The sequence below is a fragment of the Dermacentor variabilis genome, chromosome 2 (genome assembly GCF_050947875.1).
Source record: "Dermacentor variabilis isolate Ectoservices chromosome 2, ASM5094787v1, whole genome shotgun sequence".
Taxonomy (NCBI): Eukaryota; Metazoa; Arthropoda; class Arachnida; order Ixodida; family Ixodidae; genus Dermacentor; species Dermacentor variabilis.
The window spans coordinates 241,320,526-241,464,704 of NC_134569.1; the positions used below are offsets into that span (position 1 = coordinate 241,320,526).

The following is a 144,179-nucleotide window of genomic DNA, read 5'->3' on the forward strand; positions in this document are numbered from 1 at the left end:
CATTGGAATAAGCCATATCTGCTGCTCAACGTTGGTCACAGCCAAATAGCGTTGCTGTGGAAAAATTATGCAGATCCCACGCACTGTGGGAATCGATGTAAGCCAAGCTTTCCGTGCTGGGAGCTTTGATTGACGATAATTAGCGGTGATGTTGATGGCTAAAGCTTAATTTCTTCAATATTTAGGCTAACACGAGAGTGGTGAGTTGATGTTAAACGTTACCTTGCGTGCACCACTGCTGTTTGCCAGTGTAATACACAGAACACACAGGGAGAGGTGTTTGCTTGAGGCGTTGTTGTGCGCCATATTTCATAACCTCTGATAGGGTTGAGCGTTGTCATTTCCTCACATGGCACATCGCATTGTGGCAGGAGTATTAAACTTGAATGGGATTATGGGGCTCTACGCGTCAAAACCACACTCGGATTATGAGGCACGCCGTAGTGGCCGACTCCGGATTAATTTTGACGCCGTGATGTTTTTTTAATGTGTCACAAAATCTAAGTGTACGTGCGTTTTCTACTTCGCCTCCGTCGAAAGGTGGCTGCCGCGATTGGGATCAAATCCGCGACCTCTAGTAATGCCATAGCCGCAAAACTAATGCGGCGGGCACAGAAGTGTATATTTGACGGTCGACCGCTTCCGTAGTGTCTCTGGACCCTGCCGTTTAGTTAACGCGGCTCTGCTTCGGCACGCTCTGGGTAAGTTGCCCGCTTGGTATATTTGCGTGGCGTTTATTTTTCAGAAATAGCAGCAACGTACTGCACCATACAGTACCGTACCGTACCGTAAAATAGTGGGGTTTCCTTGCCTTCTGACGTCACCTCCCCCATTTATTATATAGGAACTGTCTTCTCCTCCTCCCTCTCCTTCTCCTCTCTACAGCTCTATCTGCGTCCCCTCTGTCTTCGCACGTTAGTAGAAAGGGAAGCGCTGCAGTTTCTGCAATGCTTCTGAGGAGAGTCACGGATAATTACAGCTGTCAAGCGGGTAACATGGCGACGGCCACTGAGCTCCAGAGGTCATTGTGCACATTCGACACGGTAGGGTGAAAACGAGTTACTCCCGTCGCCTTTCTTCTCTTAAGCGCGCCTCTGAACACCCCCCCCCCCCTGACGCAGTGTGCGCGACAGCAGCAGCAGCAGCAGGAATGGGAAAGTCGAAGGAAGAGGCAAAGAAAGCTTAAAACACGCAGGGGTACGGGCGCCTGAGGAGCACTGAATATATTGCAATTCGCTGTGATTGGTTCGGATGATATACATAAGGTATGATATACGTCCGGTAAACTGGAACAGCCTGCGGGCGCACTCTCTCAGGGACTGACGCGCCAGTCACAGTGCCCAAGTGTGAAGCCAGACGCGGCCACCCAGTACTGTGACCAAGAAGCGATGCACACATGCGGAGTGCAAGATCAAAAAAGAACATCTGGTAGACAGTAAGCGTGAGAAGCAGAGCAGGCGGGGCCAGTGCGAAATGAGTCATCGCCTGAAGAAGACATGCGTAATCTTCCTTGAATATAGCCATTGTTTTTTTACCGTTAGTTTTGTCCCCGTGTGATTTATCCGCTGTTATTCGAACCTTAAGGTTTAAAGTTGCAGCATCATTGTTCAATTCGAAACTGCTACAAGGTCATTTGTCTACAAAGGCAAAATTGTAGCAGCCGTCATCGCTTTCCATATTTCCCACGCGCTTCGCCTGTTCCTTCTTGCAAGCAGAATCAAAATGCTGCTTTCGTCTGTTCTCATTCGTGGTCTTAGCCGCTTCATCGCTTCGACAACGCTCGGCCGGCAGCACGCACTCGCGCCGTCATGCGACAAGAGCCGCGCACCCACATACCTACGCCAGGCATAACGTGCACTGTCGCGGGCGTCTCGCTGCAGCCGACCTTCTTCATCCATCGCACGCTTTAGAGCAGCCCAATAACAGTGCGCAATCGCCCTGTCACGTGCTATTTTTTCGTATTTCGCGGGCTCTCTTTGGAACGCGGTAGAAAGGACCACGTGAGATACATCGTGTCGGAAACAATTTCTTGAGAAGTTTCTCAAGGTGCTCTACAACTTCGCGTATCGTACTTGGGGTCTGCAGCCAATACTTAAAAAGTTGATAATACGTAATCATCATAATACACAATACATACGCATAACTAATCCGTTAGTTAAGGGGAAAATAAGAAACAGCCTGACTAGCTCTAGGCCAGTGCCAACATTACGCATTCGAATACTTTGTGAGGGAACAAACGCGAGTTATTGACATCTTCGTTGAAATCAAGAAAAAGAAATGGGCATGGGCAGGACATGTAATGAGGAGGGAAGATAACCGATGGTCATTAAGGGTTACGGACTGGATCCTAAGGGAAGGGAAGCGTAGCAGGGGGCGGCAGAAAGTTAGGTGGGCGGATGAGATTAAGAAGTTTGCAGGCACGGCATGGCCACAATTAGTACATGACCGGGTTTGTTGGAGAAGTATGGGAGAGGCCTTTGCCCTGCAGTGGGCGTAACCAGGCTGCTGCTGCTGCTGCTGATGATGATGACTTTGTTTAGCGCAAAAAGACAGCAGACACAAGAAAGACGACAGGACAAGGCGCTACTCTCAACTGACATCATTTTGTTGCGTCACTCCTTTATAGACCGCTCAAACCAGAGGAACATGCGCAGTGAGCACCATGCGGTGGAGCCACCAACATCCGATCCCAAGAGCGCACTCATGCGACAGAATCCAAAAAACCAAATTCAGCGCTGTACAAGGTTAAGGAAGGCACACTAATGCACTGTGACCCCAATGACTGAATGAAAAATGCTTCCGATAACTCTCGGACGGTGGTGTCACGGCTCTTCTTCAAAATCGTGGTATCACGAAACATGGGTTTGCACTTGCATGTTTTACAATGCTGAGCCAAATGCGAACCTGTGCCTGTTGGTATGGATCGCTCATGTTCTCTAAGGCGCTCGTTAACACAGCGGCGCGGCCTGACTGCCCTACATACACTTTGCCAGATGACAAGGGAATCTTATAAACCACACCGACGCTGCAATCTACAAGCTTCACGTGGTTCTTTTCACAATCAGGTTTTTTACTTGTTTTAGAAATACGGCTGCACAACATTGACAGTTTCTGAGGAGCGGAAAACACTACCGGAATTTGGTATCTAGTGGCGACATTCTTCAGATTGTGAGCCACTCTGTGGCAATACGGCACAACTTCAGGCCTCTTCTTTTGTGTGATGCAGTTACTTTTGTGCCGCTTCCCTTTCAGTTTTTGAAGCAATACCTCCGAGACTGACGTCACCACCACACTTGGGTAACCAGCAGCCTGCAGCCTATTTAACATTTAACTGTGCAACGAAACTCATGTTCGCAGAGTGATGACAAGATTTCTTTAAGGAAGATTCTAAACACATCAAAGCAATGGCGCGTTTCACAGTCTTTGAGTGCGCAGACGCGTAAGGTAAAAGTTCCTTACGTGCACGTGGCGAGTACATCCAACAGGCGTCGCCTGTTTGTAAGGACAGCTGCAAATCCAAAAACTGGAGTTTACCGTCCCTAGATAGCTCATGTGTGAAAGTTAAACCTTTGCCATTGTCATTGAACAGAGTTAAAATATCAGCTACCGTCACGGAGCATTCGTTGTTAGTCTGTTTTATCACAAGAAAATCGTCAACATATCTAAAAATTTGAACCGAGTCATTGTTTAAGGCACTCTTAAGAGCGCGGTCGACAAACGATAAAAAAATATTACAAAGAGCAGGCGCCACACATGAACCAATACACACACCATTTTTCTGGATAAAAAGGTTATTTTCGAACTGGATAAAAGTTGCATTTAAATAAAATTCAAGAAGGGACATGAAACTTTCCGAAGACAACCCGGTCGCATTGCGAAAATCTACCTCGCCACTTTCTTCGATGCACGTCATCACACTGCGAAATATAGCTCATCATGCGGTATCGAATAGTAAAGATCTTCGACGTCAACAGAAAAGATGTCGGCTACTGAATGGTTGTCTTCCAGAAAGGAAACAACATCGAAAGAATCCTTTATGCCATAAGGATCGTCAATAGTTAAGTGCTTCAACTGTTTTTGCAAAAAGCGGCTAACCAAAGTTAGGCCGCTGTTTTAACGAGCGCCTTAGAGAACATGAGCGATCCATACCAACAGGCACAGGTTCGCATTTGGCTCAGCATTGTAAAACATGCCAGTTCAAACCCATGTTTCGTGATACCACGATTTTGAAGAAGAGCCGTGACACCACCGCCCGAGAGTTATCGGAAGCATTTTTCATTCAGTCATTGGGGTCACAGTGCATTAGTGTGCCTTCCTTAACCTTCTGCAGCGCTGAATTTGCTTTTTAGATTCTGTCGCATGAGTGCGCTCTTGGGATCGGATGTTGGTGGCTCCACCGCATGGTGCTCACTGCGCATGTTCCTATGGTTGGAGCGGTCTATAAAGGAGTGACGCAATAAAATGATGTCAGTTGAGAGTAGCGCCTTGTCCTTTCGTCTTTCTTGTGTCTGTCTTTTTGCACTAAACAAAGTATTCATGAATTCGCACCAACTAGCCCGCCAACGCATTGTGCTGAATTATGCATTCGGTTTAACTCGTGTCCGAATAGGCTATTTCTTATTAAGTGCCTTGCATTTTTGAAACTTTGGTTCAAGTTTTGTGGGACAACCTGTATATGTGTATGGACCCTTGGATTTACCTTATAAAAGTACATTGGTCATCTGCACCTCTTCGCGCCACTCAGTTAATAAGCCTGGTTTATTTCACTATAATATTGTTATGGTTTGCTCAGTGTTCCTGATCAATATTCCTCTAACAAGTAGCGCGTGTAAAATAACGCGCTATCAATAAATTTTTTTTATGTAGCTTCATGTTGAAGATAGGCGGCTTTGTGGCAAAATATATGTGTTGCTTTTATAAAACTGAGTTTAAAACAGCAGTTCACCTGGCTAAATTAGGCCACAACTGATACCAGCCGACAAGGGTCGCGGGCACACCAAAGCATGTAAACCATAAAAAAAATTTAGTGCAGACAATTTTTGCGAGAGAAACTGGGCGCACGCCAGCGTCCGTGCAACGAACGCGCACTCGCTAGCAGACGACGCACTTGACAACGATATCAAAATCGAAGACGTCATGTTGTATAACCCACGTCTCAAATATTTATAAGAGGCAAAAACGTGTCATTGTAAATTTGCAGTTGAAATAAAGCACCATTTGAAGAGTGTGCGCGCGCAATCGGTCTCAGCTCCCGCAGCGAAAAAACGTTGAAAAAGCCGCGAAGCGCGTCTCCACCCCAATCCAGCGCCCTGGCACAATTTCTCCCTGGATTTTTCCAGACGTGGCGCCTCAACGGGAGAGCGCCGGTCGGCCCAACGTTTCTAGATTCTGAAAACGCTGGTTCGGCCCACTCGACCATTGTCTACACTCTTAGAACAGTTTACACCCTTTGGCGTGCCCCTTGTGCCACACAACGGTAATCGTCATCTGCCTTGATACGTTTCCTTTCTTTATCGCTGCAAGCCCGGAACTTTCCAGTGATGAACGGCACGCGCGTTATCAGAAGGGGCACTCCAAAGGGTGTGAACTGTTCTATGCTGATAACGCGCGTGCCGTTCGTTACTGGAAAGTTCCGGGCTCGCAGCGTTAAAGAAAGGAAACGCATCAAGGCAGATGACGATTATCTTTGTGTGGCACAAGGGGCACGCCAAAGGGTGTAAACTGTTTTTAGAGTGTAGTGCACTCTACTGCAGTTCTTGCAAGAACGCGAAATACTCAATTTTTGAATGTTTTCCCTCACCTGGGGTTTCCCTCCATATGATGAAATTCAAATGGCCCTTACGTCCTTACGTGTTGAAATATTTGTTTCGTTCAAAATATCTTTGGAAAATTAAGTTCATGGTATGTTAATGTGCTCGCATGTTCTTTAAGAAAGTAATTTAAGATAGTCTAGCATTCCACTTGAGATCTTTGGCGTGGAATGACCAGTATATATGCTCTCGTTTCGATCAGGTACGAGGTACGAAAACCGAAACTGTCAGCACACCCAATAAATGGATGGATGGATGGATGATTGAGGCTCAACCCTTTCACTCTATCACTCTTAGGCAAAGTTACACCCTTTGGCTTGCCCCTTCTGCCACACAACAATAATCGTTATCTGCCTTGATGCGTTTCCTTTCTTTAACGCTGCGAGCCCGGAACTTTCCAGTAACGAAAGGCACGCGCGTTATCAGCATAGAACAGTTTACACCCTTTGGCTTGCCCCTTCTGCCACACAAAAATAATCGTCATCTGCCTTGATGCGTTTCCTTTCTTTATCGCTGCGAGCCCAGAACTTTCCAGTAACAAATGGCACACGAATTATCAGCATAGAACAGTTTACACCCTTTGGAGTGCCCCTTCTGATAACACGCGTGCCGTTCGTCACTGGAAAGTTCCGGGCTTGCGGCGATAAAGAAAGGAAACGCATCAAGGCAGATGACGATTATTTTTGTGTGGCAGAAGGGGCAAGCCAAGGGGTGTAAACTGTTCTTAGAGTGTAAACTTTTCTGTGCTGATAACGCGCGTGCCGCATTATCAGAAGGGGCACTCCAAACAATCTTACACTCTAAGAACAGTTTACACCCTTTGGCTTGCCCCTTCTGCCACACAAAAATAATCGTCATCTGCCTTGATGCGTTTCCTTTCTTTATCGCTGCAAGCCCGGAACTTTCCAGTGACGAACGGCACGCGCGTTATCAGAAGGGGCACTCCAAAGGGTGTAAACTGTTCTATGCTGACAACGCGCGTGCCATTCGTTACTGGAAAGTTCTGGGCTCGCAGCGATAAAGAAAGGAAACGCATCAAGGCAGATGACGATTATTTTTGTGTGGCAGAAGGGGCAAGCCAAAGGGTGTAAACTGTTCTTAGAGTGTAAAATGGTTGCACCCTTTGGGGTGTATATTTGTCCCACAACAATATCGTCATCTGTCTTGCCTGCGTTTCCTTTCTTTAACGTGGCGAGCCTGGTACTTCCCAGTCACGAACGGCATGCGCGTTATCAGTGTGACGCAGCATTCTCGACAGGAAAGTAGCGAGCGCCGAGTTTTCAAGAAAGGAAACGCAAGCAAGGCAGATGACGATTATCGTTGTGGGACAAATGTACACCCCAAAGGGTCCAAACTGTTTTTAGAGTGTATGTCTCTAATGCTGATTTGGTTTGCATCTCTGTTTTCCACATACCCCTCTCTGTCTCCTTAACCTTTTTCTTGACGGATGATTCCTTACCTGTCCCCCCGCTGCTGCCCCAGTACTTGCTTGTCAATTTTCTAGTTCGCTTCTTCCACCTTGTGTCAACATTCCTCGTGTATAAGTAACTGAAAACCTTCCTAGCCCATCGCATTTCCCCCATTTTTCTCAATCGCTCCTCAAATGCTATCTTGCTACTAGCCTCCCTGCCCTAGAAAGAAGATCATCCCAGATCCCCCTGCACCCCAAGATTTGGTGTCTTGCCATGTGCTTCCAGAGCCTATACCACACCACGTTGCCTAGTTTCCAACTGTTGCCGGGTCTGCTCTCATACATAGAACTGCATTGGCAAAAGTCAGGCCTGGACCATTGCCCCCTTCCATATCCCTCGTACTACCTCGTACCTAATGTAGTTCCACAGTGCTCTACTCTTCATAATCGCTGCATTTCTGTCACCTTTAGTAGTTACATATTTTTCGTACTCTGTCAGATACTCAATGCCATTATATATCCACACCCCAAGGTACTTGTATTTATCGACTATCTCCAGCGTGGCCTCCTGTATCTTATGCTCGCCGCAAATGTTATCATTAAAAATCATGACTTCTGATTTTTCTTTGCTAAACTTCAAGCCTAAACTGGTCTCCTTCTGTAACACATATGTCCATCAGTCCCTGCAGATCTTCTGTATTGTCAGCCATTAATACAAAATCATCCGCGTACATCAGTCCTGGTAATGACTGTTCAATCAATTTTCCTTGTTTGAAATATGATAGGTTGAAGCCGAGTCCGTATTTTGGCCTCTAAATCCTTGTAGGTACAGCATAAACATCAAAGGTGACAAAGGGCACCCCTGCCTAAGCCCCCGCCGAATCATTACAGGCTCCGAAACCTGCTTTTCCCATTGTATATATAATCACCCGGTTACATTTAGAGATATCTTTTCAGAAATTGGTTACTCCATCTTTCACCCCTAAAGTTTCCAGAATGCCCCACAAGCCCTCTTGAAGTACACTGTCATAGGCTCCCTTGATATCCAAAAAAGCCAGCCATAGGAATCTGTGTTCCTTTTCAGCTATTTCAATGCACTGCGTTAGTGAGCTAGAACAGATTGTCTTCTAGCCTCCTATGCTTCCGGAACCCATTTTGTAGCTCTCCAAGCACCTCCTCGTTCTCTATCCATGCCTGCAGTCTGTCCTTTATAATCTGCATAACCACCCTGTAAACCACTGACGTCACTGTTATAGGCCGGCAGTTATTTATGTCAGCTTTGTTCCCCTTTCCCTTATATATCATTCTCATCCTACTTAGCCTCCATTCGTCAGGTACTTTACCATCCACTAGCATTTTGCTCACCACCTCCCTCAATGCTTTCTTAGATTTCGGGCCCAATTTCTTTATTAACATAATTGGAATACCATCGGGGCCTGCCGATGTGCTACTTGCTGTCCTCTTCTCGGCCCTTTCCCACTCTCTTTGTCCAAGCGAAAGCAGTGGATTGACCGGGCTACCCCTCTCCGACATACTGCATCTACCATTTCTCAGTTCTGTAAATTTTCCCCTCATCATGGTTCCTATATATATATGCTCCATTGCCTCCTCTCTTTCTAACCGAGTACCTTGAGCTGTTACTATATGCCTCTGCTCTAGGCTAGTCCTATTACCCAAGGAGTTCAGATGTTGCCAGAATTTCCTAGCTGCCGGTTTATCTTTTTTATTGCTTATTTCTGACAGCCATTGGAACCCTTTTGTCTTGATTTTCTCGTTGATCAAATAGGATGTTTCCCTTCTGCATTTTATGTAGTTTACCCATTTCCTCTCTACTTCTGCTTCAGGTTCTCCCTTACTTTTGGTATACCTGTATTCCCTTGAGGCTTCCTGACGTTTCTTTATGGCCTTCTTAACCTCTTCCTCCCACCAGCTCTTGAGTTTTCGTATCCCTTGCCTTGTTTTCCTGACTCGCGCCTTACCTAGCTCACGCTCAAATAGTCTCATTAACTTTGGGTAAGTCCAATCAGTTTCAGTACCCTCTGATATTTCCTCTTCAATTTGTTTGGCCGCTATTTTCACTTGGTCTTCTGAGCAAAAAATTACATCTGGCACACCAATTGACAACGCCACCACTTGTTAGTGACGTCACTGCACGTGGTTTGTTGCCTGTCTGCTTGCGCCAAGCCGAGTGCCCTGGGACGAAGGAAGTATATCGGCACCGTGGCTGCGTTGAATGAACTGTGTTTAATTTAATTTTAGCAACCCCAAAAGTGTACAATGTGGGGCTTTCTGTACAGCATAGCAACCGTAGTATTAGTCGTCGTGAGCTTAGCGAAATCTGATGATGTGATGGGCTGCGGTGGTTTCATTCGGTCCAACGTAACGATCAACTACTCTCGGGTTGAAGTAAAGTTGTAAGTATTCCAAAGCGATTTTTCGTCATATTTCGTGCTGCTCAAAGTTGCAAAGTTGAATATTTTACCTTGCATAAGTGGCAAGGTTATGATGACCGCTGAGGTACTGCTGTTTCCTGAACCGGGCTGGGCCGCCCGTGCTTCCAAGCCAGGGCGGTCGGTGAAACTTTGCCGTTGCAGAAATTTGTCTTCCTTCTATCGGCACTTTTGTGAATGACTCACAAAGCTCGCTAGCGCTCGGGAAGGCCATGTCACAGTACATCTACTGTGACACGGCCTGGTGCTCTTTCATAGATGTAGCTGATATTTTTGCTTCCTCGTCTTCAACCTTGAAACCGGCCATGGAAGTAAGATCGGGAGTGGTAACTCTGTATCTTCAAAGACCTGACCTGAGATCGCGGGGGCAAAATATTTAACCACCTCTGCTTCACTGTTGAAATTTGCGACACATTATTCCTGTTTCCTAATTGAATACTTGCGCTATAGATGCAGCGTGTACGGCACTTTGGGAAGCATAAAAACGGCGTTAAGGCAGGACACAGTAAAAGTAAGAGAACACACATGAGCACCATGCGCTTAACGTTTATCTGCATTCCAGTGCTCCGTGTCCCGACTTGCCCTCTTTCATAACACATGCAGCAACATGAACACAATCCAACAACTGGTTGGCAGTCCTGCAATAATTCAGCAGCTACATATCTTTTCAGTCGGTGTGGTTTAATCGGGAGGCTAAGGCTCCGACTCTCGATCCTTTCATTGCATTTCTGGGCCATGTTGTTGCTCGTATTGTAGATCATTCTGAATGGAAAGTTTCTCGATCATGACAGTGCTTCAAGGCAGCATGCAAGTACAAATTTCATCACCGTGTTCACAATCCTAGCAGAACTGTGTTGGTTCCTGAAAGACAGCATGGAACTGCATTGCTACTCCAGACAAAATTTGTTTTATTTCACCTGGGATCACATTCAGGAATTGTGTACAAATAGTCGCAGCCTTCACAGCTAGGCATTTCATTAGCACTCATGTTGTTTGCATCTAGCATCAACATGTCCTCGCATAGCAGATCAGGCGTGTAGTCAGCAGGGCTTGAGGCATTTGTTGTTGCCTTGTAGATTATGCAACAGTCAATTGGGTTCACAAACTAGGCAGCTGTGTGTACAACCATACATCTAAGGAAGAGCATCAAAAATGGATGCACTCATAGAAATAATGACATTTTAACAACACATCACATGCACCTAAAGACACTTCTGCTTGGAAGTGTGTTCAAAGATTTAATAATGAAGTGTGTGTGTAGGGAGCTATTAGATGTCAGCATGTTTCTTACAGTGCTAGTATGTCATCATGTGGCAAGTTCTCTCCTATTGTGTTGTTTTTGACAGTAGTTATTCGCACTAGGCAAATATCTGAAGTGGCTTGCTGTTTCCCAAGTGCAATTCACATGAAACGGATGGTATCATTGCAATCTCCCAAGTATCCTTTAGCATATATAATGGCGTTCATATGTTTGTGGATGCAACAACACCTTCTGAAAAGTGCAGGATTTCAAATCTGTTCTGCTGGTCTGCATACGTAATGATGCTGCAGATGCATGCAATGTATGAAAATGTAATTCCACAAGACGGTTGTAGCACCGAAAAAGACAACACACAGCAAGCGAGACAGGACAGGTGCCTGTCCCGTCTCGCTTGCTGTGTGTTGTCTTTTTCGGCGTTACAACCCTCTTCTGGAAACATACACCAACTAGCCCCCCAACAAGTATTACTCAGTTACCAAAATGTAATTGTTCTCAAGCTAAATTGGTGTTTGAAAGAGTTGTAAGCACAGCTGGTTAAAGAGCTGCTCCTTCTTCACCAGCTCTGTCACTAGTGAAGTGCAGATGTGCAGAGCATTCATCTCTGTATTCATTCTTGAAACCAAAAGCACTTGGTCAATGAACCAGTTACTGCTATTGATTGGCATGCATGTATTAAATACTATATTGTGAGCATGCATTGTTGCATTAATGTAACTGTGTGTGTAACTATTTGCGGTGCTTTTAATTTTAATGTCACTTTGAAGGTGCCTGCAGGTTTTGCACCTAGTTTGCACACATGAAGTCAAATCTAGCTTCACTTGTACAAGTTCGGATGTGATTTATATGCTTGAATGTTCCTTCTGTAAGAAACACTATATTGGTGAAACAGGACAATCAATGAACATCAGATTAAACGGACATCGTGCGGACACAGCTAAAAAACTTCTCAAAGCCATCGCCGAGCATTTCAACCAACCAGGTCATAACTTTGATGAACCTAAACTTTACATCTTACAGTCAAATTTCCGTTCTGAACGAAAAAGAAAATACAGAGAATCATACCTTATCCATAAGTTCAAGACATTGCAACCAATAGGCATCAACGTTTCAAAGGGAGCTTTAGAATCTATTCGCTATGCTAAACTTCAAGCTATAGGCAACAACACTTAGTTTGATTTCTTGGCGTATCGCCCCCCCTTTTTTTCCCCTTTTCTTCCCTTTTCTTCGTTTTTTTTTTTGTCAGCCGGCATATCAGATGCCCTTGACACGCCGGCTAATGCGCTAATGGAGGTGCCCTGGCTTTGACCTTGTACACAGCGTTCCTTTACTCTCAATTCGACACGCCAACACATTTTCCCTCGTTTCCGCATCCTCCCGCCTCACACCCTCTCACCTTTCGTAGAACCCCACCTATATATACTGTGGCGAGGAAAGCATATGTCGCCTTGAAGAAGACAAGTCCACTTGTTGTCGAAACGGCTCCTGCATTCACCTTGTTCACGTTTTGCTCAACCTAATGACGCTAGTAGGGCGAGCTATACGATTGGCTGCCCAGGGCACGTCATCGATAATTTGTTCTACTTTATGATGGACAAATGTTGCTCGTAATAGTTGAAGCATTGGTTAATTTATTTCTACAAAAAGAAAACAGAAAGAGAATGCACAAGGACTACAGTTAAGAACCTCCGGCGCAAAGCAAGTGTCATCTGCTTATGTTACAACGTGCCCTGTGTTGACAAGCGCTCCGCAGTCAGTGTTGATCGTGATCTTTATTTTTCCAAGAACCATAGTTCACCCTTGTTACATTGTGGGCCGCAAACATAGTGACTGGCAATATGTCAAGCTGAGACATCGTGTCCCTCTGCAAGGCAGCAGACGAGTGGAGTGGCTGCAGCACATCGGACTGTCACTATCTGATCGACGCCAGGATTTGTGCATTTGCAACCATCACTTTACGCTGGAGGATTACTACTACAATAGTGTTTCACATATTCGGTATTTAGGTAAACACAAGCACAAACAGACTGGGCCTGGCCGTTTGACCGTGCCATTTTACTGGATGACCTGAGGCGCAAACGTGAATGGTCTGCACAGTGGAGCCATTTGGTAGCAAGAGCTCAACCAAACACAGGAGCTGTAACGAAGGCTATTCCACTTTGCTGCTGGTGTGAATTTTTCTCAGGAGCGTAATCGTGAACACGTTTCCGTAAATGTTTAAAATGCTTTACCCTTGGTTAGAGCAATATTAGCGCTTTGTTTGGCTGGTTAAGCTCTGCGCCACAAGGTGGCTGAACCATGCAGACCGATCAGGCCACTCACGTACATCTACGCTAAAGCTCCTTCTTCAGCTTGAGTTTATGCCTCCACCCATCCATTGAAACACCCATCTCGCCTGTGGTTACCGGAATACTGGACACACTCGATGCTGCGACAGAATGCATGCAATGCTTCGCTGCTTGCTGCTTCGATAGCTCTCGCTTGGGGTCGACTGTCAAGCTGCTGGTAGAAAGGTTGAAGAGGCCTCACGCGCTTGCTCCTAGACAGCTGGAAGTAGGTGATACAATGTGCCATCATGATGCAGAGCCAGTGAAGGTGGAGCTCAGCCCCAACCACTAGGCGAATGAGTTTAGAAAATGCATGGCTGTAGAGGAGGGTAACTTGCAATCATCAGTAGCTCTCTTAATATGAGACGCTTCACGCAAATTGTGCGAATGCTTAACTTTAGCTGTACCCTACTTGTCTACAAAATTTGTCCAAACTGTTTCAAGGGCCCTTTAAAATGCTGCACCAAAGACAGACGAGGAAGAGAGGGTATCGACAAGCACAAACTCTTAACTAAATGTTGTTTCCATCAGAGGCATCAATATAAAGGGTTGGCCACACATTCACAGTGAAGCAAGAAATGAACAAGCCTAGTGAAATATGAGCATAATGATTACGCCACCGCAACATTCCATGCATGAACCTCTCCTCACTGCTAAACAAAAGAATTGAAGTTTTGCTAATGCATACGTTCCCTCTGGAGGCAATATAAAATGCTTCCGTCAGCTCTCTGGCAGTAGAATCTTTGCATTTGCCCAGAATCTTCATTTCCTGAAGCCACAATGTGCACATGCAAACTCGACAATGTGCAGGAAAGTGCACAATACCGCTGTTTCTTATTGAAAGCTTATGTTCCCTTGCATGATTGTAATGATCATGTAAGGCTAGTTAGCCCAATATATGACTTGCCACAAGACAACGGAATTTCATGAGAACACCCTTCATGCATTTTACAAACACCCGAGTGTGTTTCTTGGGGAAACCACCAGTTTTTTCACCGTCATAGGCAATTCTGAGGCATAGGCCAGCGAGCTCTTATTTCTTTGTTTTGCTGCAGGAAAAGGTTTCCGAGTGGGATGTTGCAAGGATGAAATCATTATGCTCATATTTCACTGGTTTTGCATGTTTTTTTGCTTCGTCGCGCATGTATGGCCAACTTTTTGCCTTGAGATCTCTGATAGAAATAAAATTTTGTTGAAAGTTTGCTCTTGTCTGTCGATACCATCTCATCCTTGTCTGTCTTCAGTGCAGCATCTTTACTTACGCATTATGACCCAAATTGTCCAACAACAAATTTTATTGAGCTGCATAAATGATTTGCATCCTTGAGGCATACAAAACTTTATTCTCCGGAGTGCATGTAGTAAAAATTTGTGCTGTCATGTTATACTTTTGTGGATGTACGAGATGCATGCATTGAACTCATTACACTTACAAAAATGGCATTAAAGTGTTGTTATCGGCAGTCTAAGCAGTCCTTTTGTGCAGTTGTGCATAATGTGTGTCGTAGTGAGTGCCAAGGATGGTTGATTCGGTGTTTTGTATCCTCTGGCACACCCAGATGCCATAAAATCTCTGCGAAGCTTGAGGCAATTGTTGGAGCTTAGAGCCATAGGCGAGCTCGTGACCAAGGAGCATGCATGCTTACAATCTGTCTTTGTGTGTAGCAGCATTCAACATTTTATTTGTCTACAGGTTGACGCGGCAAGGTAGCCAGAAGTACCAGACAGAAGGGGCACCTAACAATGGCTACTACCTAATCCCGCTGTATGACCGAGGCGACTACACCTTGCGGGTGGACCCACCTCCCGGCTGGGTCTTCGAGCCTGCTTCCGTGGACCTGCACATTGATGGCACCACTGATCCCTGCAGCACAGCGCAAGACATTAACTTTGTATTCAAGGGATTCTCCATCATGGGAAAAGTAGGCATCTCTGTCCGGCATGCAACACTTGTGGCATGAGAACAGACACATCCAGCAATCTTGCCTCAAGTAGCCACTTTCCGAGGAGATTACACAGCCGCAAAAGTGAACTAGTTATCAAAAATTATAGATCAGTGAGTTCTTCAATGTTTTACATTTATATTCAACATATACAAGTACATGTTAAATATGTGTACTGAAGGAGATCCTATAGCACACAAGTAATAAAGGTCCTTGTGTTAAAAATTAACAACAAGAATTTACCATGTCTCTGCAGCAAATTCAGTTGAAATCAATTCAGTGGTTGCCTCCTTGAGGCCATTTCTGCATTTAAACTGTACCGCTTAAATAGGTAAATACAGCTCGGCCGAAGTTGGAGCTTCCTCCTGTCATTACACTTCCTTATTCCTTTTTAGGAAGTACTTAGGCAACATTTTATATTTCATTTTTTTTCTTTTGTGGTAAATGAAGATCCAAGCTCTCTAAACAGTAGAAAAAGTGGTAATCTTCTTTAATCTTAGATAATACACTATAATGCTTGTTTGTAGGAACCATTTTCACATTTGGCACTCAACAGATGGATGCACCATGTCATTGTTATACATTGGCTTGCTCTGTTCATGCAATTGCTTAGGCTGCTACCGGACAGTGCAGCCAGAGGAAATGCATGCATAATTTCTGTTATGAGCAACACCACCACACCTAGCCTTATTACAACACAACATCTGTAAACCTTACGTTATGTTATGATGCCACTGTTTGTATTACATCCCATGTATTTTTGCTACGCCATGTCAGTAAATGTTGCTGTGTTTCATGGCATCATAATAATGTTGACGACACCTGGCATGGTATTGCTAGAAAACTTCCTTGTCAAATCAAAATACATATAAGTGTTTTTCAGCCTTTATATTCATATTTCTTAGTGTCATCCTGGTGTGCGTGAGAAGTGTGGATAACAAGATCTACAACTTTGAAAATGTGTCCGTACACCTTTCAAATTTTCAGCGCAACCCTCAGTTTACGTTCAAGGCCACATTGGCATCAGAGATTAGTCTTGGCAGAATTCATTGTGTGATTCACTTTAGCATAAATCTTGGGAGGCTTATGGGGCAGAGAGAAACAACACTTGATATTGGTAGTGCGTGCCAACAAAGAATCTGAGCAACTGTGTCGATAAAATATACATTGTAGTCTTGCACCTACTTATGACCATCTTTATCCCTCGTTTGACTGCTTTCATTTCCATGTCTGCCTGTAAAGAAACTGAGTTTTTGTGTCTAAAGGGGTCCTGAACCACACCTCTGGCTTGGTAAACAAACACAGCCTGCACATAGCACACGCTGCTTTGAGCATCTCAGCCAAATTTTGCAGTCATGTGCAGCACGTAGAGCTTGCAAGCGGAGCCCTTTTTCTCAAATGCTCTTTTTTCAACAGAAGCCTGCTCCTTACTATTTTCCAGACGCTTCATTTCGTAATGCAGCAGATTCCCATATGAGGCTGGTATTGGCCAATACCTAGCTAACATCAGTCATGAAGGGTGTTTGGATCAGTGCACTTCTTCCTACTGTTAGCGTGTATATTTATTGTCTAAATTCAATGAACAGGCTGAAGTAAGCGAAAATCTGCTTTTGAATTTCAATAATTATGTACTTCCAAAAAAAAGTCGACTATCATGTGCTTGCACTTGGCTGCAGCTGCCAGCGTAGGAATTAAACTTTGGCCAGCTTGTCTATCGTTATCATAGCCGTTGGGTCCTGCTAATTTCAACTGGTTCTGAACACTCAACTAGCCTCAAACCTCACGAAACTTCAGGTCAAACCGCACTCACGCTTGCCAGTGCCTGCACACTCCTGGCCACTCCTGCTTACACACCTTGGCAGACTTCGGTTCGTGTTGAGTGATTCATAGCACTTCAAAATCAGCATGTTGGATGTGGCTACTATCCATCAGTCAAGCTGCTCGAGGCCAAAACCGGTCTGCACCATGTAGCACGGTTAGACTGGAGCATATGAGCATGAGCACACACTCTTGCCCTGTTGTGCACAGTGCAAACACTGCGCATATGCATGCATGTAGCTGCGGCCTGCTATGTGGCATATATACCACGGCTGCCTCAGAGTTCCGAGACCAGCTCGCTGGCTGAGCACACTGCAGCTCGCCGAGAACAACCACGCTTGGCACGTCGTAGGCACCAAAATAAAAAATACTGTTGTCTATGTGAACATCCAAAATCAAATTTTAACTGCGCGTCACGGTGACATTCACTATGCAGACCGTTGTGGGTATGCGTCGCTTCCCTGTAGCCTTCGCACTGCAAATCATTGAAGGAAGAGTGGAAGCACCGCGAACGGTATATTTGATTGCCGCTAACTCCACTTCTGCTGAACGTATTAAAGTACTTTTTGTGGCAAGGTATTTCTGAAATAGTCTATTTTAACATCAACTGCATATCTAGAGTTCAATAAAAAGTCATTCAGGGCACCTTTAAACATGGAAATTGAGCCAGGTCCTCACATTGTAAAAGTAATGCTGAAGAAAGAGTGCTAATGTGAACTTCAAGTTTACATGTATGTTGTATGACATGCTTTATAGCTCACGAATGTAGTATTCTGCAATGTCTGTGAGTTGGCTCTAATTTATTTATAAGATACAAGGAGAGAAGAAGTGGCTGGAAACTGTAATGGCATGAACCACTTTGAACCACAACTAAGCAACTACAGCACAGAAACTAAAGGATGAATAAAAGTGTGAACAAGCACTGCACCTGTCCCGTTTTATTTGTCGCTCATTGGTTTATGTGCTGCAATTGTTTGGAAATACGTTAACAACTAGTGCTTCCTCGTACACTGTTGCACCATAAGTCAATAACACGCTTGTGCTTGGTTGATACCATTGTGTTTTTGTCAACTACACTGAAATTCAGTGCAGTCATGGCACCATTCTCAAATAGCGCGATGATCGGAACCGTCATGCAAAACTTGGCCTGGGCTTCCAAATCCTTAGATAATGCATCAGCTTTGTGCCAGAATGCGGATTTGCAAATGTGTACCAAGCCCCAGGATGGAAATATTCACACAAAAGGCTCAATTCATGAATGTTAGGATAACGAGCTGGCTTCTTCCTTGGCATTTCTCCATAATGACACTGTTGCTCTGACACCAGCCTGCTTCCTTGGTGTACCCGCCAGAGACATTTCACTCAAGGAGAGACCCACATGTTGATGGGTTTCTTTGCAGGTGTCGTTCCTCATGCTGCAGTGATGATGAGAGCTCTTCTATACCGCTTTGTCTACCTTCATCTAGGGTGACATCAGTCAGCTAAGCCAACGTAACAAAGTTGTGCGAAGCCAGTGGTTCTGGTAGTACATGCTGTATAACTAAATAACACAGGCACCTCATTCTGAATTGGCTTGCGTTATGATGTGACCGGGAACAACGGAAATCGAAGCAATTCTTTTTTCCTTTACAGCTTGTGTTTATTGAGAAACATACTTAAATGCTGCAAAATATTGTGTAGGGAATTAGGATCACAATTTAGGGAGGGAAATAAACCAATTTTAAAGTTGGCTTTAGTGTTTCTCTAAACACTTGCATACCAGGGCAGTGTTGACATGGTCAGCAAGCCCTTGTAGGAGCTTGTTTGGTGACTGGAGGAGTCAGTTGCTGCACCCTTCCAGGCAGCCTCGTGGAGAAGCAGACCTAATATAGCAGGCACGAGCAGTGCTCTTACTCAGTGTTGGTAACTTTCTTTAGGTAAGGCCACCAGTTTGCAGCCTAAAGCACTTCATCTTTGATGCCAAAGCATCAATGGCTCATTGAGCAAAAAATCTTGCAGTGTCTGTAGCAGCAAAACGGCACCTAAATTCCCATTAGCTGCCATGCCACGTCACAAGCGCAACTCTAGTGAGCAGAGCAGGCAAATCGGCACATTTGCTGCCACGGTAGCTTGCAAGTTGTTTGGTAGTGCCAACTAGCACGCCAGGCTGCGTGAGGGCAGAGGGCATCGCCGTGACGCCATGTCACCAGCGCACCTGGACGGAGCAGATACAGCAACGCGACGCCGCAGGCTGCTGATTGCTGGCTCAGGCAACACATATCGCTACGGTACTCGCAGTGCAAAACTTGAAAGACCGCTGAGCGGCGTTCAGTTGGACATTAATGCTTTCTCATTCGCATCTCATAAGTGCTCAGGTGCCCTCAGATTCCTTTCTTTAGTGGAAAGTTGTAATGTGATGCTGATGACTATAACCTTTTCTTCTTATTTGAATTTTTTGAATTTTAATTATTTCTTTACTTATTCATATTGTGAAGCACTGGATGCAACTGGAGACCATAGAAACACAAATTAGACAAGAACAACAGAACAAGGACGACAGACTGTTGTCCTTGTCTAGTGTGTCTTTATGTGGTTGTCAGTTGTACTCATCATATTGCAAGATAAGCAAACACCAACTAACCCAATTTCTGACTTAATGACTTCTGTGTACAGTGAGAAGTCATGGCATATGGAGGCTCATATATGCCCTTTGTGGTAAAACGAGTCTGAGGCATTGAACTTAGCCAAAGTCCCTCAAGGCATTCTACCAGGGCAATTTACTGGCAGTTTACTTCTCTAAGTTAGTTACTAGAGCTCCAAAAGGGTAATGTTGTCTTTCAGATGACTAAAATTCACTAAATTTAGTGATTCTCTCACTGGCCCACCAACAACTGGAGTGCAGGTGCTGAGCGATGGCCAGCAGGAGGGTCCCCCCGGGGTGACGGTGGAGCTCCGTGACAGCCAGGGAAAGACGCTGCAGAAGGCCCAGAGCACCAAAGGGGGTGGTTACGCCTTCACACGCATCCTGCCTGGTGAATACACGCTGACCGCTTCACACCCTACCTGGACCCTGGGCCACTCCAGTACCACCGTCAAGGTGCCTGCCGTCATTTTGAACTTTCCCCCACCTACATACCCACATTGGTGTGCATCTCTCCTTTACAGCACAAAGCAGTGATGTCTTATGAAACCGAGTATGATAGTCCATAATGTTATGCTGCAGTGCTACACTAAAAGTGTACACTTTAAATTGTCCTCATGGGCACTTTTATGTCTGTGGAATAGCTCATGCTCCCAGTGCCACAGGCCTGCCCTCAGTTGTGAACAAGTGTTGCGAGGTGGCGTTCGGGACTGACACGATCATCTCGGGTGGCGGGCAGTACCGATGGCTGGTGACCCAGTGCACAATGTTTACGTGGTCAATACTGCAGTGAACCCACGATTGGCATAGCCCTTTGGATGTCCTTTTTAAAGGTTAGTTGTCTGACTCTAGAATAGCTGTCGCCTGTAATGTCTGCAAACGTATGCTGCGCTGCGATGGAGATTTCGGAAGCCACGCGAGGTTGTGCCCAGTGGTTCCGGCAGCCTTGTGTGGCGCTTGCGACTGATGCTATTTGAGCGTAATGGCAGCTGGTTATGTGCTCATGCGGCAGGCATCTCAGTAAACCTGAGACAGCCCTAGAGGAGAAAAACACAGGAGGGTACTCCTGAGATGTTGTGAGTACATGCTCCTCCCAGAGAAGTGTTGCCTAGAAACAGAGACACTTCTCTTCCTTCTTTTGCCTTTCTTTCTGTACACACCTTTCTGCAGCCATACTGGCTATGCATGTGAAGAGATGTTGCCTCCGTGCTCACCACATGGTCACACTTTTTGGGCATTGTTGTTTACACACGCTTGCACTTTGGAATAGTTCATGTGTTCGCCTTGAGGGAGACAGTTGCGGTGTGCACAGCAAGAAATGTGAAAAACAAACAAGATACATAGCACTTTGCAGGCAACATGGGGCTCCCTCTTTTGTAAGTGGTTTTCTTGGTGTCATCGCCTCTTTTGTGCACACCACTCTTTGTATATGATGCTTTGTTGGCGCATGGCAGTAGCATCCATGAAAAATAGCAATAGCGCGAGTTGAGAGCCAACAGCAACATTTTCATGCATAGCTCATATGGTGACAACTGATGAACTGGTGGGTTGATGGGCAGAATGGTAATATTTCAATAGGATATGGGCCAAGAGATCCTTGGAGGCAGATTACAATGTTCTCATACATGCAGGAGGATCCCATAAATGAGTCAGTCGTGACATAATAATTGAGTGCAAAACACACGTAGCATGAAAGAAATAGACGCTTGTCCCTTATCGATCCCTATTTTTTTTGTGCTTGTTTGTTTTTGGCACTAACTATTTATGTCACGTATGCACCAACTTTGTGACTTGTAACCAGGAGGTGGCAGTGCTAGTCAAGATGCTAAATCAGCTTTTCCTGCTATCCTCACCTTTTTAAGTACATTCTGCTCTGTACTGATATGGTGAAATAGACTACATCTGAAAAAATATCGCAAATCTTAAATTAGGCTCTCAGCAAGTGCTTTTAAGATTCAGTCAAATTTGGAAAAGGTGCTTTCTGCGTACCTGTGAACTTTTAAATTCATTGTAAAATGCCTGATTTTTGGACCTTGTTTATGATTGTTGTATTCACACCAATTATTTTATGATTTTTCATTTGCATCTAGTTTACGTCAAACTGATCTCTAAAGATGCAGTGACTAAGCAATTTCATAGCCTGATTTCTTGTGCCCATCGATGATATGGCCCTAACAGTGCAGCAGCGACACCAACTTATAATATCAAACTATAAAGGAAATCTTAATTTTGGCTTTCATTACATGAATATTTCATAAATGAACTTCATAAGCATTTCTGTTTGTTTGCAGCGCCAATCATTTTTGCTGTGACTACAGTCGAACCCGACTATATCGAACCCCTTTACATTGAATTATTCTATATATCGAACAATTTCTGAACACGGTATAGTTACAATGAGTATATAAAGCAAAAATTACGCTTACATCGAACAAAAATGGCAGTGACTCCCGATATATTGAAAGTCAAGCGGTGGAAAAGTGCCCCCAGAAGTCGGCTTTCCCTCATGATGGCAGGCAAACCTGCCGGTGTGGCTCCATCCAACCGCTCTCCCTACCGTGACCGTGCTGCCTCGGATGAACCGTCGACACCCCCCTGCAAAAAATGATCCCGGTCCGCCCGCAGTGCTTGCTCAGACAGCCAATCAGAGGCTCCTGTGCCGTCTTCGTGCAAGATGGCGAAAGTTCGAGTGGTCTCACTGCTTTTCTGGTTCATTGTCTGTGCGCCTTGTGGGCCTTCTCCCGCACTGTCGCCGTGATGAAGGGGCAGAATTCGCCTTTCATCATGAAGCTTGAATTCATAAATCGGGTCGAACGCGGTGAGAAGTCGGATGTCCCCGCAGCGTTAAAAATTCTGAGGAGCACTCTCAGCACGACTCTGAAGAATAAGGGGAAGATTAAGGGTAAAGCGGCAAAAGTCGCGACCCGGTGCCCATGGCACCGATGCGTACGCACGGCCGTGTATGAGTGGTTCATCTGAAATTGCTTCAGCCGTACCGGCTTCCGCATGCTCAGTGATGACTGTAAATTCTGATCAGTGCAATGTAGCCGTTGCCGGTGTTGTCGAAGTTTGGAGCGAGCTGTCAGAATTTCCTGAAGCTGTTGACGAATCAATGGTGGACGAGTCTGAGTGCAAATGATGGTGTTGCAACCGCGGGAGAGCCCGAAAACGAAGACTACCTTATGGACATCGCACCGAGCACAAGTGAAAGTGGGCACAATGAGGAAAGCAACGACGGTCCTTTGCCCTCCGAAGTGATTGATGCGCTCGCACTAGTCCGGTGCTTCTGTGCAAATGCGGAAGGTTGCGGCCTCAGCTGCTCCGACTCCGTAGACAATGTGGGGAAGTCCAGCGATAGCGAGTGATATCCATAAGTGGCAATGGTTGTGTTGTTGACTGCCTGAAGAGCAGACGTACTGGGGACACAGCGCTCTGTTGACAAAGCTAGCACCACGCTTACCCTACACCGGTATCCGCGAGGAATCGCAGGCCACTGTCACAGTCGGTAAGGAAGAACACTGATGGACTGGGGTATCAGGGGTATCCAGAACACTGGTCCCCAGCGCAACCCCAGCAGTTGCTGGGGTTGCGTTGCAACACGCCGGTGCTCCGCAAGAGCGCTGCCAAACCGTATGGCTGACACTATGTTGGTGAGGTGAGATATCTGCTGCCGTATGTCCTTAAGCTCGTTGGTAAATGTGGGAAGTCCCGTATCTGTTTGCACCATTGGGACGGATGGCGAAGCCACTGCATTACTAAGTCATCGAGCTGAGAAAGCTGTTTGTCGGCAGCTGAGGCAAGGATCATCCGCACGTTTGTAAGGAGCCATTGTAGGAAGAGCTCCTGAAGCAGCCTGCTGTCAATATCGGTGGTCGTCATGATGAGCAGCTGTTGCATCTGATGCAACAATTGACCTGAGGTCCAGATGCTGAGCTCAGCACTGTGTAGCAGCTGTTTCAGTCACTGTGGCTTTCATGGCGTGAGTTGGCTGATGAGCAGTTGCTTGAGCCTTGTGTACGCATTCGCTGCCGCCGGAGCCACCGGTAGATCCCGTACTTCACTTGCTGTTGTAGATGGAAGGCTGCGTACCACGTGGTGATATTTTGCCTGGTCGGCGGCAATACTTTGGGCGGCGAATTGAGATTCCACTTGCAGAAACCAGAGGTCTGGGTCGGCTGTCCAAAACGGCAGTAGTGTAACGTCGACGGCAGAGATGGCTGGTGCATCGGCTGTAGTCTCCATGACATCGATATGTACCTTTTGTTAAGCCTCGTCCAGGTCACGGCTGTTGTGAATTCAGATATATATGACATCTGGCGCGATTCTGACACTGTGTGCGTACTACCAGCGCATCTTAGCGAGTGCAGGGCTTAGGTAAGTGGCTTGTGGTCAGTAAGGACAAAAAATTCTACGCCTTCCAGGAAATGGCGAAAATGTTGGATGGCCGCGTACATGGCCAGCAGTTCTTTACCAAAAGTACTGTAGCGGCACTGTGGTGGTTGGGGGGGGGGGAGGTGAAGGTAGCTTCCTCGAGAAAAGCAAGTCGGGCACCAGATTCCATCGACGAAGTGCTGTAAGACAGCACCAATGGCTGTGTTGGAGGCATCGACCATCACACACTGCAGGATGCCTGGCCTAGGGTATTCAAGGAGTGCGGCGTTTGCCAGGGTGTCCTTGATCTTTCGGGAGGCTTCTGTTGGCTCATTGGACCAGGAAAGGGTGTCTGGAAAGCTTCGTGAACTGGCCAGCAGTTTGTGGAAAGGTTGGAGCATTTTGGTGCAGTGGGAGATGAAACGGGGAAAGAAATTCACTAAGCCCAGGAATTCTCGCAGCAGGTGCTTCGTATTTGGCTGCGCAAATTCTTGCACTGCTTTAACTTTGCTGAGGTGAGGCCAAACTCCTGAGCTAGAAATTATGTGTCCAAAGAATGACAGCTCAGGTACACCGAGCTCACATTTGGCCATGTTCACAACCACCCTGTGGTCGACTAAGCACTGAAAAATGATGCGCAGATGCGTTATGTGTTCTTCTGGCGTGCCACTTGCAACTAACAGGTCATCAAGGTAAGCATGGCAGAAGTTCAGGCCACATGTGAAGCCATCCATGAATCTCTGGAAGGTCTGACCTGTGTTTCAGAGGCCAAACGGCATCCAAAGGAACTTGAATAGTCCGAAGGGCATCGCGATGGACGTGTTCAGAACATCCTCTGGTGCAATGGGAATTTGATGGTATGCCCGCACTAGGTCTATCTTTGAGAAGATGGTAGCACCATGCGGGCTCGTCGTGATGTCATGGTTATGTGGTACGGGGTACCTGTCTGGTGTCATAACTTGATTTAATGCCCGGTAGTCTCCACATGGGTGCCAGTCTCCCGGCGACGACTTAGGGACCATGCAAAGTGGAGATGCCCAAGAGCTCAACAAGGGCCTGATGATCCCCAGTTCCAGCATGTGGTCAAATTCTTGTCGAACATTGTCTCGTTCAGCAACACTGGAGATGAGTTAAACAAATGATTGAGGACCTTAACAGAGAGAGTGTAGCAGTAGGGTTGAAGATTATTATGCAGAAAACAAAGATAATGGTCAGTAACCCGGCAAGGGTTAAAGAGTTGAAGATCGCCAGTCAGCCTTTAGAGTCTGTGAAGGAGTATGTTTACCTAGGTCAATTACTCACTGGGGACCCTGATCATGAGAAGGAAATTTACAGGAGAATAAAAATAGGTTGGAGTGCATATGGCAGACACTGTCAGATCCTGACTGGAAGCATACCATTATCATTGAAAAGAAAGGTGTACAATCAGTGCATTCTACCGGTGCTAACATATGGGGCAGAAACTTGTAGATTGACAAAAAAGCTCGAGAACAAGTTAAGGACCGTGCAAAGAGCGGTGGAACAAAGAATGATAGGCGTAACGATAAGAGGCAGGAAGAGAACGGTGTGGATCAGAGAGCAAATGGGGATAGTCAATATTCTAATTGGCATTAAAAGAAAAAAATGGAGCTGGGCAGGCCATGTAATGCGTAGGTTAGATAGCCGGTGGGCCATTAGGGTTACCAAATGGGTGCCCAGGGAAGGGAAGCACAGTCGAGGATGACAAAATACTAGATGGGGTGATGAAATTAGGAAATTTGCATGCGCAAGTTGGAATCGGTTGGCACAGGACAGAGGTAATTGGAGATCGCAAGGAGAGGCCTTCATCCTGCAGTGGACATAAAATAGGCCAATGGGGATGATCCTTTTATGTAATAAAAGTTACGTAATGTTAACACGTTGAATGTGGCACGCACAAGTCGTAAGTTGGCCATGGTAGTTAATCTTCTTCTGTAGTCGTGGAAGTTCAGATTTATTGTGTGGTGCTGCGGAAATGACATTCTTTCACTTCTGCAGATTTTTGTGGCTTCTTCCAAGCACAAGTGTAGCGCATCATCTCTTTGGAGCTTGAGAAAGGTGCAAAGGTACATTTCACCGGTCACCTGTCATTTATAACAGGAGGCCCACTGGTGAGTCATGACATACAGAAATTGACACCTTGAAAAGTACTGCTCTGTGCACATAGAAATAAAGGCAACCACAGATGTTCTGGATCAAACACGTGGTTTATGGTTTTCTCAAGGAAAGTTTGCATACTGATCATGGTATCCATGGTGGTTAAGTGATTACTTCAATGGAATGTTAACCAGTGATAAACGCGTGGAATTTAATCCGCCAAACATCTCTGCAGGTAATTGATGACAATGGCAGCCCCGCTGAAAGCCTTGTTGTTGCTGGCTACGATGTCCGTGGTGAAGTCTTTGGCGAGGGCGACCCAATACGAGGCGTGCACTTTGTGCTTGCAGCTGACAAGTCTGAGACAGCGACGAAGTTGGCTCTCAAAGGCTGTGAGGCCAGCTCGCCCAGGGGTTTCAACCTGCCAGTTGGCTTGCATTTCCTCTGCGCCGTGACATCTGCCAATGACGGACAGTTTGTGTTCCCCGCTGTGCCACCAGGCTCCTACAAGCTGCTGCCTTTCTACAAGGCGGAGCGCATTGAATTTGACATAGCACCACGGCAGGCCGTCTTCTCTGTCAAACACGGCAGCCACCGCTTCCCCAGCAAGTTCCAGGTAAGTGGCGCAACAACCAGAGCAGCATTTGGTTAGCAGTGCATCCACTACTGCAAAATAGATGTGCCTGTAATACTGTAAAAGCTTGTTAATTCGAATTCCACAGGTATGCTACGAAAATTAAAATTATACAAAATTCGAACTAATGAAAGTCGGAGAAAAAGAATCGCTCGGTTTAGGCGCGTATATAGCCCGACGTGGCCTGAGCGCACGTGCGTACACATGCTACGTTACGTTGGCGAGAACAACGTCTATAGTTCGAAGCACTGGCACAGCCTACGCAGTCCTACATCATGGCTCTTGCTCCATCCGCGCGTTTGTTGCGCCGACTGCGCCAACCCACAATGCATGGCGCAATGAAAACAGGTGCCCATGCTGCTTTGCCAATGGTCGAAGATGGCTGTTCAAAGCGGCACACAGGTTAGGGATCGTTCTGCGCATACTTTGAAGAGAGCAGCTGACAGTGCGCGCGTCAAGTCCAGAGGGGGCAATATTTCCGCTGGCGCAGTGCAAGCGGCGTAGCGTGACAGGCCCCAAACGACAATGAGGGTGTCTACCAACTGGGAAAACCGGGAATCCTCAGGGAACTTGAATAGTCTGGAAATACTCGGGGAAAACTCAGGAATTTGTGCTTCTATCAGGGAAAATTAGCTGTAACTTTATTGAAAGGGAACGAGAGTCGTGGTAAAGCTGGCTCCAGTAACAGAGGGATCGCAACGAATCGTCATTGACGCCGTGTCATCGGCACGATGTATTGCCAGAGTAGTTAACGACCGATTTTCCAGACGCCCGATAATTCGCACAGCTTTGCGGCACTACCACATACTCCATATAGTCAATGTATATTGCCCTGACTGCAGGTCTGAAATGGCATTAATCAAAGCCACCACCGCCGCTATTTTGATTATCTCGCCGCCTTGAACCGGCACTCTCGCACGCAGATACACTGGCAGCTGTAGCCACCACAGAGTTTTCTACAAAAATTACTAGAGGGAACTCTGGCACTGCAGTCGTTGTCCTACCATGGGAATGATGGGCAGTATTATTATGCAAAAAAGAAGTGAGGCGTGCAGACAGGACACAAGAGTATAGAAGTGGACAACACGAACGCCGACTATCAACTGAAGGGAGCACTGAGGCGAAAAAAGAAAGAAGACACAAAACTCATCTGCGCATGCTCAGCAATGCTAACACCATGTGACAGTCAGGTACACGTGCTGGTCTACGTGAGAGATAGCTGTTAAGGCACTTAATCTCTTCCTTATGTAATGTAATCGAAGGCTGACTCACGCACGCACTTCCACCATTATAGATATGCCATGCCTCTACCATAAGACGCGTATCTTCATTCTTATGCCTGTACAATATCGTGCATTCATCTAACTCATCTAATGTCAAGAAAGCTAAATCCCTCACCTTAGAACTGTTTTTTTTTTTGGCCAAGACCCATAAACAAGAAATTCCTTTTCGTGCTATAGTGTCAGAGAAAGGGACGTGGCAGGTCCGTGTCGCTAGTTACCTACAGAACTGCTTAGCTTCACTAGTTTTTTCAGACCCCTTTTGCTTACGTAATTCCCAGGCACTAGTTCAATATTTGAGAGAGGAAAATCCTAGTGATTGTACAGCTTTTACTATGGATATCGAAGACCTGTATTACTCCTTGCCGCATGACGGGTTGCTAAATTCCGTAAATGAGTGCATTTAAGAACAAGTGCAAGAGTCGGCTTTTATTGACAGATGCGGTGTTTCCACGGGAGCTTTTCTAGAAATTCTTTCAGTGTACTTGAAGTCGACTCTGATTGAGTGGAGAGATGGCGTTTTTCTGCAGAAATCAGGCATTTGTATTGGCTCAAAGGTTGCCCCTTTTCTTAGCAACATTTACCTGAGTAAGGTTGACTACTGCTTAGAGAAAGCCTTAGGTGATAGTGTTATCAAGATATTTCGTTACGTTGATGATTACCTGATTTTCTGCAATACGGAAGAATTCGATTCCGCTGCTACCTCAGTAAGTGAGCAATTGAAACTTTATGGGGGAGGGTTAAAGTTTACCAAGGAATTTCCTCAGCGACGCGTAATTCAGTTTCTTGACATTTCCTTGATCTTCGAACAATATCATGTTTGTTGGCAGTACTCCCCAAGATCTTCGAAGCCGTTGCTAAACTTTCAATCCAAGCATTCCAAAGTAGTAAAAAACGGAATTGCCGTGTCGTGCCTTAAGTCGTCCCTCACCAGATCCTGCATGCACAAAATAAGCGCCAGTTTTAATGCGCAGGTCCGGCGTCTATTAGAAGCAGGTTATCCTAGTGTAGCAGTGGCCGCTGTGGCTGAGCACCTAAATAAGTCGGTTTCGAGAAGGACGGATGTGATTACAGAAAGTAGTAATAGCAAAAAAAGAGTAGTGGCTATTCCGTATATTCATTCAATGTTGCACAGGCTTCAAAAAGTTGCAAGTAGATATGATGTTAATGTTGCTTTCACTGCTCCCATTAAGCTAGGTAAAATATGCGCTGCCGTACAGAATAAAAAGGAGCGGGTAAAAGGCAAAAAACGAACAGATATTTGTCCAGTGAAGCACAATAAGAACAACAGTTTTACTGACTGTCGTATGGGTGTGGTTTATAAAATTCCCCTTAGCTGTGGCCAGTTCTACGTAGGGCAAATGGGACGATGTATCAATCAGAGGCTAATGGAACATAAAAGGTCGTTAACCGGTGGATCGCCTTCTAATCTTTCGCTACATTGCCCAGATTGTAACTGCACGCCAGAGTTAGATGAATGCGCGATATTGTACAGGCATAAGAATGAAGATACGCGTCTTATGGTAGAAGCATTGCATATCTATAATGGTGGAAGTCCATGCGTGAGTCAGCCTTCGATTACTTTACATAAGGAAGAGATTAAGTGCCTTAACAGTTATCTCTCACATAGACCGGCACATGTACCCGACTGACATGTGGTGTTACCATTCCTGAGCATGCGCAGATGTGTTTTGTGTCTTCTTTCTTTTTTCGCCTCAGTGCTCCCTTCAGTTGATAGTCGGCATTCGTGTTGTCCACTTCTATACTCTTGTGTCCTGTCTGCACGCCTCACTTCTTTTTTGCATAATGAATCCTTACCAACTAGCTCAGCTTTCTGTCGTTCTAAGATGGGAAGTACATGGATTTGTCTGATCTTCGTGCTTGTGGATTCAGATGTTCTTGTGGCTTTGTATATTACGCTATATAAATCTTATTGTCGTATATTTCAGCTCAATCTATATTCTTCGAAGTGCAGAAGATGCCGGGAACGCGTACAATTGCTATTAATTTTAACGATTGCGCTTGTCCAGGTGGCCAAGTCGAAACGCGCCAAGCGTCTCAAGGCACTGGCGTGCCCGCGATAAATTCATAAGGGCGTTTCATTCGCTTGTCGATACATGCGTCCGTGGCTTAATGGTTTCAATATCAGGCTTCTGTGCTACGATCCCTGTGTTCAAATCCTACCGTCGGGCAATTTTAATGATGTTTATTTAATTATTTATTAAGCAATACACTGTTAAAAATGACGAGTTTACAATGTCACAAAGCCGTTTGAAGCCAAAAGGACGAAGTTTAGGCAAATCCATGTACTTCCCATAATTCCCATGCTGGGACAAGCACTCCCATTGCAGCTCCCGTAGACACTAGCGCCAGAGTTCCTTCTAGTAATTTTTGTAGGAAAGTCTATGGTAGCCACCACCGCGGCAACGTTAGGCCTCGCTACTTCTACGTTCGCTATTAAAGGGAAGCTGAAACACTTTTCGAAAAAAAAATGAGTTCTCTGCGGCATTCTACAGTTTTGAGTCCCCTGAACACGACTATCAGGTTCAAAATGGACGGAAACAAATGCAAGCGGCTGTTTTTTTCAAGAAAACTCGCACCAGCGCCTCAGGGCATCGCGCGAACGCCGCTGTTGCCCGTGATTGGTCGGGGCCGCTGTGACGTCATTCACAGCAGTCGCCGGTCGGTGCCGCCGTTTCAGAGCGTACAGTCGACTCCCGATAATGCGAAGCTGCTTAATTGGAATTTTCGGTTAATTGGAAGTGAAGTGCTGGTCCCGTCAGTTCTGCATGTAATCCTATAGAAGAAATCGCTCGATAATTCGAAGTCCTCATCCAGTAATATTGTTTAATTGGAAGTTAATTTTCAGCCGGGATCCTCGAGGTGACCGTCATTCTTTGGTAGAATGTGCAATTTTTCAAGTGTTGCAACAGTTCCGTGCTCCGCGTTGGTGTCATCGCCACCGCAGCCGCCCGCAATGCCATCCTTCTTGGAGCGGCGCGATTATTCATTGCTACGGCTGCCGTGGCCTCCGCGATCAACTCCGGCGGGAGGCGAAGCGGCTCCCGCCGGAGGCCACGCGGGTGCCATAGGTACACGCAGCGCTGCACACTGGCAGTGGCGAGATTGTGCGAGATTAGTCTTGCAGCGTGCGCAGCGTATGTCGAGGCGTGTGTTAGTCGAGCGCCTTTGTGCGGGAAGCTCATAGGCTAGGTTGTTCCACGAGTGATTCGGAATTGACTGTACCTAGTCGCGCAGTTTATAGCCATGGCAAACCGTGGCTCTTATCGCACGCTCGACCTGGCAACGAAAGTCGAGGTTTTGAAGGAAGTTGAGAAGGGAGGTGCCGCCAAACAAGACATAGCGCGGAAGTACGGGATCAAGCCAAACACGCTCTCTAACTACATCAAGAACAAGCGCACAATAATGGATGCATTTGAGAACGACAAGTTCAAGACTTCTCGGAAGCGAATGCGCACCGGCGCTTACCCAGAGTTGGAGAAGGCTCTGCTGGTTTGGATTAGGGAGGCCAGGAGCAACAAACGTCGTCTCAGCGGAGACATCGTTGCGATGAAAGCCCGAACGCTTGCAGCAATGTTGGGGATCGATGACTTCGTTTCGTCAGATGGATGGCTGAAGCGCTTTAAAGATCGCCATGACCTGGTTTTCAAGAGCGTGTGTGCTGAAAAGGCGTCCGTTAACCAGGAAACATGCGCCACGTGGAAGGACGGAAAGCTGCGTGAATATCTCGCCGAATACAGACCGGAAGACATCTTCAATGCAGATGAGACTGCACTCTTCTGTCGGCTTTTACCAGAGAAGACCCTGACATTCAAGGACGACGACTGTGCTGGGGGCAAACGCAGCAAGGAGAGAGTGTTGGTGCTGATCGCGGCAAACATGACTGGCACGGAACGATGTCGGTTACTTGTGATCGGGAAAGCCGCGAAGCCAAGATGTTTTAAAGGCGTGAAGACTCTGCCTGTGGACTATGAGGCGAACAAAAAAGCGTGGATGACGACCGAAATCTTCAAGAGCTGGATAAGCAAATTGGACCGCAAGTTTGCTGCTTCGAACCGCAAGGTGTTGTTCCTTGTCGATCACTGCAGTGCTCACGTGAATATGCCAGCCTTGAGTGCAATACGCCTCGCATTTTTGCCTGCAAACACAACAGCTGTTTTGCAGCCAATGGACCAAGGCATCATCAAGAATGTTAAAGTCCTGTACAGGCGGCACCTCCTCGAGCGCATGATTTTGTGTATGGATAGCTCTACAAAGTACGAGGTGAGCCTGCTTAGTGCCATCCACATGTTGACGCATGGGATCGTGTGAAGCAAGAAACAATCGCAAACTGCTTCAGGGCTTGCGGTTTTGTGGCAGCTTCTTCGGAGGATGCCTCTGAAATTTCAGCGGAGGAAGCTTCAACAAGCGAGCTTGACGACACTGATTTTGGTGATGCTCTCGGGAACGTCAATTTTGAATATTACGTCGCCGTAGACAAGGCGGTCGAAACGTGCGGTGCGCTGACGGATAGCGAAATTGTAGAGATTATTCGGCCCCAGGAAGCGACCCAGGAAAGCGACGATGACGTTGAAGGCGAGCCGCAACCTGAAGCTGCCGATGTAGCTGCGGGCCTTGCTCTTGCGGAGCGCTTCTTTGCCGCTGAAGGTAACGCGGAAGAAGCGTTCCGCCACATCTACAGCCTGCAGAACTTGCTTTCAGCAGCGCGATTTGGCAAGAAGAAGCAAAGCAAGATGACCGACTATTTTTCTTAGAGAAAATACTCGATTTCGCCACAAATAAAGTGCTGTTTTTTGTGTTTTGTGCTTAATTGGAAGTTCGTTTAATTCGAAGTTTTTTGCGGTCCCCGTGAACATCGTATTAACGGGAGTCGACTGTAGTACGCTGTTCTGTTCTGGCTTCATACATGATTCATAGCTGAGTTGTGAGCATTATGGAACATTCTCGCTGTCTCGGACAGCTTGTATTTTCGCCGTACATGTTCGAACCGACAGCCGATACGGAAAACGATGGCAGCAGCGGCGGCAACGACGATGTTGAGTGTGCCAACAGCGAGAGCGATATGTGCACCTTCTCGCGCGTTGGAAATATTAGCTGGTACGTATGTTTTTTTTTTTTTCATGTAGCTGCACGTTCCAATGACGGCAGAAAAAATGCGCTAATGTGTCACTGGGAACTTGCTGCTGGAAGAATGCCGAAGTACTAACTTCTCATTAGATTGTAAACACGGGTGCAATTCCGCGATGTCAAGCGCCTTGCCGCTGCTTGTCCAAAGTCCCGTGGTTTTTTGAGTGTTGATACACGATCGCGAACATAAGTACCGAGTTTCAAAGCGCGCACATGCAGTGCTGCGAGGTACAGTCATGGAAGTTGCTTATCATACACATACAGAGATGTCCAGATGTATTATATGTGCAATATTCATACTATGATTCGACGACTTTGCGATTGTGGCTTGATCAAGAATCGGTATGCGTGCTCCATGCTAGTGTTGACATAAAGATATTAGGCAGTTTTAGCACCGCCGTGTGGTAAACACGATAACTGCAACCGTACGTCGAATGTCACTAGGCAAGTCTATACTCCATTTAATACCTCAGGTGCAACGCTGATGTATGAGGTATCGTTTTCAAGCTCCGATGATAGTCACTGTCGCGAAAATGGTCCGAGCACAGCACAGTTGATTTCGTCGGCACGAACTTATCTCTCCTCACCGCACGGACCCACTGCGCTGCAAGCTTCTTGTCCTTCGGGAACCTGTGAAACACCAGGTCGTCTCGCCCGCCTGTGTTCGCGCAGCCGAATGCTGCACAGAACGAGGGCATGTTGGGCGCCCTTGGCTGTAGGCACTCACGCAGCACAGAAGGAAAGAACAGTTTACGAAAATCGCAAAAGAAAACAAACGTGAGCGGCGGCGGCGGCAGATCTTTCGTAGCGTCGTTCAGTAAAGCGCAGGACGGAAAGAGGCATGCCAGCGCATGCCAGCACGCCGGTCCGGCAGCTCGGTCCCCGCCAGTGACGTCACTCTCGCCGGTTCTCTCCTCTAAAGTCCCTGCATCTACGCGCCACCGTGTATGGAGGGGCTTTACTCTCCTCTGGCAACCACCTCACCCGGCGCTCCGGGAAGCGATGGGGGCGTGTCCGCGGGGGTGATTTAGAAAGCGATTTCCGCCCCTTATATTAACAAAGCGAAGAAAAAAATTCGGAACCGTAAATTATTAGGTCTGTTCTTCCCAATCCCAGCAATTCATGGAAATTGAAAACCGTTTCAGCTTGTCTTTAAGCTTCTCGTCGTGCGGTGCCGTGTTTTTCATTGAAAGAATTCGCCGCTGTCAGCAACGGCACCGACTCCGCCTTTGTAATCCCCGCGATTGGCTTCGAAGATCGCAGAGCATAGCGCATTGCGTAATGCCAATCTCCGAAAGTTAGCTTCGCCTCCGTACAGCAGTTTTACGCGGTGAAGCATAACAAGCGTTGGAAGGGGCAGTTGTCACAGGACAAAGTATGTATTCCTTAATTATACAGGCGTGCACCCCCGTTTCCTGTCACAGTACGAGCGTCGATATGCCTAATAAGTGTACTGGCAGGCCTTAAGAGCTTTTTTCTGACGTGCCTGTGGCAATTTTAGCCCTTAAGGGCAGTTAAAGGCATGCATTCATTTTTTTTCGGACTTCCCGATTTTTCTGATGTTCTTGCGGCCCTTAGGGAGTACAAAAAATCTGACGTTGACTGTACAACTGACCAAGAGGATGCTTCATATAATCCATGGGGTGAAAGCGTGGCAGAAGGAGGATGAGAACAGAAAGGACCGACACACTGAGGAATTAATGGGAAGGGAAGCCTGCCGCCGCCTCTTTGAAGGAGCTTGAGGTCAAGAAACAAAGTGTTGGCTGGCACCAAGATGCAGGTGTCCCTCATCCAAACCAAAATAAACTCTTTAAAGCAATGAAACCCAACACTGAGATGTTGTTTATGGGCTGAGAGTATGTCAGGACAGTTGAAGTTGACTTCCCAACTGCTGAGAGAGAATCTTAGTCGTGACAAACTTCAGGCCTCATACCGATGAGCTTGCTATCTGTTGATAGAAATAGCTCATATTCAAAAATATTTACTTATGTACGCATCTCTTTTTCATTCGTGTTTGAATATGTTTGGCTTAATTTGGAATGGGTTTTACTATATTTTTTTTGCTGTTCATTTTACAACACCTTCCTTCCTTTTTTTTAAATACAATAGATATTACTCCTTACTATTCAAACTGGATTAAGTCATTCTTTTGTTTCAACATGCTTACTAGAGAGACAGCATCAGGTAACATGGTGTCAGCCTGTCTTGACATAAAACAAAGTTCTGGCTCATTCAGGGAATTTCGCAAAGGTGCTCTGGGAAAACCTGGAAAACTCAGGGAATTTGGGAATGTCAACTTGCTGGACGCCTTGAACATGTGCCAAAAACATCGGACTGTTATTAGACGCGCCTCTGTGCCACCGACACTCGCTACAGGAACAAGAGCTGTGCTCTAAAATGCGCTCGTGAAACGCACCACAACCTGCTGTGACATTGGTCTCCGTTGCACTTTCATAGCTGCGTCGTCCAAACACGTATCCCAGAGATGCTTTCCTTTGAGTGACAGCCACAAATCTCAAAGGCTATGTTTTTTGGTACTCAGAGCGCCGATAAACGTCATGTCAATAAAAAATAAAAACATGCAGCGCTGCGTCCGCGTTTTTTATCTTGAAGTTCTTGAGAGAGGGAGAAAACCAACCTGCAACAAAGGCGTTGCCCATGCTTGGCCAGGCGCAAACGCGTCTCTCTTGTCCCTCTCTCCAGTCAGGCCTAAACGAATGGCACCGCAGATGGAAAGAGCAAAGCTGCGTGGCCGTAGTGGCGACGCCAGTGTCGACAACGTGCTCCTGTGCACTAGCACTCTCATCATCCACAACGGCGCGGAGTTGGAATTATCGGTGGCGATACGGCTTTGAGTGTGAATTAGCGGGATGCGTTACGTATTGCTGTCAATACATTGTTAGACGGACCACAGCGGCTACTTCGAATTATCCAAAGTTTTGAATTAACGAGTTGTGAATTAATGAGCTTTTACTGTATAAACAACAGCAGTGCATGCTACATATAACAGGCGTTCATAAAGTTTGTATTACTGTCAGTACCATAACTTTAGAACACGCATAAACGAGAAGCATCAAAATAAGTGCACATCTTTATAGTTGTAGCGAAATATAAGAATGGTCTACTACAGCCGAACCACACTATATCGAACCCGTTTATATCGAATTATTTTATAAATCGAACAATTTCTGGACACGGTATAGTTAAAATGAGTATATATAGCAAAAAATTACGCTTACATCGAACATCAAGTAGCGGAAAAGGGCCCCCAGAAGTTGGCTTTCCCTCATGATGGCAGGCAAACCTGCCGGTGTGGCTCCTTCCAACCGCTCTCCCTGCCGTGACCATGCTGCCTCGGACGAGCCGTCGACACTGTCCTGCAAAAATGATCCCGCCCTCCCGCAGCGCTTGCTCAGACAGCCAATCAGAGGCTCTTGTGCCCTCGTCGTGCAATATGTTGAAAGTTCGAGTGGTGTCACTGCTTTTCTGGTTCATTGTGTGTGCACATTGTGGGCCTTCTCCCTCAGTGTTGCCGTGATGAAGCAGCAGAATTCACCTTTCGTCCTGAAACTCGAAATCATAAATCGGGTCGAATGCGGTGAGAAGTCGGATGTCCCCGCAGCGTGCAAGATTCCAAGGAGCATTCTCAGCACGATCTTGAATAATAAGGGGGCAATTAGGGCTAAAGCAGCCAAACTCGCGACCCAGGGCCCATGGTGCCCTACGCGTACACACGGCCGTGTACGAATGGTTCATCCAAAATTGCTACAACCGTGCCGGCTACCACGTGCCGTTGATGGCTGTAAATTCTGATGAATGCGACGAAGCCATTGCCAGTGTCGCCGAAGTTTGGAGCGAGCTGTCAGAATTTCCGGAAACTGTTGACGAATCAACGGGGAACGAGTTTGTGAGTGCAAATGATGATGTTGCGACCACGGGAGAGCCCGAAAATGAAGGCTACATTGCCGACATCGTACCGAGCACAAGCGAAGGTGGGCACAATGAGGAACGCAACGACGGTTTTTTGCCCACATCCTCCGAAATGATTGGTGCGCTCGCACTAGTTCGGTGCTTCTGCACGAATGCGGAAGGTTGCGGCCTCAGCTGCTCTGACTCCTTAGACAATGTGGAGAAGTGTGTGCGTCGCAGGCAGCAAAATTGCACAAGCTGAAGTAAATGCAGGACTATTTCATGCGAAACTAAGCTAGTTTCATCAATAAAGTGATTTTATAAATGGTGTGCGCTTTTATGACATCCAATTATTTAGCAGGCTTATATCGAATTATGCTCTATATCGAACTGATAGGCGTCTTTTTGCGAGTTTGATATAGCCGGGTTCGACTGTCATCATCATCAGCCTGGTTACGCCCACTGCAAGGCAAAGGCCTCTCCCATACTTCTCCAACTACCCCGGTCAGGTACTAATTGTGGGTTCGACCATATACACAGTAAAATTTCGTTCATGCATTTTGGGAAAAAAACACGAGAGAAAATGTACTAACCAGAAGAATGCATTATCCGAAGTCACAGAAAAATTTGACAGACTCAACTGCAGTTAGCATCTACGTAATGCAGAGTGTTACACAAAACATTGCAGCATGAGATGCTGGCATGCACCTAGCTTGTGAGGCTCAAGCGGCTAGAGACATGCTTTGCTGTTTTTGCGGCTTCAGCAAGTTCACGTTTGCGCTCCTCAATTTCATCCTTGGTCAGCAGCTTCTTCAACTGGGGCATTTTGGCACGAAGCCTTAACGTGCCCACTCGGTGCAAATCGTTGTGAGGCAAGACGTTGACAAGCGTCGAGCTGGTGGTGTTCGAGCAACCCGAGACACACATTATTGTTTTCCTACTGCACAGTGTTGTAAGATGGCGTCGAGAAACCGAAAGAAAATAGAACTGATCAGTGACGCCAGAATCCAATGCCACCAGAGCGAAACATGATGCTCACTTTGCACCGCCTGCATCAGGGAACAGTCGCTCATTTGGGTTATTGCCCATTAAAAGCATGCTGTATGCTTCCAACATCACTACGCCCCACAGGCTGGGAAACAGATGGGTTAAGATTCTCATACCCAATAGAGTTGGTCGTGGTGGCTGGGAATGCGATTTGCGATGACTTGCTTCTAGTACTGGGATAGGAAACTGAGTGCATGCAGCGTCAAGCTGCTACTTATCTCAATCGCGTGCATCTCGTGCCTTTTCTTCACATGGGATCTCACAGCCAGAAAACGTGTCAAGCGATTGCAGTTTGGCGATGTGCTGAACGTTGGTGCCGAATGATTGGGTTTTCAGGAAATGTAGGAATTGGTAAAAGAGAAGCGTAACTGTATTAGGCCATTTTTTGTGTTCTCGATTTTAGAAGTGACGCCAGAAAATTGTACGTAACAGGATCGCATCTACAATGTTCTGCTGTAGTACTGCAGAATATCACTAGGGCACAAAAAAAATAAAATGGCAGCGTCCACCGAGAAATGTCGTTGAATGTGAAGGCGTGGGATTGCTCCCCACCTGCAGCAAGTTGTTTTTTCATCCACTTTCATTGCCATTACTTTATCATTTATTTAATTCAGTTAGTAAGTACAAGTAATTTCCCCTATGTTTTCCTTCCTGTCTTTGTTTGCTGGCCTCTTATGATATGTTACGGAGATGTTGGTAGTATAGAAAGACTATATTTACAATATATACAAAAACAGAGTCAGTGCAGTTAAAGACCATTTACCTCGGCAGGTGACAGCAGGCGGCTGGCGTAAGCTATCACACACTCGGTAGCATTCTGTTGTTGGGCGAGAACAGCGCCGATGCCGTGGCCGCTTGCGTCAGTGTGGACTTCGGTTGGTGCAAACAGATCAAAGTGGGCGAGTATGGGAGGGGTGGTCAGAAACCCGATGAGAGCGGCGACATGTGAGCCTGCTCCGTGCCCCATATGAACGACGTGTTCTTTAGAAGATCTGTCAAAGGCCGAGCAACGTCAGCAAAGTATTTGACGAAACGGTGAAAGTATGAACACAGCCCAACGAAACAGCGCACTTCAGAAGCAGAACGTGGCATAGTGAAATGGTGAATGGCGTAAACTTTTTCCAAACCTGGTTGTACACTGGATGTGTCAATGAGGTGTCCCAACATGGTAATCTGACAGCGCCCGAATTGACATTTCGTGGAGTTCAGTTGGCGGCTGGCTTTTCGAAAGACCACAAGAATGGCAGCAAGTCGGGTAAGGTGGCTGCCGAATGTGGGAGAAAAAACAATAACGTCGTCAAGGTAACAAAGACAGGTGGTCTATTTATAGCCTCGCAGTTCAAATGTCACAGGAGCATTACATAGGCCAAAGGGCATGACTTTGAACTGATATAAACCATCCGGCATGATGAAGGCCTTCTTCTCGTGGTCCATTTGAATTAACTCAAACCTGCCATTAGCCGGATCGAAGATCAATGGACGAGAAGTATTTAGCTCCGTGCTAGCAGTCCAAGGCGTCATTGATGCATGGTAGTGGGTAGACGTCTTTTTGCATGATTTTGTTTAAGTGCCGATAATCGATGCAAAAACGCCAGGTGCCCTCTTTTTTTTTTCACAAGGACAGCAGGCGAAGCCCAAGGGCTGTCTAATGGTTTGATGACCCCTTTGTGGAGCATTTTGTCCACTTCTGATTGGATGACTCGATTTTCAGCATGCGATACACAATGGGGACGCCAGTGAACAGGATTCGTGTATCCAGTGTTTATACGGTGCTGAACAACAGATGTTTGGCCTAAAGGCCTGTCGCCAAAATCAAAGATGTCACTGTACGACTCAAGCAGGAGACGCATGTCCGTGGCCTGTGCAGAGGTGAGGTCAGGTGCAATAATTTTCGCGAAGTCATCCGTTAAAGAACCAGAGCTGTGAGCTGCAATTGGCGCTAATAAACTACTCTTGCATTCAGACTCTCAATGTCAAATTCGGAATGCTGGCAAAGAACATGCTGGCTGGCAGCACTTGGGGCACAGGCTGAAATTCAAAAGCGGTAGAACGATGTTGTCATTAGTAACCGTGACCAGTGCATACGTAGCCGCAACATTCCGGTTCAAAACCACATCGACGATGGAGTGAAGTACATATTCACCGTCAGGAACCTGTGGCTTGGCGATCAAAGTGACGTAACTGCCTTGGGAGACAGACGCACATAGTGAAGCGAGCACAAGTGCGGCGGGGCGATGCATGGATCACTGGTGAGTTGAGGTAGTTCTAACTGAAGAAAGCCAGTTGTGCAGTCGATGAGAGCAGAATGATTGGATAAAATGTCCAACCAAAGAATAACGTCGTGAGGGCAGTTGTCGATCACAGCAAAGAGAACAGAAGTATGGCAGCCGGCTGTACTTAAACGCACAGTACACATTCCAAGAACAACCAGCACACCGCCGTCGGCCACACGAAGCACTTGGGCAGCTGCTGGGGTGAGGACCTTCCTTAAACGTCTACGTAGGCTAGCACTCATCACAGATACATGGGCGCTGTGTCGATCAGTGCCTGCACAGGTACGCTGTCTATTTTAACCTCACTGACACTTCTCTTTGTGGGCACAGACAGAGGATTTGCTGCAGTAGTAGGCAATGCAGCACCTTCTCCGAGGGCAGCATTTCTTAGTTTTCCGAAAATGTGCGGCCAGAAGCCACAGGGGGCGAAAGGCGACGTGGCTGCAACGAACGGGAAGATAGGCGATGGGCTTGCGGTGAACGAGACTGATGTCCACGCGGCGATGGTGAGCTACTGTACCACATATTCCTAGCAGAGTTGTCGGTGCTATTAGACTCGGCAGTAGGCAAAACATTGCAGACATTTCCATCAAAACAGCTCAGGTTGGTTGGCGGGCATGTTGTTGAGAGCTACGGGTTGCGACAGTATCGAGCGACATGACCAATGCGGCAACAGGTGAAGCATATTGACTGGTCGTCCGCACTTATCCACTCAGTCGGGTTGCGATAATGCGGAGAGAAGCGTCGGGGTGGAGCGAAAATAGTAGAAGGGCGTTCATTAGCTTTCAAGTTGGCGACAGCACAGACAGAATGTAAGCCAATGTTTTCAAGCTCCTGGCGAACGATGGCTTGTACGAGGGGAACTGAAAGAGGGGTAGGATCAGGGCTATGCGAACAGAAAGCTGCGGGCGCGCCACCGCATGCAGTTCACATCGAACAATTTGCACCACGTCCTCTGATGGCGATGCGTGCTGCTCAGCGGTTGATCTTCACACGTCGATGTTGCGGCAGTATTGGAAGTCTGGCGAATGGTACAATCGAACCTGGCTATATCGAACTCGCAGAAAAATGCCTATCAGTTCAATATAGAGCATAATTCGATAAAAGCCTGCTAAATAATTGGATGTCGTAAAAGCACATACCATTTATAAAATCACTTTATTGATGAAACTAGCTTGTTTCACATGAAATACTCCTGCATTTTCTTCTGCTTGGCCAATTTCGCTGCTTGCGATGCACACACTTCCCCACATTGTCTAAGGAGTCGGGGCAGCTGAGGCCACAGCCTTCCGCATTTGCACACAAGCACTGGACTAGTGCGAGTGCACCAATCACTTCGGACGATGTGGGCAAAGCACCGTCATTGCTTTCCTCATTGTGCCCACTTTCACTTGTGCTCGGTACAGTGTCAGCAATGTAGCCTTCGTTTTCTGGCTCTCCCATGGTCGTGACACCATCATTTGCAGTCACAAACTTGTCTACAGTTGATTCCTCATCAACTTCTGGAAATTCTGACAGCTCGCCCCAAACTTCGACATGACCGGCAACGGGTGCGTCACATTCATCAGAATTTACTGTCGTCGCCAAGCATACAGAAGCCGGCATGGCTGAAGCAATTTCGTATGAACCACTCGTACACGGCCGTGCGTACGCATCGGGCGCCATGGGCACCGAGTCGCGAGTTTGGCCACTTTAGCCATAATCTCCCCCTTATTCTTCAAGATTGTGCTCAGAGTGCTCCTCGGAATCTTTCATGCTCTGGGGACATCCAACTTCTCGCCGCGTTCAACTCGATTTATGATTTCGAGCTTCATGACGAAAGATGAATTCTGCCACTTCATCACGGCGACACTGCGGGAGAAGGCCCACAAGGCGCACAGACAATGAAACAGAAAAGCAGTGAGACAACTCAAACTTCCAACATCTTGCACGACGAGGGCACAAGAGCCTGTGATTGGCTGTCTGAGCAAACGCTGCAGGCAGGCCAGGATCATTTTTTGCAGGGGTGTGTCGACGGCTTGTCAGAGGAAGCACGGTTATGGTAGGGAGAGCGGTTAGACGGAGCCGCGCCGCTGGGTTTTCCCGCCACCGCGAGGGAAACCAAGTTCCTGGGGCACTTTTCCGCCGTTTGACATTCGATACATTGGGAGTCGCTGCTATTTTTGTTCGATGTTAGTGTAATTTTTGCTATATACAGTGCAGTTCACTTATAACGATATATCAGTTATAACGATGGGTCGACATGAGAGTGTCATTTTGTACATTAGGGCTATGGGGAAAAAACCCATTTATAACGATAGGTTATTCACCGCATATCGGATATAACGATCAAAATTTTGCCGTCTGGGTGGCGTTTTCCGTGCCAAATATTCGTAACATTTGCCTGGCTTAGTTCCCTGAAACGAACAATGTCAAGACGAGGCAATGTTTACCTCCGTAAATTCGTATCTGCCGCCATTACCGCGCAGCGTGTCCCGCCCCGCCCCCGCGCACCGGAGAATAGCTGAGTAGGCGCAGCGCGCCACAAGATGGCGCTATCTACTTCATGTGCGTCAGCCACAGTTGCTCCGAAAGAGAGAGAGAGAAAAAAAAGCGACAAGCAAAGCGGCGCGGTGGCGCCTGTCCCGCGTCTCTCTATCTCGCGATAGCAGGCTGACGCGACCGAAGCAGCGTGCAACCAACGGTTCAACCCAGTTTGAAGATGGCGCCGACAAAGCGCAAAGCTGTGTCGCTTGACACGAAGATGGATATTTTGCAGGACTCTCGATGCGGCTTCAGGTGAGCGCCCTTGTGAAGAAGTGTGAGCTCGCCAAGTTAATGATATCAACCATCTTGGAAACCGGGAGTACCGCGATTGTGAAGGCAGGAGCTATCAGCGGCTATGCCGATCAGCGGAAAAGGGGTTAGAGACCCTTTGTACGCCAATGTTGAAGAGGCGCTTTACCAGTGGTTCATCACTAATTGCTACAAAAAGGCGGGCTTTGTGCGTAAGGACGAACTTCCCCAACCCACTGAGACCAACACGGTGGAAGCCGCTGACATAACCGAGCTCTGGGAGCTCGTTCCTACTGGTGACACAGGTGGTGTGTCAAAGGAGGAGTTTTTGACTGCAGACAGTGCTGCCTCGTTCTGCGATGAGGTCACCGACGAGGCGATCGCCGAAGATGTGCTGTCTCGACAGACAGCAAAGTTGTGCGACGGTGGCGATGGCAGCAGCGACAGTGACAACGAGATTGACAGTGGCTCCTTGACCCCGACCTCGATGTCCACGCAAAGTGAACTGTCGTCGATCAACTCCTTACTTGATTTTATGCATGCTAAAGGATTGCCGCCAGTGTTCGCGCAGCAGCTGGAATCCATGCACACCGCAGTTGTGAAGCTGAAGCTGCCGTAAAAGCAAGTGCGATTTTGGACTATTTCAGCGTGCCTAACCCTTGACACGGTCATTGGCGCTAGAAATAAAGTTTGTTTTTCATGGCCTACTTTCTACATCATCTATTCTTTAGAGCAAGTAGCGAATTCGAAGCTGCAAAGGTATGTCCCACGCTTTTTCTTTTTTTTAATGACTGCAGTCCAGATATAGTGATCATCGGTTATAACGATCATATTTTTCGTCATTCTCGATATCGTTATAACTGGACTGCACTGTATACTCAATTGTAACTATACTGTGTCCAGAAATTGTTCGATATATAAAATGATTCAGTGTAAACGGGTTCGATATACTGTCGCCAACCATTTATTCGGACCTCAAGGGGACTGCGGAAATGTCTGAATAAACAGGTGTCCGAAAAAGCAGATTAAGAAAGAAAGAAAAAAGAAATCCTTTATTTCCATGCACTTATTCGGGCTCGGCAGTAGGCTAGAAGAGATCGTGAATGCGCCGTTGCACACTGTTCCGTTTATGTGCAGTCAGGTACACTTGAATCTTGGCGAGGGTCATACGGTCACTATAGGCGGCTGAAAGCACAGTCACTGCTTGTACACGCTCCGCATGCGACGGCAGCGTAGCGCATGGTGCGTCATCTTCCGACTTGATTCATCATCCGGCGGTGCAGCAGAAGCTTGACGAATGATCTCGCTGTCGTCGAGTCCTGTGCATGTCAGTACAGCAGTGTCAGCACCTGTGAAACTGTCAAATGAGACTGTGTCCGGAATCGCAATGCAACCACTGTGCAGGTCTCGGCAGAACATTTTCCACGTCAGTAGGGAGCACATCGGAAGGCGACAAATCCTAGGCCTCCCGGCACCCGCTTGCTGGCATTCCCTAGCGCAGTCTGTGCGGGCACTGTCGGCGCCATTGGACACTTGAGGCGATGTTTCCATATGCCACGTTGGATCACCACACCCTCGACTCAGCACACAAAGCAAACACCACCATGCCGTCATGCCGACACCAGTCGCACAAACGAAAAATGTGGCCTACTTGCAGCGTTGTGCACGAAGAAACAAATCAGCTGCTGGATTGTTTTGACAAGGCTTACTAAGCTGATATCGGAACTGCTGTAGCCACTCTATCGAATCAGGCAGAAACGATGATGAAAAGCGAGGATTTGCACTAGTGCCACTTCATGGGGCAGCAAGGAGGCTCTGTTCAGAACAACAGTGGTGTTCAGCAAGTCGAACCATGCACCGATCAGAGTCGGTGCATGGTGCTCTCGATCAAGTTGGCTCAAGGAGTGTCCGAAAAATCAGATGAGAGGTTGCAAGGTGTCCGAACTTTTAGCAGTTCTTATACATTCTGGTCTATGGGGAGAATGGCGGTGTCACAAAGCAGACCGAATAATCGAGCATGTCTGAATTTTTGGAGTCCGAAAAATCAGTCAGCAATTGTAGTCGGGTTCAGCTGTAGCAAGACTCGTCGGGTTTTGGCCTGTTCGAATTGTCGGCACTCCTTGGTGATAGCATCAACTGTTGAGCAGGTTTTGCACATGAGTGGATTAAAGGCGTCGTCAGCAATGCCCTTCAGCACATGCCCGACCTTCTCAGCTTATGTCATGTCGAAAGTGCCAGCACGTCCTGGAATTACGAGAAATAGGACTCCGTGAGAGATTAGGTGCGGGAGGCCAGTTGCTGCTTTGCGGCAATTTCACGGCCGGCTGGTTTGCCAAACAACTCAGTCAACTTCTCTTTGCATTGGTCCCAGCTGGTTAGCTCCTCTTCGTGGTTTTCTTACCACACCTTTGCCGTGCCTCTTAGGTAGAGCAACAGGTTAGCTAGCATAATCGTAGGGTCACATCTGTTGATTCCACTCACATGTTCGTACATCGCCACCCACTCCTCAAAGTCAGTGCCATCGGTCTCACATAAGGTTCCAGGGTCCTCGGGTTGCACAACCACAACCGAAGAGGACAACGATGTAGCTGGCGACGGTGCCGTTGGAGGCGGCATCAACATTGATGCTGCATGCTCATCGTCATTAATGGTGGAGAAGGCGATGAGACGTCCACCACAGGTCTCCGTTTCCAGCCGTGGTACCCAGTACCTCCACCAGTATGTTACGGGGATGCTGGGAGTATAGAAAGACTGTGTTTACAATATATACACAAGCAGAGTCAGTGTAGTTAAAGATGGCTGTCCAGCAACAACACACAGCAGCAAGCGTCTCGCAATCTTCTTCTTCCTTCCTCTTCTTTTATTCTTCTGTAACAATATGATTAATAAAAATCGGGCCCCTTGGTTAACCCCCTTTGAACCTAGTGGCATAGCAACTTTGTCAAGCAACTGTGTGGAACGTCATGTGATGGGAGAGATGTGCGCAGAGGCAGGTCCTGCAAAACAGCCCACTTGATGCAGTTCGTTTTGTTAACTTTATGCAACATGATATACCGTCAGAGGTGTGATTTCCATTTTAATTTTATTCTATGTAACGTAGAATAAAAATGCACGTGCCAAGTGCATTCGTATACATCCTGCCCGCGTACTTGTGAATGCTCACGTCACTTGCTTACGCAACGCATGTGGTTCAGACTTACCGTGAACAGCGCCACAGAAATCGACATGAGCATTCACGAGTATGCGCTATGTGCGCAGCATGCATCGGGTAAATTTACTGTCACCGAAGTCGCTGGGATAGCTACAAATGGAGGGGCGACGAAGCCGGCGACCAAAGACCTTGAGAGGTGCCAACATCCGTTCAAGCAAGACTGTACTCATCGCAGATCGATCTCGAGATAGTGCTCGTGCGGCTACAGTCAGCCGTGCCATGCACAGCCGCTGCAGCAGTCGAATTGCCCCCTATGCTTTGTGCACGGTGGAAGACGCCTTGCTTCCTTCCTTGTGCAGGTGAAGTCAAGCCACCATCCTCAGCTCACCGTCGCACACACAGCGCGGCCACAGTGTTATCACACCTGGACTTTATACGCAACATCACGGCGATGCCGACGACTGAAATGTGCCTAGACTGTCCTTATATTTGCTATCACAATAAAAGACGAAACCAGTAAAATTTGCCTTCGCAGAGTGGAAATTCATTTATTTAATGTCCATAGTAACCACCCTAAAGTAGCACTTTATCACTGTTTACAAAGAACCACAACATGTTGTTCTTCATACGCTCCATAGTGTTTGATATTCTGCATTCATCAAACAATTCTGCAACAGTAACAAACGGGATAGTGCCCATGCCTACGCTAACCACTTTTCTAAGTCATCCTGCAATGGATCTCTGGAAGGGCAAGAAAGCATGCTGTGAGTTGTTGCTGCTAGTTCGATATATAATATAACTTATCGTTTTAATGCTCTTTCATAATCTGACTAAAGTTGCGGGTCGTTGTCATGGTATGTGAGAACTTGTTCTGTTATCATCAATAGACGCCATCTTGTCATGGCATTGATGATGACACGGCTAGGCTGGCTCTTACGGTAGGCCGTTCCTAATGCCGTGAATGTGGTTTTGGTTTTATGTGGGATTGTGCCATGCAGGCATTATTTGGATTAATTTTCTTGGAAATAAAAGCATGATGTTACAATCCGATAAGTACTACAGTGCAGTTCACTTATAACAATGCCACATATAATGATATATTGGTTATAACATATGAGTTGACTTAAGAGTACAGTAATATCTCGTTAACTCGAAGTAATAAAAACCGAGGAAAATTCCAAGATAAGCAGATTTTTGAGATAAGCAAAGTTGCGGGCATTGCAGTGACAAGTCCAGTTTTTCTAAAAAATTCGCTGCTACTGACCAGCTTTTCAAGAAGAGCTTCTAAACTGCCTCTTCGTAAAGGTTTCAAAGAAAAAAAAATATCAACCGGCTCCGTTTTTCAGCAGTGGCATTTTATTCAGTGCATAAAAACTGCACAAGGCTGGTCTGGTTCGCGGCAGCAGTTGGGCTTAGAAAAGCGCCCTCGAGCTGCTTCACACATTGCATGAGCCGATTGTTCCCGCCACTGCAGTCAACTTTATTTCGCAGCAAGCGAAGCGTAGTATAGGAGCGCTGAGGGCAGATAGCTCCGTGTGTGCGGTGTTCTTGCCGCTTAGTTTGCGTTCAAGCGAGAGGCAGCAAGAAGGTCACTTTGCTCACTGCTGCTGCCGCATTTCCTCACGCCAGGACAGCAAGTGTCCGCTCATCGAGTGCTATGTGTTTATGTTTGCCTTTGTGTGCATGACACCATGCTTGTTAATTTAGTTAGTAAGTGAATATTTGCGCATTTATACGGCTGACAAAACTGTTCAACCAGTACCAACTCGCCCAAATGTCGATCCTTTGACAAAACTATTATTCTCCTTTCCTGTAGCTGTCCACTAATGTGCTATTGCAAGATGCTTCCCCTTACGGTCAAAACTGTGAATTTTCTTTTTCTTATTGTCAGAATCGCAGGCGATGCTACGTTTTTATTGCTAAAATGTCAGTTACTTGTTCTATTTCTACTTTGATTAGGAGCTCTAAAGTCATATCTGTTAGTTTCAATTGTTGTCAGTTAGGGGACATGTTAGAGTGGGGAAAATGCTGGCAAATGAAACAGCGGTGCATTCCGACGTCCTTTTCTTTCTGCATTTGTTTAATTCGGCCTCCCGGATAATTCAACCAATTGCGTCGGTCCCATTAGGTTTTAATTTTAACGAAGGTCAACTATATTCAAGAAAAACTACCATGTATGCAGGTTTGACTAATATCACGTTTTGATATGTATCATGCGCATGCAGCATAGTACAGTTAAACCTCAATATAATGAACTTCATTATAACAAACTTCTTGACATAGCAAGGTATTTATCTCTTTATAATTTCTTGTCCATAGAACACGTGTATCTAGAACCCCAAATATAACGAAATGTGTTTATACACGATTTCAGTATAATGAAATTTCACTGCCACCGCGAAAGAGTACTGAGGTAATAAGTGGAAATGTGCTCAAACACAGATGGTCAAGTGTTTGAATTATGAGTGGCTGCTTGCAAACACACTTCTGAAATTGTGCACTCCACGACCAAGAGCGGCCGCCGAAGTGGAGCAGCATCATGTTCCATATAAAGTCGAAGTGTGATAACATCCTATCACATCCTGTGCATTGTGTGCTTTGGGAGTGAGTGAAAGCATGCAAGAGTGAGCCGAGAAGAATGGTGGTTTGATTAGCGCAGTCTTCTCGCGCGATAAATGGGAAGGAGAGGAGCGCAGCTTGCTGGCGGTAACGTGGTCAAGCATGCATGGGGGGGCAGGTTGGCGCATGTTTCCTTTTTATTTATGCATCTATTACATACCTGCATCGCCCATGCGTGCATTACAGCAGGGGGATCGCATTTTAATAGAAAAAACAAGTGATCGCATACATAAAGTGCAATAAAACGCATCATTGTTTTCAACATTAACAATGTCAGGCGAAACAGCATTGCATTCTCTTATAGATCGAGCAAAAAAGAATACCTAAGCACGTCGCCCCTGAAAGGGAACTCGTGGACTTTCAGTGCATGATCGAGTCTCATCGACATATAAGTAGGTGACTTAATATATCCTTCTCTCTCAATCCCTTATTTTGAATAATAAACAACGTAAAAAAGTTTCAACCGGAGATTTTTTCAGCGGTCTTTTAATGCTTGCCACGATAATTTAATTTTACTTTCTGTCATACTTAATTTTCTACTTTAATTATTACGAACAAACCTAGCAGCCCCATTCTGTACTCTTTCAAGCTGTTCCGTGAGATCAGCCGTGTACGAATCTCAACAGATACAACCGTAATCAAGTAAACTACGAACATAAGTGTTCACGCACTTGCTGTTTTAATTTATCCGGTAACTGACTAAAATTATGGTGCAGGAATCCTAATGAACCTATTGCCTTATTCTTAATATGCATAATGTGCCTGTTCCATCTTAAGTCAGATATCATTAAAATTTTTTAAATACAGTGGACTCTCGTTAAACGGAACCTCAAGGGACCGGGAAAATATGTTCCGTTTATCAGGAGTTTCGTTTAAAGAGAGAAGGTTCAGGATTTCGCAATCCGTTCCAGACTGCTTGGTCCCGACGAGGCAGGCGTGCGCGCAATTGGCAGTCTCCGTTGAAGCGGATCTCAGATGCAAAATCTAGGTATTAAAGAGGACGGTACGCTATGGGCGCAAACTTTATTGCACAAAAGCAGTAAGCAATGAACTTTTTTTCAGAGCACTGCTAAAATAAAAAAAAAGAAATCTCAATAGTCCACTTATTCCGCGGAAATCAGTGGGAACTGCGATTTATTGGCTTGTGAAAAAGGACTTTATGTTTGCTTGTTTGAGCTCTCGCAACCATTTTCTTTGAATGGCACCACTCATACTAGACAGGCTGCTCAAAAACAGCTCAGAACCTTCTTGTTGTTGGAAGAAACTCTTCAGCATTTGGACTGCCGATTCTGCCTGCGCAGGTGTCGCCACAGGATCAGAGTCGGCAGTCTCGTGTTCGACTTCTTCATCCTCGTCTTCGTTTTCATCGGGGGGACAGACATCAGCTACAATGCTCTCCACGGTGTTTTGCGGACATGTTGCCACATCACTGTCAATTTGAACATACTCATCAAATTGAATGCCCATCGCAGCACAATTCACAAGTGGGGAGACAGTGATGCGTACCGCGATGGGGCTCTGCGTGAACGTCAAGTTGCGGTTTCGAGTCGATTTTCGGTTCCGTTAATACGGTGGTCTGAAAAATTCGAGTTCCGATTAACGGGATTTTTTTTACATTGCCTTAATACAAAACCAACCAACTGCGAGGCGTTTGTTCCGTTTAAGCGTTGATTCCGTTTAACAGATTTCCGTTTATCGAGATTCTACTGTATATATATATTCGTCAACCTTTATTAATGCCCTATTACTCAAGGTATAAGTACATGACTGAAATGCATGCTTCCTTGAAAAGGTGACGTGAACAAAATTTTGTACATTTAGTGACATTTCCCACGTATTGCACCATGTTGCTATAATGTCTAAATCAGTCTGTAATAATGAAATGTCACTTGCCTTATCTCTGACTCTAAAATGAGACAGTCATCTGCAAACATTCTAAATCAAGAAGTAAAGTCAGTTTCAATATTATTAATAAACAGCAAAAATAAAAGGGGACCCAAAATTGATCCCTGAGGAACACCTGAGGTTACTGGAACATATACAGAAGAAAAACCATTGAGCACCACAGACTACTGTCTTGCGTGAAGATATTTGGCAATCCAAGCTATGATACTGTTGTCCAATTTGTAGGCCCTAAGTTTGAGATTAGAAGATCATGTGCTACCACATCGAAGGCTTTCTTAAAATCTAGAAATATGCAATCTATTATTTTGGTTTTCTAGCATAGCCGTGGCATCGCATGGCTGTCAGCGCAGCAGAGCACACGTGCAGCCCGTGCACCCTGTTTTAGAGGCAGTCTGCCATGTGGGCTAGAGTGAGCATGCCGAAATGGCATGGTATCATCTGCTTTGTCTTCCTGTGCCCTTAGTACTCTAGATTACTTAATCTCTAAATTCGGAGACTCGTTGAAGCAAGAGGCAGACGAAGCCTTCGCTTGATGATCTAGCTTGATGATGGTGGGGGACTTGGTCAACGTGGCACTGCACTACTCCAGCTGGCATTTCATCCTTTAACCGTTCTGGCTCCGGAAGTAGACTGCACATGCCCCAGTTCCCAGTCTGGACCGGTTCCCTAATTCTGCGCGTAGACACTGCTGCCTGGGGAGACAGCCTAGTCGGGGCTCGCGGATGAATCAGCAGCCCTGGACGGCAAGCATGTGTCCAAGTGGGAATGTAGCGGATAGTCAAGCAGCTTCTCAGAGAGAGACTTTCCTTACTGTTGAGGGGTTCGCCTGTAATTAAACAACAGTCGCATTAAGTTATCTTCCAGCGACCTTTCTGTCATCTTGTGAAACCCATCCATCATGGTACGAATTGCTCTTTCCAAACGGTTGTGGATAGAATGGCGCTACGCAGGTGCACATTGTTGGTTCTTGCTATGAACTTGACGAGCTCCTGGCTTATTAATTGTGTGCTAAATTATCGGACATGATTGTGTGCGGTACCCCAAAATGGCAGAACATGCTTCACAAACACCAAATAGTACAAGCTGTGTTTGCGTGCCTCATAGGGATGGCTTCAATCCACTTCATGTGTACATCTACCACCACCAGGATCATTTGGCCTGCTAACGGCCTTGCAAAATCGATGTGGTTCCGAGATCACCTGTCAAATGTTCTTGGCTGATTTACTGGTGGGGCTGCCGCAGGCATAGGCATTTTCTGCACACAGTTTGGCATTGAGCCAACAAGTTCTCTATGTCCTTGTTCAGACCAGGCCACAGAAAAATTACCGCGCTACTGATTTCATTGGCAATGAGCCCTGGTGTGTTTCATGGAGCTGTAATTCTTTGTACCACAGATGGTATCATGACCCAGCTACCCCAGTAGACTAGTTGATGGACCCAAGACAGTTCTAATTTGCGATAGAAGAATGCTAATAGCAATCGCTCCATTCCCTTAGCCATTCGAGGTCTCTCATGCACTATGTAGTGCGTGACGCGGATTTACACAGGGTCCTTGGCAGTTAGCTTCTGTAATTTGTGGGTCGTTACAACACCTTCTTCAAGGGCCTCCAACGACAAGACGTATTCTGGGTGTTTGCCTTCCAACGTTGGACCACTCGCCCCTACTGGCACTCTACTGAAGGCATCTGCTGTCAGCATTTGTTTTCCAAGTGCATACTGTAGCTTGTACTGGTAGCCACCCAGAAACAGTGCCCACTGTTGAATACAAGCAGTTCCCATCACTAGTGCCTGGCAATCAGGCCTCAGTAGTCGCAGCAGGGGTTGATCATTGGTGACCAGGGTAAACTGTCAACCTAGAATGTAAGCACGGAAACGAGATATAGCGAAAATGAATGCCAACGCCTCTCGTTCCAGCTGTGAGTAGTTTCGTTCTGCTTTAGTTAGCATCTGGAGCGGAATCCAATTGGTCTCTGCTCCTTTCCCTCTGAGTGAAACAGAACCGCTCCCATGCCATACAGAGACGTGTCACATTCTACCTTAAGCTTCTTGTTAGGGTCAAAGTGGATCAAAAGTTGTGCATTCAAGTTTTGCTTAGCTTTTTCAAATTCAATCTGCTGTGGTGGCAGCCACTCCCAACACGCAGTTTTTTTTCGTTAGCAGGTACAATGGCAAGAGTACCGTGGACATATTCAGAAAAAAATCATGCACAGTATGTGAGCATGCCCAAGAATGAATGCAACTGTGCTACATTTTGTGTGCCTGGCACTTGCACGATGGCATCTACGTTCTTCTGAGTAGGGTGCAGTCTTTCACAATCTATGCGTTGCCTAAGGTGCATGACTGAAGGTTGTTGAAACTTGCATTTGTCAGCTCTAAGCTTAACGCCATGGTCTCGGAATTGTTTTAAAACTTCGTTAGGCTGCTCTCTACTGCCACTAGCATGTCATCAAAATAGGCTTGGACACCTGGTAGCCTGCCGAGTATTGCGTCCATCTTTCTTTAAAAAATAACCAGCACGGATGCTATACCAAACAGAAGTCTGTTATAACAAAACAGACTACGATGAGCGTCAATAACACAGCTTGCATGATGTGTCATCGAGCAGTGCCTGATTGTACATGTCCTTAAAATCCAACATGCTCAAGCTCTCACCCCCATTCAGGCTAACAAACAATTCCTCAATTACCAGAACTTTGTAATGCTCCACATCACATGCCGGGTTGAGAGTGACCTTAAAATCTCTGCATATTCTCAGAGTATTATACTTTTTTAATACCACTACAGCAGCCTTGCCCACTCCGCATGTTGTACCAATGATAAGACTCCAAGCGCCGCCAACTGATCAATTTCGTGCAATACCTTGTCGTGGAGTGCGTAAGAAAGGGATCTACAGAATTTTAGTGTTGCCATCTCCTTGAGCTTCAGGCTTGTGGGAGGACCTTTGATGAGACCCAGGTCTGCGAAGAAGACGTCCTCGTAACCAGCGAGCAGCCTGTTCACCATGTGCTTGGTTGGCCTAGTATTGGCTAGAAAATCCGGCACTGTCAGCTGTCCAATCAAAGCCCCCCTCTTGCCGAGCACAGTTATCAGGTCGCATACACACAAACTGGTCCTGTACAGTCAAACACAGCGTGCACGCAACTGAATTTTTTTTTTTTTACTGCATGGACAGTGCGAGTTCACCTAGCACAGGCAATTTTCCTGCATAACAGGACAACTTCATTTGTGCGCCTTCAAGCATGGCCATTGTGCGAAGTGTCTGTCGTAAAATTGTTGCGATATGATGCACACCGAGGATCCCATGTCAATTTCCATGGGCAGTTCTGTGTATCCTCAACAAAACGTATCGTATCGGGGATTCCAATCTATTTTTACTTTTTGAAATTAGCATCCAGATGTGCGCCTCGCTGGCTTTTTCATTATTGTCATTGTTCGTTGCAGTTCGCATGACTGTCAGTGCTTTTGCACTCGCTGTCCACTTTGCAACTTCTACGTCTGCTGGCATGGCGTAGCATAACCTAGCTAAGTGACTGCGCCGCCCACAGCAAAAACAGCGTGCTTTCGCCAGGTGGCAGGCATTATTGTCATGCCTCATGCTTTCACATCTTCCACAATTTTGTGCTGTGCTTTGCTTATGGTTATATTGAAATAATTGATGACGGGCTTGCACTTTGAGCACCATTGGCGGTTCTTGCTCATATCTTTAGCACCATAGTGCTATGCAGCGTATGTCGACAAGCTCTTGCATTGACTTTCCTTCCTGTTGGCAATGCATAAAAATACTTGTACCTCTCTGCTGTATCATGATGCTTGTGGTCATAGTAGTTAAGAGCTGCGACTGCTTTGGCATACGTGATAGAATTGGGTGTCTTTGGCACGATTCGGCCAGCTAGCACTTGAACTGTTTGCTTGCTGAGCTGAGAGCAGCCACAAGCGGTGCTTGGTGCTCGTTCGCATCGGTAATGCCGTTGGCTTCAAAATATGCTTCTGCCCTTATGACATATGGTTTGCACTTACCTCTGGTGTCATCAAACAGTGGTAGCTGGAGGCGGGCCATGGCTCTCTTTGGTGGTCCACGTAGCGGCAGTTCATCTTGGTCTACTTTCACCGGGTGATTGGTATGCGTGATCTTCATCGCCACTGTTGTAAATTAGCCATGGCCAGGGCAGTAGCATGAATGATACACTGGCTGGTGGCGAACAACTTTATTGATAGCACCACTGCATTATAGGAAGCAGTGTGGAAAGGGCTTGGGCAAGGGAAAGGGAAATAACAATATGCTGGTTCAGGAACGGGAAAGGGGGAGAGAAAACGGGTGTACACACGCACAGCCTGCTTGGCTGGTTCGAACAACATGAACAACAAAAATGTAACATTCAAATTTGCGTTTTCTGATCGCTTGATAATTCCAAAAATGTTGTTGCCCCTTCCGTGTAAGAAGAACCCGATCGGCGACTGTACTCATTTGCATAAATGGTGGCATTTCAATGTAACGAAATTTCAATATAACAAATCAAATTGCCGATTTCACCGACTTCGTTATGTCGAGGTTTAACTGTACGTCAGATGCGTCTCACCTGCAGACATGTCTACAGTGTACAGAGTGAAAAACACCTTAACAAATGTCTTGGTAAACATCAACATAATCGCAATGTGTGGCACAATGCACACGCACTTGGCAGCACACTGTTTGAGCTGCACGTGTCGCATGGAGTTCAATATAATTCTGGCGCTTTATTGTCATCAACATTCGACAGCAAGGGAAAGAATGGAGGCACTATAAATTAAGATGAATGAAAATATTTGCTGTCGGTCAGCTGTCATTTTTCACTTTTCATTAGCACTTTCCGAAGAGTGACTGTTTTGTGGCCTGCTTTTTATCGTGTCTTGCTGTTCTTGTTTCATTACATTTCTGTTTAGTTTTTCAATTAGTTTTCAAGCATCCTCAACCCTAGCTAGTCTTATAATGGCAGTAATGAGACTTAACTTCACTAACCATTGTGCAAAATGCAAGCGTGATGCCTTTAGGAACATACTGTTTCAATTACTACTGCCGACTGATAATTCAGACTTTGTGAGGACCGCCTGAATGTCCAAATAATTCGGAGTTCTAAATAACAAATTCGCCAGAAAATAAGTGATTTGATTCCACAAGTTGGGGGAGGGGGACCAAAAAAGTAGTCAGTGCATTTACCCTTGCACATATGCTTGCATGCTACCTGGTCAGTCTGTTTTTTGACCATTCTCACACTGTCGCTACTAATTGGAGGAAAGAATAATCTATGCGTGGAACCGAATCTCTATTCCGTCTTAACTTGAAGGCAGGTTGACTGTGCCCGAGTAGCCTTGTTATTGCCGGTTTTTTCATGACAGTTTTTGTCCCGCCCAATTTTTTGCTTCCTCACAGCCCTTACTGATGCAGACACTGGGTATGGATTTGGCACCACTTAAAGCTGCTTGATGATTCTGAGCGACAAACATTTGTGACAGCTGTAAAGGATGTCCCCCAAGACCTTGTCACTACTAAACATGCAAAGGAACAGGAACAGACACGTGAAATGCAAGCAGCAAGCTACGTATACAGTCAAACCCACTTATAATGATGCCGGTTTTAACACTACATTGGTTATAACAATGAGAAGCTGCTGCACCATCAACTTTTGTATGTTTTCTATGCTGAAATAACCCGCTTACTACAGTGCCCCAATGCCACATTATTGATTATAACAATGAAGTCTGGCTGCTGGGTGTCCGTGCCGAATGGTAATGAAATGCGGAATCCTTGAAAATAAAGCAAGAAACTTGACCCGCTGCACGATGCCCACTGCCCCAACAGCTGCCGCATGCTGATTTTCCAGCCTTCTCCACACGCATCTCTCCCATCGCCCTTCCACCCCTCCAAACACGAATGGGCTGCGCCCATAGCTCTATGCCACACCACCCTCCGAAACAAGAATGGATCGCTCCAACTGTGCTGCTCCAAGATTGCTTGCTGGATCCTCATTCAGCACAGTTCTGCAAACAGTTTTAATCACTTGTGTTCATCTTTGTTGGTTGGTTCGAAACAATTTCTGCCCACGTGGTTTCTCAGCCTCGTTTGACTCGCCGCCGAAACGAAAGATGGCTGATCTGCCCGCTGATCATCGGCAATGCATGACGTTGCCGTTGAAAAGAAAGCACACGGCTATAGATTTGGAAACTAAGTGCTTCTAACCGATGAGGCGATCATCACGAACGTGCTTACATTGGATAGCGACGGCGACGACGGCAGCAATGACATCGTAGGGCAGGCTGCTTCTATGTTGTCCTCACAGGAGGCCCAGCAGGTGACTGAGTCCTCCCCTCCGGGGCTTCGTTTTCGCAAGGAACCTTTCGTGAAGCACCTGGATGCCTTGGAGAAGGACGTCGGCAAGCTTCGCATAAAGTATTCAAGGCTTATGGACAGAGTTTTCTCGTGCAAGCCAGTGAGAAGTACGTGATGAGGCGCTTGTGGCGATCTCACCTCAGCGTTTCTTCTGGATTTCTCAAGCTGACAGGCTGCCGTGGTAACCTCCTTGCAGTTTTTAAAAGGCCCCTTTTAGGGTCACCAAAGCGATGTCTCGGTGGAGCTCGCACATCGCTTTCCGCCCATGGCCCCTCTTTGCAGTTGTTATAGCAGTGCCATTCTTTAATACCGACATCCGTGGCTTGTTAGACGCAATCAGAGCGATTCTGATCAGCAGCCGGATGGAGGAAGGCGGTGGGAAGGGGCACAGGCCTCCCCGCCATTACAGTTTTCTCACATCAGCTTTGCCATCCCCCTATTTTGATTTTTTCGTGCAACCCAGCTATAACAATTATCGGTTTTAACAATGGAATTTTCGTGGCACTTGAATATTGTTATAAGTGGGTTCAACTGTACTACAGCCTTTAGTACTTAACGGCTTAGCTTTGTCTTTTTGATTGGATGAAATAAGCAGTTACAGGATCAACTAGGCTTTGCCACTTTCAGTTTCAGTGTGCCAGAGGCAAATCAAAACAAAAACATTGCTCTTTCTGCTTGACTAGTAGCTAAACTAGCATGTGGTCGTTCAGGCAGCAGACTCTATTATCGAGCAATAAGGCGTCCTTATAGTACATTATTACGTCATTGGGGCGAGTGATTGTGCTGTGAAGCTGTCTGAATTATTGATCAGTGACTGTCAGTTGCTAGACTGTGCGCGCAATCCTGCGGTGTTTCTGCTATGTCTTAGTCTTCATCGTTCGCACTGTAAGAATAACAAAACCATTGCCAACTTGCCCATTTTACCTTTGTCCAACCTTCCAGGTCCAGGGCTTCAGCGTGAGTGGCAAGGTTCGTGTCTCTGAAGAGGGACCCGGCGTGCCTCAGGCCGAAGTTTTCCTGGGCGGCAGCAGAGCAGCAACCACTGATGCCTCAGGCACCTTCCACCTCGAGAATATGAAGGCCGGCCAGTATGTCATCCACGTCAAGGCACCTGGCATGACCTTCGACCCATTCCCCGTACGGGTGTCGCCCAACACACCCGAGCTTCCTGCCGTAGTGGCTTCCCAGTTTGAAGTCTGTGGCACCATTGAGGGTGCAAGCCGGCGGATCATCGTAGAAGGTGGAAAAGAGCCATCAACAGTCATCGCAGACTCCTCTGGGAAATTCTGCACTGCCCTGAAGGCCGGCAAGTATGTTCTGCGGCCTTTTGTTAGCAAGGAGGAGGAGTCGTCTGGCCTGCGCTTTATTCCTGCTGAGATGTCACTGGACGTTCCTGTTGCCAAGGCAGGCGAAGTGGCCTTCATGAAATTCAGGGCTGAGATCCAGGGCAAAGTGGCCTGCATCAAGGAGTGCGGGTCGGGTCTCAGGGTGTCCCTGCGTGCCACCAGTTTGCCAGAGGATGCTGAAACGGTCACGGCTGAAGTACAGCCAGACGGGAGCTTCCACTTTGCCAGTCTGTCCGTGGGGAAATACAGGCTCTGGGTGGACCGCCCAGAATGGTGCTGGGAGCACGACCGAGTTGGTGGCAAGCTTCATGTCGTTGACAAGCCCGTCTCACGTGTGATGCTACAGCAGACAGGCTTCCGAGCCACTGTGGTGTCGAGCCATGCCACTCGTGTCGAGGTAGTTCACATTGACGACAGCGCTGCCGCCCTGAACCTGGAAGTCCCCGCGGGCTCATCGCAGCACTGCCTGCCAAAACAAGGAACATATGCCGTGCGGCCAGTTGGATGCCACGAGTTCAGGGAGAAGGACCTCCGCTTCGACACATCTCAGCCAACTGTCATCACTCTGACTGTGGCCAGGTAAGGAAGACATAGAAGGTTTGGTCCTCTGGCACATTACGATGCCTCAACAATGAAGCAACTGCTCAAGTACCGCGGGCACGGCACCAGGCTACAGTGATTCTCTTGTTTTAACTGTGCAGGCTTATCAGTTTTTTTTTTTTTTGTTAGATTGATTGAAAGAGTAGCAGATTTCAAAGAAGACTTGCTTCACTTGTTCTTGGTCATACAGAAGAACAAGGTTGGTCTTTATTTGATTTCTTAAATCATGTAAAAGGAACTCATACACATTTTGGTGAAATTCGAGGAACTTGCAAAGAAAGAAAGAACATGACAAAAGAAACTATGCATTTTATACCAGATGTTACAGTGTAACCAGCTTATAATGATCCCAGATAAAACGGTCTATCGACTATAACAACCACATTTCTGTGCACTTAAATATTTTCTGACCCTCCCTATGGAAACGGCTTCCAGGTATAACAAACATTTTTTAAATCACTGTACTGCTACAACGAACGCTTCTAACTCAGTCACGAAAAAAAGAGGGCACACGCGAAGTGCCAAAGCATGGAAGCGTGACCCAGCACACATCCCACTCCACTCCAACCACGATGATGATATGACCTTCGAGATGAGAGAGTTACTGCCTCACACGGATTTTAGAAGCCACGAAGAAGGTACACATTTTCAAGGCTCACCTCCAAGGTAGAGATGTGCTGTGTACAGCATAAACCGGGTCCTGCACTTCTGCGTGTGCCAGCGCAATATCGGATGCCACAACAGCATCAATCTTGGTTTTGCACAATTTTCCATGTGGCATAATGTGCATTACGCCTGTTTCAATGATTTGGAATGGCCACTCAAGTGTTTCTGGCGATGCGGCCCTGCGCGACCCGACTTGGCGACAATGCTGCAACGTGCAGTTCTGCCACGCAATGTTGCAAAGGTTTGGCGGTTACTGCATCGCTATCGGGAGATTATGGTTCGCAGCATATTGTTTACACATCTGCCAACTACTGATAACGGTTTGCGGTGACGCTTTACCTTTCTAACATTCCTTTCTTTTTCACCTGAAACGACATCCATAACCTAATTTTATAGCTCTTGTGTGGCCACATGCAGTCGCAATGCCACGATCACGATATCCGAGATGTTCGCAGAATGTCAGCATGCTGCAGTAGTTTCCGAAGTTTACAAGCACCCGCCTCTGGAATTAAAACGCTTCACTCTTGTGTGCAGAATGCAGTCATGTCTCGCTAGTAGTGATACATATCACAAGCTCTCGAATAAAAAATGGCGGTTGCACTTGCAGTTTCAAAATGACAGGTGATCTGAAGTGGGCATCATTTTCAAAGAGCTACATGACGCAGCATTTCGTTCTTTAGATGGACATTTTTAATGGCAGTTTGCAGTTAAGTGCGGGAATGCACCAGTAACAAAAATACCACTGAAACTATGGTTTGGGGACCAAAGTGCTGCTCAATTGTAACTGCTGCCGCCAACTTCAGTGCGGTTACTTTTTTGGCGTAATTAAGGGGAGTGTATATACAACGAACTACTGATATAACGACCACTTTTCGCTGAGCTATCGAGTGCATTATAAATGGATTCAACTGTATTTCTTTTATTCTTTTGTTGTGATAGCTCTTCCGTATACAGATGCTCAAAGTGCATGTGCAGCTTCACCACTGCCATTGTTGCGATGCTGTCCTGCTAACAGCACATGGGCGGTTCGCGCATCGATGGCCTTCCGAGATTCAGAATGCGTTTGGCTGCAAAAAATATGGAGCGAAGTGGGTGCACTGTTAACACTATGCTCTACCGCTTCAGTTACTGCTTCAGTGGCAGAGCAAGGGTGGCGTTCCACTGCTGGCATGAGCATTGTCCACATGCACACCATAAGCACAGTAGCGTTCCTGCTGACCTGCTGTCTGTATAGTCTTGTCTGAGCGGTGAGCATCAAGGCAATGTTAGATAAATATTTCACTGGGCACTGACTAACCCCAACAGTTGATCTCGTGTTCACCGTCAAGGTTCAACACCTGCATTGCGGACCTCAGCACACTAGTGTGCTGATATACCTGGTGGCTGCCAGGGTGCTGTTCAGTCTACCCAGCTGTCGTTACTTTGCAAGCCATGTTGCACCCGCACGTCAGACCTTTGTATAGTAGTTGGAATACCCAAGTGCAATGCTAAACCTTGCTTTCACTGTCAATGCTTCGCCCTTAGGACAAAATTGTCAAAAGTTTACATCAAACAATTTTTTTTTTAATCGCATGGGGGCACATAATGAAATTCAGTCCGTCCAGGCCGATTGCCTAAAGAGGCAGACATTGCTTACACAACAAATAACATTGTCCAGGTGACTAACTTAAAAAATGTGCACAAATTAAATTCATAGACCACAAATAATGGCCCCACTTAATATGAACTTTCTCTTAATATGAACAATATGACACTTGTAACATTCCTCTCAAAGGTGCAACACTTTCTCACAATATAAAATGTTTTATTTTCATAAATACTTGATGAGTATTTTATATAAGTACATGCACCGTTGTTATTGCTGTTGTAAAAATAAATAATTATTCTCTCGCGCTAAATCGGAAACAGAATTGCAGAAGAATGCATACCCTGGCGTGCCCTGGGGGTAAACCGTGCTTCAATCTCAAAGTCACAGAAAGTTTATGTAATGTGTTGTACACTATATAAGATACTGCTGAAATAAAATTATATTTTACGTGATAATATTTGAGTATAGTTTCGTGTATTGCGCTGCAAGCAAATGCAACTAGTCTAAAGATTGAAGTCAATCCGAAGACTGTACTTGCTATCATTCCCATCTAGGTTGAGGCAACGCTCAGGAGAACCCTCGTAGACACTGGCGCCACATTTCCTTCTAGGGTATTTATTTAGAAACTCTATGCTTGCGCCTGTCTCCACGAGCACGCTACAGCACCGGCAGCTGGCTTGAAGTCCAGAAGTTTTGTTTTCTACCCGTTACCAGGGGAAGCAGGTGTCTCCACACTAGTCTCCATGCTTCCTGATTATTGTGCTTGCATGTCTGCTCCTTCAGTAGGGGCACTTTGTTCTGCCTGTCAGTGTGTGTGTGGTGCGAGCACTTTGTTTTAGTCGCGTCTGAGTAGTATTCAGGATGGCGGACGGGAAGCCTGCCGTGCCTGCTGAGTTCACGAAACGAAAAGTGCTGGCATGGTGACGAAACTACCAATTTTCACGGAACTGTCTCAAGGTGCTAAAAACTGGTAATGTATCATATCACCACCAACGGCCCACCTATCGTCGCGTGACCACAGAGGCTTGCTGGACAAAGGTGGGAAGTTGCCCGCCATGAGTTCAAACACATGCTTCCGCTCGGCGTTATTCGTGCTTCCTCCGGCAATTGGTCATCACCTCTCCATCTAGTTCCAAAGCAGTACAGTGGCTACTGGCGACCTTGTGGTGATTACCAAGCTTTAAATGCTGTCACTATACTCTGGATCAATATCCTCTTCCCCACATGCATTACTTTAGCGCTTGTTTCGTGGGAACCAAAATATACAGCAAAATCGATTTGATGAGCCTATACCACCAAATCCCTGTCGAACCCAGGGACATTCCAAAGACAGCACTCACTACTCCATTTGGCCTATTTGAGTTTGTCCTTATGCCTTATGGTTTGAAGAATGCAGCGCAAACTTTTCAAAGGCTCATGGACGAGGTTATGTGCGGACACCCATTCACTTTCGTCTACTTTGATGACATTCTCATTGCAAGTCGCATAGACGAAGAGCACAAAGAGCATCTTCGCCTTCTATTTGAGTGACTGGATGAACAGGGCCTGGTCTTAAAGCCCCAGAAATGCATTTTCAGAGTTGAAGCCCTAGATTTTCTCCGCCATTGCATTTCACCCCAAGGCATGAAGCCATTGGAATCACGGGTGTCGGCAATCGAGGACTTCCCCTCTCCAACCTCCTTCCAAAAGTTGCAAGAGTTTCTGGCGCTCATAAATTTTCACAGGTGCTTCGTACCATACTGTGCACAATTTCTTCAGCCGCTTATCGACCTGCTGCATCGCGACTTCAAAAAAAAAACCTACCTTCCACTGGTTCTTGGAGCGCAAACACTCTTTCCAGGAGACCAAAATGCAGTTGGCGACTGCAGTGTTGCTGTTTCATCCATTGCCCGACATCCCAACTTGCCTTATGGTGGACGCATCGACCACGGCAGTGGGTGCAGTACTACAGCTGCAAGATGACACAGACTGGGGGCCACTGTGTTTCTTCTCAAAGGACCTCAAAACCACAGAAGCTCGCTACAGTACCTTTGAGAGGGAGATGTCGGCCACCTGTTGCGCTGTCAAACGTTTCCATTTTTTTCTTGAAGGCTATAGCTTTTACATTCTGACTGACCACAAGCAGTTAACCTTCGTTTTCAAGAACAGTGTCTCATACCCAGAACGTGCACTTCGGCAACTTTGCTTTATCTCCGAATTTTCTACTGACATCCGGCATATCTCTATGACCGAAAGTCAGGAAGCTGATGCACTGTCGCGGATCGGCACTGTTCCTGCTGGCCATGTGGATGTCCAAGCTCTAGCCTCTGCCCAGCAAAAGGACCCCGAATTGTGCCAACTGCGGGAAGAAGGCTCATCGCTCCAGCTTGCGGAGGTGCTGCTTCCCTACATAACATTGGTCACGTGCGACACATCGCAGGCAGCTCCTTGCCCATTGGTGCCTCAACAGTTGCGGCGGCTAGTATTCGATTCACTGTACGGTCTAAGCCATCCCGGCATCAGAGCAACACAGAGGCTTATCACAGACTGCTTCATCTGGCCAGGGATCAACAAAGATGTTCGAAGCTGGGCAAGAAGCTGCCAAGCGTGTCAAGCTGTGAAAATGACCTGGCACACGCGTTCAGCGGTGCAGCTGTTTCAACCACCAGAAAGCCATTTCGATCACGTGCATTTAGACTTGGTGGGGCCTCTTCTACCCTGCCAAGGTTTCAGGTACCTTTTCACATGCGCCGACTGTACTCAGGGTGGCCTGAGGCAATGCCTCTACAAGACATCGCAGCCAAAACAGTGGCAGAAGCATTTGTTGCTACGTGAGTGTTGCAATATGGTTGTCCTTTGCGAATAACTCCTGACCGAGGCCAACAATTCCAAAGCTAGCTTTTTTCTGCCCTGGCGAGACTGCTCGGCAAGTGACTTCATTACGCTACGGCTTACCACCCACGGAGGAACGACATGGTCGAGCGGTCCACCGACAACTGAAGGCGTTGTTGGCCGCCACGCTCAACAGACAGCGGTGGATGGAAAGGCTACTAGTACTACTGAGGCTGTGAACAACAGTCAAGGATGACCTCAGAGTCAGCGCAGTCTAGATGATCTATAGGTCAGCAATCCGTGTTCCAGGCCAGTTTTTTAGCACACAGCAAGGTACTCCACCAGCGGCCACACAGCACTTAGAGAGGCTACATTCCTGGCTCGATTAGCTTCGACCTACACCCCCACATAGTGCCCGTGCGCAGCCTGTGTTTACTTTCCCGACAATGGACACAACCACACACATCTTCCTGCGGTGTCACTCTACCAAGGCACCATTGACTCCTTCCTATGAAGGCCCTTTTCGTGTGGTTTCGCATTCAGAGAAAACCTTGAAGATTGACATATGTGACAAAGAAGAGACAGTGTCCTGTGACCTCATGAAACCAGCATATCTTGAACATTAATTCTTCATTCCTTCCACCATTCATACCTAAGCCTTCGGCATTCTAGTGGGGGAGCCCTTGTAGCGACCGTCTTGTCACTATACGTTGTCCCCGCTTCTGGGACATCCAGTTACGTCGCCTGGCCTCGACATGGGGGTCATTGCCCCCTGCCCTTTCTTGGAAGTGCCCTTTCTTGGAACCTGACAGGGGCACCACCACAGTCACTCGGCAAACCTGTTTTTACTTTGGGATAAAGCCATTCGACTCACCATTCTCAACCTGTCAAAACGTGTATTACTTGCCTCCACTAAACCGAGCTGCCAATTCTATAAAATAAAATATTAGTTACTTGTTCTCAATGAAAAAAAAAATTTAAAAAATCCACTAGTGTAACACAAGCTTATGAACAAAGAGTGGGTGCTGTTTACGAAAAGCCCAAGGTTTTTTCTTTCTTCACCACATTTCATTGGCACATCCGGTATGTACCTTAATGGTGGTTTCTGAGAAACCTGTATGGATTTCCTTGTTTCTTGAGTCATGTGGATGACAATTTTTCCCTGTCCTAAATTTTAGCTCACATTGCAGGCTTCCGCAGAACTGGTCTGCCGTAACCTAATAGTGTTCTGCAAAGTCGACCAACATGTTTTCTTCATGTGCCTGCATTTCATTCATGTTGATCTGTACTAGGCTGCTCCAACACGCATGTTTACTGCTCTAAAACGGAAAATTCATGCTCCAAGCTTGCCCCAACATGCAAAATTTGACGCTCCCAGAGGTGCTCCAAAACGTCCTTCACTGCTTCCTCCACTTGTGGGATAAGGTAACTTATTTTTGGGCAAACCAGGTAGTTCAGACTCTTGATTATTTGGACATTTCAGCAATCCCCTTTGAGTCCACGCTATCTGTTGGTGACTGTATACAGATTTTCACAAAAAGCTAGGTGGGTGCTATCTTGTTTGAGGATAGACTGGTAATGCCAAAGTAAGCTTTTGGTAGCATTATACAAAGCTCTCAGATGTGTTTGCTAAAATAGAAAAACATGGGCCGCATTCTTGACTGATCACTTTCTGAGATACTTTTGCCTGACATAACTGCCATTGAAACACCTTAATCAAGCGACAATAATCCTGTCTGGTGACTTATCCATTGAATGAATATTAAAAGTGATATCCCTGAAAGCGATCGTCTGTGAAAAAGCCTGCAGTCATGTGACGGAGAAAGGAATTTACTGATATATTTGTAGTATGCTTGAGATATAATACACATGCAGAGAGGAGTTTCAAATACATTAAAAAAAATTAATCAGAATGTTAGAAAGGCAACATAGGTATAACAAACATATTTGACTATAATCGAAATGTAATGCGTAAGGTCACAGCAATGTGTTCATCAGAGACACTTTTGAAAAAGGTGGTGTCACTTACACGTGTTAATGGTGAATATGGTTATTCCATTCGCTGTAAGTCATGGGAGAAAACTATAAGCCAGAAACACATAATGGTCACATCTACAGACAAGCCAGAGTTTCATCACTTCACACGGATCCAGCTCATCTTCTTTATGTGATTTTTTTTTCCAGGCACACTGTGGGTGGCATCGTGATTGCTGAGGAGAATGTCACTGACCTTGTTGTGATGGCCACGCTGTCTGGAGCCTCTGCACCTGTCCGAGTGGTGCCTTCTGCACCTGTCAAACAGGCTGGGGACAAGTTCCTGTACCGGTTCAGCATGATGCTTGCACCATCAATGTCGGTGGAACTTGTACCACGGTCAGGACGCCTGTTGTTTAGTCCACCAACGTCACGCATTTCTGTAGGCAATGACTGTGCACATGAAGCTGCCCGCTTTGAAGGGCGCATTGGCCTCTTTGTGGACGGTCGTGTGAACCCACCACTGGGAGGTGTGCGGGTCGTGGTTCACGACCTGGCAGGCCAGCGTCCCGAGGTGGAGACGGAATCTGATGCAAATGGTCGATTCCTGGTAGGGCCACTCGACTCCGAGTCTAAGTATGACGTTCAGGTAGGTGTGCCACTCAGTTTGGAGCCCTTGCACACAATCTGCACCTTGACTGTTTGGTCTAGTAAGTGCAGAGACGAAGCCATTTTGCATGTACACTAATTGCCAACTAGTTAGACCCAACTTGAGAATTGCTTCTGCAGCTTTCAGTCTAGCCTGCATGGGTAGCCTTCCGCTCGATTGTCAGTAATGACACCTGGGGTAAACATGCTAGCAGAAAGCTTTCCACAGCAACTTGCCACCCAAAGGTACACTGGCTGGCAGCAAACTTTTTTCACATGTTAGAGGGACCAACAACAATTTTTATGGCACCTATTCACTTTTATGCAACAGAAAGCTTATCATCCAGAGTTCTAATTCTTCAATCGGTCATGCTGACGAATGTCAAAATTCTCATTCAAATTTTTCAATTTGTTGTCCTGATTGTGTCTACGTAGCCTTATACTGGAAATAGTGATAAGTGAGCATGATAGCAATGGTACGCTGGCATGAGAGAAGAGTTGTAAGTGCAGCTCGGCTTATGAAATTAATCTTTTGTTTGTCAAGGACACCTTCATGCATTTTGTGCTTCCTGAATCATTGGATGATTTCTATGGTAATATCTGCATGCTTCTGTCATTTCTGTCAAACTTCTCTGGTCATTTCCAAGTGAAGCCTTCAAGCCAAGCCTCGTCAGAGTTTCAAAAACAAAACGACGTCCTTACATGTGCTTGTACATGAGTGGCAAGTGGTAAAGTAAGCCAGCAGTGCTCTTCTGGCAATGCCGATGGCCCTTCGCAACAAATTGGGTGGCATCTCGAATCCCACAGGGAAGGCAGAGAACATGGGGTACTCACTCGCTACTGCAATGTAGCCCCAGCAAGCCAGTATTGTGAGATACCTGGTAGCTGCTAGGGTGCTGTTCTTTCTTCCCAGCTGTAGTTGCTTTGCGAGCTGCGTTGCACATACATGTCACACCCATGTATGCAGTGGAACTCCGATTATATGACTTTCTTGTGGGACCATGCAAGAACATCATCCACCAGTATCATCCGGGCATCGTATAATCCGACCAACAAAAATTATGTCTATAGACTGTTTCTTGCAAAGCATTTTGTCCTAGAGGAATGACATGATGCTGTAGGCAGAGTGCACATTGCCTCAGCGAAAGCGCACGAATACAAAATCATTACCACATATACCTACTGCTTTGTTGCGATCAGCTGTCATAAATGCAACTGGGTGTTCACTAACACACTGTGCTCCATTCATGATTCAAAATGTAGAGCGACAGAGGTAAGACGTGTGTACTAGTTGGCTGAAAAAGTATGGACGGAAACAACTTTATTTTGAATCCGGCAACTTTGACGACCCGGGCTCAGGTCTCCCATGAGGGGACTTCGAGGCCTTGCCTTGTCGCCGCCTCTCGGGCTTGCTGGACAGCCCACTCTTGTGTCTTGAGGTTGGAGCTGCGCACAGTGGCGGCCCACTTCGACGCAAGAGCCTCCGGAGCTACTGCCATTGTAGCTGATGTAACCCGACACTCCCACAACATGTGTGCCAACGTCGCTCTAGTTTCCTGACATAATTTGCAAAGAGCAGTCGGGTATGGCGCGGGGAAAATGTGCTGCAATCGCACCGGACTGGGGAAAATCACCGGACCAGCTGAAAAAGTAGTGACTAGCATATTAAGCATATAATTCTCTATGATGTTCTTTTCTTTAGGTCATAATTCACTATTAAAATACATATGCCTATTTAACAGTTGGCAGCATGGGCACAATCGGACGAATTTGTGCAGCTAGAAAAAATTGTAAGCATGATATATTTGTTTATTCACTTAAATACTCTCAGCGCCACTAGGATGTTGCAGAGAGCAGTGATTAGCATGTAGAAATGGTGATCTTGAATGAAGACTCGTCGGAATTGCTGGCAATGGAGGCGGTGGGGAGACAGTTCCAGTCAGAGGCAGTGTTCATTATGAAATCATTTGCGTACTGGCTTGTGCGGCAACTGGGCACATCGACTTTCAGGCTGTGAACAGTATGGGAGGAAATCTATAAGGGGCAGTGACAAGCTCATGTTTTAGCTCTGGAATATGATAGAAGATCTCATAAAAGAGCCACAGTCAAGCACCGTTCCGTCTAATTGCTAAGTCAGGTCGTTCAAGAGAATGCTTGATTGCTGACAAACTTGTGTTGCAGGCAGTGGCATAACCAGAAATTTCATTCGGGGGCATTCACATTGCAGCTCAGCCTCCTCCTCATGAAATTTGTCAAGGTATCAAATGCATGAATAATAACTACATTGCCATTTCCAAAGATGCTGCAAACGAATTCTTAAAAGCTACGCATTGTCAAGACAGAAAAATGTGTATTTTTTCATACAATGAGGTACTCGTGTGTTCCAAAAATTCTGCCCGAAATAACTGATATCAATGCTTTCATGTTTTTTGTCTATTTAATAAGTAAAGAAAATATCACACAAACGTTAGAACTATATTGACACGTGTACTTATCTTTATCGGGCGACCACGTTTCGCCGCTTAACAAATGTAATCGCACAGTGCGGGACGCGCCTGCATGTATCCAAAGTTTCTGGAAAGTTAACGATGCTTCTACCCGGCTGTCTGTTGTCGCCGAACCTTGTGTTATCTGATTTCATCGCATGACGCGAATGGTGTAGAACTTTGTGGAAGGCACACGGGCCCGAACGATCAGTCTGGGACATTCGACGACTGCTGTATAAAAGCCGACGCGCTTGACCCGCTGATCAAATTTTCGACGATCGCCGACCGTGTTCGCCGCTATCGTTGTGCTATAAGTGTAGCCTGTTCTTGTGGGCACAGGTTCGCCCAATAAAAGTTAGTTTTGTCTTTCACAGTATTTGCTACTGTGTTCTTCAACGTCACCACCACGTGACATCTGGTGGAGGTGCTTTTCGTTCATGTACCGGACGCCCCCGACAAGCCATGATCCAAGCCCGGACCGCAAAGAGAACACCAACGTAGTCCCGGAGCATCGAGCAAGCCGCCGTCTTCAACAGCTGCCCCCGGAGCACGAACTTCTACCTGAGGAGACCAAGAAGATTGTGGCCAAGGCAACCTTGGCAATAACTTCGTCGGGACGGCCGTCGCATTCGCCATCACCAGGCCGCTACCTCTCGCCGCAGTGCCAACCATACACTGGCCCAGCCCGGGGCCGGTCAGTGAGCCCATATCCGAAAAACTTAAAGCAGCAACCGATGGAGGTGCGGTTGCTGTTCGTCGAACTGACGAAGATCCTCCGCCGCCGACGAAGAAACTACCTCGACGACATAACGACACGCCGCCGTCCCGACGAAGTCAGGAAGCCAAGACTACACCGAAGAAAGACGGCTTGACGACGCGACGTTCCAGCTTCAGTTCAACACGACGCAGCCGTGATCTGACGCCAAGACCCAACTGCAACGCCAGACAGAGAGCCACCGACCTCGACGTACTTCTCGACGGCTACGCAGTCACTGCCTTAGTCGACACAGGGGCCGATTACTCCGTAATGAGTGGACACATCGCCGCCCAGTTGAAGAAGGTTAAGACTGCATGGGAGGGCTCCCAAATTCGGACCGCTGGAGGACACCTCATTACGCCGACTGGAATCTGCACGGCTAGAATAACCGTTCATGACCGGACTTACCCTGCCACCTTCGTTATCCTCCAACAGCGTTCACGAGACGTCATTCTCGACATGGACTTCCTGAACCATCACAGCGCAATCATACACCTGAAGTCAAAATCGATAACGCTGTCGGAAGATCAAGCGACACCGCCGAAGAGCTTTCGCAGTCACCACGCCTTGAGTGCGCTCGAAGATCAAGTGAGCATCCCGCCTCGCTCCAGCATTGTTATTTCGGTCGGCACCGAAATACCCCCTGACGTAGAAGGTGTCATCGAAGGCGACCAACGTCTACTGCTAGACCGTGAAATTTGCGTCGCAAGAGGGATCGCTCGACTGCATGGAGGGAAAACTGAAGTGTTGCTGACAAACTTCAGCCAGGAGTTCAAGCACATCAACAAGGGCACTACGATCGCGTACATCGAGAAAATTCTGGAAACCAGTAATGCGTTTGTCCTCTCGGATTCCGCCGCATCTACCCCGACTACCATGGTTCCCGAACCAGACTACGACATTAATCCAAGTCTCCCCGTGATTAAGGAACAGCAGCTCAGAAGTCTGCTCCGACGATACAAAGGCTGCTTTTCGACGTCATCGAGGATTCGACAAACACCAGTCGCCAAGCATCGCATAATCACCGAGGAGTACGCCCGACCACTCCGCCACAGCCCTTACCTAGAGAGAGAGAGTAAAACATCTTTATTAATAATATTTGAATAGCGAGAGCAGTGTGGGAGGAACCCTCAGTCCAGGGTCCCTAAGATGATTCCAGCGATGTTTCGACCCGTTGTATCACTGCTCGGAGGACCTCGGGAGGTCCGTCGCGGAGGGCATCATCCCACAGCTCTTTGTTGCGTAGGGGGTAAAGGAGAGTTGGCAAGGGAGGAAAGAGGTTTGCAGTGCACTCAGTCGTGACGTGGAAGATTGTGGGCGAGCTGCCACAGCCAGGGCAACGATCTGCATAACAGTGTGGGTACAATTTATTGAGAGAGACAAGATTAGGAAAAGTTGCGGTTTGTAACTGCCGTAAGGCCACTGCTTCCTCCCACGAGAAGGACGGCGGTGGTGCGGCGTGGGTGCGACGAATGCGTGTATAATGACGGAGTATGTCTTTATAGCGGAGCAAGGGATCCCCCCACTCTGAACTAGTCGCCTCACCACGCCGAGTCGCCCGGAGGGAAATTTGTCGGGCAACCGCATGTGCGCGTTCGTTACCCGGCAGCAAGGTACGACCAGGGGTCCAGAGTAAGTGGATGCGGGGAGGTGTGGTTAGTGTATTTTGCGGGATCTGTTTGAGAATTTGGTGCGCCGCTCTCAGGATGCCATGTCCTGATAGGAACGCCCGGCATGCCCGTTGCGAGTCCGTCAATATATTCACTTCCTCAGGAACACGGGTGGCGTATCGAATTGCAAGAGCAACACCGAGAATTTCTCCGTAAGCGGCATTTGTTCCGTGCATTGCAGCAGAGTCTCTCGGGGATTCAGTGCCATCCAAACCTACCGAGGTATAGCCCTCTTGAGTGCGTGATGTGTCCGTGTATAAAGTGTGTGTTTCCGGGATGTTTGCAAGCATGCGGCCAATGTATCGTACACGGGCTTTGCGCCGCCCTTTGTCATGCTCGGGGTGCATATTACATGGCAATGGATGAATACTTAGTGCTTGGCGTATCGCTGACGACAAGATCGTTGGACGGGTTTCAGACTCAAGGGGTGGGACAGAGTATCCTAGCCGTGTGAGAAGATGGCGGCCAGTAGGAGTGAGTAGGAGGCGCTGGCGATGGCTGACCCAATGTGCCTCTAGCAGCTTGCCTAGTGTGTTATGTGTCCCTAAGTTAAGGAGACGGTGTGTGGAAGTATAGTTCGGGAGGCCATGGGCCAGCTTCGTCGCTTTGCGAATCATTGCGTCTATGCGAAGTTGTTGCGCTTGGGTCAACCGCTGAAATGGGAGATGGTATGTAAGGCGGCTGATCACGCATGCCTCCACCAAGCGCAGCAGGTCCTCTTCTCGAAGGCCCGAGCGCCTGTTGGAGACCCTCCGGATCATGGCCAGAATTTGCTGAATCTGTCTGGATAGAAGGGAAACAGTGTAGTTTGACCTGCCATCCGCTTGGATGTGTAAGCCGAGGATACGAGCATGATTAACCTGTGGTATCGGTGTGCCATCCACGTGCACAGTGATAGGGGGAGTAGAGGAACGGCTCCGGGGGCGAATGATTATGAGCTCCGACTTTTCCGGAGCACATCTTAAGCCGCGTTTTCTCGCGTACTCTGAAACTGTATCGACTGCTAGCTGCAGTCGGTCCTGGATGGCTCCGTCGGAACCCCGTGTCGACCAGATAGTAATGTCGTCCGCATAAATCCTTACCGAGTTTCGCCGCGAGAACGTGAAGCTATAAGAGAACAAGTCGACGAAATGCTGCGCGACGACATCATCCAGCCGTCGAAAAGCCCGTAGGCATCCCCTGTTGTCCTGGTGAAGAAAAAGGACGGAACCCTCCATTTCTGCGTCGATTATCGTCGTCTGAACAAGATCACGAAGAAGGACGTATACCCCCTCCCACGGATAGACGATCCATTGGATCGGCTCTGCAACGCTAAATACTTCTCCTCGATGAACCTTAAGTCTGGCTATTGGCAAATAGAAGTCGACGAAAGAGATTGCGAAAATACGGCCTTCATCACCCCAGACGGCCTCTACGAGTTCAAGGTTATGCCATTCGGACTGTGCTCGGCACCTGCAACGTTCCAGCGCGTCATGGACATGGTGTTAGCAAGATTGAAATGGCAGACCTGTCTCGTTTATTTGGAAGACGTCGTCGTCTTCGCCGAAAATTTCGACGATCACCACAGGCGGCTTGCGACAGTACTAGACGCCATCAATTTGTCAGGGCTTACTCTGAAGCCGGAAAAATTCCGCTTCGCTTACGATGAGCTTCTGTTCCTAGGCCACGTAATCGGCAAATCTGGTGTCCGTCCAGACCCGCAAAAGACAGCTGCCATCGCACAGTTCCCGCAACCCATCAACAAGAAGGCAGTGCGTAGATTCCTTGGCATGTGTGCCTACTACAGGCGCTTTGTCAAGGACTTTTCACGCATCGCCGAGCCTTTGACACATCTAACTAAATGTGATGTTGAGTTCAAGTGGGAAACGCCGCAGGCCAATGCATTTGAAGAACTCAAACGACGCATGCAGTCGCCGCCGGTACTTGCGCACTTCGACGAGTACGCCGATACAGAAATCCATACTGACGCCAGTAGCCTAGGCCTCGGTGCCGTTCTAGTCCAGAGAAGAAACGGAGTCGAACAGGTGATAGCTTACGCTAGCCGGTCGCTGTCAAAAGCGCAAGGCAACTATTCTACGACCGAAAAGGAATGCCTCGCCATCGTTTGGGCTACAGCTAAATTTCGCCCTTATCTTTATGGCAGGCCATTCAAAGTCGTCAGTGATCATCACGCGTTGTGTTGGCTAGCGAATATGAAGGATCCTTGAGGACTACTGGCGCGGTGGAGCCTCAGACTACAAGAATACGACATCACTGTAACCTACAAGTCCGGACGAAAACACTCCGATGCCGATTGCCTATCACGCGCACCCATTGACCCACCGCCGCAAGATGACGAGAATGACGACGCCTTCCTTGGAATGATAAGCACGGAAGACTTCGCTGAACAGCAACGAGCAGACCCGGAGCTAAAAGGCCTGGTCGAATATTTGGAAGGGCACACCGACGTTGTCCCCAGGGCATTTAAGCGCGGATTATCTTCCTTCACGCTTCAAAACAATCTACTCGTGAAGAAGAACTTCTCACCAGTCCGCGCCAATTACCTTCTTGTTGTCCCGTCAGGACTTCGTCCAGAGGTATTGCACGCCCTACATGACGATCCAACCGCTGGACACCTCGGATTTTCCCGGAGACTATCGAGGATACAAGAAAAGTATTATTGGCCGCGCCTGACCGCCAACGTCGCCCGTTATGTCAGAACATACCGAGACTGCCAGCAACGCAAGACACCGCCGACAAGGACAGCCGGATTACTACAGCCAATCGAGCCTCCTTGCCGACCATTCCAGCAGATCGGGATGGACTTGCTGGGACCCTTTCCGACGTCAATAACCGGAAATAAGTGGATCGTCGTGGCGACAGACTACCTCACCCACTTCGCTGAAACAAAAGCACTGCCGAAAGGTAGCACAGCCGAAGTGGCGAAATTCTTTGTTGAAAACATCTTGCTGCGACATGGCGCCCCAGAAGTCCTCATCACCGACAGAGGAACGGCCTTTACAGCGGAGCTCACCCAAGCCATTCTGAAATACAGTCAGACAAGGCACAGGAGGACAACGGCCTACCACCCACAGACGAATGGTCTTACGGAGCAGCTGAATAAGACTCTCTCCGACATGCTAGCGATGTACGTCGATGTCGAACACAAGACCTGGGATGCCGTCCTGCCGTACGTAACATTCGCTTACAACACGGCGGTGCAAGAAACAACACAGATCACGCCGTTCAAGCTGGTCTAGGGCAGGAACCCGACGACGACGCTCGACGCCATGCTGCCGCACATCACTGACGAGGAGAACCTTGACGTCGCTACCTACCTCCAGCGCGCCGAAGAAGCGCGACAGCTCGCCCACCTGCGGATCAAGAACCAGCAGAGGACTGACAGCGGACACTACAACCTCCGACGACGCTTCGTCGAGTACCAGCCCGGCGACCGTGTTTGGGTATGGACCCCGATACACCGACGAGGACTCGGTGAGAAACTACTGCGACGCTGTTTTGGACCCTACAAGGTCATCCGACGTATTGGCGCACTGGACTGTGAGGTCGTGCCAGACAGCATTTCGTATTCACAGAGGCACCGCGCACGATCTGAAGTGGTCCACGTGGTGCGCCTTAAACCGTTTTACGGATGCTGACGAACTTCCTTATTTTTTTTTTGTTTTCTGTGCTACAAGTGCTTTTGTTGATTACTTTCGTTTGTTTGCAGCATTGCGTCGATGCTTTTTAAGAGGGGGTATGGACACTACTTATCTTTATCAGGCGACCACGTTTCGCCGCTTAACAAATGTAATCGCACAGCGCGGGACGCGCCTGCATGTATCCGAAGTTTCTGGAAAGCTATCGATGCTTCTACCCGGCTGTCTGTTGTCGCCGAACCTTGTGTTATCTGATTTCATCGCATGACGCGAATGGTGTAGAACTTTGTGGAAGGCACGCGGGCCTGAACGATCAGTCTGGAACGTTCGACGACTGCTGTATAAAAGCCGACGCGCTTGACCCGCTGATCAGATTTTCGACGATCGCCGACCATGTTCGCCGCTATCGTTGTGCTATAAGTGTAGCCTGTTTTTGTGGGCACAGGTTCGCCCAATGAAAGTTAGTTTTGTCTTTCACAGTATTTGCTAGTGTGTTCTTCAACGTCACCACCACGTGACAATATCAGTTCGAAAAAAAGCAAAGCAGTGCATGCCACTGATGTGAAAAATGTAACGGCCATGAAATTAACAAGAATACAAATATTTTATTGAAACTTTGTCATTCAAGAACTTTGTTTACATTTTTGTACATATGCAAACGTCAGGGAAAAATCTCAATGACTGTCCTTCGTTCCAATGTGTTGCACAAGAGCAGCTGCCACTGGTCGTGTATTGTGAGTAATTGCACCAATGTTATAGTCGCAGCAGAGAGCACATATAAAGAAACAGGAGTTCTCCAAAATATACGAGGGCGAGACAAATGAAAGTGAGCAAATGCGAATATATGACAAACGGAGTACTTTATTTAAAAGTAGTCTCCATGAGCATTTGGACATTTGTTCCACTGAATAATGAGTTGCGTGATTCCAGTCCCATCAAGCTCCTTGGGTTGCTGCTTCAAAAAGTCTGTAATTGACTCTTTCAAGTCATCGTCCGACACGAATCTGGTTCCTTTGAGCTCTTTTTTCAGTTGCCCCAAAATGTGGAAGTCGCAAAGCGACAGGTCTGGGCTGTATGGCAGGTGTTTCAGAGTTTCCCACTTGAACTTGGCCAGTTTTGTGTTAACCACATCAGCGACGCGGGGACAGGCATTGTGTAGGAGCAGGATGACCCCATTTGTCAGTTTCCCACATTGTTCTTCATCCGGTATTTCACACTATCGGAAACAATTGATAGTCTCTCCAGTTAGCAAATTCGATCAGTAATGGCCCCTGACGATCGAAAAAAGTCAACACCTTTCCGGCAAAAATGACACCCTTTGCTTTCTTTGAGGGTGGTGAATTTGAATTTTTTCCACTGTAAGCTTTGCCGTCGTGTTTCAGGCTCATAGTAATGGCAACATGATTCGTCCTCGGTCGTAATTGCAGACAAGAAGTCGTCGCCCTCATTGTAATACCGGATCAGATGAGTCAAAGCAGTGCCGAACCTCTCCATCTTCCGATGATGGTTCCTAATCTAGGCATCCATTGTGCACACAAGAGCCGATAACCGAGATGTTCATGACTTATAGTGTGAACCGAACCGTGACTGATCTTCACACGTTCTGCCAGTTCATCCATGCTTATCCTCCGTTCTTGTCTAATCAGCTCATCAACCTTTGCAATTCTGTTGGGGGGTGATTGCACAGTGGCTTTGGCCCGGTCTTGTATTCTCTTTGCAACTTTCACATTATTGTTGAACATTTCGCTCCAGCACTTCACTGTTGCCAATGAAATGCAATGTTCAAAGTACACGGCTGCCATACGGCGACTAATTTCTTTTTGGGAAACACCTTCAGCTGTCAGAATACTCACGTCACCACACTCTTCGATTTTTGGAGTGCCTATTATATCACGCAACCATGTTCAACCCAGTTTATGAGAGCATTAAAGAACATTTATCCTCACACCTGCGTGCCACTTTTGTAAATGAGAGATGCTTGTGTGCTACGCATATACCTCGCAGATAATGAACCGAACAATTATTGCACGGGGTGGGTTGGCTCACTTTCATTTCACTTGCACTCATGCATCTGAAATACAAAGATACAATGGAATATACAAATGCGAAGATACAGCTTGAAAAAGGGCAGTAAAGTGTCACTGGAAAAAAAGTTCATTGCTCGTATACGCAAAACCTCGCAACAAAATATTTAAATATTCATACAAGTCTCCAACAAATCTACGTATCTAAGAAAAAGTCACTGTATATAATGCGTCAAACAATGCAAATAAACATGTTGCGCAATCACTGATTCACAGATCACAAAATCCTAAGGCTTGCCCCCCGTTCCTCCACTCCCCCTGATGTATCACACGCGATGGAAGATGGCGAGCTTCCTCCCCACTTTTCTCCCTTGCACATGCAAGACTATGCCACCACCACCTCCCTACGCTTTCACTCACGCATACAGCATGCGGCCCGCGGTCACGATGTTATCGCACAGGACTTTATACGGAACATGAGGGCGACGGCAGGAATGCACCTGGAGTGTCCATATAGTTGATATTGCAATAATATAATAAGAGTATCCGGCAACTGAAGCGTCCCATGGGCCATTACCGTCCGCAATAGAAGAAGCAACAAAATTGAAGTTTCACCACGTGGCAATCCGCTGCGCCGCAACAATGTCTTTTTTTTCTTTTGTGGGGCAGGGGCACCGAAAGGAAAAAAAAATAACGGCAAGGAAAGCATGTTGGCCAAAATCGGACGCCTACTTTGGGCACCTGTAATGTGGCTACCGAAGGAATATCGAAATAAACGTGAGACGCTTGGTCACGGAGAAGCACACGTATACTGCTCGGTATCCTACACTGGCGAGACAAGACTTTCCGGAGTGGTCACGCTTAAGCAAATTCATTGCGATCTGTCGAGTCCCCACAGTGATGCCGGCGAGTGACCATGTTGCAGCCTAGTAGGAGACGGGAAAGCCGGCGTAGAGGACGTATGAAAGCACTTTATCAGAGCAGTCAACGCGACGTCGTCGTCTCTGTTTTTTTCCACTCGCGCGCTACTTCAGCGTCGTTCTCATCGCCTGGCATATACCCGCGGCGACCATATAGGATGTGGCATTTGCCCCGCCTTTGAAAAAAATAAAGGCATCGTCCTTCCCGGCACACCTCGGAGATATCGAGGACGCCCCTCGCAATCTCAATGAGATGGCTCACAGGAGCGCGCAAGACCTAACTCTCCGCGACGCCACTTATTCTGGTCGTGCCATCCCAGCGAGAATCGTGACCCTCCCTCCACATATAACGAGATAACAAAGCACTTTTATCTAGACCGCAGAATATACAGCGCACCTCACAATAAGCTCACCAGGCTTCAAGCCCTCACGTTCAGAATGCTTCAAACAAACACGTACCCCACGCAGAACGGACTACATCACTACATGACTGACCTATGCAAAACATCATATTGCGAAAATTGCCATAGCGCACTAGACGTACATCACTTGCTCTGGGCGTGTGGTCGGACCCACGCAAACAAGGATCAAGACTCCGCCAGGCTACAAGAAGCATTACGTAGCACGGACCTGGCGGAGCAGCTCTGGGCCGTCCAGCGAACCCACGATGTGGCCAGGGAGTTACAACTCCCGGTCCCAACGTGGGAGTAGCCTGCTCTGTGGGACCTTGCGTCCCGTAGCTCGCAGGACCTTTCATTAAAGTTATTCAATCCAAATCATCCCGATGCACCAACCGCCGAAGGCTGTGCACAGATGGTGCAAAGTTGAGGTCATGAGGAAGTGTATGGCTTCATACGAAGCACGTGCACAACCTCGGGCAGATGCCGCCGGCGTTTGGAGCAGTTATGGCTGTCAGGGACAACTTCATAATTCACATCGCTGATGCGGCGCAGAACTGTGTACAGGCCAAAGTATCTTCGCAGGCGCTTTTCAGACAGCCCCCGCCGACGAATCGGAGTCCAGACCCACACCTGGTCACCGACGCTGTATGTGATGGGTCTGTGCCGAAGATTGTAGGGTCGGGCATCGTATTCCTGTTGTTCTTTGACTCGCAAACGTGCAAGCTGCCTGGCTTCCTCTGCACATTGCGTAAACTCCTCAGCACCGGTCTCGTCGTCACCACACTCGTGTGGCAGCATTGCGTCCAACATTGTTGTCACTTCGCGTCCGTAAACGAGGTTGAAAGGCGTCACGCGTGTTGTCTCTTGGCGAGCAGTGTTATACGCAAATGTAACATATGGTAAAATCTCGTCCCAGTTCTTGTGGTCTTTCTTTCTTTCTGGTCATAAAAGACAGAGGATTCTTTGATCCTCTGTCTTTTATGACCACTGCGGAAGCGCCATGCCTTAGGACGACGGCTTGGACGAAAAATCGCGCTGCTTCGGCTGCTGTTCCACGTTGGATAGCACCTGTTTCGGCGTATCGAGTAAGACAATCCGCGACGACGATTATTCATCTATTTCCGGCAGTAGACAGTGGAAACAAACCTAAAAGGTCCATGCCAATTTGTTCGAACAGCTCTTGCGGTATCTGAACAGGATACAACAGTCCAGCTGGCTTGCCGGGTAGGGCTTTGTGGCACTGGCAATCCAGGCATGTCTGTGTGTAACGTTTCACGATCGACGCAAGTCTCGGCCAATAGTACTTTAGCCTAATTCTTGCCCATATCCGAGTGTAGCCTAAGTGACCAGCGGTCGGCTCGTTGTGATAGGCATGTAGGACTTCGTCGCGAGGAGATGCGGGAATGACGAGTAGGTAGCTGCTGCCACTAGGTAAAAAGTTCTTTTTATAGAGAACATTGTGGCGTAAGCAGAATGAAGGCAGCCCTCTGGCGAATAACCTCGGCACGCTGCTTGTTCTTCCCTCTAAGTAATCTAAAAGAGGAACAAGTTGTGCATCCTCACGTTGCTGGCGTGAAACAGCCACAGTATCTAGCACGCCTAGAAAAGCCGCGTCGTCACCTTCGTGCACGGCAGTCTCAACAGGAGACCGAGAAAGGCAGTTGGTGTCGGCGTGTCGTTTCCCGATTTGTATACAACAGTGAAGTTGAGCTCTTGGAGCCGAAGGCTCCAGCGCGCAAGCCGACCAGCTGGATCATTTAAATTAGTCAGCCAGCAAAGTGCATGATGATCACTGACAACGGTGAAACTCCAACCATACAAATATGGCCGAAATTTCAGGATGGCCCACACCAGTGCGAGACATTCTTTTCTGTAGTAGAGTAGTTAGCCTCCGTCCGTGATAGAGTCCTGCTGGCGTAAGCAATCACTCTTTCGGCGCCGTCCTGCCGCTGTACAAGCACTGCCCCAAGGCCGACATTACTAGCATCGGTATGAAGAATCATAGGGGCGTCTTCATCAAAGTGTGCAAACACGGGAGGCATCTGCAGCCGTTGCCGTAGGTCATCAAAAGCCTGTTGCTGGTCTTCACCCCACACAAAGGGGACATCTTCTCTGGTAAGATGTGTCAATGGCCATGCAATACGTGAAAATTCCACAATAAACCGTCGGTAGTAGGCACAAAGGCCCAGAAAATGTCTTACTGCCTTTTTATCTGATGGCGTTGGGAAATTAGCGACGGCTGAGATTTTATCAGTGTCAGGTCGGACACCTTCACGACTATAACGTGACCCAGAAATTGACGTTCTTCAAAACCAAAATGGCACTTTTCAGGTTTCAAAGTTAGACCGGCTGAGAGTATTGCTTCAAAGACCGTCTTTAGTCTCTGTAAGTGTTCCTCGAACGTGACGGAGAAAGCAATCACGTCGTCGAGGTACACCAGACATGTTTGCCATTTGAAACCTGAGAGTACCGTGTCCATTAGTCGTTGAAACGTAGCCGGCGCAGAACACAAACCGAAGGGGGGCACCTGAAATTCATAAAGTCCGTCGGGCGTCACAAAAGTGGTCTTCTTACGATCTCTCTCATCAACTTCTATTTGCCAGTAGCCACTTTTCAAGTCCATCGACGAAAAGTTATGTGCGTTTCGTAGCCTGTCCAGTGAATCGTCGATACGCGGTAGCGGATAAACGTCTTTCTTTGTGATCTGGTTGAGTTTTCGATAGTCGACGCAGAAGTGCAGGCTGCCGTCCTTCTTTTTCACCAATACGACAGGCGATGCCCAAGGACTCTTAGAGGGCCGAATAACTCCGTCCTCAAGTATGGTCTTCACTTGTGTTTGTATTGCCTCGCGCTCTTTAGGTGCTACACGATAAGGATTCTGCCAAATTGGTCTGGCGTCGGCTTCGGTGACAATACGGTGCTTATTGAGCGGCGTCTGGCTAACTCGTGACGTGGATGAGAAGCAGCTCTTAAACTCATCGATGAGCTCAAGAAGGCTGTTGCGTTCCACAGGCGATAAGGTGGGACTGATGTCAACCACAGAGGCAGGCATAACCACGGCGGACGTCGCGTGCTCCACTGAGAGGCAGTCCTGTATTGAAGTAAATTCGTTGAAGTAAGCAACAGCCGTGCCTTTAACAATGTGCAGACATTCCTTGATAAAATTCATCAGCAGGTGTTCAGCATGTCCGTCGTGTACGTTAATTACGGCCGCCCTGGCGATCGAAACCCCTTGACTCAGTACCAGTGCGTCGATGTGTTCAGGGACGCCAGTCCCTGTGTTCAAGTTGTCGCAATTTACAGGTACAAGGGAACAGCTTCACGGCGGAAGCGTGACATCGTCGTCGGCGATACGTAAGCGGGGTCGCTGGTGTTCCGTGGGGTCGACGTCATCTGAGCTCGTAGAAAATGTGACGACGAGGTCACGGACATTAATCACTGCACCGTACTCCCTCGAGAAATCCATCCCCAATATAAGTTCCTTACAACACTCAAAAAGAATGACGAGGGTGGCGACAAACGTTGCACCGGCGATTACTATCCTGGCTATGCATTTTCCAATCGGCTTCATCAACTGGCCGCCGGCAGTTCTGATGTTGGGCCCGGTCCACGGCGTCTTCGCTTTTCTCAGCCTATCGGCCAGCTTTTTACTTATTATTGAAAAATGTGAACCAGTGTCGACGAGAGCGGCCGCTTGGTGGCCGTCAATGCAAACAACAAGATTGGCGCTGACGGCGTCGGTTACAGGGGGTGTGGTTGGAGTTGTCGGAGTTGTAGAGTCGTCGATCGTCAGAGATGGGGGCTCTTGGATATCTAGCCGGTTTGCAACCTCACCCCCAGAGGTCGCTGCATCTAGTTTCCCTGGCGCGGGCTAGGGGAGCTGCCCCTAGAGGTGTCAGAAAAATCGCGACGGTTCAGTGGGATGTAACGAACGGAGAAGGGGAACGCAATCGAGGCGTCGTTGAACCTTCTGGCCGAAAGTTTGTAGAATTTCCGTCGCAACTACATGCAGCATCAGACGCAAGGTAATTGCAGTTGGGAAATCTTGCATACCCAGCCGCGCTGTAGTGGCACACGCGGTAAACATGTGCTGCTTCACCACAATGAAAGCATAGCGGCCGGTGGTCAGCGGTGCGCCACAAATCGGTCTTTCAAAGCGGGTAGCCGGCAGGGGATTCGCCGTAGAAACGAGGCGCAGCGATCGACTGGCGGCGATACGACATAGTTGGCGGCGGCTGTGACTGCCGAAAATAGGGTGTCGGGGGTGGTGGTGATGGCTGCGTCGTAGTGGTCGATGGTGTCAGCAGCATTGAAACTAGTGGCGGGAGGTGGACGACAGACAGCTTCCGCGTAGGTTAATCGTCGCAGCACCGCCTGCCAGGCTACGAAAAGGCCTGTCAAACTTCCTCCCGAACGATATCAGCGACAGAAGCCACCGCTGGTGCCATTGGAGAGATCCCGAACTGCCGAATCTCCTCTCGCACAATCTCTTGGATTATTTCACGCAGAGACGTGCCGTAGCTCTCAGGTAGAATTGAAGCATTTACCGGCGAGCTCTTGCAGTCATATTGGCGGTACCGTTGCTGTAGTGCCAGTTCTATAGCGGTAGCCTCCTTGGTAAATTCGGCCACTGTCGTCGGTGGGTTCCTCACGAGCCCGGCAAACAGTTCCTCCTTCACTCCGCGCAAGAGATAGCGCAACTTCTTTTCCTCGGCCATCTCAGGGTCTGCTCTGCGGAAAAGGCGGGCCATGTCTTCTGCAAACACGGCAATGCTCTCGTTTGGTTTTTGAATACGGGATTTGAGTAGGCGCGGCGCATTGTCTCTTCTGTCGGTACTAGTGAACGTGTCTAGCAGCTGGGTGCGGAAGGCATCCCATGTGGTCAAACTTCTCTCCTGGTTCACAAACCACATCTGCGCACTGTCTTGAAGCCTGAAATAGACATTGAACAGCTTTTGCTGGGAGCCCCAGTCATTATAACTGGCGACATGCTCAAATTGGTCCAGCCAATCTTGGACATCTTCAAAAGCGGCGCCATGGAAACTTTCTGGTATCTTAGGATTCTGCAGCGTCACCTGCGATGGAGTTGCAGTAGCCATGGCGGAAGTAGCTAGACGCATTCCAGTAGGGTCCTGCAAAGGGTTGAACTCGGGCGTCAGGCCTAGCAGGCGGCGACTGTACCAGTGAACAGGAGTTTCGACAAACAAAGGTGATTCCGCTTTCGAGGTATGGCTCTGCGAAGGGGTGCCGAGCATGAGGCAATCTTACCCCGCACCTCCACCAGTGTCGCAGCCTAGTAGGAGATGGGAAAGCCGGCGTAGAGGACGTATGAAAGCACTTTATCAGAGCAGTCAATGCGACGTCATTGTCGTCTCTGTTTTTTTCTACTCGCGCGCTACTTCAGCGTCATTCTCATCACCTGGCACATACCCGCGGCGACCATATAGGATGTGGCATTGTTTTTTTTTCCTCGTCTGCCAGACGAAAATCCACTTGGCTAGAGAAAAACGAATGCTCACCGACGTGTGCTGCGCGGTGGTTGGGGCAACACGTGAAAAATGCATGCACTCTGGCTGGCTCTGTTCGAGAACAAAAAAATTGAAGAGGCTCAATGTGTCCTCGCCAATAAAGTCAAAGTAGAAAAATAAATAAGAACATAGTTACCTTTGCTGGCTTTAGTGTCTTGACATGGAGTCTTTGGCACAGGTAAAATGCATGTTGATATTCTTTTCTGTGACATGACGGCACAAATGAACCATCGCAACGCTTCGTCTCATCGGACCTCTCTGCATGCTTTGTCAACTTGTCTGATAGCGTGTTGATTTGGCTTTTCTCGTTGTATGGTCTGATCTACTACTTTAGAGAAGTCAATTCACTTTGTTTATAACAACATTAAACCCACGAAGTTCTGGAATTGAAAATCTAAAGCATGACTTCGGAAATGTCACTGCACCTTTCACATCAAAAGTTGATGAGAGCTTTATATCCGGAAAGTTTTGGAATAGAAATCCATGCGCTTCGTAGATTACGCGGCCTCCGTGAGATGCCGCGACAAGCCTGCTCCCCCTTCAAAAGACCCTTGAAACTTTTTGCTCAGATGGGGGTCCTTGCGTCATGTGAATCCCGGTGCATGGGTGTTGCCGCGAAATCTGGCCCGAGTTCGCAATGTTCGTGCAGAAATGTCTTTTTGAGCGTGAAATAGACGTTTTAGACAAAATCCAGCATGATTTGCGGCGATGGGGGTTCTTTCGGTCGGCAGTGCATGACAGCGCGATAAAATTTCGGGGGGGGGGAGGGCTGTAGCCCCATGAGCCCCCCCCCCCCACCTATGCCCCTGATTGCAAGGCGTAGCTGCACACAATAAAATGGGCACACCATTTCTTCATTGATTCAAGGGAAGAATATAGGGTAGAAGAGGGATCCCAAATACATGAGCTGTATTGGAGTTTTGACCTGACTGCTTTGTAGACAGTTAGCTTGCGGTGGAGGGGAAATAACGGTTAATAAAAGTGAGGCTACGATTAGCATTATTAATTACCTAGTCAGTGTGCATTTTTCATGAGAGGCTGCGTAATATAGATACGAAGGTATTTATATGAGTTTACTGAATCAATGGGTACACTGTTAAGCACATACAGATAAAGATTTGAGAGGCCACCTGAGCTTGATATCCCCCATAGATCTGCATTTACTGATACTGAGCCTCGTCAGCCATGTGGAAAACTAATGTTATACATTGTCAAGATCAGTTTGAAGGAAGACATTGTCATCGGGGTTGGTTATTTCGCAATAAATAACACAGTCATCAGCATATATAATCCAGGGTGTCTACCAACCGGTAAAACCATAAATTCTCAGGGAACTTGTGCTTCTCTAAGGGAAAGCTGTAATTTTATTGAAAGGGAAAGGAAGGCGCACTAATTCTGACTCAAGTAACAGAGAGAAAGCATCACGAATCGTCTTTGACACCCTCTCGTCGGCTGGAGAAGTTACCGGCGTACAGTCAACGACCGATTTTTCGGACATGTCGGACCGCTTTGCGGCACCACCACGTCATACCCTATAGCGTCAATACCCCATAGCGTCATACTCCATAGCGTCAGACGTGAGAACGTCTGAAATTTCGGACGCAACAACACTTCGCCATCCGATTTTCTGGATGTTTCGCCGTGACCGATGGTCTGAAACGTCATTAATCAAAGCCCCCACCGCCGCCATTTTCATTATCTCGCCGGCTCGAACCGGCAAACGGTGGATGGATGTTATGAGCATCCCCTTTGGAACGGGGCGCTGGGTTGGGCCACCAAGCTCTTGCTATTAGAAGCTTGATGTGGGCGAGTTGGTTTAACATACTTGAAGAAAAGTAAAGAGCACTGTTCATCGTACATGTTCTTTTTTTAGTCCGCGTCTTTGTAGCGTTCTATTTTCTTGCTATTATACTGCCTACTGTCCTACCTAGGTTTAATAAAAAAGAACACTATGAACTCCCACAACCAAATTTCCTGACCCCGTATTGTGAACTTTGCCTTTGTACGTCACCGTTTTTTGTCGTTTTGTCGTTTCCCTACTTTTCTTCCACCAGTCTTCCAATCGCCTCTTACTGATCTCTATTACGGACATGTTTACTTTTCCCCTGCTCTCACTGAACCCAAGGGTTTCAAGGAAGCCAGTGGTGCCTAAATCGACTGCCGGGCAGATGTCTTCACATTCTAATAAAACATGCTCCATCATTTCCCTAGCTTTACCGCAGTAAGCACATGCTTCTTCTTCCTTCTTATATCTTGCTTTATAGGTGCGTGTTCTAAGGCATCCGGAACTTCAGCTCGCACCAACCGCAGCATATCGCGGAGTGCCGCCACCTCTGTTTCTGCGCCGTGCAGCTTCTCCTGTAGGCTTCGCACCCTTACTTTAAGCACGGCCACTTCCAATTCCACAGCCTGTACACTCACGTGTAAGCTGTCCACCCAAATGCACGGCTTGCACACAAAACCGTCCACCGCGTTCGCTGCTTCCACGTCCTCGAAACTTGTTTCATCGAGGTATAGCCACCTATCGCGCCTGCCGCAGCGCACCAGTGGCTCATCCGCTCGCTGCCCCCGTCTGTTATGCCTCGCGATCGCGTTTGGAGCAGTTTGAACTTCGGATGGAAGGATAAATGCTATGAGCGTCCCCTTTGGAATGGGGCAGTGGGCTGCACCACCAAGCTCTTGCTATTATACTACCTAATGTCTTACCTAGGTTAAACAATTAAAAAAATAAAAAAAGAACCCATGAACTCCCACTACCAAATTTTCTGACCCAATATTGTGAACTTTGCTTTTGTACATCCCCATTTTTGTCGCTTCTCTACTTTTCTGCCACCAATCTTCCAATTGCCTCTTACTAATATCTATTGCAGACATGTTTACTTCTCCCCTGCGCTCGCTGAACCCAAGGGCTTCAAGGAGGCCAGTGGTGCCTAAATCGACCGCTGGGCAGGTGTGTTCACATTCTAATAAAACATGCTCGATCGTTTCCCTAGCTTTACTGCAGCAAGCACATGCTTCTTCTTCCTTCTTATATCTCGCTTTATAGGTGCGTGTTCTAAGGCACCCTGATCACGCTTCGAAAAGTAATGAGTTTCCCTTTGAGTTATCATAAATTGTTTCTTATCTGATTTTGTTTTTTCCTCAAGTAGTTATTCATGGCAGGTTTCTTTTCCATTGCCGCCACCCATGAGATTATTTCAGCGTCTCTGCGTTTCCGCTTGACGTTCTTCGTTGCTATGTTGCTCACCCTACAGGCTGCATACTTGCTGGTAAGCTTCCTAGTTCTTTTCCTCCACTGTGAATCGATGTTTTTCCTTTACAGATACCTCAACACTCTTCCAGCCCATTTACTTTCTTCCATATTCCTCAGTCGTTCATAATCAATTTTACAGTGAGCTTCCCTCACTTCAAAAGTAGTCCAGCCCATATCACCCTGCACCCTTAGGCAGAGAACGCTAGGCCTAGCTACTTCTACGTTCGACCTTAAGCGTCTTGCCGTTCGTTGCCGTGTTTTTCATTGAAAGAATACGCCGCTGACAGCAATGCCACGGACTCTGCCTTTGTAATCCTCGCCAATGGCTTCGAAGCTCGGAAAGCACGGCGCGTTGTATAATACCGGTTCTCGAAAGTCAGCTGCGCCTCAATACAGAAGTGTTACGCGGTGAAGCATACGAGAGTATTGCGGTGAAGCTTAACAAGCGTGGGAAGGGGCAAGTGTCACGAGACACAGTATGTATTCCTTAATTATACACGCGTGCATCCGCTGTCACCTGTCGCAGTACGAGCATCGATATGCCTAATAAGTGTACTGACAGGCCTTCAGAGCTTTTTCGCACGTGCCTGTGGCAATTTGAGCCCTTGAGAACAGCAAAAGACAGGCATTCATTTTTTGGGACCGCCCGATTTTCCGGATGTTTTCGCAGCCCCTAGGAAGTCTGAAAAATTGGGCGTTGACTGTACAACTGACCAAGAGTATGATTCAAATGGTCCGTGGGGCGAACGCGCGGCGGAAGGAGTGCGAGAAGAGAAAGAGCCGACGCACAGAGGGATGAATGGGAAAGCAAGCGTGCAATCACTTCTTTGAAGGAGCTTGAGCTCAAAAAACAAAGTGTTGGCTGATGGCCAGATGCAGGTGACCCTCATCCAAACCAAAATAAACTCTTTAAAGCAGTTAAACACAACACTGAGGCATTTTGCGTGGGCTGAGAGTATGTCAGGACATTTGAGGTTGACTTTCCAACTGCTCGAGACAAAGTTCGGCCTCATACCAATGAGCTTCCTATTAGTTGATAGAAATAGTTCATGTTCGAAAATATTTGCTTCTGTATGCATCTCCTTTTTATTCGTACTTGAAGATGTTCGACTCAATTTGCAAGATGCTTTACCATTTTTGTTGAAGAAATTATATTCGCTGTGCATTTTCTAACCCCTCCTTTCTATTTTCTTTTTGAATAAAATAAACACTACTCCTTACTTTTCAGACTGGATTAGGTAGCTTTTTATTTTTTAAGATGCTTGCTAGAGTGTGACAGCATCGGGCCACATGGTGTCAGTCCATCTTCATATGAAACAAAGTTCTGTGTCACTCAGGGAAATTTGCAAAGGCACTCAGGGAAAACCTGGAAAACTCAGAGAATTTGGAAATGTAAACTTGGTAGACACCCTGATAATCTGCTAGTTGAGGAGACTTCATTAGACAAATCATTAATAAAAATAAGAAATAGCAGTGATCCCAGAACTTGGCTCTGTGGTACTCCAGACATGACAGAATGAATGGGCGAATTACAGTGCTTAGCAGAAACAAACTGGGTGCGGGAGGTTAAAAAACTTTCAATCCATTTTAGCACATTCGAGTAGATGTTAAGTCGTGGTAGCTTTAATAGAGGGAGCCAATACGAGACAGTGTTAAATCCTTGCGGAAGTAAATATAGATACAGTCAGTAAAAGAACCATGATCAATAGCAGAAAACAAGCGGTTAGCAAAGAGAAGAAGTTGTGTTTCGCATGAAAAGTAGTTCCTGAATCCATGCTGAGTTGTGGCAACGATTTTATTGTCTTCAAGAAATGAGATTTGACTGCAATAAATTATGTGCTTCATCAGCTTGCATGGAATACTAATCAAGGTAATTGGTCTGTAGCTGTCAGGGTTTCTCGAACTACCTTGTTTTGACACAGGCACCACCTTCAATTGCCGGGAAACTCCAAGCATTGTAATGACTGTGAAAAAAGTTCTACAGTGAAACCTTGTTACTATGAACACCAAATTAACGAACTTTTCAGATTAACAAACTTTTCAGAAATCCGCAGCTGACTTATGGTTTCAATGCAAGAATATTTCAGTACTACGAACTTCAGAATGCCGAATTTTTCAGAATAGCGATTGTTATGCATTTTGCATGTCATGTTAAATCCACCTCAGTACTACAAACTAATATTTCGAAATCTGGGGATTCTTTGATTCTTTGAATCCAGGCCAGGCGAATTTTTATTCAACTGAGAGGCTTTTTCTTTTGAGGAAACCATGAGGGTTTCCTTTGTAGCAATGTGCTACGTACGGGTGGATGTTTCATTTTGCCTTTATTAATTACTTCTCTCCACCTTGCGGGTTTCCGTAGAACTATTACGTCAAACTCCTGCCTTTGCTTCAAGTTGTTGAATTCAACTTCGCTCTGCCATCTGCTAGCCGCATGGTTAGCTCAGATGGTAGAGTGACTGCACCGGGAAGGTGGTGGTCCCGGGTTCGAGTCCCGGACCAGGACGATTTTTTCTTCAACTGAGAGGCTTTTTCTTTTGAAAAACCCATAAGGGTTTCCATTGTAGCAATTTGCTACGTTCGGGTGGATGTCTCATTTTCCCTTTATAAATTACTTCTCTCCACCTTGCGGGTTTCCACAGAACCATTACGTCAGATTATAAAGCATCCAGGATGTCAAGCGGTGATCTCCTCTTGGAGCTCTGCAACCAGAAACAACATGAAAAGCTACCCAATTTAGTGCCATTTGGGGATGCCCAAGTAAATGTAACCCTGCACCGTACTGTGAATACCACCTGTGGCATAGTCTCAGATTATTATCTCTTGGAGCTCAATGAAGCTGAACTCCTGGAAGGCTTCAGGGAGCAGAACTTCATCAATGGTAAACAAGTTAAGATGAGGCGTGACAATAAAAAAATTCTAGACCAAATACCTGATACTTCTAGAACAAATGTTCTGCCCGAGTCCATCGAGGCCAGGCATAATCCAATGTTGCAGTGTTCAAGAGACACATCTAAAATGCACACAAACTTTCTTCATCAGTATGCCGTCTTCCATTTTCTTTCGTCCTGTAATGCAATAAAATTATATTTTTATAACGAGTGGTTGAGTACTAGTCACAGAATTTGAATAATAAGTGCGTTCATCATCGGACAAGTACTTGAATGATCCAGGGGACTCTCTAATCATGTCTTGCATTTGCTTTGATTTCTCGATTACTAAGGCTCTCTTGCGATAATATTGACGCCTTAGAGATTCTCGAGTACTAATCCATCGCTTTAGCTTGACTTAATAATTTCCCTTTAGTGTCCCTTTAATCACAGTATGGCCCACTATTAAACCAAAAACTACATCGATACTTAGGGCAACTTCGCTATTTCTTCAGCTTCAGAGGGAGAAGAAGCACTTGATTCTACATGACAGACATTCTATCGAGAAGAAATATTTTCCATGTGTTCGTATATGAACTGAGTTGTCATCAGTGCTCACATACTAATTTGGTGTTCTCTCTAATAAGAGTAGAGCATACTGTACATCTCAATTCATAGGTACCTAAGTTACTGACAGCTAGCAAGATTCTTGTTAAGTAATGTGATTAGCCCCCTGAGCATGTGCAGCACTGTGTTTTCTGCACGAAATTTGGAAGCATAAAAGTGTGTGTTAAATTTTCTTATATTCACTATTCTGATTTTTTTCTCGATTCAATCGAAATCTACTATTTGGTATTCGCACACCACTATTATTAACGCATTTTCTCTACGCGGAGTTTGCTGAGACTGCACTAACCTGTCTTAAAACCCGGGACATCACAAAAGCGGGGGATGAATAGCAGGGGTTTCACTGTAGTTTGAACACCGTCCAAGCAGTTCGAGCATAACACTGAACCTTGCTGTCACTGTCAGTGCACACATACAAATGCGCATATGCATGCCGCCGTGCAGTTGGGGACACCACACATCAGCCTTTTGACTCGTTACCACAAAAGCAGTGCTGCTTGCAAACAGAAACCTTCGTTATAGTTTCATATGCTTGAAAAACAAAAAAGTAAGACAATACAATTATAAAATACAGTGAATGCATTCTTAGACAAAAGGTATGTTATGTCTAGTAGCGTCTAACTTACGAACATCAATCTGCGATCAACTTGTGAGGCTATAACATTACTAGCAAATTTTGCTCTAGAGTGTCACAACTTTCGGTGTCCATTTAACATTATCACTACTATTTAAACTGCAAACATCCTGTTCGGTTCTGCCAATATTGAAGTATGTTCTTTCCATTTCCACCAACATTTCATGACACGTTTTTATAAGATTTCATGCCTAACCTGTGCTCTTTCATCAAGAGTTGTTTACTGAACGGTATCATCATCACCAGCCCACTCCATATCCACTGCAGGACGGCCTCTCCCTGCAATCTCCAATTACCTCCGTCGTGCGCCAGCTGATTCCAACTAGTGCCTGCGAATTTTTTCATTTCATCGCACCACCTAGCCTTCTGCAATTCTCAAGTGCACTTCCCTTCTCTTGGTACCTATTCTGTAACCCTAGTGGTCCAACAGTTATCTAAGCTGCACATTACATGACCTGCCCAGCTCCATCTTTTTCTCTTAATGTCAATTAGAATATCGGCTATACTCGTTTGCTCTCTAATCCAAACTGCTCTCTTTCTGTTCCTTAACGTTATGCCTAACATTTTTCGTTCCATCGCTCTTTGCACGGTCCTTAACTTGTTCTCAAGCTTCTTTGTCAACCTCCAAGTTCCTGCCCCATATGTTAGCACCCGTAGAATGCAATGATTGTTCACTTTTCTTTTCAACAACAGTGGTAAGCTCCCATTTAGGATTTGGTAACGCGTGCTGTAAGCATTCCAACCCATTTTTATTCTGCTATGAATTTCCTTCTCATGGTCAGGGTTCCCTGTGATCAATTGACCTAGGTAAATGTATTCCTGCACAGACTCTAGAGGCTGACTGGCGGTCCTGAACTCTTGTTCCTTGCCCAACTATTCTTCATTATCTTTATCTTCTGCATATTAAACTTCAACCCCGCTCCTGCACTCTCTCTGTTAAGATCCCCAATCATTTGTTGTAACTCGTCTGCAGTATTGCTGAACAGAACAATGTCATCGGCAAATTGAAGGTTTCTGAGATATTCGTCGTCGATCCTTACTCCTAAGCCTTCCTAGTTTAGTAGCTTGAATACTTCTTCCAAGCACGCAGTGAATAACATTGGAGAGATTGTGTCTCCTTGTCTGGCCCATTTCTTTATAGGTATCTTCCTACTTTTCTTGTGCAAAATTAAGGTAGCTGTGGTGTGTGTACTGAAAGGTATGTTTTGATGCAATGTAAACAGATATTTTTGCAATGGTTGAAAGGTACTCTGAAGGCTGAGAAACCATCTCACAAAGAACAGTGAGGACACAGGTGATAATGGGGATACTTGTAGAAACTTCGGTAATCATCATATTTGTGGCAGTGCATGCTCAAATAATATCTGTATGCCGGGTCTAATCTGGTTTGGCTTTTACCCTCACTCCCCTTTCAAAACGATTTCACACAAGACAGTGCTGTGACAAAATGCGCTCCCATCGTGCAGGCAAGCAAGGACGGCTACGTGTTACGCCCTCTGGACAAGCTTGGTCATTTTGAGGCCTTCAAGTATGCCGAGGTGAAGGTGTCTGTTCAGGAGGCAAGTGGGCAGCCCCTGGCGGGCGTCCTGGTCTCTCTAAGCGGGGCTGCCGACTACCGCAACCACAGCCGCACGCGCGAGGATGGCCGGCTCCGATTCCCCAACCTGAGCCCCGGCAATTATTTTCTGCGGCCCATGATGAAAGAGTACCGCTTCTCGCCGGCCTCCAAGATGCTCACTGTTGGGGAGGGTGCCACTGTTGAACTGGACATCACGTGAGTTGCACACATTGCTTTCAATGTGTGGTGTCCGTATCACTTTCTTTCAGCAATGGCTTTTGGGGTATGTTAGCATCAAAATGAAGAAAAAATAAATGTAGTAATATCTGTGCATCAAGACTGTCGCTTGCTTGTAGTAAAACAGGTCAGGAATAGCAAGAATTCAGTTTTTATCAGATGCACAGAAAATTTGTCTCGTTTTTATTTCTTTATTGCACAGCTGTTGACCAAGTAAATACACTATGAAGTCTCAATACCTCGAGAGCACAACGTATAATTAAGTGCGTTACCTCTTGATATGACCAGTTTAAAATGGGCGCCAACTGCAGCGCAGCTTCAGACATGGGAAGGAGACTTCACCAAAGCCTGATGTGGTGCCAGACAGCACTGATGCATGCACACACTGACTGTTCTACCGAGAGCGCGGTTCATTCAGCACTCAGTGGGACTAGAGGGGAGAGCGAGTTCCCCTGAGTCTCTAAGAAAGATGGGCCAATTGGTCGACTTTCAGCAACATGGCCTTCAAGCACTGCACTGGGCGGACTGGCTCATAAGTTCTTTGCGATACCACGTGACGGCCAACTCCACTTTCGGTGACGTGAATACTAGTCTCCTTTCTTATGTCTGAAGCTGCAATGCCCTTGTCGCGCATTTTGAAATAGAAAAATTTGTTAAATTGTGGGCTTTTACTTGACAAAACCACAATATGATTATAAGGCATGCCATAGTGGACGATTCCGGATTAATTCAGACCACCTCTTCTTATTTAATGTGTACCTAGTACACAGGCATTTATTTTTGCATTTCGATTAATTAGGGGCCTTGGCCGGGATCGAACCGGCGATTTGAGCTGAGCAGCAGCAATTCACTCAGCATGCTGCTGAGTGAATTGTACGCATTTTGAATGGGTTGATTAAAAGGTGCTATAATTATTTGTGGTGCTCTCTAAAGATTGTGGCTTTGTATTATGGAGTTGACAGCTACCTAAAGAAACACAAACAGTGCAACAGAAAAATTTTTAGTTAGTACCTCTTTGTGCTGTGTAACTTAATATAGTACAACAAAGTTCTGGATCTGCTTCAGGTTCTGAATGGCCTTAGAGAATGTGATTTTTCACTGTTGCAACAGTGTGTAGCACCATAATCTTGAAGGCCAAGGCATTTGGAAGACAATGCAGTGTGATGTGGCCATTCGTCATTAGACAAGAATAATGTTCTAGAAACTAGGTCAAATGGATGGAACAGGTTTCAGCATCACAGGTGTGGTTAACCAAAAGCCAACGCATGTTGTTATCAGCTTTCAAAGGCATAGATGTGAGACAGTGGGTGCTGGAAGCAACGGGCCATTAAGTGTTATTTTCCAGTAACCATTTATTTGCCAATCCACTACAATCTAGCATTTTATACTATGATAATATAGAAAAATCTGCTATTGCTGTCTGCGCACACAGTGCTTAGTATAGCTGCACAACCATCATAGGAATGATGGACAATATGTGGATTTGCCTAAACATTGTTTTTCTTGCTTCAAGCAATCTGTTGAATTCTTATAGTACTAATGTTTTTGAGGCTCATTCGTCATATTGAATTCGCTGTGTCCAACAGTTAGTATTGTTTATTGCGCACTTATACCATTCACTGGTTCTTAGAGCATTACTAACAGTAGTTGTTTGAAAGAAATGTTGAAGTGAAATGCAACCAGCTGAACCACAAGAAACAAAAGAAGCTGTAATGTGCTTTGTTAGTGAATTTATGACAAACAGTATGAAAATAAGTTCATGTGCTACCTGTGATTCCTTGCAATGGTTGAACGATTGCAGTGCCAGATTTCCAGTAATTCTTGTAAGAACCACTATGCCTTGTAGGCATAGCTGGACATTTGATACTAGTGCAGTTTGCTTGTTTCAAGGATACGATAACATGGGCGCCAGCACGTCTGTGTGCTTCCAACATTTATTCCTGCAAGAGGTCTAGGGAAAAAACAATACTGCTGCCGATCCTAATGATGTACAAATATGGAAAATAGCTGCCACAAGTCTGCCACCGTTTTGTTTTTCTTTCCTTTCATTTTGTGCCCCGTCAGCATTGAAGTCCCGTATTCTGAAACATTCGCCTTCCCCGAAACTGTCGCCTTGGCTACGCCTCCACCAACGACGCGTCCTGATTGGCTGTTTTAGCAAAACCAGAAAATAAACAATGCCATCTAGTAGTTCTGGCCCACGTCATTTTAACGACATGGTGCAAAACATGTCACACTTACTTATGCTATTTATTTTACCTAAAGCGGCCGTAACCAACCATAGTCAGTGCGCAGAACCCGTACTGCGGCCACTACACTCGAAAACAACACACCCAAGCCGCTCTGCACTGGCACGGTTGGCTCTCTCATACGATGTGAAGCATTTGACAACGCATGTTGATAGTGCACGCTGAAATCATGGGTAAGCAGTTGCTTGATATATTGAACGTGACTATTGCAGTGGCGAAACTATCGCGGAAGGCAAACGTTTCAGTATGCGGCCCCAGAAAAGCAGCCTTTCGACGACTATTCTTTGTAGTACACAAAGGACTGACAACTGGCCTAAGTGGTACGTGGCCTAGTGAGAAATAAAAGATTGTGCTTTGTATTCATAGAATCACGCAAATTAATAAAAGGATACTAAAGAGAAAAATTATTTCAGCACTATTAGCCTTCTGCATTATGGCAAAAAACAACTCTAACCATGCAAGGAAGCTTGATAAGCCAGAAAACATCCAAAATAGAAACGCAGGTTGCCAGCTTGCCACCATGCACCAGCTTGCCAAGATGTCATGGATTTTGACAGCCTCTACTTAGGCATAATTCATTTTTCATCGGCAAAGATGGACTGCATTGTATTGTAAAGTAGCCAGATAATGAACTTGGCAAGTTTTGAGAGATCTTTCACTGCACCACGGTGGCCCAGATACAAGAAAATGTGGTTAAATCTCATTAAAATGCAACAGGTTCTAACGAAATAAGTGAAATTCCCCTTGAAATACCCATAGAGATTTATAGTGCATTACATGCAATAATGTATATGTACTGGAGAAGAACGAGCGGCAGGCACTGCTTCGAGAAAGACGACGACGAGTGGTTGCAAGCCTTGTGCCTGTGTTGCCGAAGCTCTGTGTCCTCTCGCTGCGGTGCTCTGCTATCTGAGCATTTTATCCATTGAACTATAACGCCTCTTCACAATTGTTGGAGGTGCTGGGCCCTTCCCAAACCTGGAACTCCGTAGCCGTACGCTCCCTCCTGTTTCTGCCATGCCTCAGGCCACCGCGCAGCCCGATCCTCCCCTGGCATCGCCTGTCGTCTGCTCCGGTGCTCTACGCCAACGAGATCCTCCGCTCTTCAGCGGCAACGACGACCATGACGTGGAGGATTAGCTCTCGTCGTACGATCGCGTGAGTGCGCATAACAAATGGGATGACAAAGATAAACTGACTAACGTCATCTTCTCTCTTTCTGGAGTCGCTAATCTCTGGTTCCGGAATCATGAATCCAACCTTTCCACCTGGACAACATTTACCCATTCTTTCAAAGAAGTCTTCGGTCGCCCTGCTGTGTGCAAGCTTCGCGCAGAACAACGCTTGCGTGGTCGCGCTCAGCAAAAGGGTGAAAACTTCACCAGCTACATTGAGGACATAGTTGACCTTTGCCGGCGTATTAATCCCGCCATGCCCGACTCTGAAAAGATCAAGAATGTCATGAAGGGCACAGAAGATGACGCCTTCCATTTGCTCTTGGTGAAAAATCCTCAAACGATTTATGAGGTCATTACACTGTGCCAGAGCTACGATGAGCTCCGCAAACAATGCCTTACTACGCGCCGAGCTGCTGCGGCCAACCACACGATTTCGGCTTTAATCGACAGTTCTAGTGCGGCTCCCGCCCACTCTTCGTTCCTCGACCAAATCAAGCAATTCGTTCGCGAAGAAGTCGCGCGCCAACTATCACTGCTGCCTGCTACCCAGTCGTCTGAGTCCTCGTTGTCCCCGGAACTCACATACTCACAAGTCACAAGTCAGCGATGCACTACCTCTTGCTAATCAGCCACCTTCAGCGCCAGTTCCGCTCACGTACGCTGCCGTCGTCTCCAGGCCAAGACCACTGCCTGAAGTTGCGCACTACATCCCCACAAGCGGCTTCTATGCCTCGCCTTCTCCAGCTGCGAACTACTTGCCCACAAGTGGCTTCTGCGCGCCTCCGCAGCCCCTACGCCCAGCCCAGAACTGTGCACCGTTACCTAGGCCCCCTGTTGATAATCCATGGCGTACCCAAGACAACCGGCCGATCTGCTTCGTGTGTGGCTTTGCTGGCCACGTGGCATGGTTCTGCCGCCGCCGGGGTTGGTACCCTCTCGATACTGCGAGATTTCAAGGGAATGCTTCTGACTCCCAGTCTCGCTATTCGCCACCAGTTCCGCACTTCGCTCCTTCATCTCCTGTTCCCCGAAGCTTCAACACTCGTCGGTCTCCATCTCCCCGTCGACGTTCCCTCTCCCCCATCGCCCGCCGCCCTCCAGCTGTGGAGAAAAACTAGAAGGCGCAGTTCCGGAGGCAAGAACTACAATCCCTTCTAACTGCTCAAGCCCTCGTTTGTCCCTTACTAGCATCATTGAAGTTTTTGCCAAAGGTGTCGCCGTTCACGCGCTTGTCAACACGGGCACTGCAGTGTCCGTAACAAAGTAATTCTTGCTTCCCCTTCGACTTGGTTATAACAAGGTTTTACTGCACTTTGAAACCCATGGCATCCCACTGATGTACTAGTGCTGGGGTTTCACCATGAAATTTATCCATTTTTTTTTTCTTCTAATAATCACCCAATTAGCACTGCAAAATTAGCAAAAGTATTCTATAAATAATTTATCAGTCTATACTGATCTAATTTTTCTTTCTTTAGTGTGTCTTTAATGGTTCAGGGAGGAATTAGTATGATTTTAAATCAGCGCAAGGAAGTGGTGTAAAACTACAGATGAAGCAGCATCTTGTTTCGGAACATTGATACCATACCCGCCAAGGTGGCATAGCAGCTATAGTGTTGTGCTGCTAAACACAAGGTCGCGGTGCCAAATCTTGGCCACAGTGGCCGCACTTTGATGGGCGTGAAATGCAAGAAAGCCAGTTTCCCGTGCATTGGGGGATGTTAAACATTCCCTGGTGGTCAGAATTGATCTGGAGTCTCCTGCGTCAGCGTGCCTCATAATCAAATCATGGTTTTGGCACCTAAAGCTCCAGATTCAACATTGGTACCATTAACTTTACAGCCCCTTAATGTGTTCACAAAGCGGTATATGCAACTGCCGTTGTTTATGAAGCACACCACGTGTTCTCTTTAATATGGCACTTGTTATGGTACTTTATTAGTGCTTGTGCTCTTTACAATGCGCATTACAGTGTAAATTAAGTACCCATTGAAAAGTAGGGCTGCTTTTGCATCCGTGAGTTGGATGGCAGAGCACTCCTGGTGCTTGTAGCTGTCCTTGCCATAGAGCAAATGTGCAGATGTACAGAAAGAAAAGACGTCAGCAAACTTGAGACTCTGCATCCTTGAATCATTTACAGTGATGACAAGTTAACTTGAAGAAGTTGGTTTCACTCATTGCACTTGCCCCATTGCTTTGTTCGAGTTTCATTGTTGCTCTGGCATTTGTTATACTAACTGACCTCACCCCACTTTGATCCTCTCACAGCTTCTGGGTGAGCTTTGCCTGCTGCTAGACCTTAAGTAATCTTAAGTAAGAGTTGGCATTTAATTATGCCATTTAGCATTGCCTCACATTCTGGAAAAATCATACCTTCAGGTGTTTGGTTCTCAGCATTCCAAATTGTATTCCATATCTCTCTCGGTTCATCCATGACAACCACTCAAACTTGCTCTACGTAAAAGCACGGTTTTTCCCATGGCCTAACTGCGTGTCACAGTAGAACAGTGTGACTGCACAATGAATAGTTTGCAAATTCCAGACACAAATTGGCTGTGGACACTGTAACTGGGCACATTGTGCTGGTTGCAGGGGTGACCGCGTAGCGTTCAGCTGCCTGGGCTGGGTGAGCTCGGTGACGGGCGAAGCCGAGCCGGGCGTCTCCCTTGAGGCACTGGGCACAGGCACCTGCCAGGGACACCAGGAGGAGGCCCTCAGTGACACCGAGGGCGCCTTCCGGCTGCGCGGGCTCCTTCCCGGCTGTGCCTACCAGCTGCAGCTCAAGCCAGATGCCAACCCCCACATAGAGCGGGCCGAGCCCCCCAAGCGTCAACTTGTGGTGAGTCCTGCAGGCGGGCATGGTGATGTGGTAGGTGGAATCAGCCTTCATTGGAAGTGGCCAAGCACTGAGCAGTGAGTGATGGAACAAAAAACATTATGCACATCCCATGCACTGTAGGGATCGATGTAAGTGGAGCTTTCTGTCCTGCTTCAGTCCATTGGTGATGTTTATGGCCTACGACAGCCATGATGTGATGTTAAATGTTACCTTGCGTGCACCACTTGTGTTTTTCTACATAGTACAGTGAACTCTCAACATAACAAACCTCAGGGGACCACGTCAAATTGTTTCTAATTCCGAAAGGTTGTTATAGTGAAAGCCCCTAAATTAACTATTCAGCCCATCAACCCATCAGTTCATCAGTAGCTACCTACGAAAACATCACTGTTTGTTCTTGGCCCATGCTGTTGCTATTTTTCATAGATTCCGCCGCTGCGAAGCACCGTATAGTAAGAGTGGTGCGCACAAGAGAGATGCGGACAAAGAGGAAGCTCTATGTCGCCTCCAAAGTGTGATGTTTGGTTTTGTTCATTTGTTTTCACATTCCTTGCCATGGACACTGCAACTGTCTCACTTGGGGTGGACACCTGAACGATTTCAAAGCGAAAGCGTATGTAAATGACACTGTGGTGTTGACCGAAGGTGGAAGTCAGACTCCAGCCATCCCGAAGTAAAAAGCCGTTTATTTAACATATACAACCAATATATATAATGAAGAACAGAAGCGTCCCCTGGGGAATAAAGAACTGAAATTAATAACGAAACTGAATATAACATACTCCCTCCCTTATTTTTAGTGGCTAGTTGTTAGTAAGTGTTAGTAAGGAAAACCCCAAAGCATGCACACTGTACTTATTTACACATATTTACAACCTATGTACACAATGTCAGACTGCCAACTAATTGGTCTGATAGTCTTGGAGCCAGGCCAGTGGCCGGCGCTCTCGGGTCGGCCACGTTGGACGTCGCACTGGCGACAGGTTCGTTGACTGCTGCTGCGGTATGCCAGGAGACAGTGCCTGCGTCCTGGAAGAAGGAGGCTGTAGCGCCTCAGGAGACCGCAGCTGCAACGTGGCAGGCTGCAGCGCCTCGGGAGACTGCGGCATGGCAGGTGGGCCTGGTTCCCAGGTGCCCCTCTCCGGAACCCTGGAAAGCTTGGAGGCATTCCACATACGGCCGTCTCCAAGTCGGAAAGAGGCTGGTCCCCTCCTCTTGATCACCTCAGTTGGTGAAGAAAAGGCGCAGTCTCCCTTGAACCGAATGGACGGTTTTTTGATACGGACAAAATCACCTACGGCTATCTTCGTCTTCTTGGTGGCTCTCCTTTTGTCTGTGTAGTGCTTGCTGCTGACGCCGAACCCTTTGACGAAGTCACGCCAACTCCTTGGCTGGATCTTCCGCAAATGCTGGTGCCGAGAAACCCACAATATCCAGCCCGGTTTGGGGCATTCTACCATGCAGCAGAACTGCTGGGGCGATCCCGGCGGTGGCGTGCGGAGTACAGCGGTAAATGGCAAGGTATTTTGTGACAGCTTGTCGGAGTGGTCGTCTTTCGAGGAGTGAGACTTGAATGAAATTCTTCAATGTGCGATTAAAATGTTCTATTTGCCCATTGGCTTGGGGGTAGTACACTGAAGAATGTGAAAGACTGGTGCCTCTGTTTTGCAGGAAAGTTACGAACTCATGCGAAGTGCACTGAGGTCCATTGTCACAAACAATCTCTTCCGGGTAGCCTTCACGGGCAAAAACACTTGTTAAAAAGTCTTTCACGGTGCTCGTGGACACTTTGCTGCAAAAATACACCTCTGGCCATTTGGAATGGTAGTCAACAAGCGTTACAGCAAATGTGCTGTTGTAAGCTGCATGCTCCAAAGGACCAACAAAGCCTAGGCCAAGCTTTTGCCATGGTCGCTCAGGCTATTCAACAGGTTGCAACGGTGCTGGTGATGTTTTGGCGGACTTATCTGCCTGGAGGCAGATAAGTTCGCCAAATAAGATAAGTCGCGCCTTCGTGCGCGTGATACCCGAATGTGTCTCGCGCGCGTTGCCGATGATCTGAGCCGTGAGGAAGGACGGAACAACGAGGCGCTCTCCACGCAGAAGCTGGTTATCGACGACAGAAAGTTCTTCCCGAATGGCGTAGAATGGTTTTGCCTCTTCTGGTATGGACTTCTTTGGCGGCCAGGAACTCAGCACGAATGACTTGACGGTTTCCAGGCAACTGTCGTTGAGGGCGGCCTGCCTGAACTTCTCCTTAGTCATGCAGGCTGGCTCAATGAACGAGACAATTTCTTCCTCCTTAGCAGTCTCTGCCTCCGAGGTAGGTGCTGGTAGCCGAGAAAGTGCATCTGCTACAGTGTTTGTGGACCCCTTGCGGTATTCAACAGTGAAATTGTAGCAAAGCAATTGTGCACTCCAGCGTGCGATTCAGAGTGGGCGTCTTCCATGTCCTTGTGACGACAGCAAGGACACCAGTGCCTGGTGGTCTGTTTGAATTGTGAAATGGCGACCCCAAAGGTACGTGTGCCATCGATCACACGCCCAAATACATGCAAGAACTTCTTGTTCACCGACTGAATATTTTCCCTCCGCAGGCTTCAGTGTACGAGATGCGAAAGAGACTGTGCTGAGCTCGTGGCCACTTTGTTGCTGCAGGACTGCTCTCAGCCCACAGTCCGACGCATCGGTCAACACAATAACTGGAAGTGGTGGATCGAACATCTGGAAGACTGTACTCGACGAAAGCATTTGTTTGACCCTCCTGAAACTGCTGTCTGCTTCGGCAGACCAGATGAATGGCTCATTTTTGTGAAGACTCTCATAGGCTCAACCACTTGTGCCAAGTGTGGAACAAACTTAGAGTAGTATTCTACGAGACCCAGGAATGAACGAAGGGTGGCCACATCAGTTGGCACTGGTGTGTTAACTATGGAGTCTACCTTCTCTGGAAGTGGCGAGATACCACGTGCAGTGACCTTGTGCCCTAGAAAGGCAAGTTCTGGAACGTCAAAAAGGCATTTGTTGTTCAGTTTCAGACCTGTGTTCTTGATCTTTTGCAGCACGGTCTTCAAGTTTGAAAGGTGTTCTTCTGCGGTCTTGCCGAAAATGATGACATCATCGATGTAAAACAACACGCCAGGGCAGTGGTCAAGGATTGTCGCCATCATCTTCTGAAATGCCGCTGGGGCAGAAACCAACCCAAAGCAAGCTCTTTTAAAATGAAAAAGGCCATCATGAGTGATGAAAGCTGTCAGATCCCTGCTGTCAGGGTGCAAGAGAACCTGATGGTAAGCGGAAGCCAAGTCAAGTTTGGAGAAGTATGTAGTGCCTACCAAAGCGTGAAGCAGCTCTTCTGTATGGGGCAATGGGAAACTGTCTGGAACAATAGCTTTGTTCGGCTCTCGAAGGTCTACGCATATCCTGATGCTACCATCTTTCTTGTTAACAACAACAATGGGGGACACCCATTCAGAAGCATCGATCTGCTCAATGATGTCAAGGCTCAGCAACCTCTGAAGCTCATTTGATACTGGTGACCGGAGAGAATACGGCAGACGGCGAAGCTTCGAAGTTACAGGCTGCACGCCTTGCTGTGTCTTGATGCGATGTGTGAACCCCTTAGCAAGACCCAACTCTGGACTGAAAAGTGAACTGAACTCATGTGCTAAGGCTGGCGGAAGAGCTTTGTTACGGGGCTGCGTGCTTTACGGTGTGAAAATAGAGCAGGATAGCTGGTCGACGACAGTCGGCAGCGGAGCAACGGACGTGTATAAACACTTGAGAGCAGAACCCTGAATGCAAAGATCCAAGGCTTTAATGCCGTCAAGACCAATCAGACAAGTTCCTCGGTGAACAACATAAAAACGTAGCGACGCTGTGCGGCCTTTAAACCGAACGTCTGCCTGGAAACAACCTAGCACTGGAATCGGTCGTTGAGAGTAGTCAAACAGACTAACATGCGGAGCAGGCAGGAGCGGAACGCTCTGAAAATATCGACTGAATTCTTGCTCCGACAGGATTGAAACAGACGACCCTGAATCAACAAGGAATGTCAAAGTGACATTCGCAACTTGCACTTGAATATGAATTCCGCTACGCGTGGAAGGTTGCACAGTCAAAACTTCCTCAGCACTGCTGGATGACGAAACATCTTCATGAAATTCAACTTCACGGACTCGGCCTTGCATTTGGGTTAGCTTGCGGTTGCATACCCTTTGAAAGTGGGCCTTGCGACCGCAAAACGAACAAGTATAGCCTTGCACTGGGCACTGCGGCGCTGACACGATGTGGTTCTGCGAGCCGCATTGGAAACAATGTGGCGAACCGGTGCAACTACTCTGTTCTCGGTACCGCTCAGGAGGGCGGTTCTGCTGCAGCGCACATGAGCCGCCCGCGCTCCTCGTTAAATTCTGCTCTAAGGTGGCTGCCGGTTTTGAATTCCTTTTTTTTTTTTTTTTTTTTTTTTGAAGAATGCGACGATGGTTTTCGACGCTGCCGCAATGAAATTGTTTCGACCGAAGCAGAAACTCCTTTAGCTCTTCAGCCGCCTGCTCAAACTAAAGTGCAATCTGAACAGAATTCTCGAATGAAAGTGTGGAACCCTCGAGCAGTAACCACTCACGTACGCGAGTGGAAGCTACGCCGGCAACGAATTGGTCCTGCAGAGCATCATCTTGCGAGGCAAACGAACAATGTGACGCTAGCTCCCGCAGAGCGGCAACAAAGTCATGAACGGACTCGCCTGTGTGTTGGCTGCGGCGGTGAAAGCGATGACGCTCGATGATAACGTTGCACGACGTCGAAAACTGGTGCCGTAATGCGGCGAGTGCAGAGTCGTATTCGTCAGGAGGGGCCACGACAGACTTGTCATCGGCGCATGCTGCGGCACTTGGCGCGGCCGGTGCTGTGGCACTGGTCCCTGCATGTAGCGTCTGATAAATATGCTGGCCCTCCGCCCCCAAACAATGCAAAAGAATAGCCTTGCGTTGCTCCCGCTTGAATGCGGCGGCTCCAGATGCCAGCAAGTACACGTTGAACATCTGCTCCCACTGCTCCCATGGCAATGAGGGACGGCCGGGCGTCGAAAGGAAAACCGGTGGCGGAGCAAGGCCGGTGAAGCTCATGGTGGTGGATACGGACGATGCATTGGGGCTGGGGTACGTTCACGACATCCTCGTCGCCAATGTGGTGTTGACTGAAGGTGGAAGTCAGACTCCAGCCGTCCCGAAGTAAAAAGCCGTTTATTTAACAGATACAACCAATATATATAATGAAGAACAGAAGCGCCCCCTGGGGTATAAAGAACTGAAATGAATTACGAAACTGAATATAACAGACACCGTCTGAAAAGTGCAACCCGTGTGGCATCCCCGCGAGCACGGCGGTTACATATCTTCCACGCATAGCTGGTACGGCTGTAGAAAGATGCGTGAAAAAAAAAAAAGAGACATGCCTTCGTTGCTAGGCAATACTTGTTGAGCAGAGCATGCGCTCACAAAACCTGGTGCGTCATCGCCTTTGCAATATAAAAAAAAGAGTACTTTCCTGTATTTTTCTCCTTCGCCGCCATCTCAGACTCTCCAAACCCACACGCTTTTCGTTCATTTCAGAATATTAATCCGTAGTACTAACGTGGTGTTAGCATGACACGGAAACTGAGTAACGATTGTTATTCTGAAAAGTTTGGTATTCTGAACTTCGTATTACTGAAATATTTTTACATTGAAGCTATACTAAGTCAGCACGGGATTTCTGAAAAGTTCGTTAATCTGAAAGGTTTGTTAATGGAGTTTTCATAGTGATGAGGTTTGACTGTACATAGAACGTCGTTTTTGTGCGCCATTGTTCATAGCCTGTGAGAGAGCACTGCCATTCCCTCACACTGGTGCATCACGTAATGGCTGAACTGTTGATTTGCTGGACCGCCGCTTGCGCACTGTCGTCTTGACACTGCCATGTTTTAGTGTGCCTTTTAGTCTGCATGCCCTGCATCAGTACAAACTTGCGCAGTGCTTATTTTTCAGAAATAGCAGAAACGTGCGGTATCATACCTTGAATTAAAATTTTTACTGTTTGTCTGCAACTGTTGTCATTTCTAGTAGTGGCGTTTCCTTTCTTTTATGGTCCTCCCATGTATGCAAGTTGCCACGAGCTTGCATATGAGCGATGAATGGCCATCATTCACCCATTTCATCAGGGCATTGGCTTTATGCATTTGCTGTCTCCTCTTTCTACCCTGCTATCTCCCCACTAGGCAGTTGCACGTGAGTGCAAAAGTAAGCGCTGCAGCTTCTGCAATGCTTTTGCGGGGAGCTAATGCGTAATTACAGCCGTTCAGAGGTCATTGTGCCGATGGCAAGGAAGTTCCGGAGGGCATTGTGACAACAACCACAGAGCTCCAGAGGGCATTTTGGCGACGACCACAAAGTTCTCACTGGAAAGGACTTGCAGACGCCTCTCCCGTGTCTCTACCACGTGCATTATACACATTCTCAACCTTCCTTCCCCGATGCAGCGTGCAAAACTGCGACAGCAGTGTAAAAGTTGAAGGAGGAGGCAAAGAAAGATTTGCTTTAAAATTCAGTACAGTGCCTGCAGGCAAGGACAACGGGGAAACGTTGACACAACACAGGCTCATTTCCTTCAGTTCGTTTGCCGGGCCGGATGCACTTGCACTTATTTTACCGATCTCAGCTTTTTCACCAAAGTAAGATTGCTACAAACTTTGATGTCTGAGCAAGACAGAGTGCAGTGCAAAGACGGGCAGTTGATTGCTACTTATAAGAAAGTTTCTTGTAGCCAGTGCAGCCAGTCTGAAATTGTAACATCTTGACAAAAAATGTCATTTCGGGCAGACAACTACAGGCGTTTTAGCTGTGATCTGCCCACATAATGCATGCATGCTCATTTGCCCTTTGTGAACATTTCTCAGGAAGCAGCATGAGATTTTTGCTCATTTAACCCATCGCAGGTCACCAGCGCAGACCTGACAAGTGTCCGAGTCATTGTGTTTCGCTTCTTCAACCAAATGGACATCACCGGCCAGATAGTCACCGATGCCAAACACCTGCCCGGTCTCAAGGTGAGAAAGTCTTTCATGCTAAGATGACATGACTCATCTGTGGACAATGCCATGCGCAAGCTCTAGGTTCCCGAAACATTCTACATTCATCCTTCTCACTCAGTCTCGAATACTCAGTCTCACTCATTGATACAATCTCACTACCTACGTTTCCGATCAAGAACATAAATATGACCTAATACAGTTAAGCGTACTTTTTACCAGTTTTACCGGTTAAGCTAATTTTGTACCGATTTTACCGCATTTTGTTTTTCCAGAAAGCACGATCTTTCCGCACCGACTTTCAGTAGATCACCAAACTGCGATCATATATGTTTTCCAGCTGCTAGATCCCACATAAGCAAAAAAAAAAATAAAAAGGCGCAAGGTGTGTGCAATCGAAAACAGCAGGCGCCCATCGCGGCAGCTTCCCCGCAATACTTGCTCGCCCATCTCGTGTGAAAACGCAAAAGTGCACTACGTTTCAGTTTCAATAATAATAATACTAGTTTCAATAAAGATTTTGTTGAGAGTTAGCACTCGTCCTGTCTGCTTCTAGTCTCTATCTGTGTCACTTTGCACTACAATCCAAGAATATGCACTATGTTTCTTATTGCAGTACTACCAGCAAATCTCCTATTGGGCATCTCACACCGCAGTCATAGCTATCGCCGCCTACCCTATTGCGATAAGCTTCAGATAAGTTTCACTTATCTGTCTCACAGCGCATAGGCTGTAGTGCTGTTGCGAGCATAGTGCACACTTGTAATAATGGGACTGCCATTCCCTATTTCAGGCAGCACAGAGTGAGTGCCATGTATCACTCTGGTGGCATCGTATTCTGCTTTTGCCCACCAGCTCAATTTTGTTTGGGTTGCCCCTCACGGTCTTAAAACGCTACGCAATAAGAAACCGACAGTGTGCATTTCAGGTTGCTTGGGCCCTACCAGCTCGATCAGCATCAGCATCTCGTGCCGCAACAATTTGCACTTGGTGGGTGCGTCAAACCTTACCGCCAAAGCACTTCGCTTGAAGAAGCTGCTGACCCAAGCTGCAATTGAGATGCGCAAACGTCATCGAAGCAGTAAAAATGATAGTTTGCGTCTCATGCTGCTAGAGTGCCACCAGCTTGGCATATATCAGCGTCTCGTGCTGCAACGATTTGCGCAACACTTTGCATTACTACGTAGATGTCAACCACAGTTGAGTCGGTCAACTTTCTTTCGTCATCATCATCATCAGCCTGGTTACGCCCACTGCAGGGCAAAGGCCTCTCCCATACTTCTCCAACAACCCCGGTCATGTACTAATTGTGTCCATGCCGTCCCTGCAAACTTCTTAATCTCATCCGCCCACCTAACTTTCTGCCGCCCCCTGCTACGCTTCCCTTCCCTTGGGATCCAGTCCGTAACTTTTAATGACCATCGGTTATCTTCCCTCCTCATTACATGTCCTGCCCATGCCCATTTCTTTTTCTTGATTTCAACTAAGATGTCATTAACTCGCGTTTGTTCCCTCACCCAATCTGCTCTTTTCTTATCCCTTAACGTTACACCTATCATTCTTCTTTCCATAGCTCGTTGCGTCGTCCTCAATTTGAGTAGAACCCTTTTAGTAAGCCTCCAGGTTTCTGCCCCGTAGGTGAGTACTGGTAAGACACAGCTATTATATACTTTTCTCTTGAGGGATAATGGCAACCTGCTGTTCAAGATTTGGGAATGCCTGCCAAACGCACCCCAGCCCGTTCTTATTCTTTTGATTATTTCCGTCTCATGATCCGGATCCGCCGTCACTACCTGCCCTAAGTAGATGTATTCCCTTACGACTTCCAGTGCCTCGCTGCCTATTGTAAATTGCTGTTCTCTCCCGAGACTGTTAAGCATTACTTTAGTTTTTTGCAGATTAATTTTTAGACCCACTCTTCTGCTTTGCCTCTCCAGGTCAGTGAGCATGCATTCTAATTGGTCCCCTGAGTTACTAAGCAAGGCAATATCATCAGCGAATCGCAAGTTACTAAGGTATTCTCCATTAACTTTTATCCCCAATTCTTCCCAATCCAGGTCTCTGAATACCTCCTGTAAACACGCTGTGAATAGCATTGGAGATATCGTATCTCCCTGCCTGATGCCTTTCTTTATTGGGATTTTGTTGCTTGCTTTATGGAGGACTACGGTGGCTGTGGAGCCGCTATAGATATCTTCCAGTATGTTTACATATGGCTCATCTACACCCTGATTCCGTAATGCCTCCATGACTGCTGAGGTTTTGACTGAATCAAACGCTTTCTCGTAATCAATGAAAGCTATATATAAGGGTTGGTTATATTGAGTTGGTTAGTGAGTTCCAATACGTTTTCTCAATTAGTATGTTTTTTTCTCGTGTTATTTTCCTAAACGTATGAGTGAGGTTCTACTGTACTTGTCAAAACATGTGGTTTGCAAAATCCTGCAAGGCAATGCTGGATAACACAAAGAGCATAGGAGACAATGCAACTTGTGATCATCTTGTCCTTTATGTTCTCTGGTGCTGTTTCCAAATCTTCACAACACTTGAAAGCGTGCCACAGATAATAACAAAAGGATTGTCTCTCTGCCTGAAACCCTTCTTAATTGTTATTTTTGACTTGTGAATGATTATGATAATTGCGGAATCTTCATGGATATTACCAAAAACATTGTCACGTATGGTTCCTGTGCTCCTTGACTTTGTAATGTCTCCGTAACCACTTATTGACTCTGGCATTTGAGTTCAAAGGAAACAGAACCAAATTGAAACGGTGCACTACCGGTAGGGTCTGATCCCACAGCTTTCGTTCGCCACACCTGCTGTTTCATATTCATTAAGTTCCTTATTCATTAGTTGTTCATTAAGAGGAAGCTTTAGCTCGGGCCCATCTCCGACACGGCCTATTCAAATACATGTACAACGCAAAAACGTTTTTCTGAGATAACCCCTGGACCGATTTTAATGAAATTTGTTGCATTTGAGAGAACGTTAAATTCTAGGGACTGGTGGAAGCGGAATTTCGATTTAGAGCTTGAATATTGTTAAAAATATTTTCAAATATATGACTTTCCAAATAAATAGAAGCACAAAGTTTATCAATTCATAGCTCGGCATCAAGAACAGATATCGCGGTTTTGTAAACGGCATCTATTAGATCATTCAAAGCGGACAAATTCGATATGTCATTTTACACTTTACGTGAATCTGTTACATTGGTTACAAGGGTTCTGCAAAAGCTGTATTTCCATATTACTAATCTTTTTATATTCATCTGTAACACATCAATTTTGTCCACTTTAGATGTGCTATTTGATGCAATTCGCAGAATTATATTATCATTTTTCGTTGTTGAGCTATAAAGTTGTAAACTTTATAGTTTCGTTTTTTGAAAATTTTCGATTTTTGCCAATTTTTAATTTAAAAAATTTACGACCTAACTGAGAAATTTGAAACCAACAGGCACTAGATTTTAAGTTTTTCTTTTCAATGCAACAAACCTCGTCAAATTTCATGCGGTGGTTGCCGAGAAAAACGAATTCTCCTTTTGCATGTATTTAGATAGGAGCACCCGAACATTTGAAATTTTAAATACAAGTCAAATAGTCCTTTCTATTTGATTTGTATACTATTTGATTTGAGCATTCGCTATTGGAAGTTATCAAATGTCTCATTTTGAATATGAATGTTAACAGTGCTGATAGGATTCTTGAGGGAAAAAGAACAGTGAAAGTGAGGACTGTTCAAGATGATTCTGCTGTAGGTCTCCTGCACTGAGGCACTACTAGTCCTTGACCAGATGCATGGGGCAGGAAACTTCTGCTCAATAATGTCTAGTCATTCAATAAGAATGCCTTGCTCTTCGCAAGCATACATGTAAATTTGTCGTCTTGATTTATTATTTAACCATCCTCACCATATTTCTATCCCTTAAACAAAATTTGCAGTGCTGTAGTACCTCACTTTCCTCCTTCATCAAGCAACACTGCAGTAGTATATGCATCTGAGGATGCGTTTTGTTGCTGCGACTGTTATGGTGCACCAGATAACTGAAAGCAGCTGTTATTCTCATATGCAAGCTCCTCATTAATCCTGACACCCGACTGCAAACAGTATTACAAGTGTCAAATTAATATACGTAGGCCTCATTTTTTTACCAAACAACTCCATGCAAAGTTTATGTTTCATTTTGTTTAAAACTGAGAAATTCTTTTATATTTAATTTGATGTTTTGAGATCGAGTTGCTTAAATATGCTGCATTTACTCACGTAATGATAGCACTTCTTTGTAAAAAAATTTGATTCAAATTCAAGGGTGCGATCATCACGCGAGTTAAGTTTTCCGCGAAAATAAATTTTTTTTTTTCATCCCACGTTTTTTGTGGGATGACAACAGGTCAACAAACAGGCGGCTGCCGCTGTAACAGTGCGGGACACCAAGACAAAAATGGTGGCCAGCGGAGCAAGCCGAACGCGCCGATCGCGATTTTTTTTTTCTTCTCGTGAGTACATTATGGGCATTGAAACAGTTTCTTCCGTATCAGTAATGAATAATATCGTTAATATCGGCAAGTTTGCGGCAATAATTTAGCCACGTCCACTTTGAGGGGACAGAAATACAGATGGGCGCGCTTCGCTGCCAGTTACATAGAAACATGGCGGGCATGTTGCGAGCACTGTGGCACTTGTCTTCTCTACTGTCCTAATACGGCATGTTTCTGCTAAGGGTGGGCAAATATCTTAGCTGTGTTACAAGTGTCAGCGTATGAATAGGGTAGACTTCTAATGTATCAGTGTAAACGAGGCTACCATTGTTGCCACTCGCGATTGGTTGCATGCCCACGAATGCAAATGAGAGGAATCAAAAGGCACCTTTTTTGTTGTTGTTGACCACAACCATTATAAAGCCTACAAATAATAAAGCCAAGGAAAGTTTGGCTGTAGATTTTCTTTTTTATCATGGAAGTGCAGAAAGTGATGAAAGGAATGAAATGGGGCATCTGCTTAAGAGTCTGTTTGGTGCATGCAGACCATTTGGTATGTCTTGAAGAGTCATTCGCGTAGCATTCGACAGATGGTAAGCACGATCATCATCAGCTAGACTTTGCACAGGACATATCCTGCTGCAAGTTTGGGGTGCGATCATTACGCGGGAAAGAAAAAAAAATCGAATTTTGACGACAAAATTCAGGGGTGCAATCATTACACAAGTGCAATCATTATACAAGTAAATACTGTACGTATTCAACCTAATTTGAAAATTTCACTACTCAAACACCCATAATTTGCATGGTGCTCACGTTTCATAACCTAGCCACGAAAGTATTGGTCAGTGCCTCTCGAGATGTGCGTGGCAGAGGACGTGTGAAAGCATCTCGTGTTGAACTTCAGGAAAACAGCTTGGGTGTCATTTTTGCAGGTTCGTGTGGTGGTGGACGACGCGCCCGACCAGACACTGCACACGGTCACGCCAGGTCCCGGCGGCTTCTTTATGCTGCCACCGCTGACACGCGATGGCCGCACTTATTGCCTGCACTTGGAGGGAGGCAGTAACACCGGCAGCACCTGCTTCCATGCCAACACGTCACACCGCCACGTGACACTGCGCCATGCACCTGAGCTGCCACCGCACCCCGAGCATGAGATCGTGGCCCGCTCCTCACTGCTTGCCCTGCCGGTGACGGTTGTCGCGCTGCTTGCCTGCTACTACTCGTCGCGCCTGCTCACCATGGGTGCGGACATTGCTCAGACACTGCGCACGCTTCTTAGGCAGATTAGTGGCACAGCCAGGAACGGCGACGGGGCACTGGGTTCTCCTGCGGACACGAGACGAAAGGCCAAGGCCCGACGCACCTAAGACCACTTTTGGGTGGCCTGAGATCCGAGTTGTGAGACACCACGCTCCCGTATGGTGCCCTCTGTGCATTTGTTTGCTAATCTGACTGAACCAGTGACACTGTTTATTATTTGAAAATGCGACCTCGAGGGTTGTGTTTCCTTCCTGTGCTCCCGTGACCCACCTTTACAGAACCAGTGGAATACATACATCTTATTTGCCTAAATACAAGTTTCAAGAAGCTCTGTACAAGTTGCATAAGGGCAGCCTTCCGGAAAAAACATGGACATTTTTTAATAGCTCATCATTTAGATATTTGTTGTCACATTATACAACGGCACTAAAGTGTTGTATGGTGCAAGACAGGTATCGCTGAGAATGGTTTGTTTGAGAATTGGGAGGGGTCAGGGTAGCTTGTAGCTGTCCACATCGAGTCTACAAGCTGGAATTGCTGATGGCACCACTCTCTGGAAGCTGTGTTTTGTGGCAACAAAGCACTGATAATTTAGACACGTAGTTAGTGTAGCTGTGTGCACTGACCCTTGACGAATGCAGTTGCGCCGGATTATCATGAGCTGAGCTCTGACAACAGGGCAGGCATTGTAAAAGGGTTTTACTGACAGAGGATCTGTTATGCTAACACTGGACGTTATGAAGAACTTGTTTTTCATGCGGGAGATTAAATGTACAGTAATTGTGTATAGTGTTTGAAGTCGTGAGTGGGTTCACCTGTGGTTCATGTTGCTTTATTTCTCATTTTGTTTGAATGGTGGCTAGTAAAGTTGAGAGACCTTTGCACATATGTATCTTTTTTTAAATTTTTGATAAAGCTGCCTGCAGCATGTGCATTGGCTGGTGAGATTGTGTGATGGTACAGGAGTGGAATCAGCTATACATTTTGTTTGTTTTCACATGTTCCTAGCAGAAGTACAGTCCATGCTTGTTACAACAGACTGTAATATAATCCAGCAGAGTCCATGATATCCAAAGCCTGTTCTATCCAAAATTAGGGTTACAGTATGTTGTTAAATGGAGAAACTTTGGATGTGCTGCTATCTAGTATTTGATTAATAAAATGTGGATTCGATTGCAAGATAAACGAATAAATGGTTTAACATCATACTAGCACACTAGCTGCACGGCGGCTTGTAGCGCTCATTTCTTGAACGATAGCAGTTTCTCTGCACAACGGCACGGTTCTCCTGTTAACGGAAAAAATAGGCTCAAGGTATGTTTTTACAACTGCAGCCAGCTCCCTGCCGTGCTGGCCAGTTCAAGTGTGTCGTCGCCACCTGGCCATGACACGAACATCGGCCGCAATTTCTTTGTCACGCAACACAATGGTCTATAGAACAAACTAGCGTCTTAATTTAATTTTTTGTGACTTACAACAACCTCTCTCAGACTCAGTGGGGGAACAGCTGTGCCGTATGAAGCATAAGAACAGAAGCCTCTGTCCATTGACACTGCCTTGGTAGTAAAAGTGAGACAACAACCTAAAGCACACCATCATCGTCGCCATTATAGAAATCAACAGAGGGGCCATAGCCGCGGATATTGCTGATGCCATCAGTTCTTCATTCGCTGCTTTCACGCTTTTGTTGCATTTCTCTTCAGTGGATGTTCCAGTGTACTGTCACTGTGCTGTCTTTCTGTTTGCGCTGTTCGTGCTGCAGTTCAATATTTCTCGTACTTGTGCGGCACGGAGCTCACTAAAGAGTATGCAGGATCAGAATGGAGCCTCCAGCCACACATTATTTAGCATAGCTATTGGCGGTTGAGACTTTAAAAATATCTTGCAATACGTCGGTACTCAATAGCTGACATATAATTTGCTTATAAAGGGGGATCTCTTTTGCAACCCTGCACTGTCAGAAGAGCAGATTCCATGGTTACAGTTTAATCAGCTTTCACATATTTCACATACATTTATGCGGCAGAAATTGTGTACATTAGCAGAAACCTGTGGAAGTTCTCACATAAACTCAATTTACTCGCGTGTTCTAGGGCGTGGCTTTGATGGCATTCTCTAGTTCTGCAACTTTTTTTTGTTCTTGCTTGTTTGAAGTGCACTGGATGCGCTATGCCTCTTGCAAGTTGTGGGGATTTGAGGAATTAATGTGCCATTGCTCAGGCACATTCATCTGTTCTGCCGTCCCTACGCCTCACCCTGTTTCACTCCGAACCGGTTGTCAGCGGTGGAGCTCCACTCGCGACAGTTCGCAGTGAGGGTGGGGCTACGACATCAAGAGGCGACCCCTGGCTGCTACTCTCATGGTGGTAGCGTGTCTCTTCTCCCTTGGGACTGCGCCGGGTACGTACATGCTTCCTCTCATCTGCCGATAGCTTTGTGACTAGGACTGAGCTCACGACGGTGCCTTTGCTCATGCGGGGAGCACGTACCTTGTGTTGATCCTGTCCGGATGCTAAGCCGAAGAACGGGTGCCTAGTGCTCGCGTGAGGTCGTACCACGCAGAGCCACACTTATCGGAGGCCCAAGCCAAAGAAGATTGTTTGAGCTCTCACGAGTTGGCCCGTATATCACAAGAGCAAGTAGCATAGCCGCCGGGACATTTCCTAGCGGCGTATCCCAGCTTGAGCCTGTGCTCTTGCAGCGACTTGCTATAGGTGCCCCCGACTGTACTTTTCGTCGTTGGTGCACGACCACTTTGGTTCCCTGCCGCCCCGGGCGTTTGTGCAGTGTTGGGTGCCGCCGGATACAATAGATGGTTTCCGTTAATTCAGGGCAATACTGTATTCTTGCGTATGTCGCTCAGTAGCCCCTTGCGGGCTGAGCTTGCAAGGGGCTACTGAGCGGCCCTGTGGCTCTGGAGCGACTGGTGCGGCCCTGTGGCTCGCTAAGCTCGAACCCGTGGTGGTCGGTAATCCTGTGAGACAAGACGTCCCCACAAAATAGAGACGACGACCAACAGCAGTGCCACTCGATGCCGATGCGCCGTGCACAGCAGTAGGCTCCTTTTGGGGTCATCCCGAAAACTGCAATAAGCTGGTGCGGGATATTTGCCGCTAAGGGTGTTATTTCCTCAAAAAAAGTGTATTTTCGCACTTTCCGCAAGTGGCCAGATTTGTACAGCGCACTGTCACACGTACGGATTGCCGCAGCAAAAAAAGAAAAAAGTATGTTGTGCACTTACAGACCCTTGGCACGGCGATTCCATAAGCGCCACTATGTTTGATCCTATGGTAACGCGTAATACGGCATGCGCGACCGTTCAAAGTATGCACGTGTTGGCAGAGTCAAAGCTGCCCCCACCTCCTTCCCGCACTGCCTCCCTACTTTCCTCCATATATGGCGTGCGAGATTGAGCCGTGATCGTCAGTTGTCAGTTCCATTGCACCCGATAGCGAAATGCACAGTTGGAGCTGGAGCACAACGCTGCCCCTTCCCCTCGCTCGCGGCCTTTCATGCCACGCAAGACAGCGCATTTGCTCTCCGCTTGCTTTCTTCGCACATGCCAGATTGAGTCGCGATTGTCAGCTTCCCTGATGTGCCTTCACTCGCACATACAGCACACGATGCATGGCAACGGTGTTTCGTCCTTGGATTTATACGCAAAAATGCGCCCAGAGTGTCCATCCAATTGTTATCACAATAAATTGACGCACATTGACCACGGTGAAGGCCGTAATCAGACGGGAGCTATGGTTATTGTTTGAAAATATTCCTAGGGTAGGTGGAAATTAGGCGTTTTCTATGTAAGTTACGTTTGTTTGCATTCGCTATCCCTTATGCTGTTCCGCCGCATAGGCGGACAGTTTTCATTTTTCTAGGAGGGGGAGGAGGGGAGGGTCGACCAGCTTTCCGAAACCGACCTATATACATATATATATATATATACACACACACACACCAAGGACCATACAGGGGAAATTACTTGTACTTACTGATTGGATTAAAGAAATGAAAGTGGATGAAGAAACTACTTGCCGCAAGTGGGGAACGATCCCACAGCTTTGCATTACGCATGCGATGCTCTACCAATGGACGGTATGGATGGACGCTATGAGCATCCACTTTGGAATGGGGTGGTGGGTTGCACCACCAAGCTCTTGCTATTATACGGCCTAATGTCCTACCTAGGTTTCCTACTGATTTCCTACTGATTTCCCATAACCAAATTTTTTGACCCCCTATTGTGAACTTTGTTTTTGTAAGTCTGCTTTTTTTGTGTTTCCCTATTCTTCTTCCGCCAATCTTCCAATCGCCTCTTACTAATCTCTATTGCGGCCATTTTTCCTTTCCCCCTGCTCCCGCTGAACCCAAGGGCTTCAATGAGGACAGTGGTGCCTAAATCGACCATTGGGCAGATGTCTTCACATTCTAATAAAACATGCTCCATAGTTTCCCTAGCTTTACCGCAGCAAGCACATGCTTCTTCTTCCTTCTTATATCTCGCTTTATAGGTATGTGTTCTAAGGCATCCTGATCTTGCTTCAAAAAGTAATGAGCTTCCCTTTGAGTTGTCATAAATTGTTTCTTTCCTAATTTCGTTTTTCCTTTTATGTAGTCACTCATGGCAGGTTTCTTTTCCATTGTAGGCACCCATGCGATTATTTCAGCCTCTGATTTTCCGCTTGATGTTCTTTCTTGCTGTGTTGCTCACCCTACAGGCTGCATACTTGCTGGTACGCTTCCTAGTTCTTTTCCTCCGCAGCAAATCATTGTTCTTCCTGTACAGATACCTCGACATTCTCCCAGCCCATTTACTTTCTCCCATATTCCTCAGTCGTTCTTCATAATCAGTTTTGCTGTGAGCTTCCCTCACTTAAAAACTAGTCCAGCCCATATCCCCTTGCACAGCTTCATTTGTAGTCTTCCCGTGAGACCAATGCGACGCGTCCCACTGACCTTTGGTTCCCATCGCATCCTGATTGTACCCCTGATTTCAAGCAAACCACATTCCCAGGAGTAAGTCCTGGAACCATTACACCTTCCCACGTGCCTTGGAGCACCTCGTACCTACTGTATCCCTGTAGCGCTCTGTGCTTCATTATGGCTGCCCCTCCATTTATATTCCCCTTCACTGTTCTTTTTTTTTTGTTTGTTTCCATACATCTATTGCCTTTGTTTATCCATATACCAAGGTATTTACATTCTGTTACCAGAGGTATTTCTTGACCTTGTATTGCCTCTGTCTGTTCACTGTTCTCATTGCATACCATAACTCCTGATTTTCTAACACTAAATTTCAAACCTACATTCTCGCCTTCCTGTCCACAGATATTAGCCAGACGTTGCCAATCTTTTTGCTTGTTAGCTAGCAACACAATGTCGTCTGCATAAAATAAACTGGGAAGCTGCTGCTCTACTACTGTACCCCCCTGTTTGTATGAGAGATTAAAGCCGATATAACTTCCGTTTAGCACCCTCTTCATCCTTACCATGTACATCATAAACAGCAGTGGGGATAAAGGGCACCCCTGCCTCAGTCCCTTGTTGATATGAACTTTCTCCTCACTCCTGATCCCTTCCTATTCAAAGCAATCGGTATTTTCTAGGTAAATCTCTCTCAAAAGCTGTAGACAAGTGCCACCTAAGAATTCCCCTTCCAGAATATCCCACGAAAAGTTGCGGGCAACGTTGTCTCAGGTTCCTGTAATGTCTAAAAAGGCCACATATAACGCTCTGCTTTCAACATTTGATATTTCAGTATACTGAATAAGAACAAATAAGTTATCATCTTAATGCCTACCTATTCTGAAGCCATTCTGAAGTTCTCCCAAAATGCCATTATTCTCTGCCCATGCTTGAAGCTTTAATTTGATTGCCTTCATTGCTAGCCTGTATATTACCAATGTAATGGTCAACGGTCTATACGAGTGAAGTCTATCTTTCTTCCCTTTACCTTTATAAATCAAATTCATTCTACTTTGTCGCCAACTTTTTGGTGTTCGTTTCTTTTAAAGTTTATTCCACTGCTTTCACCAGAGCTTGCTTACTTATTGAACCTAGTTCATTAATCAGTCTAACGGGAACCTCGTCTAGCCCTGTGGCTGTGCGCTTAGGAATTTTCTCTTCGGCTTTCTTCCATTTGAAATTTGTCAGCACCAGCTCCTTTTCTGCCTGGGTCTCTTTCATGCTCTTCTTTTCTTCAAATACGAACTAGTCATTGCCTTGGGAAGATTCGGCTGTTATTTTTTGGATGTAATTTATTGCCGCTTCTCCTTCCAGTCTGTTTTTATCTTCGTCTAGGATATGTTGTTGTATTGTTGTTGACTTCCTGCCTAATAATTTTATGTGGTTCCAAAATATTCTAGGTACGGCCTTCTTTTTCTCACGTATTTCTGTCAACCAACATTCACTTTCATTTTTTAATTTTGCTTGCACCAGTATTTGAACCATAGACTTTTTCTCCCGGTATATTTCCCATTTACTGGTTACTTCATCCTGCGGCAAGTGCACCTTCTTTGCCTGCCTGTGCTCTCGAGATGCTTTCTGTCGTTCGGCGATCGCTTCTCGTATCTCCCTGTTCCACCAGCTTTTCGGTTTCTTTTTTCCTTTCGAACAAATATGTTGTTTCTCTTTCCATATTTCTGTCATTACATTTAGAAGCTCACTATATTCCCACTCTTTATTTAGCCATTTGCCAAGTTCTTCCTCAACTCTAGTGACTATATTTGCTATTTGTTCAGCGTTCAAATTTGGACTGGCCATTTTGCACTCCTTGCTCTCTTTCCCAACTACATATCCCATTTTCAAAATGATGTGTTTATGGTCACTCTCTATGCTGCTAAACCCTTCCTCATCGATGACCCTTTCTCTCAACTTATCATGAATTCCTTCTGACATCAGACAGTAATCAATGGTTGATGGCCGGTTTCCCACGTGATCTGCCCTTCACACTTGGGCCCTGTATACATGATAATGAGGTTATGTTGTGTGGGGTTCTCCTCCGTGCTCTTGGGACAAAGGAACGACAACACAGTAGTGCAAACAATCACAAGGGTATTTATTGCACCTTTCATAGATCAATGCCTGCTAGCCGAGTTGCTATCCACAAAACATGCCGATGGGCGCGCGACAAATCTAGAAGTCCGACTCACCGCGACCGGATAGCGAGCGAATATGTTCGCCCCATGCTGGATCCCAACTCCTGGTCATTCGTGCGTACGGTCACGCGAGCGGTGGCGCGTTCCAAGAGGCGGCCACGCGAGACGGTCTCGCAGAAGCATGGATCGGCGCATGCGCGGCACGGCACGTCCGTACTGCTTGCTGTCCCGAACTCAAGAGAGAAAGCGCCTTGTCTTCCGGCGCCCAAGTAACCCCGCCTGTCGGCGACGTTAGCAGCGCAACACTCGCGCCATCTCTCGTACTGCGCCTCAACCACTCCGACCGCCGCGAGCGCCAGGCCGCGCCGCGAAGCCGGATTACAGGAGACGTGCTATGCGGGAAGAACATCGGGGGGCGCGCGAGAGTCGCGCATCCCCACAGTTGCTCACGAAGGTCTAGCATTGTCTTCCCGTTGTTGTCGGTATAGCCATCTAAATCCTGTATGTGGGCATTCATGTCACATAATAGGATAATTTCAGCACCATTCCCGAAACACTTAATATCAGCACTTATACATTCCACTAACTCTTTATTCTTCTCTGTGCAATTATTTCCGGTCCACAAATATGTAACACCCAGCCAAGATTTTTTCCCGCTCATTGTACCTGATAACCAAAGATTCGCTTGACATCTTGAATTTACTCTTTTTCATTTGGCTCCCTGATAGATGAGCATTCCGACTCCCCCTACCTTTCTTTCCGACTTAGTTCTGTTGCAACCTTCCCAAGCATAATTCTCAATCACTGGTGGCTCTTCCGAGTCTAAGGTGCGTTTCTGTAACCGCATACACCCCTAATTGTTCTCTATTTAACTACTCCTCAAACTCTGACCACTTTTCCTTTCTTCTACCACCCTGCCTGTTTATGCAGCCTATTGCATGGCTAGCTCTCTTTCTTGCTTTCCCCCTTTTTCTGTTGCCGACAGCGATCCTCTTCTGAGGTTCCCCCAGGGGACCTTCTTCATTACTACTTATTCTGGCCTCCTGAGCACCCGTGGGCACCCTAAAAAAGCAACAGCGCGACCACCAAGTCGCCAGCCCACTTCTCGTGCTAGCCTGTAATTGAAGTGGATTCTGTCTCGTTTAAAACCACCACACCTTCTCACTTCCCTGTTTACTTCGACAACCTCGAAGCCTTTCTCTTGGCTCATTTTTCATATAGCCTCATTAGCAGCCACTACGGCTCTTTGTACGTGACTGTGACGTACAGGCACCTCCGGCACCGTGCACACCCCTATCTGCACCTTAGGAAACAGCTCGCGCAAGTCGTCCACCCCCTTCGCCAAGCGCTGCGCTAGTCCTTTCCCTTTTCTGTTAAGGACGTCATTTAGCCCACCTGCTACTATGACAAGGTTGCGCATGTGGGCATTTTCTGCGAGCTTTTCTTTTGCTCGCTTCATGACAGAACCCAGTGTCCACCCTGGAACTGTCCCTGCCACCACTCTTTTATCGCCTTTCACCCTCTCCACAATTGCTTCTGAGCACCTAACAAGGTTTGAGTCGCCGGCGATAATCACCCTTTCACTATCTGCTACCTCTCCCTGCTTCCTTTTGTTCTTTCCCGCGTGATTCAGGCTCGACGGGCATTGACCCCTGTGCTCCTGCTTTTTCCGTGTGGAGACCTCAAGGTAGGTGCTGCTCTTTTCAGCTAACCCTTCACCTCGTTGCATGCATTCCACGTACTTTGCTATCACTCGCTCTCCTGTCACGTCGGAGGACTGCATTCCATTGTTACGCACATTCTCGTTCACAATGGCGACCCTGTTCAGCTTTTCCTTGGCTGCTTCAAATCTTTTTTCAACTACTTTCCGTGCATCACGTTCCCTATTTAGCTCATTTTCAAGCTCTTCCACCTGTTTGACAAACTCTTCCTGGAAGGCCTGCATTTTCTTGAGCCTAGCATTGACATCACAGTGTGCCGATTGACTCGGTTCCCTCTGCATTCTCATCCGTCCCCTCTTCTGCCTTGAGGGACCCCTCGCGCACTGCCTGCTTTTCCGGCTTTCTTGCCATGTCTGGTCCCACGGCTTTTTCTGATGCAAATACTATAATAATGCAGAGCACGTGCCTTTTAGCAAAAACCGATACGCACAGAATCCAAATCCTCAAAATGTTGCAAAGCAACTCTCGCCACTGTTTCAAAAGCAATCAATGCCGCGGAGACCCAAGGTATGACACGCTCTCGCCCGCGCTCAACCATGCGGCCACGCTCTCATTTTGCTACCAAAACAGACAGTAAAACCACTAATAGCTATTAGTCTTGCCATCTCCAAGCTACCATTTAAAGGCTACAAACACTCAACGTCCCACCCTGCTGCACGTGTGGAAGCACGTGGCGCGAAAGAACGCTCTAACCATCCTGCAAAACCAAATGTACACGAAACACACCCGCGCACACGAAATACGCAAAAAAAGAAGAAAAAAAAACCCACCCAATTACTATTTAAAGGCAAAAAAAAACATCGGCAAATCAAAAACAGAAGCAAGCTCAAAGCATGCACAAAAACATGATTTCGTCGCCGCCACGGAGCCCCGCAAAGCACGTCCATTCGCCACAAAATCTCAAGCCCAGTCTTTTGCGCCTTCTCGAGACGCCCTGTAGTGGACTAAGCGCGTGATTGGCCATACACACTCGCGTTGCGGAGAACACCTGATGCTACGCAGTTACCGCCCTAACAAATACCATCTTGCGCAACTTGCATCATGCCCAGGTTTTTGGGACCGATATTTCCGTACTGAAAAACACAATCAGCTTGGTACATTTAACCTGCTGGCTAAGGGGACGTCCGGAGAAAGCATTACAATCAGCCGCTAATTACTGGCATGCCTTACGGCATGAAATCGTTGGTTTATCAAATGCTGGAACTATTTAATCTCTGTTTAGAGATAGCCTACGTTGCTTTGCACTCTCAGTATATTAACGTCATCAACAATCTAATCAAACCTCTTAAAGGTATGACTGCCTAATTTCATCGTGCAATCACGGCTTATCATAGATATGCTAGTGAAAATGACCTTGGTTGAACATGCGGAGCCATTTAAATACCAATAGAACACTGACTTTAGTTTTTTTGGAAAGGAATATCTGTCTCTTCTGACTGGCGATTTCATTTTCAGGCTGTTCTTACATAAGAGCCACACTATTGTTTCCCGGCAGGAGAAAAAAACAGCAGATATTCCGTATATTGAAAAACGAGGGCCATTTTTTGGTGACGTGTACTGAAATTCGCACTGTGTAGGTTCCTTATGTGCGCTGAAAACAGTGACTGATAGTCGCTTTCTCCCAATTCATATGCGTTATACACGGCATTAAGTTGCTTTTTCCCGATATCCTCGGTAGAATATGCGGGGCACGATGTTTATATTTATTCGAAGTACGAAATGATGTTCTGAGTGACAAGTGATACATGTTTGTTCTGTAGGTTCATTGCAGCCTTTCTAGAAAGTTACTCATTGAAGCGTTCCAGAGTGTCATACTGCCGCTAGTCTAAATGTTTCCCAGACTCCTAAAGCAACAGCACAAGAGGCGGTTGACATTCCGTGAAAATATAGATAATTTTAAACGCAATGCTTTGCAAAACTTTCACTTTCCTGCTTCAAATGGAAGTGGTGCCGATAATTACTAAATCCACATTTTTCCATGTGTTTTTGTGCATCATACGAGATTCGTCGTTTGTTTCTCCGGTGTCCACGGTGGGCTAAACAAACCATCTTGTTTAAATATGGGGGCGAAATTCAGTTCAGTTCACTTTATTACCTTAAAAGTACCCCATAGGGGCATTACATAAGGGGTGGGTTTTTATAAAAATAGCGAAAACATCATGAGAAATAATTATTTAACAAAATGGTCGGTTACAAGTTCACTGAACGAAGAGGGACAAGTGGTAGTAGCGATGTTGGTGGGAAGGCCATACCAGTCTGTGGTGGTACGGAAGAAAAAGGAGGCTGTGAAGGCAGTTGGCCATGCACGTGGGCGCGCTACTTGAAGTGGATGGCTGCTGCGATGAGATATGCGTGCTGCTGCTGCTGTGATGTAAGGCTCTTGATTAAGCGAAGGGGCAAGGTATGAAATTAGGGGCATGGTATGACAAATGTATAGGCAATGTTCCCCAAGTGGGTGGGCTAAAGAGGCAATTTCCAGTATAATACATATGCAAGTGGTCCCTAGCATTATTAGTCTGTTTTACGAGCGGTGTAAAACTTTGACGGCCGCGCTAACATAATTACAACAACTGAGGTAAAATTTTGCGGACATAAGGGGAACAATACGCCAAGTTTGCGCGCGATGGTAAATGCATGTTGATCAAATACAGCGTTAAATGAAATTTAAGAGAGAGAGAGAGAGAGAGAAATAGAAGACAAGAAAGGAGGGAGGCTAACCTGCCTCGGTAGAAAGCAACTAAACGCCATGTAAAATGCGTAGGAATTGGGAGAAAGTAACTGTTTTCAGAGTACATAAGCAACCTACGCAGTGCGAATTTTCAGTACACGTCACCAAAAAGTGGCCCTCGCTTTGCAAAATACGGAATATCTGCTGTTTCTTTCTCCTGCAAGGAAACAAGTAATATAAGGCTCTTATGTATAAACAGCCTGAAAATGAAATCGTCAGTCAGAAGGGACATATTCCTTTCGAAAAAATACAAGTGAGTGTTCTAGTGCTATTGAGATGGCTCTGCATGTGCTACCAAGATCATTTTCACTAGGATATCTAACGATAAGCCGTGATTGCACGATGAAATTAGACTGTTATACCTGTAAGAGGTCTGATTAGATTGTTGATGGTGTTAATATACAGAGACTGCAACGCTATGTAGGCTACCTCTAGACAGAGATTAAATAATAAGCAAGTGTTCAAAAGTATCACGCTGCTGCTATTAGCTAGGTTACCCAATCTCCCAAGAGAACTCTGCGTTTCATATATTTTATGCTTTTAAAGAATAGGCAGCAGTTTAAGTGTTAATGTTTCTGGCCTATTTAGAAGCGTTGAGAATGATTATAGGACCCTCATGCAACCTTTTCATGCGTAATATATTAGTTTCGCCTGGATTCCCTCACTAAAATAAAAGAGACGGATTCGTTTTGTTTGGTGACTGTAAGGCCAAGTTAATGGGTGACGTGTAGGTGAAGTTCAATATACATTGGCTTTAGCAATAAATTACGCATGCAAGCACTCTAGAGTATTATGAGCGTGCCTAACGAGCGGGAAAGAACTGAACCCCCTGCCCTGGCAGAACTATAAAAGCAGTCTGGGTAATAAATTACCCAGACTGCTTAATTCATTACATGACGCTGGCATTGACATCAATAACATAACAAGGTCAGAACTGTCGTCACTTATCAGAACCTTCTCCTAATTAAAGAACCAAGTGTAATTTCGTTTTCACCTGTATCCACATGTGCGTCTCGTGAAATGTTTGTAATGACATAATTTTTGCTCGTCCTTGTCTTTCTCCTAATCATTCCAATATTAATCGACCATCGTATCTTTTCACCTTTAATTATGCATCGTCAAGTGTACGCGATTTTCACTTTTATTTACACATTGCCAAGTGTTGTAATGTGGTGTTGCGTACTATCTGCATTGCTTTTATTTGTCCTTATCCCATTTCTTTGTTCCTTTTTTGTTTGTTCCGTTATAGAAAATTCTCTTGAATTTATTGAGGATTGTAATTAATATTTATGTGTAATGTTCTTTGCGTACGGTTGATTGCGCTACTCACTGCCACCATATAACACGGGGCTAAGGGCACCTCAAGCTGCCTCATTGCAGCTTTTATCTTAGCCCCTGTCATTGTATTTTAGCAATGGAAACAAATAAATAAAGAAAACAAGAAAGAAAGAATAATGTGTTCCAAGATTTTACATGATGTGCTGGTAAGTGAAATTTGTCTGTAGTTAGATGCTAGGTTAGTATCAGCTGACTTATGAATCGGTAAGATTTTAGCAATTTTCCTATCTTCAGTTAGGTCTGACGTCGAAAGTGACTTTCGGTAAATAAGACCAAGATATTTACTGTTACATTCAGCATATCTTTTCAAGAACTCGTTGGGAATGTTATCGGGACCGTTTGCTTTCTTCACGTCTGTCTCAAGTAACTGCTTAAATGTTCCGGAGACGTTTATTGCCAATGTGCCAAGAGTGGGGAATGATGACGGTGGGAAATTTGAAATTGTGTCGTTATCTTTAGTAAAGGCTGAGTGAAAGTGTTGGCTAAATTTAGCAGCGAGTGCCAAATCTTGCCCCGCGTGGACGATCTGGTGTCGCTGCGGGGCGTGCGCGAAAAAGTTCCAAAAGTGATTAGGGTTGTAATCAATAAGTTTAGGCAATGTTTCATTGAAATATATATGCTTCGCAAGCTGAGTCTTTAACTTGAGTTCGTCGGTAGCACGGAATAGCTGTTATTTTTTTTTTTACTTTCACCTTTCTTTTTCATGTTACGCCGCAAGCGTTTTATTCTGCGCTTGACGTGAATTATATCACTTGTTATCCAAGGCTTTTTTGTGTAATTTTTTGCTTTCTTTCGGGATGTAATGACGCATGCAGTGCGAGACTATACGCTTGAAATGAAGCCAGAGATCACTGGCGTGAACAGAACTATCGTTGGCCATTTTATAAAATTCTTGGTATTCGTGCGCTAAATAGGCTAGTATTGCGGAATCATCTGCTTTTTTGAAAATTAGGTACAATAATTTCAGCAGTTTAGGCTGCTCTCTGCCGACCGCCGGCAGATTGTCGGCGTCGGTACAGTGTGGCAGAGGCGCCGATACGGAGGACGAAACGCTGTCGTCGACAGTCGGCAGACCGAAATCGGTGTCGTGTTGGCCTAGTGTGAATGAGCCTCAAAGGACCCCCGGTGTCGAAGGCGCCGCCCGGTGTTTGATAGATCGTCCGAGGGGTATCGGGGCCAAGCTCCACCACTGGAAAAGCTGGCGCTTCCGCCGGCGTGGCGTGGTATAAGGGATCACGTGGACACAGCGACCGCGTCGGGTTCTTCGGAAGCGCCGAAGCAAGCTGAAAACGAAAGTCCCGCTTGCGCTGCGGTTCTGATTGAGTGGGGAGATTTTCCCGCCTCGGGTGTCTGCTTGACAACACTTGAAAGCCATAATAGCTAGTGGCTGTCTTTGAAGGCGTCCACCATGGTATGCTACTGCTCGGTGCCGCAGTGCCGGACGTGCCCAGTGAAGGCCGGAGTCAGCCTTCGCACGTAGCCACAGGACAAGAAGCTGCGCGAAGCTTGGATCGCGAAACAATCGGCAAGCAGCCATCGACTTCAACTAGGGTGTGCAGCGATCATTTCCGCGAGAGAGATGCCTGCTACGGCGTCGGGAATTTCTGCTACAACGCGCACTCTCGAACCCCCCCATGCTGCCCTGCGAATGTCATGAAGCTCTGGTCTAGCTACGAACTTGTTAATACTAGATACTGGCAAGTTCACTAGAATGGAAAGGGAATGTTAAGAAGCACATAAAGAGAAGGCGGGCCATACGCTCGCGTTTTTTGTGTTAGCACCAAAGAATGTACTTCATTAAGCAAAAAAAGAAAAAGGCAGCGGGACTTGCTCGCTGAGAAGACCGATAAATATACAGCGCGACGCAACTTGAGAAATAATGATATTAAAACGTCCAAGAATTTAGAAGAAAAGAAAAGATTGAATCGTCCCGACTGCATATCAAAAGTCGCCGTAGGTGTCCAAGTCCCTAGTTATAACGAAATTATTTTTGAACAGCTCTGATAGCGTCCACGCAGCAATGGTAGCTTGTGTACGGTCAAATGCTCATATATTGCAACCAGCTCTACTGCGGAGGTTTCGAAAACGGGTAATAATGCTCCGTTGCAACTCTGCTCCGTTGCAGACATATATGCCGTATATGCCGTAGGCCGTAGACGTTTATGCCAAGCGTAGCAGAGTTGTGTGTGTGTAAGCGAATAGCTGGTGCTGCCGGCACGCGCTGTCGTGCGAGGGCTGGTGGGATAAATGCTATTGCGGAGTGCTCGGAAAAGACAGCCTTCTGCATCCCACTGTGGCGGCTGCAGCAGATGGTTATGGCACCGCTACAGACGGCTTCGCTCTCTGCGGAATTACGCAATGAAACGACGAGCACAACCCAAATGACCTCGCTGCGTCAAATATACGTCTTTAAGCGCGTCATTCCTTGAATAAAACGAATAGCTTTCCAGAAGCAGTTGGCTATTCGCTTGCATTGACAATCGGACGTCAATGGTTCCTGCTTTTTTTCCCTTCTCTACTCGTGTGCATACACCTCCCGTGCCAACATTAACTAACTCTTGAGACGGCTGGCGCGTGCGTCACGTTGACTCTTTTCGCGGTGCAAAGAGAAACGAGATGGCGCTTTCGGCGGCGCGCCTCGCGTTGCCTCAGCAAAAGCACACGAATACGAAAGCATTTCCGCTTGTGCCCCGATTCCGTGCGCTCAGCTGTCGGAAATTCAACTGTGGTTTCGCTAACACACTGTGCTCCATTCATGCTGCAAAATTTGGAACGGTAGAGGGAAGACGTGTACAGTGCTTGAGTGCAAAAATAGTAACTAGCATACTAAGGAATGGGATAGCATGTATGCGTGACCAAGTTGCTCCTACATAAAGACAGCCTGTTTTGCCGAGCATTCACGATGCACGTCTTTCCTCGAGGAAAGTAACTTCACTATCCGCCTGCGTTGTATGACTAACCAACAAAGAAAGGGCTTCAACCCCAAAACATTGAGAAGAGTGAGCACCACTAGTTAAAAAAATACGAAGGAAGTAGCGCCTTTTCTTGGCATGTAAGTTTCGCACACGTTATTTACACACATCTACCTCAACCCGCATGAAAACTCACGCCTACTCTATTGCTAACATATCAAGAATAAGTGAACGGGCGCACACTTGAATCAATTCACCGAAGTATGGGTGGCGGGGACAACACTGATAGCACACGAATGGTCGAAAGCTGGATGTCTTGCGACGGTCCACAGGAGTAAGCGAGTTACTGTAGCGGTAATACTTCCTTACTGCAAGCTATTACAAAGTAATGAATAGATACGTTCGAAGCCTTGTGCGCGGCAAGAACAAATCTATCGCACCTAAGCACACCCGATAAGCATAAGCGATAAGCGATAAGGCAGGTTATAATTAGATAGTGACCGCACCGAGGAACTTTACTGAGTCGGAAACGTGGCAAGCCGCTGCTTCAAAATATTTGCCAAATAAATAACGAAGAACAAAACGCACGCATCCTGATTCAATTCACAAGCAGAAGGTTTCGATAGAATGGAATATATTTTTGCCTCGCTTTTAGGACAAGCACCATATACGCTGCTCGCGCCATTTGAACGAAGCTTAATGAGCTCCGGAAGCGATTTTACATATTCTCTGAAGCTGTCGCCAAAGCTTTGTGTCGTCCGCTCAGTCACCGTCTACGACATCTCCTGAAACTGATGTTTAACTTAATGAGCAAACGGAGGCAGCTGAGGCAAGGAATGGACGCGTCAACACGTGATCAAGCATGGCAGCGCCCACAGGATCGCAGAGAGAAGGGTGCGCAAGAGAGTGTGGGCGCGCCTGCCTCTCGTCATGGTTAAACGCCCATGAATGGATTCCTAGAATGAAAAAAAATCATTGACGATTGCGATACTGCCTAATGCGAAATTTGAGTGCAGCTCTATACGTGTTTTCCTTTCGTTTGTTAATATTTTATATGACTATGTAAGTACACGGTTTCTATTAGGAAAAGAACGCTGTGATAGCGTGGCTGGCGCGGACAATCTGCAACGGACAATCGGCACATTACAAGCAGAACGAAGTGTGGCGCGACTGCCTCGCTAATCGGAAGTTCGCGAGAGGAAGCGCGTGGGTTACGCGTGGGCGCGATTCACAGCAGCCGCCGCAGACCGACCTCCGCTCATGCAACGCTTTGTTTCCATATGTGGTATCGGTGGGCGCACTCGCCGCATGCCTTCTCGATGGCGTCATCGGTGAAAAGACGACGGCGCGCTACTCTGGCACCATGTTATAGCGGTCGTCGCAGCAGAGCCCGTCTTGTGCAGCACTACACTTTTATTCTCACGCTTTCGCCATACCCTCCTCCTCCGCTTTCCTCCTCGCGCTCTCTTCGCTATCGGCGTCTTTCTCCGCACTCCGCTTTTCCTCTTCCATCCTTTGGTGGGCTCGTTCGCTCGGTTACGCTGAGGGACGCCGTCGCTCAACGCTGAAACGGAGGCCTAAGAGCTACATTCTAAAACCAACCTTACCGCTGTCTTACGAGTGTGACATGTCGCACAGCAACAATTATTTCGTGGCAGCTAGCGCTTTCAAACTCTGTGTTAGACTGCAAGACCTTTCGTATCGGCCAGCATTCAATCCTAGTATTTTCTTCGTAGTACATAGCGCTACGTCAGCGCTGTGCTACATCCTACCCTCTCAGGATCACTCCTAGTAACGGAACAGGCTGTAATGCTTCAATCAATCAATCAATCAATCAATCAATCAATCAATCAAATGAACTTTATTCAAGAACACGAAATGGGCTCCCATTAACGCTGTGGAGGTGGTTGGCCAGCGAAGCTGTGGTATCACCTGATCCGATAGAGCAATGTGACGTAGCCTTGAACTAGATTCTGCCAAGCCTGAGGATGATGCTGTTTTCCATAGTGACGTTGTTGTCGCTTTCGTCGCTCATCGTATTCACGCAGCTCTTCAGGCATCCTAACTGTGGGTGGCTTGCTTTCGGCAGGAACCGCTGCGTCCTGCCTAGCCTGAGCACTATGCCATTGTGAATATTGACCTTCCTGTTCCCGTCATCGCTCATTTTAGTCACGCTGCTTTTCGGGAGTTCTAACTAAGCGTGTCCTTTCCATAGCTCTATCACAACACAAATGAAATCAGTTGCTACGGGGGCTCTTCTTTTGCATATGAAAGTGTAGTGACGTCACTCCCGTCTTCGTATCCTACAATTGCCTCTTCCCGACAAGTGCAGCTTATGCAGCCGTAACCTTTACCAGGAAACACTTGCGGCAAATGCTATGTGCGAAGGCGAGCTTTCAAGTTCTATTTATTTCGTTCCCCCGCACGGCCAGCTGGAGCGGGTGGATGGATGTTATGAGCGTCCCCTTTGGAATGCGGCGGTGGGTTGCCCCCCCAAGCTCTTGCTATTATACTGCCGAATGTCCTACCTAGGTCAAAAAAGAAAAGAAAAAGCAATATGAACTCCCACAACAAAATTTTCTGACACCCTATTGCAAACTTTGCTATTGTAAGTCTCCATTTTTTTGTCGTTTCCCTACTTTCTTCCACCAATCTTCCGATCGTCTCTTACTAATCTCTATTGCGGACATGTTTATATTTCCCCTGCTCTCGCTGAACCCAAGGGCCTCAAAGGGGTCAGTGGTGCCTAAATCGACTGCTGGGCAGATGTTCACATTCTAATAAAACACGCTCCTTCGTTCCTCTATCTTTACCGCAGCAAGCACATATGCTTTTTGTTCCTTCTTATATCTCGCTTTATAGGTTCGTGTCCTTAGGCACCTCGATCTCGCTTCGAAAAGTAATGAGCTTCCCTTTGAGTTATCAACAATTGTTTCTTTCCTAATTTCGTTTTTCCCTCTTAAGTAGTTACTCATGGCCAGTTCATTTTTTATTGCCGCCACCCATGAGATTGTTTCAGCCTCTCTGATTTTCCGCTTGACGTTCTTTGTTGCTGTGTTGCCGACCATACAGGCCGTATACTTGCTGGTAAGCTTCCTAGTTCTTTTCCTCCACTGTGAATCAATGTTTTTCTTTTACAAATACCTGAAAACTCTCACAGCCCATTTACTTTCTCCCATATTCCTCAGTCGCACTTTATAGTCAATTTTACTGCGAGCTTCCGTCACTTCAAAACTAGTCCAGCCCATATCAACCTGCACAGCTTCATTTGTAGTCTTCCCGTGAGCGCGAAATGCAAGACGTCCGACTGACCTTTGGTTCCCATCGAGTCCTGATTGTAACCCTGATTTAAAGCAAACAACTGCATTTCCAAAAGTAAGTCCTGGAACCATTACACCTTTCCACATACCCCGGAGCACTTCATAGCTATTGAATCCCCATAGCGCTCGGTGCTTCATTATGGTTGCATTTCTCTTCTCCTTTACTGTTGTTTTTTCCTGTTTCCATATATCTATTGCCTTCGTTGATCCATATACCAAGGTATTTATATTCTGTTACCCGAGGTATTTCCTGGCCCTGTATTGCCACTGTCTGTTCACTGTTTTCATTGACTACCATAACACCTGATTTTCTAACACTAAAATTCAAACCTAAGTTCTTGCCTTCCTGTCCACAGATATTGGCCACACATTGCAAATCACGTTGCTTGTTAGCTAGCAACGCAGTGTCGTCCGCATAAAATAAACCTAGAAGCTGCTGCTCTACTACTGTTCACGCCTGTTTGCATGAGAGATTAAACCCGATCTTGCTTCCTTCTAGTGCCCTCTCCATCTTCACCATCATCATCATCAGCGTGGTTACGCCTACTGCAGGGCAAAGGCATCTCCCATACTTCTCCAACTGCCCCGGTCATGTACTAATTGTGGCCATGTTGTTACTGCAAACTTCTTTATCTCATCCGCCCACCTAATTTTCTGCCGCCCTCTGCTACGCTTCCCTACCCTTGGAATCCAGTCCGTAACCCTTAATGACCATCGGTTATATTCCCTCCTCATAACACGTCCTGCCCATGCCCCCCCCCCCCCATTTCTTTTTCTTGATTTCAACTAAGATTCGTTCAACTAAGATTAACTCGCATTTGTTCCCTCACCCAATCTGCTCTTTTCTTATCCCTTAACGTTACACCTATCATTCTTCTTTCCATAGGTCGTTGCGTCGTTCTCAATTTCAGTAGAACCCTTTTCGTAAGCCTCCAGGTTTCTGCCCCGTACGTGAGTACTGGTAAGACACAGCTGTTATACACTTTTCTTTTGAGGGATAATGGACACCTGCTGTTCATGATCTGAGAATGCCTGCCAAACGCACCCCAGCCCATTCTTATTCTTCTGATTGTTTCAGTCTCATGATCCGGATCCGCAGTCACTACGTGCCCTAAGTAGATGTATTCCCTTACGGCTTCCAGTGCCTCACTGTCTATTGTAAATTGCTGTTTTCTTCCGAGACTGTTAAGCATTACTTTAGTTTTCTGCAGATTAATTTGTAGACTCACTCTTCTGCTTTGCCTCTCCAGGTCAGTGAGCATGCATTGCAATTGGTCCCCTGAGTTACTAAGCAAGGCAATATCATCAGCGAATCGCAAGTTACTAAGGTATCCTCCATTAACTCTTATCCCCAATTCTTTCCAATCCAGGTCTCTGAATACTTCCTGTAAACACGTTGTGAAAGCATTGGAGAGATCATATCTCCCTGCCTAACGCCCTTCTTTATTCGGATTTTGTTGGTTTCTTTATGGAGCACTACGGTGGCTGTGGAGCCGCTATAGATATCATTCAGTATTTTTACATACGGCTCGTCTACACCCTGATTCCGTAATGCCTCCATGACTGCTGAGGTTTCGACTGAATCAAACGCTTTCTCGTAATAAATGAAAGCTATATATAACGGTTGGTTATATTGCGCACATTTCTCTATCACCTGATTGATAGTGTGAATATGGTCTATTGTTGAGTAGCCTTTACGGAATCGTGCCTGGTCCTTTGGTTGGCAGAAGTCTAAGGTGTTCCTGATTTTATTTGCGATTACCTTAGTAAATATTTTGTAGGCAACGGACAGTAAGCTGATCAGTCTATAATTTTTGAAGTCTTTGGCTTCTCCTTTCTTATGGATTAGGATTATTTTAGCGTTTTTTCATGATTCCGGTACGCTCGAAGTAATGAGGCATTGCGTAAATAGGGTGGCCAGTCTTTCTAGAACAATGTTCCCACCATCCTTCAACAAATCTGCTGTTACCTGATCCTCCCCAGCTGCCTTCCCCCTTTGCATAGCTCTCAAGGCTTTCTTTACTTCTTCCGGCGTTACTTTTGGGATTTCAAATTCCTCTAGATTATTCTCTCTTCCATTCTCATCGTGGGTGCCACTGGTACTGTATATATCTCTATAGAACTCCTCAGCCACTTGAACGTTCTCATCCATATTAGTAATGATATTGCCGGCTTTGTCTTTTAACGCATACATCTGATTCTTGTCTATTCCTAGTTTCTTTTTCACTGCTTTTAGGCTTCCTCCGTTCCTGATATCATGTTCAATTCTATCCATATTATGCTTCCTTATGTCAGCTGTCTTACGCTTGTTGATTAACTTCGAAGGTTCTGCCAGTTCTTTTCTAGCTGTCGGGTTAGAGGCCTTTATACATTAGCGTTTCTTTATCAGATCTTTCGTCTCCTGCGATAGCTTACTGGAATCCTGTCTAACGGAGTTACCACCGACTTCTATTGCAGACTCCTTAATGATGCCCATAAGATTGTCGTTCATTGCTTTAACACTAAGGTCCTCTTCCTGTGCTAAAGCCGAATACCTGTTCTCTAGCTTGATCCGCAATTCCTCTATTTTCCCTCTTACCGCTAACTCATTGATCGGCTTCTTATGTACCACTTTCTTCCGTTCCCTCCTCAAGTCTAAGTTAATTCGAGTTCTTACCATCCTATGGCCACTGCAGCGCACCTTGCCGAGCACTTCCACATCTTTTGTGATCCCAGGGTTAGCGCAGAGTATAAAGTCTATTTCTAGTCTGGTCGTTCGGGCTCCTCCACGTCCACTTTCGGCTATCCCGCTTGCGCAAGAAGGTATTCATTATCCGCATATTAATCTGTTCTGCAAGGTCTACTAATAACTCTCCCCTGCTATTCATAGTGCCTATGAATATATTCTATGCGCACTATTTATGCCTATGCACTATTCATAGTGCCTATGAATGAATAGTACGCTATTCATACTGCCCTGTCTCCAGCCTGTTTCTTGCCTACCTTGGCATTGAAGTCGCCCATCAGTACTGTGTATTTTGTTTTGACCTTACCCATCGCCAATTCCACGTCTTCACAGAAGCTTTCTACTTCCTAATCATCATGACTGGATGTACGGGCGTACACCTGTACGACCTTCAATTTGTACCTCTTATTAAGGTTCACAACAAGATCTGCCACCCTCTCGTTAATGCTATAGAATTCCTGTACGTTACCAGCTATGTTCTTATTAATCAGGAATCCGACTCCTAGTTCTCGTCTGTCCGCTAAGCCCCGGTAGCACAGGACGTGCCCGCTTTTTAGCACTGTATATGCTTCTTTTGGCCTCCTAACTACACTGAGCCCTATTATATTTCATTTACTGCCCTCTAATTCTTCCAATAGCACTGCTAGACTCGCCTCACTAGATAACGTTCTAGCGTTAAACGTTGCCAGGTTCATATTCCAATGGCGGTCTGTCCGGCCTGTCCATCTTCACTATGTATGTCATAAACAGCTGTGGGGATAAAGGGCACCCCTGCCCGAGTCTCTTGTTGATATGAACTTTCTCCTCACTCCTGATCCCTTCCTATTCAAAGCAATCGGTATTTTCTAGGTAAATCTCTCTCAAAAGCTGTAGACAATTGCCACCTAAGAATTCCCCTTCCAGAATATCCCACGAAAAGTTGCGGGCAACGTTGTCTCAGGTTCCTGTAATGTCTAAAAAGGCCACATATAACGGTCTGCTTTCAACATTTGATATTTCAGTATACTGAATAAGAACAAATAAGTTATCATCTTAATGCCTACCTATTCTGAAGCCATTCTGAAGTTCTCCCAAAATGCCATTATTCTCTGCCCATGCTTGAAGCTTTAATTTGATTGCCTTCATTGCTAGCCTGTATATTACCAATGTAATGGTCAACGGTCTATACGAGTGAAGTCTATCTTTCTTCCCTTTACCTTTATAAATCAAATTCATTCTACTTTGTCGCCAACTTTTTGGTGTTCGTTTCTTTTAAAGTTTATTCCACTGCTTTCACCAGAGTTTCCTTACTTTTTGGTCCTAGTTCATTAATCAGCCTAACGGGAACCTCGTCTAGCCCTGTGGCTGTGCGCTTAGGAATTTTCTCTTCGGCTTTCTTCCAGAGGAAATTTGTCAGCACCAGCTCCTTTTCCACCTGGGTCTCTTTCATGCTCTTCTTTTCTTCAAATACAACCTAGTCATTGCCTTGAAAAGATTCGGCTGTTATTTGTCGGATGTAATTTAATGCCGCTTCCCCTTCCAGTTTGTTTCCATCTTCGTCTAGGATTTGCTGTTGTATTGTTCCAGACTTCCTGCCTAATAATTTTATGTGGTTCCAAAATATTCTAGGTGCGGCCTTCTTTTTTTCATGTATTTCTGACAACCAACGTTCACTATCACCTTCTAATTTTGGTTGCACCAGTATTTGAACCATAGGATTTTTCTCCCGGCATATTTCCTATTTACTGCTTACTTCATCCTTCGGCAACTGCGCCTTCTTTGCCTGCCTGTGCTCGCGGCATGCTTTCAGTCGTTCGGCGATCGCTTCTCGTATCTCGCTGTTCCTCCAGCTTTTTCGGTTTCTTTTATTCCTTTCCAACGAACATGTTGTTTCTTAGAAGCTCACTGTATTTTACGTGGTTCCGCTCGCCTGCGCGGATGCGCGGAGGCAAGAGCCATCTGGTGGCGCTGCAAGGAGCTCAGCGACGCGCGCCTTCCGCTGTGATTGGTTGAATAGTCTGTCGACTGAGACGATGGAATCCCGAGATCTTAGTCATATACGGCGTTGTAAAAACATATACAGATATATTGGACCGATAGCCTAATGTAGCTAGTGGCTGGTCTAATACGATATAAAAGAAAGAAAATGCAGGGATCAGTTAAGAATATATGTATATACACGCTCATGTACACAATACATATAAAACAAAATGAACATCAAATTAAGCCGTATCTATAACATACATTATAAGTTCACAGGTTTGTCGTACAGAGAGAGAAATCGTACCCGTCAGAGAGTATCGGTGATAGGGGCGAGACGCAGCTCCCCCTTTCACCGTTTACCTCATCCCTAGACGTCGGCCGGAATTAGTTGGCTTCCCGCCGCGGCCTGGACTCGACCGATTACTTGTTTTTGGGCTTGTTCTTCCTGGCTACGGAGGGAGGATTCCCATGACTCTTTGTTCCCATGTAGACCGTTTAGCGCTGGGAAAGCCCGGTGCATGTGATTTAGGGTCGCTGTATGCCTTCACAGTTTTTGCACTTGGAAGAGTGCACCTCAGGATGCCATTTGTGTAGGATATACGGGTTCGGGAAGGTACCCGTCTGCAGTTTTCGCCAGATTACTTCTTCCTTCTTTGTGAGAAATCTATGGGGGGGGGGGGGGGGGTGTTCTCCTGCCCATTCTATAGTGTTCTAGAATTTCTCTGTATGTGGTTAAGTCTTGCTTTCTGGACAGGGAGTAGTCTGCCTGCGCTGGGGCCCGGTGTGTGAGTCCTCGGGCGACCTCGTTGGCGATCTCGTTCCCTGTGAGTCCACTGTGAGCGTGCGCCCATATTATTCTAATTAGGTCGTTGGGTACGTTCTCGTTGCCTGCCTGCAGAATTTTGCCGGCCTCTTTGGACACCTTGCCGGTGTCATAGGCTTGGCTTTGATTGCAGTTTTAGAATCGGTGATGATTATTCTGGTTGATAGGTTTGTGATTGCCAGGGCAATCACCGCCATCTCTGCCTCATTTGGTGAAGAGTGTCTCACGCTACAACTCTAGATTAGCTCGCCTTTGTCGCTCACTACTACTGCAGCATTGTGCCCTTCTGGGTACACTGCCGCATCGGTGTACACTACCCCTTGTTTTTAGAGGAGGGAGCTTTGGAGTCTTTGGACTCTGTTTCTCCTGCGTTCGTCGTTGTGCCTGGGCTGCATGTTGCTTGGGATGGGGGGTATTCTTAACCTGTTAGTAATTTCTTTGGGGATGGCAGTTATCCCCTCACACGATTCTGGGCTCTGGTAGCCCAGTTTCCTAAGGATATATCTGCCCGTTTTGCTGCGAGTTAGTCTGACATAATCTGGCGTTAATTTCGCCTGGCACATTTCCTCTAGGGTGTTTGACACTCCTAGGTTGAGGATCGTCTTGGTTGATGTGCACGGTGGTAAACCTAGGGCTGTTTTCCTAACACCTTTCCTAATGAGGATGTCTACCTTGTATCTCTCTGCTTTAGTTGTCTTTAAGTACGGGATAGCGTAGGTGATCCGGCTAATGATGAAAGAGTGGACAAGCCTAAGTAAGTTCGCCTCCTTCATCCCGGCATTTTTGTTTGCTATCCTCTTGAGAAGCCTGCAAGTTTGGTTGGTCGTGGCTTCTAGTCTGTTTGTCGTTTGGTGCTTCTCCCATTTTCTTGTATCCACATACCCAGTATCCTAATCTTGTCCACCCTTGGTACCAGGGTATTGTTGACCAGAAGCAGGATATTGACCTGCTGTTTGCTCATGATTAGCATTCCGATTTTTCCGGCTAGCATTTTAGCCCTATCTGTCTCAGCTAGCTTTCCGTTTCCCAGATTGCCCTTTGTAGGGTGCCTTCCATTTGGCCATGGCTCCCGCCTCTGTCAACCCAAAGGGTGAGGTCGTCAGCGTAGAGTGTGTGGCAGAGGCCCTCTACCTTTCTGAGTCTTTCTGGCAGCCCGATCATTGCAATGGTAAAATGGGTAGGGGATAGCACCAATCCCTGCGGTGTTCCCTTGTTGCCTTGCTTAATGTTTTCTCTTACTGTGGCCCCAATTTCTATGTTCACCGTTCGGTCCGTGAGGAAGCTTTTGATATAGTTGTATAGCATGCTTCCTACATTTAGGTGATTGAGGTGTGACAGGATGGCTTCGCGTTTGACGTTATCAAATGCTTTGCTGACGTCCAGTCCCACTATGACTCTCGAGTCACTAGTCTTCCTTTCCAATACTTGTTCTTTGAGTTGTAGAATGGCGTCGTTTGTGGATAGTTGTCTGAATCCAACCATGTTGTCTGGGTAGAGCTCCTTACTTTCCAAGTATCCGTTGAGCCTGTTCTGTATGACGTGCTCCATGAGCTTGCCTACACAGGAGGTTAACAATATTGGCCTAAGGTTATCTAGTTTGAGTTCTTCCCCTTGTTTGGGGATGAGGGCTAGATTTGCTTTCTTCCACTCCCCGGGTATCTACCCCCGCTCCCAATACTTTTGCATGAATGCCGTTAGTTGCTGCAGGGAGTTGTCATCGAGGTTTCTAAGCATCTTGTTGTTGACCCTATCTGCGCCAGCCGAGGTGTTTCGTCTGAGCTTGTTTAAGACATCATGGACCTCTCTTATGGTGATTGCTTGGTCTAGCTCCTCGTTGTTTTCGCCACTATATAGGATAATGTTTGTGCTTTTTCCCCTATAAACCTCTCTTTTATCTGTTTGATCATGTCCTCCTCCGATCCCTGGAAATTGTGTGTTAGCCTTTGAATTTTTCTCCTGGTCTCTGCTTTGGTGTTGTCTGGGTCCAGGAGGCGTCTCAATAGTTTCTAGGTGGTGACGGAGCTTAATTGCTCGTCTAGTCTATCGCAGATGTTGTTCCAGTGTTGTGTTGAGTGTTTGGGCATGGCTCTCAATTTCCTTGTTGAGAGCTGCTATTCTCCTTCTCAGGTTACGATTGCCCCTTTCTTGGCGAGCTCGATTTCTGCCTCTTTTTTCTTTTGCCACAGTTGTCTCATGTGGCTATCAACCCAGTCTTGTTCCTCATCTAATTCTATTTCCTCCTCAGCCTCATTGCACGCCTGCTTGATGGTAATAGTGCATTCAGCTATGTCAGTGATCTCTCCGCAACCCCCTCTCTTGTCGCGGAAGGATTGCCAATTGATGGATTTGAGTGTTTTCCTCTCACGTTTGATTTTGACCCCGTTTTAGACAACGGTCTCTATAATTTCGTGATCACTGCCTAGGTTCTCTCTCGTGTTGTGCCATGTAGCCTCAATGTCCGCTCAGATCATGGCCAGGTCGGCGGTGGTGTCGTATGACACGCTGTTCCCCTGCCTGGTTAGTGCGAGTGGATCGTTGAGGAGTGTTAAATTGTACTGTATCATGGCGTACCATAATTCCCTCCCCTTTATCTAGAAGTCTTGTATCCCTGTGCTTGGTGTGGCGCATTAAATTCCCCTACTATTACGAGACGCTGCTGCCCTTGTGCCAGTGCTTGCGCTTTGGCAAAGAGCTCCCTGAAGCCACAGCCTTTCCTTAGTTTAGGAGAGCTGTAGACGTCCAGGACTAGTAGCATGCGTTCTTTCCTCCTCTGCGGTGTAATCTCCGTTAACACGGTCTATCTGCGTGCATCCTACCTCATGCTGCACGACGGTGATATTTCTCTTCACCAGGGTAGCAGTCGGAGTGTTTGGCGACCGGCCTGGGTACGTTTTGCAACCGCTCAGTCCAGCGTTTTTTCCACACTCTTGCAGATCGATGATGTCTGGACCATCGCGTCTCGCAAGGTAGGCTTGGAGAACCTTTCTTTTTTTCTGAAGCCCCTACAGTTCCAATGCCATATTGTGTTTGCCCTAGTGTTGAGTCTGGTCATGATTCAACCGCAGAAGGATTTGCTTTTGCTGTTCTGTCAAGTGACCCGTTCTAGTTCCCATTGGGGTGACTAGTTGGCTGAGCTGGGCTGAGAGTTGGTCTACCCTCTCCGCGTTAGGCTGGGTGGCTATGGCCACCTGTTGTACTACCTCTTCGAGTTGCTGCATGTCTACCTCAAGTTTGTCTACCCTACCGTCGGCTTTTTCAAGGCCCGAATCGGTCTTTTGAACTCGCTTTTTCTTTGGCGGTGCAGCCCCCTCTGGCTCTGTTTCAGACGACTTATCGTCCATGGCCTCCTGATGCGCTTCCGGTTGTCTGAGTTGAGCTTTGAGCTCATTGTTCTCCCTTTGCAGCTCGATAACGCGATTACGGAGCTCCTGCATCTGAGATTGTGTTTGCTCCTGTTGCTGTTTCATCATATCATGTTGTTTCATTTGCTCTTTGAGGTCCCTCACTATGTCTGAGTCATGGGAATTCCCCGCTTCCCAACCCACCTTTTTGGTGGGTTGTGCCCCTTGTTTATTGGGCAGGGTGGTGGTGGCCTGCTGCAGTATCCTCGGGAAGGATGGCGACCGGAGTCGCTTCTTGCTCGTGGCCCGCGTCTTGCTTTGGTCCTGCCTGCTGCGATGTTCTGGTAGTTTCTCCTCCTCCTGTTGCTGGAGCTTCTCCCATTGTCATTTCTTAACGATGTATAGGGTTCTGACGGTCTCCTTGCAGGTTCTGTCGCCGGTGGGGTGAGGCTGGCCGTACAGCTTGCAGGTGGGGTTGCAGTCGTGTCCCTCGGTTGGGTTGGGATGCCGCAGCCCCTGCACTTATCCTTGCTCTCGCATACGTCGGATCGGTGTCCCAGGTCTCCGCACTTATAGCATACATCGTACTTTTTCTTGTACAAGTAACAGTTCAGGATGGCGCCTAGGCATTTGATTTTCCTCGGTACCTCCTTGGTGGTGAATGCGAGAATGATGGTCTTGCTTTGTCCTAGTCGTATGACCTCCAGCACCTTGGGATTCTCATGTTCTGCTATCCCCTGCTTGATCTTTTGCAGTGAGGTGTTGAATCCTATTCTGTGGATGACTCCTCTCGAGAAGTCGTCGGGCACTGCCAGGTGAACGGTCATCCCGTGCACTTTCCCTTTAATGTCCAGGTGTGTGAGGCGTAGGAGCTTGTCTCTTGCCTCCGTGCTGGGAGTGAAGACAAAAATTCATTGCTTCTCGTTCTTGACGAGCTGGAATGCCTTGTTCTATTCAATCTTCGCAGTCACATGTATGGCTTCGGTCAGGGTTGGTCCATCGTACTGACTACCATGCCTGCCTTGGGGCGGAAAATGATTCTCCAGCCATTCTTGGGAAGCTTCGGTTCGAGGTGATAGATTTATCCGCTTGCAGTTTGCCGTCGCGCTTCGGTGATGGCGGTAAGGTGTCTATCACTTTCACCTCTTCTGAGGCGAGCTTGGCTTTCCGTGCCCATTTCTTCTCGAGGTTGAATTTGTTGAGCACCGTGATCCAATCCGTGGGGTCGAGCTCGCCCTTTTCAGCGCTGCGACTTTGCACGGTGATATCCATGCCGCCTGTTGGATGCCGCACGGCTGACGCAGCGGCACCGGGGGCCTCGGTGAGCCTTAGCCCTCGTTTGGCCTAGTGGCCGGCGTTAGGGTTAGCGCGTTGGCAGCACGACTAGCAGATTTTTGTCTATCAAATGGCAAAGAATCTACTTACGGACAAAACGCTAGTGTCCGCAGAGTCCTCTCTACTTTAGATTGACGATTTTAGCCAGTTATGGTCGATCCGACAACATTTGCCGCTAGAAATCACTGCAGGAAGACAGAGCCGACGTGGGGCGCGTGCGCTCACCGTTGTCTTCTTTTCATCCCTCGTCGTACAGAAAGAACATCTTGCATGCTAGTCCGAAATGGTAGTTTTAATCTCAAGCGGTATGATGTTGCGTATTTTAGCTACATTAAATTATATAAATTTTTCGCCATCAACGTTAAGACATTTGGACAACTTAAAGCTCCTATTCGAAGCATGTCGCCTATTACGTAGAAGAAAACAGGCCAACACGAAGAGGTGATGCTTTAGATAGGTTACCGAATGAAACAATCTTGTATTTGCGTAAAATCGGAACCGAAAAAAAGGCATTGTTACAGAAGAATGTTACTTATAGGTTGATGGTGGCATATAACTCGCAATCTTTGCTTTTGCAGTCACGCTAGAGGCTTTAGATAACTATAGTGTGCGCACACCCCGTGAATCTCTCGCGGTAATCAAGTGACATGTAGTGACACAATCAAAATGACAGTGCACGAAATATAGTTCGTGGTAAATATTGTGGAGTCTTTAGAACAGCGAGAGTGAAATACGGTGTATTTCGTTATTTGCACAGTTCATAGCCAACTGAATCTTGAGAAACCATGCCGGAATGTTGGACAAACGTCATCACGTCTGCTGCCATCGCCGTCGTTCTATCGTCGTCACAGTCCTCGTCATATTGCTGCTGTGCTTACCCAAATTACGTACGCATGCGTGCGTGCGTGCGTTGGTCCATCCGGTAACGCTTTGCAGTACCAGGAACGATGGTGGATGGCAAACTACCTACAAAGTGCTTCGCATAACATCGATTCCCGCAGTGCGCGGGATCTACGTAAGTGTTTGTACGCCACATTAGAGCAAAATGAGGCCCAATATCCTAAGGAAACGTTGAGGCAATTTGTCGAAAGGCATTTTTATTCTGCATAAATATGACTGAACACAAAGCTTCCATCGCATACCGCAACACTAGCTAACATTATATCTTACGTTGCAACATCCGCGAGGAAGACGGAGAATACGTAAAATATTATCCATAATTTAACTATCTCAAGTAGGCATCTATACGTCGCATCTTTTACAGAACGCGAGGACGTGGCATGTGCAGCGATACATTGTAAAACCTGCAGTGACCTCGTGGTTGACTGTAGTGATCTTTCTGAGACCGCGGACGTTTTAACAGAGGTAAAAAATTTGTTTGCATTCGTAGAGAATATGTAGAAGTAGTGGAAACATTGTTTCTGCGGATTTGTTAATTCCCAGTAAATCATAAGGCGTATATTCTCTCTTGAACGATATCAATAAAAAATTTGAATGCACTTTGTTCTGTAAATAATCAATTCTTTTAATATATTCCAGTCTAAAACATGCAAAAAATGATTACTTTCCTATTCGCACAATTTAGTGGCTTGGCTGCAACCGAAGATGTACTGAACTTTGTTTATATGAAAGCCGCGACATGAAAATCACGCACGTATCGACAACAAAAATGCGTCAGTATCAAGAATCGCAGAGTTGAGTAAACGTCAGCAAAAAAAAAAACAGCAAATATTGCGATCGGCCATCGTCAATACAAAAGAAGCACTCAAACAGGTCGACCGTGGTCCCATCGGTCGACGGCGACGACGGCGCAGCGAGGCACGAAACTGATGCGCACCATGTCCGAGTCGGGCGGACACCTGAAGAGCTCCGCGAACTCGACGACGTTGCGCAGTGGCACGTTGACCCGGTAGTGCGCCGGCAGCCAGTGACCGCGGTGCTCCTGGTAAACCTTGTCTGCCGCCTCGCAGTTGTCCAGGGCGTAGTACACGAAGAAGAGCTGGTCGACGCTGAGCTCAGGAAGCTGGGCGAACCGGAAGTCCATGTTCCATGTACGCCGGATCTGCAAAAGTTCCTGGAAGCAGAGTTTGTTACAAAGTTTACTTAGCCCCCTGAGAATATATAGAGAAGAGCTCTTTGACAAAGTATTTTAGACAGTTCTCATTGCCAACCGGTCTCTTACGAGAGAAACCTACCTCTTTTATTTATCTAAAGAAATTGGTTAACGCATAAGCTCACGGGGGGGTTCGTATTCGTGATCCTCCATGTGGGATCACGCTGTTATGTATCGGCATTTGAAATGTACCTCTGCCGTCGGTATTCTGTACATAC

At 46.7% G+C, this 144,179-nt stretch overlaps 1 protein-coding gene across 1 annotated transcript; it reads left to right on the plus strand.

Moving 5' to 3' along the window:
* The first annotated feature begins 9,372 nt into the window (after positions 1 to 9,372).
* On the plus strand, positions 9,373 to 113,757 carry LOC142573183 (BOS complex subunit NOMO1). Its single transcript, XM_075682756.1, has 10 exons — positions 9,373 to 9,635; positions 14,950 to 15,178; positions 19,899 to 20,093; positions 26,359 to 26,739; positions 58,171 to 59,153; positions 66,424 to 66,862; positions 93,136 to 93,443; positions 99,484 to 99,730; positions 106,704 to 106,814; positions 112,216 to 113,757. The coding sequence occupies exons 1-10, from the start codon at positions 9,499 to 9,501 to the stop codon at positions 112,651 to 112,653; spliced, it is 3,468 nt and encodes a 1,155-aa protein (XP_075538871.1). The 5' UTR covers positions 9,373 to 9,498; the 3' UTR covers positions 112,654 to 113,757.
* Positions 113,758 to 144,179: the final 30,422 nt, after the last annotated feature.

What these genes read in the sequence shown, in the direction of transcription:
- LOC142573183 (XM_075682756.1), top strand. Translation starts at nt 9,499, where the DNA reads ATGTGGGGCTTTCTGTACAGCATAGCAACCGTAGTATTAGTCGTCGTG. An exon ending in GATTCTCCATCATGGGAAAA is followed by an intron (nt 15,179 to 19,898) that starts GTAGGCATCTCT and finishes ACTGGAGTGCAG; the next exon opens with GTGCTGAGCGATGGCCAGCA. An exon ending in AGTCTAAGTATGACGTTCAG is followed by an intron (nt 66,863 to 93,135) that starts GTAGGTGTGCCA and finishes CCCATCGTGCAG; the next exon opens with GCAAGCAAGGACGGCTACGT.